The sequence below is a fragment of the Schistocerca serialis genome, chromosome 2 (genome assembly GCF_023864345.2).
Source record: "Schistocerca serialis cubense isolate TAMUIC-IGC-003099 chromosome 2, iqSchSeri2.2, whole genome shotgun sequence".
Taxonomy (NCBI): domain Eukaryota; kingdom Metazoa; phylum Arthropoda; class Insecta; order Orthoptera; family Acrididae; genus Schistocerca; species Schistocerca serialis.
In genome coordinates, this window is record NC_064639.1 from 1009343587 (window position 1) to 1009487765 (window position 144179).

The window sequence follows — 144179 nt, forward strand, 5'->3', positions numbered from 1 at the left end:
GTAATGAAAATTCACAACATTTTTTTGCAATTTTTTATTTATATATTCAAAAATATACCGTTTTTTGGAAAAAGGCTGTGTTAAATTATGCAGAAGGTACTGTGTAACATTTACTGAAAGTTTGAAACAAATATGTTTGGAAGATCCTTAGAAAACATATAATTAGTATGAGAAAATAAAAGTTTTGGGAATCGAGCGACAAAGATTGGATTAACTTTTTAGTGCATTCCAGGTCCATAGGATGGATTATCTTCATCCTCTGCAAACTCCTCCTCCAGCTTCCTCTTGTTCCTCCTCCTGTTTACTCTTGCTTGTATTTCTAGACTCTTTACAGCCCTGTCTGCAGCTCGAAGGCGTTCCTTGTCTAAAGCAAGCATCGCTCGTTGTTGTGTTCGTAGATTTTGCTACCATTTTCTTCAGTTGCAGTTACTGCAACACTGTTCCAAAAGGTGGTCATGTATGAACACTTATCACATTTCAGTTGTATTTCACTAGCAAGTCCTACGTGCTTTATTATGGAGAGTTCCAGACCAACTTCACTACAATGAATACATCTTACACAGTTTGAAAAAATTCCTTTGAGAACCGACATATCAAATATTTCATTCACATCCGATTCGCCCATAAAACATTCATAGTTTTCACTCATTGAACCAAGCTTCTTCTGTGAAGTATTTTCTTTCCCACTTTGACTGCTATGGGCAGGTGTACTTGAGAGGTTAGGTTCACTCACTTGGTTATCGTCTTTATTGTTTACAGTAATAACACATACCTTTGGCTTTCCAACATTTCTCCTTTTCTTAAAAGCCTTCAGAGGATTTCTAATAACTTTACTTTTACTCATTATTATACTTCAACAAAACAGAGACTCAAGAAACAGAATTAATTACGAATATTTTCGAGATAACGACAGAGTAAATAAACATGAAACAATCGACAGTCACACCAGCGATATATATTGAACCATCACAGGTTAGTCACAACACATACTTTATCTCACATCACTAAAATGTACCTGATGAACACGGACGTTAATAATAACACCATTTGACAGCAGTTTAACAGCGCCACAGTGGGTCACGCCTATGTAGAACACATTTCAAAAAAAATTTAAAAATAGTTGTAGTCTTCGGAATTGAATAAATTATATATCTATTATAAGGTAATAGTCTGCAGATTCAGAAAACGCAAAAAAGTAAAATTCAACTTTTCATGATTTTGAGCCTTTCCGGAGCCCCTTAAGGTGGGCTATGCCCCCTAACTTACCGCGCGATTTTCTCAGTGTTGTATAGAAATTCACTAGTGGCCGCCCGATGGCGAATGCCTACGTAAAACGTCATAAAAGTAGAGAATTCTGCCTTAATATCGTGGCAAAGCAGTGTTTAAGATCCTGAATTTTTTTAGTAAAGTTCCATGTACCAGGAATATTTTAGATCAATTCGTGCAGCCGAACTGGGTAGCCGTGCGGGCTGAGGAGCCTTTTCACGGTTCGCCCGTCTCTGCCCCGTCGGATGTTCGAGTCCTCCCTCGGGCATGGGTGTATGTGGTGTCCTTAGCGTAAGTTAGTTTAAGTAGTTTGTAAGCTTATGGACCGACGACCTCAGCAGCTTGGTCCCATGGAACTTAACACAAATTTCCAAATCAACTCGTGCAGTAATGGTGGGCTCATGAGTTTTACAAGAGATACGTATCTCATAGCTACTTCCACCAACAAGGGGGGGGGGGGCTGTTGTTGGGCGTACATGAAACTATGCTAGCCACCCCTGCAGAGATTTCCCTTTTTATACAGGCGTTGAAACTGTAACTTCCCACAACTTTTAGAAACCAACAGCTAATATTACAAGCTGTTACAACACCTTAAAAAACCGTATGAGAGGAAGGTTAGAAAATTTGTAGCCCGGATCACCACAAGCATTTCTTTTTCATATCTCCGTGTGTGTTGTGTGTGTATTGTTACCCATCTGTTGCCTAAAGCGACGACTTTCTCACCGATGCGAGTATCATGAGAGGACTGGACTAGCGACTTAGCCCATCTTATGGCCATGAGGTACTATCACATCACAACTTATACTGGACAGGGTCAGGCCAATTTGCAGCTACACATTTGTAGTCGACTGGCATAAATTATTACCTTTACGATATGATGAGTACGGTCTTCATTTCGTTTCAAAAATGACGCACCCTCAATCCCTTTCCCACAAGAGGCAGAAACTGAAATATTTCCAAAGATAACAGCCTGATAAAAAGACTGAAGCACGCAAAAGACATGGTCATAACTTCGTACACGTACACACCATTTGCAGGTATGTGAATGATTAGAATTGCAATTCTCTGTGACAGTCGGCCGGCCACCAGAGTGCATTAGTGTTGTTCGTGTTTTGTGTTATCAATAAGCCTGCTGAAGTATTTAAAAGGTGCGAGCAGAGTGAGATGTGATCACTGTCAAGGACACGAAGGTGCTCCATACTGGTGTGCAACAGCCCCAGCACCTGACGAGTTTGAAAGGGACCTCATCGTGGGCCTCCGTTCGGCCGGCTGGTTGAATCGTGCAAAATCCAAGTTTGTGGGGTATTTGTATGTAACAGTGGCTCAATATTGGACTGCATGAGAAAGTGGGGGCAGGCATATTTGTCATCAGTGTTCCTGCCTACGTCTACCATCTCAAGGGAGAATGGTCGTATTGTACACCAAGCACATCTTGACCCATTCACATCTATGCCTGCCATCCGAGAACAGCTAATGGACTTTCTGAAGCATTTTGTATCGTCCCATTCCATTGGTCGGAGACTAGTAACAGCTGGATTAGGGTGTTGCCGTCCCATTGTTAGGCTGCAGTTAATACCACAGCAGAAACAGCTACGTTTGAACTGGTGCTATGATCGGGAAGCATTGGCTGCTGATGTATGGTGTCGCATTTATCCAGCGCTGAATCGTGACTTTGCATTACCCTAGATGACCACGGTCATCGAGTATGGCGGCGACCTGGACGGAGGTTCCATTCTTTCAACGTTCCGGGAAGGCAGAGTGGTGTTACTCCTGGGGCATGAATTTGGGAGTTATGGCGTACGGCGTCAGGACACGACTGATAGTGATTGAGAGTTCTCTGATGGCACAACGGTATGTCACTGACATCATGCACCCTCATGTGTTACCTGCCATGCAACCGTATCGTTGTACCGTTTTCCAACACGACATTGATCGACCAAATTTTGCACTTGTCGCTATGAACTTTTGGCATGATGATGAAGTACTCGCGTGGCTAACAGGACACCCTTATTGGACCCAGATAAAACCTATGTTGGAAGAGCTCAGGCGTAAGACTCCATCCAGTATCAGTATAGAGGGGATCAAGGACCAGTTATAGCAGATGTTGGCCAGCGTGCCTCAGGAGAGGATACACAGCTTTATGAGACACTTCTTTGCCGAGTCAGTGCATGCATCAAGACTACAGGGGTGTAACGTCATAGTGTTAAATTGGCTCGCATTGCCAAGTTCTTTGTAACATCACTCACTTTGTCAACCCGTGAAGTTTCATTTCGTTTCCTCCTCCCCTTCTGCGTGCACCACATTTTTGATGGTCAGTGTACATCATTTTATTGCTTTTCCCTGTTACGATCCTCATATTTTTACCAGTGACGTGTTTTACTTCACCATTGTCCGTATGAGGCTACTGTTAAAGGCCAGGTGTTTTCTAAAATGGAAATACACTGTCCAGTGACATTAATATGAGCACCTGTTAAAAACCTGAGTAATCGCCTTTTGCAGCTCGGGCCGCTGCGAGACGTGCGGGAACAGAGCCAATCAGTTTTAAGAAGGTACCTGCAGGGACGTGGAGCCATGGCGACCCCAGTGCCGTGGCCAACTGCTTTGGGTTTCTCAGTTGAGGACCAGGTCGCGAACAGTCCGATCGGGGTGGTACCACAGATTCTAGATTGGGTTTAATTCCGAGGAGTTTGGTGCTCAAGAGTGTTGGTAAACTCATCCTGGTGCTGTCAATAAAATTCTTCTGGGTTTGGGACCGCATTGTCAAGTATAAAACTCCGACGTTTCGGCGACTATTGCGAGACGCCTTCCTCAGGGTGCAATAACTGACAATGTGGTCCCAAACCCAGAAGAATTTTATTGACTGTGACAATGGCCGCGCAAGCCTAAGTTTGGACTCATCCTGGTGCTCTTCGAGCCACTCACGTACACTACAAGCTGTGTGACACTTTGCAATGTCCTGCTGATAGATGCAATCACGCAGAGGAAAACAAAACTGCATGTAGGAGTGGACATGGTGTTGACCCACTGCGCCTTCCCGAACGACGAGCTCACCCAGGGAATACAACAAAAGTACACTACTGGCCATTAAAATTGCTACACCACGAAGATGACGTGTTACAGACGCGAAATTTAACCGACAGGAAGAAGATGCTATGATATGCAAATGATTAGCTTTTCAGAGCATTCACACAAGGTTGGCGCCGGTGGCGACACCTACAACGTGCTGACATGAGGAAAGTCTCCACCCGATTTCTCATACACAAACAGCAGTTGACCGGCGTTGCCTGGTGAAACGTTGTTGTGATGCCTCGTGTAAGGAGGAGAAATACGTACCGTCACGTTTTCGACTTTGATAAATGTCGTATTGTAGCCTATCGCGATTGGGTTTTATCGTATCGCGACATTGCTGCTCGCGTTCGTCGAGATCCAATGACTGTTAGCAGAATATGGAATCGGTGGGTTCAGGAGGGTAATACGGAACGCCGTGCTGGATCCCAACGGCCTCTATCACTAGCAGTCGAGATGACAGCCATCCTATCCGCATGGCTGTAACGCATCGTGCAGCCACGACTCGATCCCTGAGTCAATAGATGGGGACGTTTGCAAGACAACCATCTACACCAACAGTTCGACGACGTTTGCAGCAGCATGGACTATCAGCTCGGAGACCGTGGCTGCGGTTACCCTTGACGCAGCATCACAGACAGGAGCGCCTGCGATGGTGTACTCAACAACGAACCTGGGTGCACGAATGGCAAAACGTCATTTTTTCGGATGAATCCAGCTTCTGTTTACAGCATCATGATGGTCGCATCCGTGTTTGGCGACATCGCGGTGAACGCACATTGGAAGCGTGTATTCGTCATCGCCATACTGGCGTATCACCCGCCTTGGTGGTATGAGGTGCCATTGGTTACACGTATCGGTCACCTCTTGTTCGCATTGACGGCACTTTGAACAGTGGACGTTACATTTCAGATGTGTTACGACCCGTGGCTCCACCCTTCATTCGATCCCTGCGAAACCCTACATTTCAGCAGGATAATGCACGACTGCATGTTGCAGGTCCTGTACGGGCCTTTCTGGATACAGAAAATGTTCGACTGCTGCCCTGACCAGCACATTCTCCAGCTCTTTCACCAACTGAAAACGTCTGGTCAATGGTGGTCGAGCAACTGGCTCGTCACAATATGCCAGTCAATACTCTTGATGAACCGTGGTATCGTGTTGAAGCTGCATGGGCAGCTGTACCTGTACACGCCATCCAAGCTCTGTTTGACTCAATTCCCAGGCGTATCAAGGCCGTTATTACAGCCAGAGGTGGTTGTTCTGGGTACTGATTTCTCAGGATCTATGCACCCAAACTGCGTGAAAATGTAATCACATGTCAGTTCTAGTATAACATGTTTGTCCAATGAATACCCGTTCATCATCTGTATTTCTTCTTGGTGTAGCAATTTTAATGGCGAGTAGTGTATTTCTCAGATCACAGTGCGCCCTCCTCCGGCGTGAACCTCCCGACGATTGTTGAGGGATATTTGCTTTCAGATGTTCCACGCCGTACAGGCCAACTGCATCTGTCCAATGGAGCATAAAGTGTGATTCATCTGAAAAGGCCGCCTGTCGCCAATCAGTGGACGTCCAGATGCGGTATTGGCTTGAAAATTCCAGCCGTCGTCGCCGATGGAGAGCATTTAGCACGGGTGCAAGGACCACGCGCCTGCTGTGGAGGTCCATATGCTGCAACGTTCGCTGAACGGTCGTTGAAGAGACACTGTTGGTAGCCCCTTGGTTGATCTGGGTGGTGTGTTACTCAGCAGTTGCATGTCAATGCGCCCATACACATCTTCGCAGGTGTCGTTCACCCCTGTCGTCTACGGCCCGCAGTGCACCAAAGTTGCCTCGAATCCGTTTTTGGGTTGTGTAATTTTCAACGCATGCTATACTTCAACCTTTGTGGCTCGCGAACAATTTACAGACTTAGCAGATTCGGAAATGCTTCTACTCTGGGCCCGAAAGCCAATGATCACATCCTCTCGAACATCAAATAAATCACCCCGTTCACTCATTGTTTCGACTACTGCACATTTTCCGAATCCCCTCGATAAGCTTCATATATACTCTTCACTGCTAGTGCTACCACCTGCCTCCTGTGAGTGGTTATTGCACGCTGACGTCGAACATAGTCGGTGGTCTCACTTATGTTGCACGACCGCATAAAACACTCTCCAACTAAAATATTAATCTCCCCCTTAAAAGGGCTCACAGATCTCATTGAAGAACTGTGGATGGCGTAGAACTGGTACAAAGCAGTCACGTGATTCCCAGTGCTGACACACTTAAGTCATGGCAGTGAAATGGTGTGCATCTGTCAGTCGGTTACAAGGAATCGGTGCAGTAAGATGTGTCGACTTGAAGATGTGACAGAGTAGCAGAAACGAGCTGTCGCGTTTGGTCGTGAATACACCGTGAATGAAATTGCCCGATATGTTAATTATCAGTGTGGACTGTTCTTTGTCTCCTCAGTGTGCACCATCCACAGCTGTATAACACAGTGTCAGATTTCTGATAGTAAAAGATTCTAACCAACAGGGACATGAGACGAATGTCATGCCTTTTCGGTGAGAATCGATTTGGAACCCGAAAGGGACTGCTGCTGTCAGTGAATGTAAGTCCACATAAAGAAGTCTTTGTGCGAACATTGCGAGGAAGTCTGCTTGGAATGGACATCTGCAGCAGGGTATCTCGCACGAGCACTTTGACCACAGCAGCACACAATGTTGCACACCTTCAGCGGGCTAAATAACACAGAAACTGGATAGCATATTGCTGGAGGCAAGTGGTATGGTCTGATGAATAGCGATTTTCTTTCTTTTCTTCTTTTTTATGATGCAAGGCTTCGAGTTCAGTGACGGACTAATAATGCAGTTAACCCTCGGTGTGTGAAGGATATCGTCCAGTCTGGAGGTTGTTATGTGATGTTTTAGGGGTGTTTTTCGTACTAAAACTTGGGTCCACTCATTCAGGTTACTGGGGGCAAGAACCAGGAAGTTTATTTCTGTATTCTTTGTGACCTAGTGTTGATCTTTCTTCTACATCATCATGAACTGTATGCTGTGTACACTCCCGCCTTCCAAGATAACAACATTCATGTTTAACGAGCAATCAGGCACAGTATAGCACCTAGACTAGGCCGCTAAATCTCCAGTCCTTAAATCCACCGAAGATTCTAAATTAATTCGCTGAATGCGAGTTCCTTGACATCAGCTGTATTAGGTATAAATCTACTACCGCATACTGACATATAAAAATTTCTTGCTTATTGAAACTTCCTGGCAGATTAAAACTGTGTGCTGGACAGAGACTCGAACTCGGGACGTTTGCCTGTCGCGGGCAAGTGCTCTACCATCTGAGCTACGCAAGCACGACTCAAGGCAAAGGTCCCGAGTTTGAATCTCGGTCCGGCACACAGTTTTAATCTGCCAGGAAGTTTCATATCAGCGCACACTCCGCTGCAGACTGAAAATCTCATTCTGGAAACAATTTTGCTTATTGCTAGGGTCGCCTTACCCCCTTTGGCTATCCATGTGCGATCCATCGACCTACCCAAACTGCCATATGTCACACCGTCCACATATTTTAGTCCACTGAATCCCTCCTCTACTGTAAGCAATATTACTCAGATTCCTGCAACAGGGAGGATGAGACAGCGAGGAATCGAAACCAGTGTTGTTATCATTGTGTGCTAACCTAGGCTTGTAATACTTACATGCATCAATCAAACGGGCTGAGGCATGAAGGGGAATTTGGATTGAGAAGATAGGCTGCTAGGGTAGTCCGTGTAGTTGCACGAAGCCACTGTGCCAGGGTGGCGTAGTGGTCAGAGTATCTGCCTAGTGAGCAGCGGACCAGCGTTCGAATCCTGGCCTTGGTACAAATTTTTATTCCTCCTTTCAGTCTGCATATACGCAGACTTACAGGCATGCCTGAAAGAATGGACGCTCTTGATGGTCCACAGCTGTACGAAATAGTTCGAATTCTTTCGTACAGCTGTGCATCGTGAACAGTGTCAGTTCTTTCAGATACGCATGTAACAACCATAGAAAATTTCTGGATCTGTTGGGACCAGTGGGTGAAAAGTGGCAATTCAGTAGCTCGAGATTATCTAACCACTGGCTCCTGCTGGATATGTCGTACCTGAACAAACTTATGGGCTCTCTTTCTCGTCAAAGTGAGTCTGTTGTGTGGATGTGATGTTGCACGGTGTTTGCGTGATGATTCCTGGAGGCGACTAATTTTATCTCGAATGTGCTTGTATATGTGAGGAATTTCAAATTTATCTCGGAAAAAGATCAGCACCTGCAAACAGTGGGCATATGGAAGACTGAATTAATCTTAATAGAGGCTAAACTAATGTTATGGTGTTGCTCCATGAATCAAGTGCAGTGTTGACGCATCAACCATGAGAGCACTACTCGTCCTCTTGGTATCACTGTTTCCTTACGACGGTAGAAATAGACGGCATAATATTGAACCAACAGTATTTGTTTATAAGAGTAACTAAGTACTTCTCCTCCACCATTCCAGAGAAAAGAAACAGTAAGGTTGAGAGAACTGAACTTTCCCTTCAGGCTGCCAGTTTCACTATCTATTTCAGTAGATCAAAGCACTGGTTTAGCCCATACGAGATTTCTTTTGTCTATCCAAACAGATCGTGGTTGGTATACCGTTTATGTCTTTCAGTGCTAGACATTCTTCTCCCACAGTTAATAGAAAAGTATTCTCTTATGTACTGCAGGTGTTACTACCACCACTTAAGCCAACCCTATCACCATACCAACGCCTTCTTACGAGATTTTGGAGTGTAGCGATTTCCTGTTGGCTCAGTCAATCCTTGTCTTCTTCAGAATTTTATCTTTCTAAATCCTAGTGTGGTTCATGGTCCAGTAAGGTTTGTAAAAACGGTCATCACTTAAAACTTTAAACGGTATAGCACTGCAGTCATTGTTCAGTTCAGTTCAATGAATTATCATTTTTACTGTATTCAAGGTTATTAACTTTTGAGTACCCAATCCCATTTTTCTAAACGTAAAAGGAAATTGATACTTACGGTCTGGAAAACCTTTTGGAAAACGTTTCCTAGACTCCCATTTATTAGAAAATAGTATATTTCTTGTGGGACCTATGTAATTGCGGATTCCCACAATTGCTTCTTCGAAATTGCGCTCACATAACAGAAAATAAAAATTCATATATTAACAAAAACTTACTCATTATTTAATTCAAACATTCATATACGGCCACATGTTGCTGAGCTAAATACAATTTCCACTCATTTTCCAGGCTTATTTCTCGAATAAGAATTTTATATTTTATTATATTTAACATTAGAACGCATTTAAATAATCTCTGTAAATAAAATTTTTATTAATTATTAATTATAATGATCTTGACTGCACACTTTCAGCAAGATAATGTTTGTACACTCTTCCAGCTATAAAATGTCATTAAACGTTTTATACAGCAAAACAGAAAATACATTTATGAAATCCACATATTACTTCATCTTTCAAACGTTTGTCGAGTTTTGTTAAACACTTTCATGCAGCTTTTAAGAAAACATCGCAATATGTAACGATACAAGTATCATTACGAAGATAAACAGTAAACTGCCAACCATGTAATTTCTTCTGTAATGGCTCTACATTGTAACAGCTGACAAAAATTAAAGCATTTGTCTGCTCTCATGAGTAGAGAGCCATGTCGTAGAGAATGTCAGTGAGTGTAACGAGAACTAACATTGTGAAGCGACAATAATGCGCTACCGCCTCAAGGCTGAAGTTGCAACTAATGATGCAGTAGACATCACCACCCTTATTTGCGAAATATCATATGTATATTGACAAACTGCCTATTGGCTTCTGTCTCGGGTTCTTCGGCCGACGTTCATCTAATGATTTTTCTGACGTTTCGCCAGCACGAGTTGCTGGCATTGTCAAAGCTTCACCCTCCGTTGTCGGTGGTGAACTGGAGCCGAGCTCGCGGGCCCAGACTAATGTATATGTACCTGGCGCGCCAACGTCCAAGGGCTTCTCCGCGGTCATTTCCGGTGCGGTTCTCCTCTTGCTACCTGCGACGGTCGTTCGCTGCAGTACGGGAAGCCAGGATCCGTTTACCTTAAGGCTTTCCTCTTTCTTGTTCAAACTGTTCGCGTGTTTTTGTATTTCTACAGCCAGAACTTCCGTGTCGGCGAATTTTATTACGTGGTCGGTCTCATTCAGTGCGTGCTCTGCCACGGCCGATTTCTCCACCTGCCCCAACCTGCAATGTCGCTTATGCTCTTTGATCCTTTGATTATAAATTATTAAAACATCTTTAGGGATGTACACATTTGTATCACACTTTATTGAGTATATAAAATCATGGAAAACATCATATCGTTCCAAAACACTGTTAAATATCCTACTTCATGCTTTTTATCATATGTTTTGTAGACGTAACGCTACTCAAACATAATAAATCACATCTGATTGTGAAATCTTTATTGTAAAGTGTTGTCGACCGATTTCAGTTAATATGTTATACGTTGAAGCATAACTGATATGTAGTTTTTAAGTGAGACTGATGTTATGCGTTAATGTATTGTCTACGGCCATATAACATGTAATATCAGACGGAATATAGTATCCATTGTACCACTCTAATGCTCTTATTTAGCACATGACATACTGTACTTCATCTCGCATGTGTACAGATTCAAGGCTTACTTCGCCTGTGATAACAGACGGTTGGCTGCAAGCACTGGACTGATTGAGATTAAATTTTATACCGTTTGACATTCTGTGTGGTGCATTACAAGATGCTAGTTTCAAAATGTCAGTCGAAATCGGTTGACAACACATCGCATTGAATATTTGATATGTAGAATGACCTATTTAAAACTTATCACTATGCCTCTTCAGTCTTGAAAGTTTGTGACATCACAAAGAAGACAGTCTTTATTTACAGGACAGAGATTTATCAGTTTATCACCACAGGTATGAAACTAAGAAAGAAAACAATAACGACAAGCAGGAGAGGAGGAGTTGGTTGCTGTTTTTGTAGCCATTGTTGCAGTAATTGGCTGTACAGATTTCGCAGTCGACGATTTCCGAGTTTTTAAACTGCGTCACCAAGTATTTAAATGAGCAAGCATCTATCACTTCGCTTTCCACAGCGCACGCCCGCTGGATGTACAGTTTGTTGTCCTCATAATCTGCAAATAAAAGTAGAATTTTAGCACTTGAAATTCCTCATGCAAATACATATTACAGTATTTGTCCAATATTAAAGCCAACAATAGTCCGCGAGGAATAGCAATGGTTGTTAGGAGGTTTTTGTTTATAATTTGGTTGTACTTATTAAGTTTCAAAAATTGGGTTGTTTCACTTTTTTAAAAAAACGAATTTCCAGACATGGTGTCTTTGAGTTAACTGGAACCAACTCCTCACAAATTGAAACTCGCTCTATGTAAACAGCTTTAGATGGCTGTCAGAGCAATGAATAACAACAATAGTTATTAGGCAGTAATGTAGAAGCTGCGTCTCTAAGTCCGTGTTACGTTTGGTGGATTCTAAATGTACCATGGCTGTATGGGACTTAGTTTACAAATAGTGAAGTTATAATGTGTGCCCAGGTGAAAAAATTATATGTAAACAAATATTAATAACAGTATTATAATTACAATTCGTGTAGAACAGTGCAACTACACATAATTCCCACTGACATAGATACACTGATCCCATTGCGTAGGAAGGCAGTGGATGGCGTCAGTAGAGAAATTCCTGGGTTGCTGACGGTCCAGTTCTCCACGGTGTACTGTACTTCCTTGTCAAACGTGAACCTCTGACCTTACAGAGATTGTTTTAAGGGGCCGAAGATATGTTATTCACATGGGGAGATATCTGGGCTGTAAGGAGGATATTCCAGGACCTTCGATAGTAATTTCTGAAAGAGCTCGAGAATCTTCTTAGTCACTTGTGTGGGCTACCGTTATCCTCGAGAAAGACTGCCCATTCGAGAGCTTGCTCCTGTTATTGTTACTGATGGCCTCTGTGAGCCTCAGGAACGTGTTGCAATACTGCTCAGCGTTAACTGTTGCACCCAGTGGTAGCCAGCCGATGAGCAGAGATGCTTTTTCATTGAGAAAGAAATTGAGCATCACTTCTCCGGTATCTGGACAGTGGGCGTTTTTTGGTTGAGGGGAACCAATATGCTGTCACCTCATGCTCATCTGTCTGAAGGCAGGATCGAAGTGGTGACAACACGTTTCGTCACATCCGAAATCTGAGCAATGAAATTCACGTTTTTCAACAGATATTTTAGGCAAGCACCCTTCTCGCCGTCTTTTGAGTCTCTGAAAGATGCTTCGGCATCGATTATGCATGAACTTTGAAATAACGAAGCTTCATGTGGATTTTATGTGATGTACAGTTCCTCTGCTTATCGCCAGTTTAACAACAGTGTCACCTGTGGTGATCCTTTTTTTTCCTTTGTTGTATTTCGATTCTCCCCTCTCCCCCCTCCCCCCAGACGGGAAAGAGGGGGGGGGGGCTGGCAGCAGCGTAATACGCCGCTCTGCAGTCTACAGATAAAGTTAAAAAAGATAATCAGGAGATATAACAATAAAAACAGGTGAGAAAACGAACATGGTGAAAAGTTGCGAAGAAAATATAAAAAACAAAGGTTGGGCAATGTTGATTGAAACACATAGGCACAATTAAAAAACACAGCAACAGTCTGGTTTCTGTTCACATCACTTAAAAAGGGGGACACAAAGCACTGAGCACTCAAAGAAAACACTGCACGATAGAGTACAAAAGCAGACTGGGGGGGGGGGGGGGAGGACTCAGAGAGATGAGGGGGAAAAGAGAAGGGAGGGAGGAGAGGAAAAGAAAAAAATAGGGAGGAGCCGGTGGAGGGAGAGGACACAGAAAAAAATGTGGCAGGGAGGACATGAGATGGGAAAGCAATGGAGGGGAAAGAAAAAGGACTCAGCAGAGAGAAAGGAGTCAAAGAGAGGGTAGGCGGAGAAGAACAGGATGGAAGGGGGGGGGAGAGGGAGCCAGGGCAAAGCACAGAGGGAGGGAGGGGGAGGTGAGGATCAGAGTTGATAGGAGGGATAAATGGAGGGAGAGAGGGCATCATCTGGGAGAGGGACTTGACAAAAGCTACCTTGGGGAAGGAGATTAGGGGAGTATAGGTGGAGAGTAGGGGGGACACAACGGTGAAGGCGTGGCAGCAGATGGGGGTTCGGGTGAGGGTTGGAGAGAAGAGGAGCAACCAGGGGATTGGGAGGGGGGATAAAGTCAGTGGCAGGTGTAAGGATTCGGATATGTTGAGAAAAAGGAGCAGATGGGGGGAAAGGAATCAGGTCATAGAGGATGCGCGTGGGGGACGGGAGGTGTATACGGAAGGCCTGTGGTGATCTGTTGATTCGTCCTTATGATTGCCTCCACAACTGAAGTCGTGGTGGTGGTGGTGACACCGTGCACTTGCCCAGAGCGTGGCATGACCTTGATTTTTACACGGCCCGCCTCATAACGCTGACATCACTGGAATGTAGTGCACATGCGAGACATTGCTCTCTGTACATCTCTTTCATTCTGCGATTAATTTATGAAGCATGCACACCTTCTGTGCGAAGAAATTGGATAACTGCTCTTGTATAGAGCCGGCTTTTAAGTTTTTAGAAACGACTACTAGATGGCACTACTGAAGTGTGACAACACTGCTTTTAAAAAATTTGTCATTTCCTGTTTATTAAACAATGGGTCCTGAGAATGTGGGCGCGTACTTCGCAAAGTTAGCGTTTAAAGAAACATTTAGGTGAGAGACATGGAAATTTCGTCTTTAGGTTTTCTTTGGCCGTTTTTTTTTAAGATTTTTGTGAATTCCTCACTAACACAATGGCCCAAATCACTTCATTAAACGTTTGGCAATCAATCGTCTACAGAAAATACTGTTGCAATTGGTCTGCAGTATTTCATCGTTTTCGTACTTTTACCGGAGACGAATTTTGCGAAGTTCGACCAAAATTAGATTTTGTTCCAAAAACGTTGATGTTGTGTGCAACATACGTAGAGAGGATATGGCTTGCGGCGAGATGAACGTATACTAGGCATATCGAAGACTGCGATACATTCAATTCTGCGTGAATATTCAGCTGCGGAAAAAAAAATTACCGATAGAGTCCTCCGAATTAGACTACAGCTAGACAACAGGCTCTTTTTCAGTGAGATAAGGAAATACTCAAAAAATTCAATCGAGGACATACAAAATACGCGCACAATGTTGCGTCTGGAGACGAAACTTTGACACACTCTTAGGAACTGGGAACTAAACAACAATCAACTATTTGGGTGTTCAAAGATGAAGCGAGACAAAATAAAAAGAAACGAAACCAAAAACATGATCGCTTAGTTTCTTCATGTGGGGCTTCATTTCCTCAAAGTAATTTCTGGGCGATAAAATAGTTTCAACTATCCAACGCAGGCTGTCGAATTCTTTATACAAGATCTGTCCGTCACCATTTTCAAATGTCTGTACAGCAACGAAGTAAAAAGGTAAACCATTTATTTGAAATCGTTACACTTTTCATATAGCTATTTCTGTTACATTGCTTACAGTTGCGTCGGTGATTGTATTCCATGCTTAAAAACCACTTTGTCCTGTGTGAGAATAGAATCTTGTTGCCACACATCCTTTTTTCCGTTATTATTATTTAAAACTCCCTCGCCTTATGTGGGTGGGGTGGGCAGTCAGAGGTATAGCCAATCCACTCTTCAGCCAAAGGATATGTAGCATACACAAAGACAATAAGACAATAAATTAAAAGGCGAAATATTTACAAGTGATTTTAAAATATGTTAAGATAAATTCAATGAAGATTTTGTATGAAAGAAAGTTGATTTTCGCCGTTGTTAATTTTAAAATAGGAATAGTAAAAGGCAAAAAGAGAACAATAGGAATACATTCAAAACATTTGAAACACGATATGTAACACTGTGACCTTGATACTGAAGCACTACCGCTGGCCGCGGTGGCCGCGCGGTTCTAGGCGCTTCAGTCCGGAACCGCATGACTGCTACGGTCGCAGGTTGGAATCCTGCCTCGGGCATGGATGTGTGTGCTGTTAGGTTTAAGTAGTTCTAAGTTCTAGGGGGGGGGGGGGGGGGACTGACGACCTCAGATGTTAAGTCACACAGGGCTCAGAGCCATTTGAAACACTTTTGAAGCACTACGCTGTCACTGAAAGTTCAAAGACCTCCCATAGGAGAAATAGCCTACCATTGGAGAGGAAAGGGTTAGGTGTTCGGTAAGGTAGGATGGTGTGAGTATAAGCACAGACGATTGATGGGTGATATCGATGGATAAGGAATGGATGTTGGGGAGACAGGAACGAAGTAGTTGGGGTATCGTTAAGGATATAATATGAATGGGAGAAAAAGGTAAGGAAAAGTGGTAAAGCTGGGAAGAAGGGGTAGGGGAAGATGGGGAGGTTAAGGAGCCCTGATGAGGTAGAATGGGTGGGGTGGTTATTATAATTGGTATGATGGATAAATGTCGGGACAGAGACCATTTTCTGGAAGAGGGAGAGGGTTGGAATGTCGTTGGGAGAGGATGTAAAGAGTGTACAGGTGGTAGGTTGGTGGAATGTGTCGGTATTGCCGCGGCAATGTACAAGGAAAGAAATCAGGGGGGAAGAAAAGAGGATTAATGGAATCGAGTTTTGGATGAATTAGGTAGTCTGAAGGTGTTCAGTATGAGTGAAGAGTGGTGGGAATATGATAAGATGAAAAGGGTCAATGTGGGCGAAGGAAAACGGATGCAGAAAGCAAGGCTGAGTGCACGACACTAGAGAATTGGAATGGACTGATAGAACGTAGGTGAAATGGATGTCCATCCAGCATTTACGTAGGGATGTATGGGTTGCCTCAATGTTTTGTCAGTGTGGAGGACAGCGGCGGAGCGTAATCCCCAAGTTCGCCCAATTAGTAGTTTTCGTACTTTTAGTCTACTGTGGGCCCTCTGTTGGATCGTTTGTAGATAGGGCTTCCATTGTAAGTTACCGGTCGAGGGGTAGTTCAAAAGATTTTATTGCGTTAGTTAACGGGATAGGACGGATAGGATGGTGAGGTAGTAGTCATGGAGGCGGAAGTTACTGGTAGCGGAAATGGCTTTTAGGTAAGAGAGGTGGCATTCTCTTAGGTGTTATCATCGTCGGGATAGTAACTAGGGTTGGAAGGGCGTGTATATAGGAGAGGAGGCATTCTTACATGTGTCGACAGGTAATGCGGTCGTGATCAGGGGAAGTGTGGCGTTTTTTAGGAATTACTTATTTTACAGTGAAGTGACAAAAGTCGTACGATACCATCGAAACGGGTCGCCTCCTTTTGCCCAGCATAGTGCAGCAACTCGACGTGGCATGGGCTCAACAAGTCGTTGGAAGTCCCCAGCAGACATATTTAGCCATGCTGCCTCTATAGCAGTCCATAATTGCAAAAGTGTTGCCGGTATACGATTTTGAGCACTAAATGTCCTATCCATTATGTCCCATAAATGTTAGATGGGATTCATGTTGGGTGAAGTGGATGGCCAAATTATTCGCCCGATTTGTCCAGAATGTTTCTCGAACCAATCGCGGACAATTGTCGCTTGGTGACATCAAGCACTGTCATCCACAAAACTTCCATCGTTGTTTGGGAACATGAAGTCATGAATGTCTGAATGTCATGAATGGTCCGATCATAACAATTTCCAGTCAATCATCTGTTCACATGGACAAGAGGACTCGGTCCATCCCGTGTAAACACAGCCCACACCATTATGGAGCCACCACCAGCTTGCACGGTGTTTTGTTGACAACTTGGATCCATGGCTTCTTGGGGTCTCGGCACATTCAGACTCTACCATCAGCTCTTGCAAATTAAAATCGGAAATCATATGACCAGGCCACGATTTTCCAGTAGCCTACAGTCCAACTATATGATTTCGAGCCCAGGAGAGGCGCTGGAGGCAATGTCGTGCTGTTAGCAAAGGAGCTCGAGTCGGTAGTCTGCTTCCATAGCCCAATAACACCAAATGTTGCCGCACTGTCCTAACGGATACCGTCGTCGAATGTTGCGTTGATTTATGTGGTTGTTTCACGCATTGTTGCTAGTCTGTTAGCACAGACAACTGTACGCAAATGCTGCCGCTCCTGGTCGGTAAGTGAAGGCCATCGGTCACTGCGTTGTCCGTGGTGAGCGTTAACGTCTGAAATGTGGTATTCTTGGCACGCTCCTGACGCTGTTGATCTCGGAATATTGAACTGCCAAACGGTTTCCGAAATGGTGCGTTCCATGCGCCTGGCTCCAAAATCACTTCGCGTTCAGAGCCCTTTAATTCCTGTCGTGCGGCATTAATCACTTCGGAAACCTTTTCACTTGAATCACCTGAGTACAAATGACAGCTCCGCAACGACCTTTTATCCCTTGTGTACGCAATACTACCGCTATCTGTATATGTGCAAGTCGCTAACTAATGACTTGAGTGACCTCAGTGCACATCGTGTAATGTGGTTGTTGTATCTATTTTTGTTGTTCGTATGTTATCCAACGAAAATAAAAGCTTGTGCGCAACAACTCGACACTTTTACTGGTGCTGCTAGCAGTTGAGAAAATCGGCACTGGCTTGTTGTTGTTGTGGTCTTCAGTCCTGAGACTGGTTTGACGCAGCTCTCCATGCTACTCTGTCCTGTGCAAGCATCTTCATCTCCCAGTACCTACTGCAACCTACATCCTTCTGAATCTGCTGAGTGTATTCATCTCTTGGTCTCCCCCTACGATTTTTACCCTCCGCGCTGCCCTCCAATACTAAATTGGTGATCCCTTGATGCCTCAGAACATGTCCTACCAACCGATCCCTTCTTCTGGTCAATTTGTGCCACAAACTTCTCTTCTCCCCAATCCTATTCAATACTTCCTCATTAGTTATGTGATCTACCCATCTAATCTTCAGCATTCTTCTGTAGCAGCACATTTCGAAAGCTTCTATTCTCTTCTTGTCCAAACTATTTATCGTCCTTGTTTCACTTCCATGCATGGCTACACTCCATACGAATACTTTCAGAAATCACTTCCTGACACTTAAATCTATACTCGATGTTAACAAATTCCTCTTCTTCAGAAACGCTTTCCTTGCCATTGCCAGCCTACATTTTATATCCTCTCTACTTCGACCATCATCAGTTATTTTGCTCCCCAAATAGCAAAACTCCTTTACTACTTTAAGTGCCTCATTTCCTAATCTAATACCCTCCACATCACCCGACTTAATTCGACTACATTTCATTATTCTCGTTTTGCTTTTGTTGATGTTCATCTTATATCCTCCCTTCAAGACACCATCCATTCCATTCAACTGCTCTTCCAAGTCCTTTGCTGTCTCTGACAGAATTACAATATCATCGGCGAACCTCAAAGTTTTTATTTCTTCTCCATGGATTTTAATACCTACTCCGAATTTTTCATTTGTTTCCTTTACTGCTTGTTCAATATACAGATTGAATAACATCGGGGATATGCTACAACCCTGTCTTACTCCCTTCCCAAACACTGCTTCCCTTTCATGTCCCGCGACTCTTATAACTGCCACCTGGTTTCTGTACAAATTGTAAATAGCCTTTCGCTCCCTGTATTTTACCCCTGCCACCTTTAGAATTTGAAAGAGAGTATTCCAGTCAACATTGCCAAAAGCTTTCTCTAAGTCTACAAATGCTAGAAACGTAGGTTTGCCTTTCCTTAATCTTTCTTCTAAGATAAGTCGTAAGGTCAGTACTGCCTCACGTGTTCCAGTATTTCTACGGAATCCAAACTGATCTTCCCCGAGGTCGGCTTCTACTAGTTTTTCCATTCGTCTGTAAAGAATTCGTGTTAGTATTTTGCAGCTGTGGCTTATTAAACTGATTGTTCGGTAATTTTCACATCTGTCAGCACGTGCTTTCTTTGGGATTGGAATTATTATATTCTTCTTGAAGTCTGAGGTTATTTCGCCTGTTTCATACATCTTGCTCACCAGATGGTTGAGTTTTGTCAGGACTGGCTCCCCAAGGCATTAGTAGTTCCAATGGAATGTTGTCTACTCCGGGGGCCTTGTTTCGACTCAGGTCTTTCAGTGCTCTGTCAAACTCTTCACGCATTATCGTATCTCCCATTTCATCTTGATCTACATCCTCTTCCATTTCCATAATACTGTCCTCAAGTACATCACCCTTGTATAGGCCCTCAATATACTCCTTCCACCTTTCTGCTTTCCCTTCTTTGCTTAGAACTGAGTTTCCATCTGAGCTCTTGATGTTCATACAAGTGGTTCTCATATCTCCAAAGGTCTCTTTAATTTTCCTGTAGGCAGTATCTATCTTACCCCTAGTGAGATAAGCCTCTACATCCTTACATTTGTCCTCTAGCCATCCCTGCTTAGCCATTTTGCACTTCCTGTCGATCTCATTTTTGAGACGTTTGTATTCCTTTTTGCCTGCTTCATTTACTGCATTTTTATATTTTCTCCTTTCATCAATTAAATTCAATATTTCTTCTGTTACCCAAGGATTTCTACTAGCCCTCGTCTTTTTACCTACTTGATCATCTGCTGCCTTCACTACTTCATCCCTCAAAGCTACCCATTCTTCTTCTACTGTATTTCTTTCCCCCATTCCTGTGAATTGTTCCCTTATGCTCTCCCTGAAACTCTGTACAACCTCTGGTTCTTTCAGTTTATCCAGGTCCCATCTCCTTAAATTGCCACCTTTTTGCAGTTTCTTCAATTTTAATCTGCAGTTCATAACCAATAGATTGTGGTCAGAGTCCACATCTGCCCATGGAAATGTCTTACAATTTAAAACCTGGTTCCTAAATCTCTGTCTTACCATTATATAATCTATCTGATACCTTTTAGTATCTCCAGGGTTCTTCCATGTATACAACCTTCTATCATGATTCTTAAACCAAGTGTTAGCTATGATTAAGTTGTGCTCTGTGCAAAATTCTACCAGGCGGCTTCCTCTCTCATTTCTTAGCCCCAATCCATATTCACCTACTACGTTTCCTTCTCTCCCTTTTCCTACACTCGAATTCCAGTCACCCATGACTATTAAATTTTCGTCTCCCTTCACTATCTGAATAATTTCTTTTATTTCATCATACATTTCTTCAATTTCTTCGTCATCTGCAGAGCTAGTTGGCACATAAACTTGTACTACTGTAGTAGGTGTGGGCTTCGTATCTATCTTGGCCACAATAATGCGTTCACTATGCTGTTTGTAGTAGCTTACCCGCATTCCTATTTTCCTATTCATTATTAAACCTACTCCTGCATTACCCCTATTTGACTTTGTATTTATAACCCTGTATTCGCCTGACCAGAAGTCTTGTTCCTCCTGCCACCGAACTTCACTAATTCCCACTATATCTGACTTTAACATATCCATTTCCATTTTTAAATATTCTAACCTACCTGCCCGATTAAGGGATCTGACATTCCACGCTCCGATTCGTAGAACGCCAGTTTTCTTTCTCCTGATAACGACATCCTCTTGAGTAGTCCCCGCCCGGAGATCCGAATGGGGACTATTTTACCTCCGGAATATTTTACCCAAGAGGACGCCATCATCATTTAATCATACAGTAAAGCTGCATGCCCTCGGGAAAAATTACGGCCGTAGTTTCCCCTTGCTTTCAGCCGTTCGCAGTACCAGCACAGCAAGGCCGTTTTGTTTATTGTTACAAGGCCAGATCAGTCAATCATCCAGACTGTTGCCCTTGCAACTACTGAAAAGACTGCTGCCCCTGTTCAGGAACCACACGTTTGTCTGGCCTCTCAACAGATACCCCTCCGTTGTGGTTGTACCTACGGTACGGCTATCTGTATCGCTGAGGCACGCAAGCCTCCCCACCAACGGCAAGGTCCATGGTTCAGGAGGGGGGGGGGGGGGCGGGGGGCACTGGCTTAAAGGTCTTCATTTGTCTCCGAGTACGTTAAACTGCAAAGTACTACTGTGCATACTGCGGCAAGCTGCCGACAGTGCCTTCCCCCACTGCTTCTCTCCCCTCAGTAGTCACAATGCGTGGCAGGCACGCCTCCTACCGTTCTAGGCAGCCACTGCTCGAATACTCCGCTTATCGTGGTGGAGCAAGAGGTGGGGCAGCGCTATTTGTGCATTCATGGATTGCACGTAATAGGAATTATTCCAAACGAGTGCCGTCAGGTGCCTCAACGTTTACTACCGTCCTATCCAGAAAACTAATACGCTAAAATCCCTTGGGCTAAACAATGACAAGGAACTGGCATAGAAACATCATGTACCAACGCCCAACAAAAAGTTCACAATGGACTAAAACTAGTAAAACCATCAACTGTCCGAACTTGGGGAGTCTACAGCTCCATTATCCTTCACATCTACAAGACTTTTATCTGACCCATCCCTTCCTATGCAAATGTTGCATGGTTACCTTCTTCACCTAAGTTCTATCAGTCCCTCCAAATGCTGGACTCCACCTTGTTTTCCACATCCGTTTATCTATCCCCGTGTGGATTCTCTATCATCTTATCAAATGCCTACCCATTCTCATGTACATTGAACTCCTCTGTTTATGTTGTGCTGTCCGCAAACTAGATTCCAAGAACACCATTGCTTCCCCTCTGATCAAGAATCCTACTATGCTGCCACCGCTTGACAAATCATTCCCACTGTCCCTATATCTACACACATTCCATGTCCTATTCCAATGCATATTCAACTGACTCCCACTCTCAAACAACAAATGCGTCCCAATACTTATCCAACCTGCCAACTATATCTCTTCCCCAGGAGTCCCACTCCATATTAGTGCTATCCCCTCCCTCTTTCCTCTCCATCTTTCTCCACCCATGCCACTGTTGATACCACTAACCTGCCCACTCATCAAACTATTCTTTCCTTTCTGTCTTCCCACTATCCATCCTAACCCCCCTCCCCCAAGCCATCCATCCACCCACCCATACATAAAGAGAGAACACCCAAAGTTTCCAATCTGCACAATTATTTCCTCAGTGCATGTCCTTCAGTTTTTTAGTAAAAGTGCAGTGCTCATTCTAAATTAATGTGTTTTAAACACCTATTTTTTCTTTTTATCTTTACTTGTTAGTCTTTTTTGGTTTTAATTAAAAACGAAGAAAAGCAACCTTGTATTTTGTGTAAATAGCGTCATACAATCACCTTCTTACAAATTTTAAGTTTACTGCCCTGAATCTTGTTGTAATGTCTTAGTTAATATTGTATAGCCTTTTGGGTGAAGAGCTGGATATTGTACAGCTAGCAGCCCACCCATGCCTACGTGGGGTGGTGGTGGGGGAGGTGGGGGGGGGGGGGGTGAAATAACAATAAAGAAAAATATGAATGTGAGAACAAGTCTCTTCTCCTATGTAGCACCAAATAATTTTAAAAGATGTCACTGACGCTACTGTAATACAACAGCCATTATAATAACACAGGTGTAACAGAGTCAAATAAGTGGGACACGTTATGTCTTGTTAGCATTGTTACTACAGACATATACAGACTGTATTATAATGTAATATACGATGAAATAAAGGTAACCTTGTATAAAGAATTTGGCAGCCTGCGGTGGATATTAAAAATATTTTATCATCCAAAAATAATCGCTTGTTTCTTTGGTTACACTGACAGATCCCAATCATTGCTTTGTAAGATCTAAGAGCAGTTACTGCTGAATGGTATACAAATTGTTTACTGTAAGTCCAGCGATGAACCGACAAAAAACGATCGAAACGTTCGCATCTCTCTTCAAGATGACAATACCAGCTGTCAAACAGCACGTCAAACAATCGACTGTTTGACGGAGAAAACGTGGAATTAATCTCTCTTTGCCATTATATGCCTGATATATCGTCTAACGACGTCTTTTTTTGCGTATATCAAACAAAAATTCGTGGGCCAAGATTTTAATTTCATCAAGAAGCTGTTGAATGTTGCCAAAAGTACGTTTTGAGAAAGCAAAGTAAGAGTGGAAAAAAGTTTCCTGAACCCGCTGGAACGCATGAAAACGTGTATAAATGATAACATTGAATATTTTGAGAAGTAATAAAACAGTCTGTACCGAAAATGCTATTACTTCATTATAAGTTTAGAAGGCAACCCTTGTGCCTCATACAACGAATAGATATGAAATTATTATCAACATGAATGAAACTTTCACTATGCAGAGCTGTGAGCATCATTAAAATTTCCGGGAGAGTAAGTGTGTGACCGACCAAGACTCAAACCAATTGAGCATTATGATCATTGTCCGCGAAACGTAAGGTTCCAGGTTTGAATGCAGTATGTCATGATTGGACTGAGAGTTCGAGTTTTACGAATGTCTGTGATATACGAAGATGTTCAATGTGGATGGCAAGGCTAAGGAATTTGATAAATAATTCGATAAAAACAGTCGAACAACGAATCTGAATAACCATTTCGTAAAAGAGTCACGCAAGTAGATGCGACTGTCAGAACAATGTGTATGCCGTTGAAGAATTTGGAGGGAGGGTTAGAAACTGGTTGGAGTGAATATCCAGTTGGCACAGCAGAAAATCGTTCACAATCTACTGACGACGTAGTTCGTGAAAGTGAAATCCAAAAACCGTGTGCATGCCTGGGAATGTGCCTGTTATCTGTTACTCCTAGAAAGCTTGAAAAATTACAAAACACAGTTTTTATTATATATGTGGTGTCACCGCCAGACACCACACTTGCTAGGTGGTAGCCTTTAAATCGGCCGCGGTCCATTAGTATATGTGGGACCCACGTGTCGCCACTGTCAGTGATAGCAGACCGAGCGCCACCACACGGCAGGTCTAGAGAGACTTACTAGCACTCGCCCCAGTTGTACAGCCGACTTTGTTAGCGAAGCGACACTGACCGATACGCTCTCATTTGCCGAGACGATAGTTAGCATAGCCTTCAGCTACGTCATTTGCTACGACCTAGCAAGGCGCCATAGCAGTTGATAATTAATATTATGAAGCATGTACCGTAACGAGAGATGTTTTACAATTGTGGATTAAAGTTAAGTATTACATCATCTACGTACTTTATTTGCAATTCTCAAGATATCGTCCTGTTCCAGACCTCACGCCAGTCAGCGTGTAATTAAACGCGTGCATTTCGGCCTCCTCTAGAAACACAGTGTTGGCTCTTCTGCCAACACTACAATATACATCATGGACTGTTTCTTAAACTTAATTATGGTGGTTCACGTACCTTTATAGGTAACCTTGATGCAGACGGAATGACCCTGTATTACTTGCAACGCCAAACTGCCCAACGTTGATGTTTTCCCACATTTATCATATCCCCTTGGGCTGTGTTCACATGTTGGGTCATTCGATGAACTGCATACGTAACAACGCAGACTTTCACCTGTAACAACAGAGATTTTAGCAACAACTTTTCGAAGTATTAGGCTCAGTAATTACCACTAGTAAATACTTTAGCGTCCAAAACTAGTACAGTCTTGAGGAACTCTTAAATTAGATTAGAAGAAAAGGAGCCGCACTTGGAGATCGACACACGATTCCTCATCCAGATTCAAAACAAAAGTTTATATAGCAAAATGAAATTGGGTGAATTTTGAAAACACATGTATGAAAAAGAGGAGCTGGCAACACTATCACATCGTGCAGTGCATCATAATGTACAGAGAAACATCTATCACCACGCACCACTGAACCAGCTGTCGAAACTCGCTGCGTAGACTGTTGCGACATCAAACTCACACCCACCTTGGAGCTATGGTTCGAATCCTCATTGGGGCTCTGTCTTCATTTTTTAGGCGTCCGTTCCCTAGTTCTCGTCGTTTGTAAGCAGAACATCATTTTGTCACACGATAATTACCTAGCACATGAGTGGGACCCATTCAACTGAATGTATCTGTCTGGTAACAGCGCAGCGCCCAACTATAGCTGGTCCTGCCAAGTTAATGTAGTGCGGCTTCCCCGTGGAGTACTCAAACGATGAATACGCCGATATGCGTTGGCGCTGGGTGCATCCAATAACCAAGCTGCCGCTGCTGCTCATGCGTATACTGCACGTTACCCTCAAAGGCACCATCCTGACAAGAATGTTTTTCGTCGTCGGGGCAACACCTTCGGGAAACCGGTAACTTTCGTCCACAAGTAATACACAAACAGAGCGCGCTATTCTTGCAACTGTTCGCTAGTACCTCGGCGAAGTATCCGTGATATTGCAAGGCAGCTCCAGATATCTCAAAAATTGGTTATTTAAGTGTTTCACGACGAAGAACTGCATCGATGTCATTGCACATCGACTCATCACTAGTAGCCAGACAGCATTCGACGAGTACAGACTTGTGAGTGGCTTTTGCACCAAGCGAAAGGTAACGAACATTTTATAAGCAACGTGATGTGGACTGTTGAATGTAGGTGAAGGTTTTTCAACCTTCACAACAGCCAGTATTGGTCAGAACAGAACCCACAAGTCACTTATGTATCTGGCTTTTAGGCACACTTTGACATAAACTTGTGGGCTGGAATCATGGGAGGAGTGCTTTTGGACACTTAACTACTGCCAGACAAGTCTAATGGGACCCTATATCGTACGTTTCTTTGCAATACTTTGCCTGATGCATTAGAAAACGTTCCACTTGGGGTTCGGCGACAGCTATGGATCCTGCATGATGACGTACCGTCACACTTTGGAATGAATGCGCGTAACTATTTAAATGAAGTGTTTCCAGGGAAATGAATTGGTCGTGGAGTTCCAGTTTTCTAGGCTCCACGTTCCCCCGGTCTTAACCCACAAGTTTTTTATCTGTTGGGACACTTAAACGAACAAGTTTGCAGTACTCCACCCATGGATGTACACGACCTAATAGCTCGCGTGCATGCCACTTCAGCAATGGTGGGTGTATCAGGTGTTTTGCCTAGAGTCCAACAAAGTATGATCCTGTGAGTGGCGAAGTGTCTACAAAGGCTACGTGGTCGCTTTGAACATCTTCTCTAAAGCGAACGCTGCTCGTATGTTTACTTACCGGCTCTGTCAAGATAAGCCTCATCGTCAACGTACAGAATGGAATTATTGTGCGTAGCATAAGTGCAATCTAGTACAACCTACCTATTGTGTTTTCTGTACTTCATTGGAAACAGACGATGTTACTCCACTCACTATTGTTTTCTGTTGACTTTATGTCATGGACGAAACAAGTACGGTCCCGCACAGTGGTGGTTTAAATTGGATACAATTGATGCTTTAACTGAAAAAAAAGTTTAACGAGATCATCATCACGTCTTCATATCCTTTCTCCACAGCTTTGCCTCGTCTCACTGGATTAAAGGGACAACTTCAGCAGAGGGCAGAGTTCATGCAACCTGGTTTTGGCCACGCGTCCCGCAGTTAGTGCGTTGCCAGAGTCTCGTGTCTTAAGGTGCATTTTTCTTAAACCTACTAGCGATATTAGGTACTGCTAGGTTCACTTTTGTCTTCAGTTTGGATGAGGAATCACATGCCGACCACCGAGTGCGTTTTTCCTTCACCTTATAGGTTTGTTCCATAGATCCATAGTGATGCTATTCCAGGCCGTTGAACATCTCAGGAAAAGAGAGTACATAATACATATTTACGAAAAAGGAGAGATGTGGTAATGTTACCTTCACAGATCCAAAGTGAAAGAGGAGATGAGGAATAATTCAAATAATTTGAAACATATTTCATTTACGAACATTGGTGACTATTCCAAAATTTTACCGATGTGCTGCAATATGGTGCTATATAGGCTTCTTATTAGCGAGGATGGTAATCGCAACTAAATTGAATATAGAAATTGGATATACATAAACTGAACAGTTCAAATATATTTAAACTCTATAACTAATTGTTCAATATTGTCATGGATAAAACAGTTTGAATATACTTAAATTCTATAATTAATTGTTATGGATAAAATAACACGAAAAACATTAAGACAGCAATGGGAATCGAAAATTAGCATACAAATAGACAGCCAGTGCAATTATCCGCTTTTATTTTTAAAATTTTTATCTATTTTTTTTTTTTACTTTTTATACTGAAAATGAGCTTTATTCACAAACATCTACGACTTTACAATCCATGAAGACCAACAGTTCTTGTTTCAGGTGCATTATACACACTGAGGTGACAAAAGTCGTAGTATACCTCATAATATCGTGTCGTACCTCCTTTTCCCCGACATAGTGCAGCAGCCTGAAATGGCTTGGATTCAACAAGTCCCCCTGCAGAAATCTGAGACATATTGCCTCCGTAGCTGTCGATAATGTTCCATAAATGTTCGATGGGGTTCACTTCAGGCGATCTGGATGACCAAATCATAAGCTCGAATTGTCCAGAATGTTCTTCAAACCAATCGCGAACAACTAAGGCCTCGTGACAGGACGCATTGTCATCCATTAAAATTCCATCAATGTTGCGGAACATGTAGTCCATGAAAAGATGCAAATGGTCTTCAAGTAGCCGAATATAACGATCTACAGTCAATGACCGGTTCAGTTGGACCAGCAGACCCAGGCCATTCCATGTAAACACATCCCCACCATATGCAGCCACCACCAGCTAGCCCAGTGCCTTGCTGGCAACTTGGGTCCATCGCTTCTTGTAATCTGCCGTACACTCGAACCCTAACGTCACCTCTCAACAACTGAAATCAGGACTCATCTGACCAGTCTACGGTTTCCCAGACGTGTATGGTCCAGCCGCTACGATCACGAGCGCAGGAGCGGCGCTGCAGGCGGTGTCGTGCTGTTAGCAGAGAAACTCGCGTCGATCGTCTGCTGCAATAGCCCATTAACGCCTAATTCCGCCGTACAGTCCTAACGGATATGTTCGCTCTATGTCGCACATTGATTTATGCGGTTATTTCGCGCAGTACTGCTTGTCTGCGACCACTTACAATTCTACGCAAAGGCCTTTCCTCTCGGCCACTGGGTTGTCCATGGCGGGAGATAATGCCCGAACTCTGGTTTTCTCAGCGCACTCTTGACACTGTGGATCTCGGAATACTGAATTCCGTAACTACTCGTATTTCCGAAATGGAACGTCCCACGCGTATAGCTCCAACTACCATTTCGCGTTCAAAGTCTTTTTATTCCCGTCGTGCGGCCACGATCATAGCGGATACCTTTTCATATAAATCACCCTGAGTACAAGTGATAGCTCCGTCAATACATTGCCTTTTTGTACCTTGTGTATACGATTCCACAAAAGATGCTCAAATGTGTGTGAATTCTTAGGAGACCAAACTGCTGAGGTCGTCAGTCTCTAGACTTACACACTTCTTATACTAACTTATGCTAAGAACAACACACACACCCATGCCCGTGAGAGGACTTGAACTGGAGACAGGGGCCGCGCAATCCGTGACGTGGCGCCTCAAACCGCGCGGCACGTTACTACAGCCATCTGTACGAGGTGCGGCTAGGAAAAAACCGGACTGATGCTGGAAAAAACATTTATTTACAATTATTTACAATGTCATGTTATCTCCTTCAATGTACTCTCCTCCTCGGTCTCTACAACGCTCCATACGAATTTTCCACTGTTCATAGCAATGCTGCAGATCATTTTCGGTAAGTTCATACATTACTTCCGTCGCTTTTTCTTTTACTGCTTCAACAGTCTCAAATCTAGTTCCTTTCAAAGCTGACTTGACTTTAGGGAAAAGAAAAAAGTCACAGGGGGCCAAATCAGGTGAGCAGGGTGGGTGATCTAAGATGGGAATGTTGTGTTTTGCCAAAAACGTCTTCACTGACAACGCACTGTGAGCTGAGGCATTGTCTTGGTGAAGGATCCATGACTTTTTTCTCCACAAATCGTTCCGTTTTCTCCGTACTCGCTCACGTAGGGTAGCCAGGACGCTAATGTAGTAATGCTGATTCACTGTTTGTCCCTCTGGTACCCAATCAATGTGCACAATCCCTTTGATGTCAAAAAAAAAAAAAAACAATCATCATTGCCTTGAATTTCGATTTTGACATTCGTGCTTTCTTTTGTCGTGGAGAACCAGGAGTTTTCCAATGCATCGATTTTGTAAGAAGGTGGGATCACTTTCAATGTTTTCCAGGATGCCAGAACAAATCATTCTTCGGCGTTCCTTCTGTTCAATTGTGAGACACTTTGGAACCATTTTTGAACACAGTTTGTTCATGTTGAAACTTTCATGAAGAATCTGCGTAACACTTTCCTTGTCAACTCCTGTTAACTCAGACACTGCTCTGATTGTTAAACGGCGATCTTGTCGAACAAGTTTACCGATTTTTTCAATGTTTGCTTCAGTTTTTGCTGACAATGGTCTGCCAGTGCGAGTGTCATCACTGGTGTCTTCGCGGCCATCTTTAAATCGTTTAAACCACCCAAACACTTGTGTTCGCGATAAACAATCATCGCCGTACACTTGTTGTAACATTACAAACGTTTCACTTGCAGATTTTCCTAGTTTGAAACAAAATTTGATGTTAACACGCTGTTCTTTCTGTACACTCAACATTTTCCGACGCACAGGCAAAACGTCAACTACTTAAAACAGACGCCACGGGCAGACTGAGTGCAGGAGGCAGATGAAACTCGAGCAGTAGGAGGAGCGAGAGTCACGTGACAGGCCACGCGACTTTCAGCCTTATTGTATTCGTTTTATTGTTTCACCAGTACTAGTCCGGTTTTTTTCTAGCCACACCTCGTATATGCGCATAGCACTACCCCATGACTTTTGTCACCCCCGAGTATTCAGTATACAGAAGATCAATACATATTACAACATCAGTAGGTTCCATTACAGTTTGTTTCTTCCAAGTATCCACATCAAAATATTGGTTTCAATCCTGTTTAAATCAGGGGTCTCCAAACTACGGCCCGCGGGCCGAAACCGGCCCGCGACGGCCGGCAAACCCGCCCGCGTTAGCTGGCCGGACATCCCCGGTGTCCGGCCCGCCAAATATTTGAGGTGGTACCTATACTGGCAACAACTGAGTTTCGAGGTCTATCGCGACGAATACACAGCGACATTGTCGGAGCTCTATCTTTACAAAGCGGAAGGTCATGGCTAAACTTGTGGCTATCCACAATAAACAGACACACCATTCTCCGTGCGATAGTGAAAACTAATAAGAACGGTTAACAGACTAGTTTGGCGAAAACATTTTAAGTAAAAAAGTTTTTTGCATTTTATTCTACTCACGAATCTGGTGCAAGTCTTTCAAATGGACGCCACTTCGTCGACTAGCCTTAGTAATTAATCGTTATGGTAGACGCTTCTTAACCGAGGTTTCATGTACATAATGATGTTGGATATTTTAATTGTAACTGATGTATAAAAATAACTGTAATTAATTTATGTCTTGAAAACTCACAGTGTGAGAGTATTCACGTAAGGAAATTTAACATCTTAGTGATAATTAGTGACTTTTATGTAGCTGTAACTTTCCTTTCATAATTACCTCCAGTTGTGGATCAAGTTTACTGATAGAGAAAATCATCAGCGATTTCAAACGCTTATCACCTAATTTTGATGTGTAAATACTTTTTGCATGTTTGATTTTGGAGAAAGTTTTTTCACACAAATAAGTAGTGCCAAAAGCGGAAAAAAATCCACGGGCAAATTTATGTAATTTTGGAAACTATGTGGATGGAAGACACTTATAAAATTCCAGTAAAGTTGACTTTGAATGTTTTCCTTTAAAAAAGTCGCGACATTGCAAATCAATAATTTTAAACTGAAGTTATGCGGGTAACGCTTCTATATCGAAGTCAAAGGGATTTTGAAATATCTTGATATCGTTTGAATTTTAATCCATATCTCTAAAACATGATTCAAAATTAATTTTTAAAGCGCCCAAAGCTTCAATTACAAAAGTTACAGGAAACGGAATCTCACTGAATGTTTGGCATGTATTAAAATGCGTGAAGCATACTTTGTTCAGTTGAGACTGAAACAAAGCAATCTTTTGTCGAAATGACTTAACATGCGTGTATAAATCAGGCAGAAGCTGGGTTTCACCTTGCAATTTTAAATTAAGGTCATTCATATGTTTAGTTAAGTCTGTGTAAAGTGCTAGCTTCCATAACCACTCACCGTTCCGTAACTCAGCTAGAGGGCGATTCCTTTCGTTCAAAAAAATTTCAATTACTCTTCAGAGTTCAAACAAAACGGGTCATAAATTTACTGCAGTATAATATGGCAAGTCGCTTTCCTCAATATCTTCAAGAAACTCGCGGAACTGGCGATGACTGAGTGCATGGGATCTGATATAATTAACAACTGAAATAAATGGCTTTAAAACTTCTGACATATCAAAATGTTTTCCACACAAAGACTGTTGATGAATAATACAATGCACTACTAACGGTTTTGAGCCACCGTCATTTTCTACGAGCTTAGAAAGGAGAGCAACAACACCTTTATTTTTCCCACATATGTTTTTGCCACCATCAGTTGTAATACATTTTAATTTCTTCCACTGAAGAATGTTTTTCTGAACTGCCGTTTCAACTTTAAAAATATCTTCGCCAGTGGTCGTCCCGTGAATACTGTTAACATCAAGGAGCTCTTCATACACTTCAGAATTTTTGTCAAATCCTCGAATAAAAAGTAGTACTTGAGCAGTATCTGATACATCTGTTGACTCATCCACGGCCAAAGAGAACCAGTCTAAGTCTTGATTTTTGTCACGCATTTGTGCTGACATATGTTGTGCAATGTCATCTATTCTTCGAGCCGCATTGTTTGCCGACAAACTTATGTTTTTAAATAAATTAACTTTTCCTGGACGCATTTCTTCTGCTGTTGCAATAATGCAGTTCTTAATTAATCCACCGTCGGTAAATGGCTTACTGTTTCGCTACTAAATGAGCCACACGAAAACAAGCACGAGTTGCTGCATGTTGTTCAGCATTTACTTTCTTAAACAGCAACTGCTGGGTTTTTAGCTGGCGTTCCGGAGACTCATACATTTCTAATCGTTCGCATCCTGTAAACTTGGAGTAATTCTGAGAGTGATTAGTCTCATAATGACGTTTTATATTGTATTCTTTGAAGACCGATATTGCTTTTTTGCAAATAATACACACTGGTTTGTTGCTAGACTCCACCACGAAATATTGACATCCCCACTGCTCTTTAAAAATTCTACATTCACTATCAACCTTTCGCTTCTTTTCCATATTTGTACAGAACTTCACAAAAGATTATAACCTGAAAATAAAATTGTGCTATTTAATACTAATAAAACTAGGGATTAGTCTGCCTAAACAAAATGCAATGAATTTATTTTAAGGTACTTTAATTACTAAATTAAATACTCACAATTACACTGTAGTTCCTCTAAAAAATACACTGAAAAAATACTCAAGTCGTGCTATACGTATTTCGATTTTCAGATTTTCCTTGTCTCTTCGAATTCAAACTTTGAATTGTCCCACACTTCGTCGTCTCACCTACTAGTACAGCGCATAAAACACTAAAAACCTCGTGAGGCACTCGCAACATAGACACAATCACGCAACAGAACTATCAAATATATGCTCTCGCTCTGCTACTCGCTGCAAGACTACATAACTAAACTTATGGTTGCGCCGCTTGAAATAACAATGCGTTGACATACTCTACCTCTGTTACGTCTTGCAGTAATAGTGTTGCTAACAATGATTTTGAGATTTCGTTAACTTTGCAGGACGCTTTCGTGAAGAATGTGCAGTGACATACGTTTTTGTCGGTGAAATTCGCTAGAATAAGATACGCCAGAATTTCGGTCAGGTACGTCAATCAATCAATATTATGTCATTAAATAAAAATTGTAGTTCGTTTCAGTGCTAGCTATTCCAACAACCTTAGATTTTTGTGATTTCATCTTCTCTGTAGCCTTACATTACGATGATCATGGAGTGCTAGGATGCTTTAATCCCACTAGGTAGATCTTGGCACTCATGACTTCGTGGAGGAGTCAATGTGGCCCGCGGACTAAAGAGTTTGGAGACCCCTGGTCTAAACGATCGTGGTTTCATTGCATCTCCATTTGAGTTTCGGGCTGAGAGTCTTTTCCGTGAGTAGCAATACTGACGTCTTTGGAGTCTTTGTTTTCGTTCTTCTTCCGCACTGTACTGACTTTTGGCTGTATTCCGTTTCTACCTCGTTTGCTAGTCATAAATATCTCGGCATATGGAGGCATCAGATGATCTTCACCGATGTCGGTATCAGTCTGACGTTGAGTCGTTTTTTATGTCTGTGTCGCAGTGTGCACTTGTCTCGTGATTGAGAATGTCGACGTGATACAATGTATCTAATGAAAAATTTTATATAACTGACATAACACGGCTTTTGAGAATAAAGTAAAGTCGAAACGCGTAAGTTTTTGGAAAAATAAAAATGTGATCAATACTAAAGAAAAGTTATCTAAAGTGCATCCAAATGGCCTCATCGTGTCACAGCATTTTCATGCAAATTGCAGATGTATTTTCTTTTACAGGTGACTGGCTTCCGCTTCTCCTATCGCTTCCTTCTTGTTTGATATCACTAACTCCTTCATCGAGTTGGTTTTGGGTTCGGGAAGGGCACTCTTCTATTTGTGCCCAATAATTGCTTTCCTGGGTTTGCTTATACAGAGTTCGTACTTGCTGTACTGCTTGGTTTGTTTTTCGCGACTTGCTGCTGCATGCGTGGAGTCATTTTGAAACGTTCGTTTCAGGTAGCGGTTTCGGACTCTATTTTCCGCAAGATCTGCTCTACATTGGGTACGTCTTCGCCCGTGCTGATCCGTGACTCGATCGACGCCTCTTGTTTTTTAGCAGCTGCCGTGAGGGCTATCGCGCCGTTACGAGAACTGCTGCTCTTACACTGAGGTGACAAGAGACATGGGATATGTACATATACAAATGGCAACAGTATCGCGTACACAAGGTATAAAAGGACAGTGTATTGGCGGACCTGTCATTTATACTTAGGTGATGCACGTAGAAAGGATTGCGACGTGACTATGACCGCACGACGAGAGGTAACAGACTTTTGAACGCGGAAAAGCAGTTGGAGCTAGAAGCATGCGACATTCCATTTCGGAAATCGTTAGGAAATTCAATATTACGACATCCACAGTGTCAAGAGTGTGCCAAAATGAAGGAATAAAAAAAAAATCAGGCATTACCTCTCAGCACAGACAACGCAGTGACCGACGGCCTTCACTTGATGACCGAGAGCAGCGGTCTTTGCGTAGAGTTGTCAGTGCTCACAGACAAGCAACACTGGGTGAAATAAGCGCAGCCGGCCTATGTGGCCGAGCGGTTCTAGGCGCTTCAGTTTGGAACCGCGCGACCGCTACGGTCGCAGGTTCGAATCCTGCCTCGGGCATGGATGTGTGTGATGTCCTTAGGTTAGTTAGGTTTAAGTAGTTCTTGTCCAGTCATATTAATATGACAGCGTGATGAAAATCTGAATAACCACCTTTTGCAGCACGGTGAAACGTGTTCGTAGTTTTTTTTTAACTTTTGTATATTTGTAATTATTGTTTGTTCTGCTGGAAGACGTGTGGAAACATGTGATGGCATGGAGACCCCGTCCAGAGAAGGTCAGTCGCCGGGTACAAGTCATGTTATCGGCGACGCCACTTTGGGTAACATAGGCGCCGGCAAGTTCTAGGGGACTGATGACCTAAGATGTTAAGTCCCATAGTGCTCAGAGCCATTTGAACCATTTGAAATAAGCGCAGAAATCAATGTGGGACGTAGAGCGAACATATCCGCTAGGACAGTGCGGTGCAAACTGGCTTTAATGGGCTATGGCAGCAGACGATCGACGTTTCTTTGCTAACAGCACGACTTCGCCTGCAGCGCCTTTCCTGGGCTCGTGACTATATCCGTTGGACCCTAGACTACAGGAGAACCGTGGCACGGTCAGCTGAATCCCGATTCCAATTGTTAAGGGCTGATGGTTTGGTTAGAATGTGCTGCAGACCCAACGAAGCGATGGGCCCAGGTTGTCATCAAGGCACTGTGCAAGCTGATGGTATTTCCATAATGGTGTGGGTTGGGTGTAAATAGAATGAACTGGGTGCTCTGATCCAACTGAACCGACCGTTGACTGGAAATGGCTATGTTCGGCTACTTGGAGAGCATTTGCAGCCATCCATGGACTTCGTGTTCCCAAACAACAACGGAATTTTTATGCATGACAATGCCCCATACCACTGTGCCAGTCGTTCGCGATTGGTTCCAAGAACATTCTGGACAATTTGAGCAAATGATTTGGCCACCCAGATTGCTCGTCATGAATCCCATGAAACTTAATCGAGGGGTCAAATCGTGCACAAAGTCCTGCACTGGCAAGACTTCCGTAATCATTGTCGGATATAGAGGCATCACGACTCTCAATTTCTGTAGAGGACTTACAACGATTTGTTGAGACCATACCACGTCGAGTTGCCGCACTACACCGAACAAAAGGAGTTATGGCACGATATTATGAAGTATCCCACAACTTTTGTCATCTGAGCGTGTTTTGCAGGATGAATTGTATGAAATTTGCTTGAAAACCACATAGAGCCTGTATTTATCCATTTCGAGACCACTGGAAGCTGTTTTGGATGCCAACGTGTTTCCTACAACATAACAAGGATTATAATGTGTTGTGCTGGCGGTATTTCCATTTTTTTCCACACCTGTACATCTGTGTGTGTTCCCACTACACACAACACGGCATAGTTTTGTCCACACTGCTAGGCGTACTCTTTGGTATGGTTGTACAATGTTTCAGTTTTTATGAAGAAGTATCACCATTATTTATATTAATCTATGAAATAAACTGCAGCTTACGTCCTCAATTTGTTGTGCGTATGTTGATATTAGTTTGCTCCTAATTTTTTCACCCGTAGTATCCTTTCAACTAGCAAAGCATCTGGCAGTTCGGCGAATATTACAGTGACCTTCCCCCTACCTGATAGGAGATTTCTATGCAGTGTCTCCTTCATCTATGCTTTCACCTTCGTGACTCTTGTTGACGTGGTCTAGAAATGAGTGTGTTTGGTTACTAGTCCAAAGTTTCGAGATCCGACGTCAGTCAGAGCTGAAATGCTGTATAAATTCACAAACTGTGACGGCAGAAGCCTTCCATTGCAAGTAGTCACCCTTGCAGTGGCCTTTCCTATAAAAGCCAAGAATTATGTAGAGGTTCAAAGCACATTCTGCGAAATAGGATGATAAATTACCGCTAAAAGGACAGAGACTGTGTAATGACCAGTAGCATTGGACTGTAGAAACCACTGCGTTAGATTGGCGAGAATTGACTCACGGGGGATACAGTATTGTTGTCTCAGAGTTCGTTGTTCGGAGAGCTGTAACAGCGACAGACAGTTTGAACAAAACACGTAGAGAAAGAGCGGGAAACTTTACGGAGCTGAGTCATCAGAATAGAAGCCCCTGCATAAGATAGAAGTTTTGAGTTTTTGTTGCATCTTGGGTGGGGTGTAGATAGTTCCTTCAGGGAAAGTTCTCCATAAACAGCCTGTCGAAAGAGCCCTATCGGTCGGATTGAGCGGGTGGAATGAGTCATGTTATCTGGCAGACAGGATTGTGTGACCAGTTGAGTTTAGCGTAGCTTACAGGAATTAAACTTTCTGTGAATAAGACTACGCGTATATCACGGTAGAACCTCCTTGGCAACAAGAATCACCATATAACATGGTATTTCAATGCTAGAATGTTGTTCAGTCACGAATGAAAGCATTGCAATAATTCTGCTGTTAAACTTTCAGACACTGGTCAGTAAATGGTAAGCGAGAGGGGAGAAACCAAACAGTGATTGATAGGTCTGTAAACTGGAGTTTCATCTGCGGCTATTCTGGCCGAGTGAGCCGGCCTCTGTGGCCGAGCAGTTCTAGGCGCTTCAGTCCGGAACTGCGCTGCTGCTACGGTCGCAGGTTCGAATCCTGCCGCGGACGTGGATATATGTGATGTCCTTAGGTTAGTTTAAGTAGTTCTAAGTCTAGGGGACTGATGACTCATATGTTAAGTCGCATAGTGCTTAAAGCCATTTGCACCATCTGGTCGAGTGTTCCCCGTACCGATCGGACGTTATGTAAGCTACTTCAAGGAATGCTAGCCGTGGAAATATGCGCCTTAGTCAATCTCAGTACACCTTGTCACAAACTCTTCCTGCAGTTGCTCCATTTAATCGGATTGGAGGTTTCCGGCGTCAACAAATGGGAATAAGTGATTAACTGTGTACATTGACTAGTAATCCTTACGCTGTCATAAAAGCTGTACCAGATGCCGAAGCTCACGAAATCTCCAGATTTCCTGTAGAAGACATGATTTTGAAGCGCGTGACAACCTGTGTACTGATCACTCATTGTGAGAAAGTATTTTTGTCACGACTGGCATCAGAAGAAATTTTACGATACAGTATCTTTCACAGTATGAGAACTATCTACCACGTGCAGTCGAATCATCTCATGGAACATTTTGATGTGACGTTGGCAGATATGCACTCAGTCTCGATCGTTAGCGACTTGGGTGCACTACAAAAATCGAGCAAATCTTCGGCTTCCACTTTTTTTTTTACTTGGGCATTTTGGGACAAAATAGTTCATATCCTCGGGTTCTCGCCAAGGATTTTGGGAAGTTACTCTTGTTTGTTAGGTGAAAGCTTCAATCGGAAACATCTCCAAAACATTCCCAACTGAGACATCTACTGCCCCACTACCAGCTCGCCTGTTGTTTGGCTGAAATGTCCGTGACTCTACAAAAGTCGTTATTCGAACAATACATTTGACCTAGAGAATGTAAAATCTTTAAAAAAAACGTATGCTCTGTTTACACATTCAAGTCGAACAGAGTATAGGATACAATACTACCTGTCGCGACATTGGTAGAGCAAGACACTAAGGATTTCACACCGTTTTTCTTCAAATGGCTCTGAGCACTATGGGACTCAACTGCTGAGGTCATTAGTCCCCTAGAACTTAGAACTAGTTAAACCTAACTAACCTAAGGACATCACAAACATCCATTCCCGAGGCAGGATTCGAACCTGCGACCGTAGCGGTCTTGCGGTTCCAGACTGCAGCGCCTTTAACCGCACGGCCACTTCGGCCGGCACCGTTTTTCTTCATCCGCTGTCGGGTAACTGAACCAAAAATGGATGCTTTGTTCCCATTTCAACCTAACGATGCTGATGATGAAACAGTTCATCGCCCAAACTGAAGAAGTAAGACAGCTGTCTCGCATAAGGAGTTTAAACGTCAGGAATGAGGCGCGCGAACGACATAACGCCAAAACCCATCTCTTAGCTACCACACAGACGATTTACAAGGAATCCCTTCAATGAGTGCGAGGTTGTAAGTTCAGTCTTTAGTAAGGCCCATTTGCAAATGTTGTGTTAACGATTATGACAGGAAAAATTTACTGCTAATGACTCACCATGTGCAGTAGGAGGGCGACAGAAAATTAGTGTCCTGGAGATGCAAGTCAACCTTCTATGGGATGTACGTTTTACACTTCACGGAATAAATATCGTCGACATTCAGGAAATGTTCAAAAGAAACCATTGAATTGCACCATGAACACCGAATGAAAAATTGTGTGCCACTGTGATAATCAGTGTCGAAGGCGAACTCCTTGTGATTTACAAACCGTGCAAGGTGTTAAACTTCTTTAAGAAGGCATATAGAACCATACTGGTGTAACGGGCAGATGAGAACTGCTGGAACGTGATGGCATGCAGCCGAATGCGAAACAGTCTGTCGTGTAGCTTATCGTGAAACTGGTTATCCTTTAACACGCAGCTTCAAATAGTACGAGAATATGTTTTATAGGCACAGAAAAAACAAACATCCAGAGACTGAATTTGTCCAGTGGTTCCAGGTGGTATGGACTGCAAGGTCACACACTTTTCAGGAAAGACAGTGTGCTCTAAAGAAGTATGATTTTTATACGCAGATCAGGAATAAAGAAAAAGCAAGTTATTTTGAGCATCTATTGGCCAAAAGCAGCGATCATACCGTAGCTGTAGTTGTCTTACGCCCATTTTTCCACTCTTGCTTGCTGTCACGTAAATATTCCCTACCGCCCTTGCAAGATCACGCGGACGAGAAAGTATCATAGGGAGCAGAGCACCTCCGACTTCCCGCAGCAAAATAAATAACTTTCCAGTCAATTTCCCATACAGAATAACAGTCGTCATAACTGGATACGAATGCGTTAAGGCATTGATGTTAGCTGATCTTGAAAGAACTCTCTTGGTACCTCTAATTTCCAGGGTTCCTTTCATATGTATATCCTCTTCAGATCCTGATTGGTCGCAATTGAAAACAAATTCGTTACTGAACTCTGGAAATACTCAGGATTGATGATGAGCAAAGAAAATAATAGAACAGAGCGTTGTCAATAGTATGTTCTCATAAAATGCTACTAGCAAGAAGTCTAAAGAATGTGGAAATCGTGAAGCTATTTTCTTACGAGGTTTGGATTCCATACTTCTGTGGATGCCATACTTCTGTTAAATGCAGAATAAAATACTGAAAGATGATAATAGGATACTGAAAGTGAGACAGAAGAAGAACGAACAAAGACTAGAGTTTAGCGCCGTGTCGGCGATGATGTAATTAAAGACAGAACACAAACTTGCATAGAACAAGGATGGCTCAGGAAATTAGATATCTTCTTTTCAAAGTCGCCATAATCAATTTATGGAATTCACAGAAACCAAAATCTGAGTGCTCGGATGGAAATTTCAGCCCCACTGCTCCCGAATGCATGTTCGGTGCTCTAATTACTGTACTATTTTGATCGATGTGCGTCTTAAAAGAACTGTTCTATTGTAATGAAAATGTAGATTCATTGGAAAGAAATAAGTGGTCTTGGTTTGTATGATTCAAGCACATATAAGACATCTGATGTCCATTTATTTCTTAACCTCCTTGCACAGCGTAGTATTTCAAATATTCCAGGCTCTCTGCTTTTCCCACGTGCCATACGCCAGATCCATACAATGCTGCCCTGAATGCAAACAGTCTCTGAAACTTTTTCTTCGGCTTTAAGCTGATATTTGACACCAAAGGACTTCTGTTCAATGAAGAGAACTTAAACCACCAAAATAGAACACAGCGAACAGAATATGTGATCTGTTCAGTTGAGATGTGTCCGAAAAACGCCGAAGATCTAACATCCTGCTGAACACTGATCAACTAAGTACAGCTCCTGGACTAATAAGTTCACAAATCGCCTCTGCAAATGCTTCACAAACAAAAAGAAGTGAAACGCTTATGGCACAGTACAAACAGTCTTTTAATTAGCTACATTAGAGCAGCTATATCTCTAAGGAAAAACAAAACGTTTTTCACTAGTGTTGTTAATCTGAATCTGTCGTGTCTCTTTTGTCGGCCAACTTGTGTAACCTTTTTTCCTTTATTTCTGTTACATCTTTTTACGATTTCAGTATTTTACAAAGCACTATTGGTACTTCTGCTACCACTACTGTGACTCATAATTTTAGTCCTTATTAGAATTTAACAGAAATACAAGTTATATTTTAAAAGGCCTTATCACGTCATTTAAAAGTTCTTTTACATGTTCCGTCTTTCGAGCAGGAAACGTTGCATATGAACTTTAGATCAGTGGTTTTTTACCTCCCACATTTGTGTTTGATATAAATTCTTTAGCTTATTCTATTTTTGCTTCTTTGACGCAAAACTGATTATAAGCTGCGATCTTAATACGCATTTTTACCACGAGCTTGTCTTCCTCGATTTTCCACTTTTGTTACTGGCCTTAGGCTTTCTTAGAGATGCAGAAGGTTATTGTTTCGTCTCTAGACTTTTATCCTTTTCTTCTCACGATATATGAATAAAATGTTATTTTTCATAACATCATCCAAGGCTTTCCTTGAGATTGTACGTACCATGACAGCCCGCAGCTCGTGGTCGTGCGGTAGCGTTCTCGCTACCCGCGCCCGGGTTCCCGGGTTCGATTCCCGGCGGGGTCAGGGATTTTCTTTGCCTCGTGATGGCTGGGTGTTGTGTGATGTCCTTAGGTTAGTTAGGTTTAAGTAGTTCTAAGTTCTAGGGGACTGATGACCTTAGAAGTTAAGTCCCATAGTGCTCAGAGCCATTCGTACCATGACTCTATCATGTTGCATGCGCTACCTAATACGAGTATTTACCGAAGGGCCGCGCATAAAAATGCGATTCTTCCGGGTCTCATACCTCGGTTTCTATTGGGATTAGAAAGATAGGATCAAGCGTTTCGGGTAGCCCTTGGGCTAGCGATCATTTACGTCCCTTTACCCACTTTCTACTGCTTACGTAAACGAGCAAATTGGTTGATTCTTTTAGCATTTGATGCGGTCTATGGTGGACCTTAAGGGGCTTATGGAAGCATAGTTACCCAGGGGCACTCCCTTAGAAAACCACAAAAAAGCCTTTTTTTACGTCTTTCTCGTAACAAAACAGATCCGCGCATTCCTAGACGACCATGCGCAGCAAATGGTTGACATTTTTACGATACATTTCTATGACCCCAACCTCGAACAATCTTCAAAATTTTTTTGATATCTTTACCCGTTTCCGAAATACAGACTTTTAAAGTCAGCCTTCTTTTACACGTAAAATACCTCACGTAAAATCCGGTATGAGGCGAAATCTAAATAATAAATGACCTAAGATATTGCTCACATTTTAACGGCATATTCTCTTGGCATATCTAGAAATGCAGTCTTCCCGTTTTCAAAAATTTTTGTTAGTTCATCGGCGGTTCACTAGAAAACCCCTATTTTAGAGTTTTTCACCATTTTCTCGTATTAAAACTGAACCGCGGATTCCAAGACTGCCAAGCACAGCAAATGGCTGAATTTCTTACGAAATATTCCTAATATCCCGATCTCGAACAACCTTGAAAATTTTTCTAAACCTTTCCCGTTTCTGAGATACGGAGGTTTAAAGTTACCCTACTTTTACGCGTAAAACGAAACGTAGTTTATAAAGTAATGCAGCGCGAGAAATACACTGAAAAGTGACTCTGCTGGCATCGAAAGGGTTCTGGGAACCTCATGTTGTAGTACCGAAGCACATGCAAAATTTTTGTGCGTGTAAAATCAGGCCTGAGGTGTAAAATTATGTTTTGTGTTATTTCAATTTCATTTAAGCAAAGTATCAAAATTTTACTGACCCATAAAGTTCTTTTGATATGAGTGTTATCCCCTGCTGTAGCCGGGAAAAGAATGGAACCAGCAGAATAGTGCTCCCATCGGAGCACAAAAAAAGTGCGTATGTTCCCGTTTAAAAGATTCTAACCGAAAATTGGGATACCAGCTGTGTTATTATGCCTTCGTCAGGAACTTTAAAAATTTTCTTAAAAATTTTGTTTTGCGAACATATTTGGGCCGTTTTATGCTGAGAGAGAAGGAGACAGTAGCAGTGGTAAAGAGACAGAAAAGTAATAAATACTGGAAGATAGTGTTCGTGGTATGGAAAAGATCGAAGGAGACATGGCAATGTGAGAGAAAGAGAGGGCCATAGTGCAAGCAGTACATAGTACACAGTGACAGAACAGTGCTAGGAAAAGAGTGAGGGGAGACAGGGCCAGTGGTAGACGAATAAAATGAAGGAGAAAGTGAAAGTGTGTGAGGGTTAGTGATAATGAGAGACATAGTCAATCACAATGAAAACGTGGAAGGGAGAGATAGTGACAATGAGAAGAGACAACAGCATTGGGAAGGAATGAATGAGACAGCAGCAGTAAGAGAGGAAGAGAAAGAGTGCCAGTAAGAGCAGACAGTAGTAGTTGGACCGAACGAAGGCAACAGTGACAATTGGAGAGACACAAAGAGGTAATGACAGTGAGTTGGGCTGAATGAGTGAGCGAAGTGGGCAAGTGTAAGTGGGTGAGTATGAACGACTTACAGCGATGGGCTAGCAGGTGTGAGCGAGTTACAGTTAGGACAGCTTGTGGAAGTGAGAGGTTGGTTGCATGTTAAAAAAATGGTTCAAATGGCTCTGAGTACTATGGGACTTAACAAAAAAATGTTCAAATATGTGTGAAATCTTATGGGACTTAACTGCTAAGCTTACACACTACTTAACCTAAATTATCCTAAAGACAAACACACACACCCATGCCCGAGGGAGGACTCGAACCTCCGCCGGGACCAGCCGCACAGTCCATGACTGCAGCGCCTGAGACCGCTCGGCTAATACCGCGCGGCAGGGACTTAACATCTGAGGTCATCAGTCCCCTAGAACTTAGAACTACTTAAACCTAACTAACCTAAGGACATCACACACATCCATGCCCGAGACAGGATTCGAATCTGCGACCGTAGCAGTCGCACGGTTCAGAACTGAAGCGCCTAGAACCGCTCGGGCACAACGGCCTGCGCATGTTAAAAAGAGCTCGAATATGTTCGCATAGGAAAATTTTTAAAAGTGCTAGGGAAAGTAGGATGAGTCAGCTAATAACCCACTTTTCAGTCAGAGATTGTTAAACAGACGCAGATTCGTTTTTTGTGTTCCGACAGGAGCATTTTTCCGCTGGGTTTAATAATCCTTCTCTATGTAAGTTCCGAATTAGGACTGACTGATAGCTTTGCCTTATATAAACGCAAACCAATCCACATTTGTACGTATATGATGGTGAATACGAGCTGCTGAAACGGTCCAGTTAACCCGGACAGTTCCTTATTCGTCATTTTGGCTGAGCTGAGCAACAGTTATAGCGACCATGCTGTCCTCTTCCCTATGTTATCTCTCTGTGGGCCACCCGAGAAGTGATAGAAGCGGAAATCGCGACTGTTGCAACAGCTGTTTTGTCTTGACTGTCGTATTTGCCTGCCTCTATGGCGCATAGCGTCCACTACAGTGAGCAGCTGTTGAATGATCGAATCGTTGCCTTCTCAATCAGTCCTAAGGTTGAAAACGTTCACAATACACTGCAGTTGGCATTCCCTACTGGTGTTGTGCCCGGCCATTAAAAGCTGTCCATCGAAGTGAAAATATTGCACCACATGGTTACGTTCTGCTAAAGTGCTTCTGCCTTTTGCAAGTGTTTTCCTAGTACATTAAGATAAAGCTTGGTGCTGAAATTTAGTTCGCTGCGGACGTATTCGCATCGAGGATTAAATATTCAGACGTCAAAAGATAAAACTATTTGCACGCGCTCGAAAACTTTAATTTATTTTTTCTCATTATTTCAATCCACTAATTAGAGATACCTTTACACAGTCTTGAACATGAATATCTCGAATGTTGAGCAATTCTCTTTTTAGAAGTTATCACGAACTCCACAAAATTTCGGAATATCCTTGTTTCAACAGTATACGGCAAAGATGTATATTTCCTTATGTTGTAAGCAATTGTGTACAAACAGAACTTCGAAAATAACGACTACGTAATCTGGAAGGCGAAGATCGTTATTTGAACTAAACAGGAAATGACTTCATATCAGGGCGTCACCAGAAATTTATGCAAGAGGAGGGTAAATTTCCACATTTTCAGTTTTGACGTACCTAATACGAGGAATTTGAGAATGTGTCGTGTTAAGAATAAAATAAGACATGATGTACGCGAAAATGACTGTACTTCAAACATTTTAGATTACTTTTGACGCCTGAAATGTAAGTACATATAAAAAAATTCATGTTCTGATATTATTAAAACTTTTTTGATTGAACGATCTGCAAATCTATGTTTATTATTATTGAAAACATAAAACCTCAGTCAGAAAAAAAACATCAGTTGAAGAAATTTGGTTGAATATCAACAAAAATAAATTACCAGCAAAAATGCTTTTAGTTAATACGCCTCAAAATGGAGAAACAGTAAATACTTTATAAACGCTTATTCGACTTTGGTAGCACATTTTTACCGTCAAAACTTGTCGTTTTAACGGATCTATTTCATTTTGTTGATGCCTCCTACTTTTTAACGTTAACTGGCATAACACAAGTTGAAAAAAATGTCGTTTGAAAGCTATGTCAGTGGACTGTTTGGGTAAAACGTTACATAGAAGATATGAATGAAAGAAACTCTCCAAAACATCCCCAAATTGACCGGTAGAGGTGACTCATAACAGCCTAGGATTGAGTCAGTACAGTCCTTGTCTCCTCAGTTGGACACTTTATTGTGATGACCTGCCAATTGGACTACTCAATGACTGGATGTTGTGTTGGGTTTCGCCCAATACAGTTTTTAGAAGGTCAAAACGTCTTGAGAGGTCATCTTTCCAGCGTTAACACTCCACAATTGTTTTCTCCCTTCTGGCTCTGAAAATGTATCTTCTTTGAAACTGATTTATTTTGGTTCATTGACAGAGTGTAGATGAACATACCTACAATACAGTACGGAATTTTTTTTCAGCCATCTACTCTCGCTCTACCGTATAAAACAGTGGACGGTGTTCGGAAATTCCCGTTACAAACTTCTAGGACTTGTAGAACGGGGTGAGTACATAATATTCTGGATGGGAACGCATATCCGGAAACATACCGCTTCCGTTCTACGACGGTGTCTTTTCAGATGTTTTACTCATCCGTTTCTACTTGAAGAGCTGCACTGAAGAGCCAAAGAATCTGCTACATCTACCTAATATCGTGTAGGGCCCCCACAAACACGCAGAAGTGCCGCGACACGACGTGGTATGGACTCGACTAATGTCTGAACTAGTGCTGGAGGGAATTGACACCATGAATCCTGCGGAGCTCTCCGTAAATCCGTAAGAGCAGGGTGGGATGTAGATCTCTTCTAATCAGCTCGTTGCAAGGCATCGCAGATATGCTTAATAATGTTGATGTCTGGGGAGTTTGGTGACCAGCGGAAGTGTTTAAACTCAGAAGAGTATTCCTGGAGCCACTCTGTAGCAATTCTGGACGTGTGGGGTGTCGCATTGTCCTGTTGGAATTGCCAAAGTCCATTGGAATGCACAATGGACATTATTGGACAAACAGGATGCTTACGTACGTGTCACCTGTCAGAGTCGTATCTAGACGTATCAGGTGTCCCATATCACTCCAACTGCATATGCTCCACACCATTATAGAGTTTCCACTAGCTTTAACTGCCCCTGCTGACATGCAGGGTTCATGGATTCATGAGGTTGTCTCCATACATCCTCTCGATGTAATTTGAAACGAACGGCAACATGTTTCCAGTCATCCATAGTCCAATGTCGGTGTTGACGGGCCCATGCGAGGCTTAAAGCTTGTTGTTGCGCAGTCATCAAGGGTACACGAGTGGGCCTTCAGCTCCGATAGCCCATATCGATAATGCTTCGTTGAATGGTTCACTCGCTGACACTTGTTGATGTCCCAGCGTTGGAATCTGCAGCAATCTGCGGAATGGCTGCACTTCTGTCACGTTGACCGATTCTCTTCAATCGTCGTTGGTCCCGTTCTTGCAGCGTCTTTTTCCAGCCGCAGCGATGTCGGAGATTTGATGTTTTACTGGGCTCCTGGTATTCACGGTACACTCGTAAAAACTGTCGTACGGGAAAATCCCCGCTTCATCGCTACCTCGGAGATGCTGTGTCCAATCGTTCATACGCCGACTATAACACCACTTTCAAACTCACTTAAATCTTGATTACTGCCATTGTAGCAGCAGTAACCGATCTAACAACTGCGTCAGACACTTGTCTTATGTAGGCGTTGCCGACCGCAGCTCCGTATTCTTCCCGTTTACATATCTCTGCATTTCAATACTCAATCGTATACCAGTTTCTTTGGCACTTCAGTGGGTGTTAGGCGTGACGCAGTACAGTTGTTAGGTAACAACTCGAAACATTCATTTATCACTTAATCCCATTTGTTTGTATTATCACTTAAATGTTACGTGTTTACATTATTCAAAAATAGAAGTGTATCCAGCATACTGTACATACAGAACAGTACTGATGCATTACAACCTCGGCTCGATGTGGCGACCACCAAATTCGTTACAGACATTGAACCTACTAAACATATTCTGGTACGCACTCTCCATCCCACTTAGAGTCTCTTCAGTGAGGTGGTACATCGTTACGCTGAAACCAATTTTCCTAACTGACGTTCAGTAGCACAGCTTCCAAGAACGGGTCCAGTATCTTTTGTAGGAAGGGCAAACATGCAGGGCCAGTTAGCTTCAGTGGAAGGAAGTATCGTCCAATCACAAGACCACTCAGACTATCTACCTACACGTTAATACCAAACTGGTGCTGAAATGCCTGAAGGTGCGTGGCACGAGGGTTTCTTCTGTCCGGCACGGCTGTTTCGCAAATTCTGGACACAGTCCCTAGTGAACTTACATTCATCCGTGAACAGAACTCGACGTGGAAATAGGGGTGTGTCTATGCAGCGGTGCAGGAACCAAGTGCAGTAGGCAACGCGTTGTGGAAAATCGGCTGGACCCAATGCTTTGTATCATTTGTAAGTGGTACGGATGTAATTCTTGCTCACGCAGAACGTCACAGACGATATACTGCGACTATCATTGCACATGCTGTTGTTCGAGTACTCGTTGAGTGGTTTTCTTCAACGCGACACAGTACATCTTCAAGTTAGGGCATGCGGCGTTGCCGTGGAGCATCACAGTCCTGCCCCATCACGAAGGACGAAATGGGAGACCACCACTATTTATTTTGCAGTCTCTCATTCTTATGGTAGTTTTTCATAATATTTATTATTTATCAAGTCGATATTCATTTTTATCAACACATAATAATCGTACAGCGATGAACGTGGTGTGGTTAAAAAGCTTTTTTAATCAACTTGTGACATTGCGTACCGATTTTGCGCTAAAACTTACTATTTGTGAAAATTTTAACATAAAAGAGGCTTAACTATCGTACGCAAAAGAGCACCATGGGTGCTTAGCTTCATACCGATGTTTTACGAATGTATAATAATAATTATTATTACTATTATTATTGATATTTAAATAGAAAGGCCGTTTGAAATAGTGGCCGACACGTCGTAGAATTTTACACAGTTAGAATACGGTTACATTTGCAGAAAAATTTTACTGACCATTTTACTTCTTAAGTAGTTATGAACTTGATAACTTAAATACAGCATTGTCATAGACATTAACAACGACTACTGCGGTAGTCCATTACTCTGCCTGTCGTACAAGTGGACGAATATATTTTCCGAAACGACAAACATATTTGTCATTGTCGCCTTGAATTGTGATTTACTTATTGCTGCTACGGCCCAACGTACTTACATAAAGTATAAAGTGCACTTAAAATCTCAAAATAAGTTACAGGTTACTGTGGCCTTAGTGATATACCAGGTAAGAAGTGAACACGACATTCTAATCCGAACATTTCACATATATTTACTTCTTTGTATTTTATATTCGTATTTCTCATTAAACTTCTCTTCAGCAACAGGTAAATGTAAATATTACGGTCGAAAATGAGAAATTACAAGCAGGTGATGACAGTTCATGATTATTAGTGCACATCGTTAGGTTCATTTTTAAAGATGTTTTCTCTTCATTCCCACAACTATCCATATCGGAAAGGCTTCGCTTATTTCAAATAATGTTGTTATTTAAAACTAGAGAAGTGCGAAAGATTCATTCGAGCCACTTGAGTTTGCTAATAACACAGCCATTCTGACTGATAAACCCGCCAACAGTAGTCTAAGCACTGCTTGAATCACTGCTTTTCAATAGTTTCTGGACTGGTTTAAATCGAATTTTCTCTCTCTCACTGTCTGCAACATACAGTTTACAAAAGTTTTAAACAGCACGCTAAATGTGAGGTTATTTGACCATAAAATACAAAGATGAAGAACTAGCAAGAGCAGATACTTCCCCGAGTCCTTGAACCATATGTCAATATCAAGCTCAGATGGACAGTACATACATGTGAATTACAGTGATGAGTTGAAACATTATGACCACTGCTCACCGCGAGAATGGTGGCTACGCGTGCTCGTAACGCAATAAAGGAAGTACAGTACAGAAAGTACGTGTATAAGCGGAGCGTAACGACCCAGCGTCTGCGAACATCTCCGAAACGGGGCAGCTAGTCGGCTGTTCGCGTGGTAAGACTGTGAACATCTGTGGAAAGTGGTTGAAGAACGGGGAAACCACGAATACTGGACAAGGTGTTGAAAGTTCACGCCTCATCACAGATTACGGCCTTCGGAGACTTGGCCGCTCTGTAAGATGATGAGCACGCACTAACGTTTCGTAGCGTACCGTTCACCGCACATGCTGGTAATGTTGTCCCAGCAGCAGGCGACCTCTGCCTGCTCTCATGTTGAAACCAGGACACCGTCAATTAAGATTGCTTGAGACTATCGAAATTTGACCGTTGACCAATCGAAACGTTTCGCCTGATCGGATGAAACAAGTTTCTTGTTACATCAGATCGCTGGTCGTTTCCTGATACGCCGACATCCAGGCGAAAGGTGTTCGAAACGTGCTCTACGCCAAGGATGCAAGCCAGTGGGGGCAGTGTTAAAAAATCTAGACAATCGCCTGCGGTTCCATGGGGCTTTTGGTAGTAACCAAAGGCACCATGACAGCTACGATATTAGGCAGCAGTCTGTTGATGTCACGACACCATCGTTGCGTGGATACGTATAAACACTTCGACTTGCTGAGCTTCTTTAAATTTGAAACTACGAGGGTTGGAACTTTAATAGTGGCAACTATTTATTTACAGCTCGTACAAAATAGACACGTGTTTCAAAGTGTTACTGACCTTCGAAGTAGTTCAAATGGCTCTGAGCACTATGGGACTTAACATCTATGGTCATCAGTCCCCTAGAACTTAGAACTACTTAAACCTAACTAACCTAAGGACATCACACACATCCATGCCCGAGGCAGGATTCGAACCTGCGACCGTAGCAGTCGCGCGGCTCCGGACTGAGCGCCTAGAACCGCTATTCGAAGTAGTCACCAGCTTTGCGTATACAGTGTTGCCAGTGATGTGGAAGTTGCAGGACACTCTTAGCAGTGCCAGGTGTGTTGGCAGTTCGAGCGGCACGGTCTATTGCCCGACGAGTTAGTAGCAGTTCTGAAGCGAATACCGTGACGTGTTTCCTTCACTTTAGAAATCGAGTTGAGCTTACGAGGGCTTAAGTCAGGGGAGTGCAGTAGGCGGTATAGCACTTATCAGCCCCATCAGTCAAACAAATCAGTAACAGCTTGCACTGTACGTGCTTGAGCATTGTCCTGCAAAATGATGGTTAGGTCCTGCAGAAAGTGTCATCAGTTCTGTCTCTAAGCTGGTCATAGGTTGTGTTCCAAAAATGAACAGCATAAAGTGATGACACTTCCTGCAGGACCTGACCATCATTTTGCAGGACAATGCTCAAGCACGTACAGTGCAAGCTGCTACTGATTTGTTTGACTGATGGGTTCAAAAAAATGACTCTGAGCACTATGGGACTTAACATCTATGGTCATCAGTCCCCTAGAACTTAGAACTACTTAAAACTAACTAACCTAAGGACATCACACAACACCCAGTCATCACGAGGCAGAGAAAATCCCTGACCCCGCCGGGAACTCGGGCGCGGGAAGCTAGAACGCTACCGCACGACCACGAGCTGCGGACTTGACTGATGGGGCTGCTAAATGCTATACCACCTACTGCACTCCCCTGTCTTAAACCCTCGTAAGTTCAATTCGATTTTTAAACTGAAGGAAACACTTCGCGGCATTCGCTTCAGAACTGCTACTAATTCGTCGGGCATTAGACCGTGCCGCTCGAACTGCCAACACACCTGGCACTGCTAATAGCGTCCTACAACTTTCACATCGCTGGCAACAGTTTATACGCAAAGCTGGTGACTACTTCGAAGGTCAGTAAAACTTTGAAACATGTGTCTATCGTGCGGTTAAAGGCGCTGCAGTCTGGAACCGCAAGACCGCTACGGTCGCAGGTTCGAATCCTGCCTCGGGCATGGATGTTTGTGATGTCCTTAGGTTAGTTAGGTTTAACTAGTTCTAAGTTCTAGGGGACTAATGACCTCAGCAGTTGAGTCCCATAGTGCTCAGAGCCATTTGAACCATGTGTCTATTTTGTACGAGCTGTAAATAAATAGTTGCCACTATTAAAGTTCCAACCCTCATATTATATGAGTCTTTATAGCTCCTGATGATGACTCCAGCTTTAGAAGACGAAACGTTAGGTGTAGAAGTATGCCTTGGACCACGACCTTAATACGTGAAAATTATCGCAGACCACCAGCATTCCTTTATGCTTGATGTTTTCTCTGGAGGCGATGGCATCTTTCAGCACGATAAATGTCCGTTGTCACCAAGCAAGAATCGCGCTACAGTGGTTTGAGGAACATGATAGTGAACTCATGGAGATGTCTTGGCCACCAGATTTGCCTGATCTGAGCCCGATGGGACACATCTGGGATGCAATCTGTCACCATCGCTGCCCCAAAAACCATCGGTGGGTAATTTGCGGGACCTGCACAACGTGTGCGTAGACATCTGGTCCCACGTATCTCTGGAAGGCTACCAGGGGTCATCGAATCCACACAACGCAGAATCGCTGCTATATTGCGTTCCATAGGTGGACCAGAGGCGGCTATTCCCGTTTGGTTCATCAGTGTATGCAGAAGACTGACGTCTGCTTAATTTGATGTTGACGTGATTGCCTGTATTTGTTTAAAAGAGTTTACTAAAGCAGCACGCCATGGTTACTTTCATTCTCTTTTGATGTTCGTCGCTATATTCTGAGGTAATTATCGTCAAGAACGGATTTTGACTATTTATAAGAGGATCACTAACAGAGCCCGTCCCAGACACTCCGGGAAGAATTTATTCACACCCTTGGGAATCCTCATTATGTCTTGCAGGTTCATTCTCTCACTGATCTCCTTCTTTGTAAAAAATAAAATGTTATACAGATTCAACAGTATGCATCATGAACGTGATACACGAAATAAACATGATATACACAAAGAAAAAATGTCTGAATAAGGTAGTGAAAGGATTACGGTATGCAAGCATCAAGATATACCGTGCTCACCAGCTCATGTCAGAACTGTTATTTGGTGAACCGTGCAAATTCAATAATCATTTAAAACATTGTCTCATACAAAAATCCTTTTACTCTGAATAAGAATTTCTTGACAATCAACGATGATCTCCATTTTGCAACTTAATTCCTATAAGTACTATTACTGTAGAGTATTCTAGCTATTACTAGCCACGCATTGCTGTGGCTGAGTCTGGTTGAATAGAAAAGAAAGAAAAGAGAAAGGAACACATTTCTAACATGTATGAGAATTGAATATACGTCCCAATCTTCTTCTCCCGTCTCTGTCCACCACCTCCTCCCCCCTTTCTTTGTTCATCTCCTCCTTCTTCCCCCCCTCTCTGTCCACGATATTCTCCCTGCTCTCTCCATCCATCTTCTTCTCCCTCTCTATCTCCATCTCCTCCTGCCCTCTCTCCCTGTCCATCTCCTCCCACCCCTCCCTCTGACCTTGAGCTTTGCTTATTGGTATTGTGGTATTGCAAATTCAGATTCTATAGTAGTATTCTAATCATAAACCGATAAGCCACAAATACAATTTCCGTATTTTATAACGACGTTTCATATATATGTGTGTGTTATGTGTGTGTGTGTGAAACGTCGTTATAAATTACGGAAATTATATATATATATATATATATATCTATATATATATATATATATATATCAAAAATATGTAGCGTGTGTGTGTCCAAACGTTTATTACACCAATGTGTAAAAATTTGAAGCAAATCGGCCGAGTAGTTTTTGAGATCTCTGGTAATATTTTTCCCTTTTACTTATTACATATATATTTATATAGTATATATATTTAAAAAATTGGTATATATAAACAGGCGCATATTCGAATTTAATGTTGTGTCAAAATTTCAAACCAGTCATTGAAGAACTTTCGAAGATTTAAGATTTTGCACAGAAGAACATTTATATTTTTATATAGATTTTCCCTATAATCATTGCATATGTATTTGTATATTGTACATGGCGCTCCAGCGGGCATAGAAATATACGCGCATATTTGAATGCAACATTTTGTCAAAATTTCAAAGCAGTCGGTGACGATCTTTCGGAGATATGCGATTCTGAACAAACGAACATTTATATAGATTATAATGTAATGAACCACTTATTGTCGCTGTAATATCTTGTGTGTGTTAGCTGTACAGCATCTTAGTATTTGCATGATGATGGAACGAATTCGCATAGTGTTTAGTAACAGTTTGCAACTGAATTAACATAATACTTAGTCAATAATATTGCGTTACTCATGATCATTATGGCCGTAGAAACCTGGCCATGAAGTAAAGTATGTCCCTAACAATACGTAATGTAACAGTAACATATAACATGTTCTACACATGAGCGAAACACTCACTACATGGGTCCATGGAACACGGAATAATAAAATAAAAGGATGTTACCAGATTAAAGTAAATCTGAAACATTCTATTTCAGCTAAGGGGCCATTATCAGTTTATTTAGTTCGCTGGTTACAATAGCTCTATTGTTCTTTCTAATATCTCTCTCGCTACCCACAATAGCTAGAACGTATTCCTACTCACCAGGGCTCACGAAGATGGCGAGCAGAATCAGCAGCGCCTGAAGACGATCTTGAGACACTCGGACATCCATTTCGCACAAGACTGTATCGTGTCAGGCCGTCGTTGAACTGTTGTGAACACTTCTGACAGGAAGCTGTGTGATTCTGAGAGCCGGCGGTGCTGGGTCATACTTGTATGATAAAAAGGGGTGGGGAGCGCTTTCCGGTGCACTTCTATTTTGCTTATCTATTCGTCATTGCCGCTCACTTCCTGGTCCACGACTTCAAGTTCCCATTTCGCACACTTCCGTGTCCCCTTTCCCCTCAGCTGCCTCTTACACGAGCCGTCACGTATCCCCACCCATTAATTCCATCTCAGTGTTACTAAAGTCACAACAAAGAAAGAGTACTGCTGATCTCGACATTGAAGTACACGGATCGAATCCCATTGATGGAATGTTTTGTAATCGTACGTTATATGTGTGACAAGTTGAAACTGTTAGAAGCCGATCTCGGGAAAGAGCAGTTTGGCTACCAGACAACATTGAACCTACGACTTACTTTAGAAAACAGACTGAAGACAGGCAAGCTTACATTTAACAGCATTCTAAAACTCGAAGAAACCTTTTGACGATGATAACTCAATGCATTCTTTGAATTTATGAAAGTGGCAGGAATAAATACAGGAAATGAAACACTATCTATGATTTGTATAGAACTCTGACTGCAGTTATAAGAACCGAAGAACATAAAAGAGGGCAATAGTTGAGAGAGGAGTGAGACAAGAATTACATTCTACACTGAAGAGCCAAAGAAACCGGTACACCTGACTAATAACGTGTAAGGCCCCCCACGAGCACGTAGAAGTGTCACAACACGACGTGGCAAGGACTCGACTAATATCTTAAGTAGTGCTGGAGGTAACTGACACCCTGAATCATGCAGGGCTGTCCATAAATTATTAAGAGTACGAAGGGATGAAGGTCTCTTCTGAACAGAACGTTGCAAGGCATCCCAGATATGCTCAATAATGTTCATGTCTGGGGAGTTTGGTGGGCAGCGGAAGTGTTTAAACTCAGAAGAGTGTTCCTGGAACCACTCTGTAGGAATTCTAGACGTGTGGGGTGTTGCATTGTCCTACAGGAATTGTCCAAGTCCATCGGAATGCACAATGGACATTAATGGATAAACAGGACGCTTACGTGCGTGTCACCTGTCAGAGTCGTATCTAGGCATATCAGGTGTCCCATGTCACTCCAACTGCATATGCCACACACAATTATAGAGCCTCCACCAGCTTCAACTGCCCCTGCTGACATGCAAGGTCCATGGAGTCATGAGGTTGTCTCCATACTCATAACGTCCATTCGCTCGATATAGTTTGAAACGAGACTCGTCCGACCAGGCAACATGTTTCCGGTCATCAATAGTTCAATGTTGTTGTTGACAGGCCCAGGCGAGGCATAAAGCTTGTTGCTGTGCAGTCATCAAGGCTATACGAGTGGGACTTCGGCTCCGAAAGCCGGTATCGATGATGATTCGTTGAATGGTTCGCTCACTGACACTTGTTGATGGCCCAGCATTGAAATCTGCAGCAATCTTCGGAAGGGTTTCACTTCTATCACGCTGAACGATTCTCTTCAGACGTCGTTGGTCCCGTTCTTGCAGGGTCTTTTTCCAGCCGCAGCGCTGTCGGAGATTTGATGTTTTACCGGATTCCTAATATTCACGGTTCACTCATGAAATGGTCGAACGGGAAATTCCCACTTCACCGCTACCTCGGAGATGCCGTGTCCCGTCGCTCGTCGCCGACTGTAACACCACGTTCAAACTAACTTAAACCTTGATACTGTGGCATTGTAACAACAGTAACCGGTCTAAGAACTGCGCCAGACACTTGTTCTCTTATATAGGCGTTGCCGACCGTAACGCAGCATTCTGTCTGTTTACATATCTCTGTATTTGAATACGCATGCCATACCAGTTTCTTTGGCGCTTCAGTTTATCTCCAATATTAATCTGTACGTGAGCAAGCAGAAAAGGAAAAAAGCACAAATTCGGAAAGGGAATTAAAGCTCAAGGATAGGAAAATCGGTGAGGTTTGCAGATTACATTATAAGTCTGTCAGATATAGCAAAGGACTTGGAAGATAGTAGAGCGGAGTGAATTGTGTCCTGAAAAGAGGTTATAAAATGAATATCAACTAAATTAAATTGTGTAAAGCTGACGGAATTACATAGGGAAATCTGGCACTAATCTTAGTAAATGAGTTTTGATACCTGGGCACCAAAATAACAGATGATGGACGGTCTAGAGACGGTATCAAATGCAGACTATAGATAGTAAAAAAAAAAAAAAAAAAAAAACTTCCGAAAAATAGAAATTTGTTAACACCAAGAATAGCGTAGAATGTAGCCTTGCATCGAAGTGAAATGTTGGCGATAAGTAGTTGAGACAAAGAGAAATCAGAAATATTTGAAATATGGTGCTACAGAAGAATGATGAATGTTACATGCGAAGATCGGTTTTCTAATGATGTAGTACTAAAACACAGTACGGAAACAATAAATTTATGGTACAATTTCACTTAAAGGCGAGATCCGTTTATAGGAAATATACTGAATTAATAAATCGTCAGTTTGATACTGGAAGTAAGTGTGTGCCTGTAGGTACGTCTCTTGGGGTGGGGGAATGTTGTAGAGAAGACCAGGTTCAAATAGATGTAGTTATGCAGAGATTAAATGATTTTCAAAGGATAACTAGCGGCGAGAGGTGTATCAAATGAATCTTCAAACTGAAGAACACAACAACTACAAAACTGTATACCGAACGAACACTTGTCTTTCTTAGACAGGCCAGCCTCCTTACTCGAACCATGAGGCATGGTCAGATGGCTCAATTGGAAGATCCATGGGTGAAGAAAGTCGCGCAAGAAGTCTGCGACCATTATACAGACTTCGAGCCCATCTATATTACTGTTTTATTAGGACACTAAAATCAACAGATTACTTGTTAAAAATTTTATTTACCCAATTGTAAGATCTATTAGCGAAGAAAGTCGTCCAAGAAGTATGCCACCATTACACAGAGACTGATCGCATATTACTGTTTAATTTGGTCCCTAATATCAAAAGAAGACTTGCTAAAAATTATACTTACTGACACGTTTCGGGCGTATTTCATCACCAGAATATATTGATAAATGAAACAACAAGCAAAACTTATACATGGCATTAAGAGTAAAAATAGTTAAAAACATTCAGTCAAATTTACATACCATAAAAACGCCTTAATACAAAGCATCGTGTCACAAAACTATATCTTTGATATTATTGCTCAGCTACCCACAGAAGACACCAAGTGGCATGGTTGTATGGTTGTGGTGCAATTCGAAGCTTACATTGTAAGTTTTTGGACAATACAAAAACAGTAAAAAAAACTTTTAGATAACAGGAACAAACACCAACGATGAAAATTGAAACAGTATTCTGAAGTATTTCAATAAATCAGGCGATTAATTTGAGTGCTCAAGTAAGGTGGGGAGGGAAGGGGAGGGGGGCAATTGGACCAGTCACAAACCAGTCCACCGAGCGATGTGGCGCAGTGGTTAGCACACTGGACTCGCATTCGGGAGGACGACGGTTCAATCCCGCGTCCGGCCATCCTGATTTAGGTTTTCCGTGATTTCCCTAAATCGCTCCAGGCAAATGCCGCGTGGTTCCTTTGAAAGGGCACGGCCGACTTCCTTCCTCTTCCTTCTCTAATCCGATGAGACCGATGACCTCGCTGTCTGGTCTCCTCCCGCAGAAACAACACAACAAATCAGTCGTAACTCATATAGATGAGAGCCTACAACAAACAGCTTAGGGAGGCGAAACTAATATTGCAGAAGGAGGAATCACCTGAGATGCTTTAGGAAATGTACAAAACCAGAACAGGGAGAAGTAGGAGGAGAGGCATCTGATAGCGGAAGAAGTATCTTTACTGGCGTATGGTGCTACTGTTCTAAGAAAATTTACAGAACAATGAAATATCTAAAATTGTTAGATAGTACATGGATTTACATACTACTCTAAAAGAATGCTGATATTTTAAGCCTATAACCAAAGTACAGATGGGAAATGCACCCCCCCCCCCCCCCCACACACACACATATACACTCCTGGAAATTGAAATAAGAACACCGTGAATTCATTGTCCCAGGAAGGGGAAACTTTATTGACACATTCCTGGGGTCAGATACATCACATGATCACACTGACAGAACCACAGGCACATAGACACAGGCAACAGAGCATGCACAATGTCGGCACTAGTACAGTGTATATCCACCTTTCGCAGCAATGCAGGCTGCTATTCTCCCATGGAGACGATCGTAGAGATGCTGGATGTAGTCCTGTGGAACGGCTTGCCAGGCCATTTCCACCTGGCGCCTCAGTTGGACCAGCGTTCGTGCTGGACGTGCAGACCGCGTGAGACGACGCTTCATCCAGTCCCAAACATGCTCAATGGGGGACAGATCCGGAGATCTTGCTGGCCAGGGTAGTTGACTTACACCTTCTAGAGCACGTTGGGTGGCACGGGATACATGCGGACGTGCACTGTCCTGTTGGAACAGCAAGTTCCCTTGCCGGTCTAGGAATGGTAGAACGATGGGTTCGATGACGGTTTGGATGTACCGTGCACTATTCAGTGTCCCCTCGACGATCACCAGTGGTGTACAGCCAGTGTAGGAGATCGCTCCCCACAGCATGATGCCAGGTGTTGGCCCTGTGTGCCTCGGTCGTATGCAGTCCTGATTGTGGCGCTCACCTGCACGGCGCCAAACACGCATACGACCATCATTGGCACCAAGGCAGAAGCGACTCTCATCGCTGAAGACGACACGTCTCCATTCGTCCCTCCATTCACGCCTGTCGCGACACCACTGGAGGCGGGCTGCACGATGTTCGGGCGTGAGCGGAAGACGGCCTAACGGTGTGCGGGACCGTAGCCCAGCTTCATGGAGACGGTTGCGAATGGTCCTCGCCGATACCCCAGGAGCAACAGTGTCCCTAATTTGCTGGGAAGTGGCGGTGCGGTCCGCTACGGCACTGCGTAGGATCCTACGGTCTTGGCGTGCATCCGTGCGTCGCTGCGGTCCGGTCCCAGGTCGACGGGCACGTGCACCTTCCGCCGACCACTGGCGACAACATCGATGTACTGTGGAGACCCCACGCCCCACGTGTTGAGCAATTCGGCGGTACGTCCACCCGGCCTCCCGCATGCCCACTATACGCCCTCGCTCAAAGTCCGTCAACTGCACATATGGTTCACGTCCACGCTGTCGCGGCATGCTACCAGTGTTAAAGACTGCGATGGAGCTCCGTATGCCACGGCAAACTGGCTAACACTGACGGCGGCGGTGCACAAATGCTGCGCAGCTAGCGCCATTCGACGGCCAACACCGCGGTTCCTGGTGTGTCCGCTGTGCCGTGCGTGTGATCATTGCTTGTACAGCCCTCTCGCAGTGTCCGGAGCAAGAATGGTGGGTCTGACACGCCGGTGTCAATGTGTTCTTTTTTCCATTTCCAGGAGTGTACTTTCAGGGTTTGATTGATGAGAGGATAAAGGACAAAAAAGGTCTAATGAACTTACGTCTGGAAATGCATTGTTTCCATGCTAGAGACCTTTTTTTTTCAATCATACTGTGGTCTAATGTGCGCTGTACCATGCACCCACTGCTAGAATATGCATGGTTTCCTCCTAGAGGGTGGAACTGTTCCTCATATGTCAGGCCCTGGTGCCCTCTCCTGCCATATTAATTGGTAATGTTGTGTCGCATTCACTTCTCTTGCTGATTCACATTGTAGTGGATGTGATACAACGTTGTACACAGTGATTCGGTATTCGAATCGAGAGCTTGCTGACATAGTTTTTAATTACAGAAAGGCAAATGGCAATTGGCGGTGGGCAGCAAGGTTGTTCAGGAGACCTATCTGTGCCGACAGCAACCACAGAATTCAATGTTTGCAACGGTGTTTCGCCGTTTGTCTTCGACAGCGTCGTTTCAGGAAGCAGCAAGTGATGAAGGTCGTATCACAAGTGTTCGGACACCAAACTAGGAGGAAAATGTGATTAACACTGTGGAAGGCGACTGCCTCGTCAGTACGAGGCAATTAGCCAACCAGTTCAGGCTAAGCCAGATGACCATGTGGAACATTCTCTGTGATAGTTGTTACTACACTTATCACTTACAGGTGTGCAGGGCTTATTAATGACAGACTTCCACATTGGGAGCATTTTGTCACTGGTTTCTTCACCAGGCAATCACAATTCTGCGATTTGTATCATCCATCATATTCACAGGTGAGGCCACCTTTACACGGAGTGGTATCATCAGCTTTCGTAACAAGTCATCTGTGGGATAGTATGCAGAACGCCATAGTTTAGTAACAGCGAATCATCAGTATCGGTGCAGCCAGAATGTGTGGGCTGGGATAATTGGCGACTGTACTTTGGGACCAGTCTTCCTTCCACATCGCCTAACAGGCCGGAACTATCGACGTTTCTTGTGGGTGACTTTGCTTCCCCTGCTGTAAGAAGTGCCACTGATGAATCGGAGGGTTATGTGGCTGCTACATGATAGTGCCCCACTCAACTTCACCATTAATGTCCAGTTGCATCTCAATCGTGTCTTTCCTGGTCGATGGATCAGATGATGGTGTCCAATTGTATGGCCTGCTCGTTCACCGGATCTCAAACTGTGCGATTGTTGTTTATGGAGCCATCTCTAAAGTATCGTGTATTCAGAGCCCATTCCAGATTCGGAGACAACGGAGCAGCATATTCACGCTGCATTTGACAATGTCTGGATGCATCCTGGCCGATGTGAACATTTGAGACAGAACATCCTACTGTGTGTTGAGGCACATGGAAACCAGCCGGCCGAAGCGGCCGTGCGGTTAAAGGCGCTGCAGTCTGGAACCGCAAGACCGCTACGGTCGCAGGTTCGAATCCTGCCTCGGGCATGGATGTTTGTGATGTCCTTAGGTTAGTTAGGTTTAACTAGTTCCAAGTTCTAGGGGACTAATGACCTCAGCAGTTGAGTCCCATAGTGCTCAGAGCCATTTGAACCATTTTTTGAAACCATTTCCAGCACTTACTGTAACCGTGGCTGCACGGTACACCATGTAATAATCTGCAGTCTCTGTATCAATGTATGGCTGAATAAAAGGTCTCTAGCATGGGAACCACACATTCCTGGACATAGTTCATTAGATAGTTTTTGATCCATATCCTCTCATCGATCAATCCATAGAGTCTGTTCACGACGGAAAAATTCAGCCTGTACATACATGGTGCTTATAATTAAATTTTCAAACCGCTGTAGAAATAACACCACTGGTCAGAACGACGTAAAATTGTAACGGACTATTAGCGGAGAAGGGGGAAAACTTATGGCAGAAGAAAAATAAATAGTTACAAAATGTAGCAATACATGGCCCTATAAGCATCATAATTTTATAGTGGACGACTACAAATGACAAATGAATCATACAACGATGCCTAAGGTGTACGTTTGGCGTTAAACAAACTGCACTACTCACTGTGCATGGGTGTACAGGTGTGATACTGTTAGTTACGTAAGCCCATCCACCATGGCAAGGTCATACCACATCGGATGGGAGAAATCGGTTTTAATTGTCTTGAGGCCAAAAACAAGAAAAAAAGCATCAGTCACATCGGTTTTTAATTGTGCTGAGACCACAAATCGCATAAGAAGCATCAATCACATCGGTTTTTAATCGTCCTGAGATCAAAACCGCATAAAAAGCATCAATCAAAATCAAATCGGATTATTAATTTCCGTGTGACTGTCGCAAAACATGTTCAATATGCTGTCCACCGTTTTCTGCAACAAGCTGAAATCGAGAAACAGCATGTTCCACAACTGATCAAAGTGTTTCTGGGGTCACTTTCAGAATGTGTTGCGCAATGCATGCCTTCAATGCAGTTAAGTTTGCAATCGGAACACTGAACACAACATCTTTCAGATAGCCCCACAGCCCAAAGTCACACGGATTAAGCTCAGGTGACCGGGGCGGGCAGGCTGTAGCGAAACGGCGGCTGATAATTCTAGCATTTCCGAAGTGGCGCTTCAGCGTAACTGGATTAGCAATGTGCGGAGGTGCGCCATCTTGCGTAAAAATGATCCCAGCCCTGTTGGAGAGCTGGAGTGACATGGTTGCGCAAAAGACACTCATAGCGCTTTCCAGTGACGCTACAGGTAACAGGACCGGAAGCACCTGACTCTTCGAAAAAATATGTCTTTGATAAATGATGCCATAAACCTGCACCACACAGTGACCTTTTAAGGATGAAGTGGTACTGGTTGATTTGCGTGTGGATTTTCCGTTGCCCATATTCGACAATTTTGTGTATTGACATATCCTGTCAGATGGAAGTGGGCTTCGTCTGTCCACATAATCTTCCACGGCCAGTCATTGTCCACTTCCATGAGAGCAAAAAATTCTAAAGCAAATGTCTCTCTTGCTAGCAAGTCAGCAGTAAGCAACAAGCGCACATAGTTAATTTTGAATGGATAGCAAAGAAGGGTGTTTTGTAGGATTTTACGCACCGTGTTCACGGGTATGTCCAATGTTCGTGCAATTCTCCGTGCACTACACGTTTGCACACCACCACTCGTCTCCTCCTGCATCATTATGGCCACTGCTTCCACTGACGTCGAATCAATTAGTTTCCTCTCTCTACCAGGTTGCACACCAAAAGAACCAGTCTTTTCGAATTTCCGTAACCATTTGCTCCAGACCCATGGCAGTCATCGGATCAACGCCTTTTTTGAAGCCTTTCAGTGTCCGGGACTTCTGCAGAGTGACGTGTGCACCGTTATCATTCTTGTAGGTTAGGTTGGGTTAGTGTTTTTTAACGTCCCGTCGACAACGAGGTCATTAGAGACGGAGCACAAGCTCGGGTTAGGGAAGGATGGGGAAGGAAATCGGCCGTGCCCTTTCAAAGGAACCATCCAGGCATTTGCCTGAAACGATTTAGGGAAATCACGGAAAACCTAAATCAGGATGGCTGGAGACGGGATTGAACCGTCGTCCTCCCGAATGCGAGTCCAGTGTGCTAACCACTGCGCCACCTCGCTCGGTATCATTCTTGTAATACAACTTTACAAGCACAGTGCAATCCTGTATTGAGACGGTCCTGGCGAATGTCGCAGACGCAAAAGGAGGAAAAGCCGCGAACCCGGCGTGTTTATAGCAACTTCAACAGGTCGTGCGCATGACAGGTGTTTTCCTTTACGTATTCTGACACATTGATCAATTTTCACACAATTTTTTTTCTTCTGCCATATGTTTCCCTCCTTCTCCGATAGTATTCCGTAGCAATTTGACGTCATTCTGACCACATTTCTATACCATTTTGAAAATTTAACTGAGATCATTCACCATAATGATGAGAACCGCTGGAGGGTGGCGTCTGACAGGGTATAGTTAAGTGAGGGGCTCCTCAGAGGTCAGTGCTGCGACCACACACACACACAGCACTGACCCGTGAGGCATCCCTTACTTAACTGTACACAATCAGACATCACCACCTGCAGCCACTCTCATTACTGTGGTGACTGACCTCGCATACACTATTGTTGTTGTGGTCTTCAGTCCTGAGACTGGTTTGATGCAGCTCTCCATGCTACTCTATCCCGTGCAAGATTCTTCATCTCAGAACATGTCCTACCAACCGATCCCTTCTTCTAGTCAAGTTGTGCCATAATCTCCTCTTCTCCCCAATTCTATTCAATACCTCCTCATTAGTTATGTGATCTACCCATCTAATCTTCAACATTCTTCTGTAGCACCACATTTCGAAAGCTTCTATTCTCTTCTTGTCTAAACTATTTATCGTCCATGTTTCACTTCCATACATGGCTACACTCCATACAAATACTTTCAGAAACGACTTCCTGACATTTAAATCTATACTATATGTTAACAAATTTTTCTTCTTCAGAAACGCTTTCCTCGCCATTGCCATTCTACATTTTATATCCTCTCTACTTCGACCATCATCAGTTATTTTGGTCCCCAAATAGCAAAACTCCTTTACTACTTTAAGTGTCTCATTTCCTAATCTAATTCCATCAGCGTCACCCGACTTAATTCGACTACATTCCATTATCCTCGTTTTGCTTTTGTTGATGTTCATCTTATACCCTCCTTTCAAGACACTGTCCATTCCGTTCAGCTGCTCTTCCACGTCCTTTGCTGTCCCTGAGAGAATTACAATGTCATCGGCGAACGTCATAGTTTTTATTTCTTCTTCATGGATTTTAATACCTATTCCGAACTTTTCTTTTTTTTCCTTTATTGCTTGCTCAATACACACATTGAATAGCATCGGGGATAGGCTACAGCCCTGTCTCACTCTCTTCCCGACCACTGCTAAACCTTTCATACGCCTCGACTCTTATAACTGCCATCTGGTTTCTGTACAAATTGTAAATAGCCTTTCACTCCCTGTATTTTACCCCTGCCACCTTCAGAATTTGAAAGAGAGTATTCCAATTAACATTGTCAAAAGCTTTCTCTGAGTCTACAAAAGGTAGAAACGTAGGTTTGCCTTTCCTTAATCTTTCTTCTAAGATACGTCGTAGGGTCAGTATTGCCTCACGTGTTCCAATATTTCTTCGGAATCCAAAGTCGGTTTCTACCAGTTTTTCCATTCGTCTCTAAAGAATTCGCGTTAGTATTTTGCAGCTGTGATTTATTAAACTGAAGTTCGGTAATTTTCACATCTGTCAACACCTGCTTTCATTGGGATTGGAATTATTATATTCTTCTTGAAGTCTGATGGTATTTCGCCTGTCTCATACATCTTGCTCACCAGATGGTAGAGTTTTGTCAGGACTGGCTCTCCCAAGGCCGTCAGTAGTTCCAATGGAATGTTGTCTACTCCGGGGGCCTTGTTTCGACTCAGGTTTTTCAGTGCTCTGTCAAACTCTTCACGCAGTATCATATCTCCCATTTCATCTTCATCTACATCCTCTTCCATTTCCATAATATTGTCGTCAAGTACATCACCCTTGTATAGACCCTCTATATACTCCTTCCACCTTTCTGCTTTCCCTTCTTTGCTTAGAACTTGGTTTCCATCAAAGCTCTTGACATTCATGCAAGTGGTTCTCCTCTCTCCAAATGTCTCTTTAATTTTGCTGTAGGCAGTGTCTATCTTACCCCATGTGTCCTCTAGCCATCCCTGCTTAGCCATTTTGCACTTCCTGTCGATCTGATTTTTGAGACATTTGTATTCCTTTTTGCCTGCTTCATTTACTGCATTTTTATATTTTCTCCTTTCATCAATTAAATTCAATATTTCTTCTGTTGCCCAAGGGTTTCTACTAGCCCTCATCTTTTTACCTATTTGATCCTCTGCTGCCTTGGCTATTTCATCCCTCAAAGCTACCCATTCTTCTTCTGCTGTGTTTCTTTCCCCCATTCCTGTCAATTGTTCCCTTATGCTCTCCCTGAAACTCTGTATAACCTCTGGTTCTTTCAGTTTATCCAGGTCCCATCTCCTTAAATTCCCACCTTTTTGCAATTTCTTCAGTTTTAATCTACAGTTCATAACCAATAGATTGTGGTCAGAGTCCACATCTGCCCCTGGAAATGTCCTACAATTTAAAACCTGGTTCCTAAATCTCTGTCTTACCATTATATAATCTGTCCGATACCTTTTAGTATCTCCAGGGTTCTTCCATGTATACACCCTTCTTTCATGATTCTTGAACCAAGTGTTAGCTATGATTAAGTTATGCTCTGCGCAAAATTCTACCAGGTGGCTTCCTCTTTCACTTCTTAGCCCCAATCCATATTCACCTACTGCGTTTCCTTCTCTCCCTTTCCCTACTCTCGAATTCCAGTCACCCATGACTATTAAATGTTCGTTTCCCTTCAATACCTGAATAATTTCTTTTATCTCCTCATACATTTCATCAATTTCTTCGTCATCTGCAGAGCTAGTTGACATATAAACTTGTACTACTGTAGTAGATGGGGGCTTTGTGTCTATCTTGGCCACAATAATGCGTTCACTATGCCGTTTGTAGTAGCTTACCCGTACTCCTATTTTTTTTATTCATTATTAAACCTACTCCTGCATTACCCCTATTTGATTTTGTATTTATAACCCTGTATTGACCATATCAAAAGTCTTGTTCCTCCTGCCACCGAACTTCGCTAATTCCCACTATATCTAACTTTAACCTATCCATTTCCCTTTTTAAATTTTCTAATCTACCTGCCCAATTAAGGGATCTGACATTCCACGCTCCGATTCTTAGAATGCCAGTTTTCTTTCTCCTGATAACGACGTCCCCTAGAGTAGTCCCCGCCCGGGGATCCGAATGGGGAACCATTTTACCTCCGGAATATTTTATCCAAGAGGACGCCATCATCATTTAATCATACAGTAAAGCTGCATGCCCTCGGAAAAAATTACGGCTGTGGTTTCCCCTTGGTTTCAGCCGTTTGCAGTACCAGAACAGCAAGGCCATTTTGGTTAGTGTTACATGGCCAGATCAGTCAATCATCCAGACTGTTGCCCTGCAACTACTGAAAAGGCTGCTGCCCCTCTTCAGGAACCACATGTTTGTCTGGCCTCTCGACAGATACCTCTCGTTGGTCAAGATCCAATGACTGTTAGCAGAATACGGAATCGGTGGGTTCAGGAGGGTAATACGGAACAGCGTACTGGATCCCAACAGCCTCGTATCAGTAGCAGTTGAGATGACAGGCATCTTACCCGCATGGCTGTAACGGATCATGGTGCAGCCATGTCTCAATCCCTGAGTCAACAGATGGGGATTTGCAAGACAACAACCATCTGCATGAACAGTTCGACGACGTTTGCAGCAGCATGGACTATCAGCTCGGGGACCATGGCGCTGTGGTTACCATTGATGATGCATCACAGGTAGGAGCGCATACGATGGTGTACTCAATGATGAACCTGGGTGCACGAATGGCAAAACGTCATTTTTTCGGATGAATCCAGGTTCTGTTTACGGCATCATGATGGTTGCATCCGTGTTTGGCAACATCACGGTGAACACACATTAGAAGTGTGTATTCGTCATCGTCATACTGGTGTATCACCCAGCGTGATGGTATGGGGTGCCATTGGTTACACGTCTCGGCCACCTCTTGTTCGCATTGACGGCACCCTGAACAGTGGACATTACATTTCAGATGTGTTATGACCCGTGGCTCTACCGTTCACTCGATCCTTGCGAAACCCTACATTTCAGCAGGATAATGCACGACTGCATGTTGCAGGTCTTGTACGGGCCTTTCTGGATACAGAAAATACTCGACTGCTGCCATGGCCAGCACATTCTCCAGATCTCTCACCAATTGAAAACGTCTGATCAATGGTGGGCGAACAACTGGCTCATCACAATACGCCAGTCACTACTCGTGATGAACTGTGGTATCATGTTGAAGCTGCATGGGCAGCTGTACCTGTACACGTCGTCCAAGCTCTGTTTGAGTCAATGCCCAGGCGTATCAAGGCTGTTATTACGGCCAGAGGTGGTTGTTCTGGGTTCTGATTTCTCAAGATCCATGCACCCAAATTGCATGAAAATGTAATCACATGTCAGTTCTAGTATAATATATTTGTCCAATGAATACCCGTTTATCATCTGCATTTCTTCTTGGTGTAGCAATTTTAATGGCCAATAGTGTATATATATAAGAGATCAATGTGTATTTGTGTGCGTGTGTGTGTAAGTACGGAATACGACAAAGCATTGGAAAACATTTCTGTCTGATGATAACACAAGCTTCATAGTCTATGATGTTGAGTGCAAAATAGGCATTATATCACATAGTGCAGTTCAAGACGTACAGTACTCTGCTGCATCCATTTTCAATAAGCAACAACAAGATTAAAAATTTCTTAGCAGCAGCCCTTGTACTCTTAAGTCGAAATTTATGAGTTTCCTCATGACTCACCCCATTTGGGAGTTCCTGGAAAATATAAGGAAATTCCTGTGTTATATTGATGATAATGCAAATATATACTCACCAATCCGTGGATCGCGTAGGATTCGTCTAATTTTTATTTATTATTAACTTTTCTGGCGTAATTTCATGTACTGACAGGTTTTATCGCGAAGATTTGTTCCTCAATTTGCTTCTGTGGGACTAGATGCATCAATGAAATAAAATAAATAAAAGTGAAATTTTTCAGTATCAAGATAGAAATGGACATGGACAAATATACACAAAAAATGGGTTGGGAGAGGGGGGGCCTAAGACATGGGTCGATATATATTTATTGGCTTAAAAGACATTGCACTACAAAGGGTGAATACGATACATAAACTTAAAATGTTTATAAAAGTGCTAGCGAAACCAAAGCAGTAACAAAAAAGACAAAATGTTTTACAGATTTTGTAGTACGTAACAGATAAATATGGGGAAATTAGATGCATTTAAGAAATCGTGAAAAATTTTCTAACTTGATAAACAGTCTCAGTTTTGACTCAGATGGCAAAGACACATGACATATAAACAGTAATCCAATAGGCTACACACCGAGAGGTGCCTGTGTTTGATTGGATATGTTCTTAACCATGTAGGATGAAAGATATCTTTGGTGACATGTTGAAAGCAAAGTTTAGCTGACTGTTATGTGATCAAGCCTATAACAACTTAACACAGTTACTAGAAGAACAATACTACTGAACGGTGTATGAGCTTATGTCTCACTCTGATACATAGATCTTTTGTCAAATGTAACCAATGTAGATTATACTTCGACAATAAATTAATAATTTCATTCATAAAGCAGGGAACGTCGTCACATGTTGTTTGGTTCGTCAACCCTAATGTTAGTTAGATACATTGCTCTGTTCCTGTCACTTAACATTTAACCTCTTCGGAGCCATGAAATTTTTTTTTTTTTTTTTTTTTTTTTTTTTTTTTTTTAGTGGGTTTAGAGTCACTCACGTTAAAATATGGCAATTATTAGTCATATGTGCCAACTGAAAAATAAAGAGTGTAACAAGTGTGTTTGAACGTGAACAACTCTATGACATACTTTCACATAACCTTGTTACTTCTGTTTGTAATTCTTAGCATAGCTGCATGCACACATGCCTTAAATTGCATCATTGCACAGGAGATTGATAAAATTCCTCCTCAATGTGGGGATAAAGTTCTCCCTTCTTCCTTTGCACCCCTCACACTCTACTGAAGTCGAAGCTTAACTTTGCACCAACAACTTATATCAAAGCGATGTCAACCGAGTGGGTCTACAGTGTCTGAGATAACTAAAACTTGAAATGAGTGGCACGTATTTTAAATAACACATTGATTAGCAAAGATCTGAATGCTTTAGTCTTTATATGTTTCAGAGTTTCATTCACAGTGATGTAACAACAATATACCCATAGCTGTCCACAAGGGGAGGAGCCAGAGTTTTTATTCATATGCAGAGTGGATAACCATCAGTTCTCTATGATACAATGTTTTTTGTGGGACCTATTCAATGTAGTTGTTATGGCATGATTTTTATCAAAACTGAGCAACTCAGCCATACAAAAAATAATTGGAATTGTAAAGTCCTGCCTACCCCCCCGCCCCCCTGCCGGTCCCAGGAAAATGTTCTGTGGAACCCCAGGAGGAGCCTATACCTAGTACATAAGCTGGATCTATTTCCAGAGGCCTAACAAAAGCCGGTGGCTGTGTCCAAGCTTGTTTGCTTCATGGTTAAACTATGAATAGAGTGTGTGGAAGTCTCAAAAGGTTTTGTCACACTGATAGTAAGAAGGGAGTTGCAATACTTACTGTGACTGAAACTGTGTAGTTTGTCCAGTTCACCTGAGCTGATATTACCAGTACTCTGTTGTTAAATGTTGTTAAAATTTTTAAGCTGATCTGACAATTTGAGTAGTCCTGTACACTAACCCGATGATTTATCATGCTTTTTATGAGACAATAAAATTCTGATTCTCATTCTTTGCCTTCTTATCTCGGATTGCTTGTGTGTCTTTGGTTCACTGACTTCCATGTGGATAGAGGATGCTGCAGGGTCAAAAGGTAAGCAAAGTGAGGGGGAGTTGGTGTAGTGGCAGTGAGGCAAGTGCACCAAGCTTGTCAAGACCTTTTATGAGGAAGTGTGTGCTATTGGGTAAGCTGTATACTGGTGTTATATCCATAGGCAGTGGGGGGCTGGCAGCATTTTGCAGTTGTCCCTATCCTGGTGGTCATGCCATTATTTTGGTTCAACATCAGCCAAAGTCCAAAACTGATTTTCCCGAACTCTGGATTCAAGTATTGTAATTGCTTCCTTGTCATTTTTACTGCCAGTGCTGCTGACAGCTGGCTTGAGATTGAATTTAAAATGACTGCCATCATCTGCTTCAGCTGCAGCTATGTGTAATGTGACACTGTTTAACATTGCATGTGAGCAATTTGTTTTAAATGCATGCATTTCTTCATATTGAAAATTTATGCAAATTTTGGAGTGTTCTAGTACTGCCCACATGGACTGCTAAGTTTAAACTATGGTTACATCACTGGATGGGTGTTCTAGTGAGTGGGTATGACTTGCTATTTACTCCTGGGCTCACTCCTGGAACTGTGGTAAACTGTAAGCTATTGAAGTTTAATTTGCCATGTTTAAATTTCTAGAATTTTACATGTTGCATGTTGCGAAGCAATGCAGGTCTTGCTAATGCAAATCTCAACTAGTTAACATTTTATTACAAGTTACATATTTAAGATTTCTGTAAACTTCTTGTGCAGTCTAGTCTGCAGATTAACAGCATTTTATCATGTTTGTAAACTTGTTCATGTTATTGAGATTTCAAGGTAGTAAGGCCAAGTATTTCAGGCAATTTTTTAAATTTGTCTGAGTCCCAAGCATAGAGGCTGGTTCAAGGTTTTTCTAAAGAAAATTTAATGTTTATACTATAGTTCAAATCTGGAGTACACTTCTGTGCAGTTTACATGAGTTTTCCCTCTTGTATTTTGACTAATACATTTTTGTAACCTAGGTATGCCTCCCATCCTAGTTGTTAATGCACTTGCTTGTATGGAACTACCTTTCTTGCAGTAATCATTATGCTTGGGTTGCTGAGAGTGTCATGCTGGTCAGTCCGCACATTTGCAATCTGCAAGGGACACCTAGACGTTGGGTGACACACTTTGTTGGGTGTAACCATTCCAGAGGGACTCTGTCTGTATACCGTACTGTTCCTGTTGTAACTAGTCCATGTAACTAATTGGTAAAGTTAAGTTTTTGTTCATTGTGGTTAGAAAATTTAATATTTCATTTAATAACAGAAACTTGTTTTTCATGTTCCAAGAATTTGCTTACTGTTTGATGTCTGGTCTGTTACTGTGTTAATGAATGATTTTATGGGCCTAGTCTTCCCTTAATTATATATTGTTCTGACTCTTATTTCTTTAAGACAATATTACTGATGAAACTGTCACTATTAAAAGAAAAATGAAATGTATTGTAAAATCTGTGTAACGCAAGTTTTTTTATATCTTTGTCACTTGTGTACAATTGAATCTTTGGACAGTAGAACAGAGGGTGCTCTTCTATGACACAAAACTGAACCACTGTGTGTGTGTGTGTGTGTGTGTGTGTGTGTGTGTAATGGTTATCTGTGAGGAACCACGTTTGGGGTTTTGTAAATCTTCTGCACTTCGTAATCTATTTTCAATAAATAAATTTAACAGGTTATGGGCCCAGACCACATGTGAACAGCCGCAAAGCAATTGTTTTTGCTCGTGAAAAATGTGAATTTTCCCATTGTTTGTGTGTTCGACGAGAATGGCAGCCAGCGTTGGTAACTACAAAATACAAGTGGAAAAATTCAAAGCACTTGAAGACTGTGTGAAATGGAAGTGGCACATGCCAATGCTGTTGTGAGCATATAAGCTTGAAGACATCATAAATGGTATGTACAAATGTCCTGAATTGCTGCATGATGCAACCGCAGAGAAAAAGGAGGCACATCAGCAGTCGTTGAAAGACAATGTGAAAGCTGCAAGTTTACTAGCAAGTGTGTTAGGAAAATCTGCTGCCAAGCTCATGTTAACATGCACCCATGCAAGTGAAATTTGGGATAAGTTACATGCACGATTCAAACAAAGCAGTACACAACATCTGAACATGTTGACAGATGCATTTCTTTTTTTGTGTTCAATGTGAAGCCAAAGAGGACATTAGCACACACCTCACGAAACTACAGAAACTTTTTGTGGATTTGAATGACAAATTGCAGAAGCACAATGAAAATGCTTTGTCTGAAGGAATTTTGAATGGCCGAATTCTCTCCACACTAGGCAAAGGATATGACAATTTCAAGGACCTGTGGGACACAATTCCATCTGAAAAGCAAAGTGTGATTCTTTTATTGAAAAACTGTGCACAATTGAATTATGTGATCAAAGTATGGTTGAATCTGCTGCGTTTGTTCCACATAGTTGCCCTAAAAAGAAAATTCAGCAAAACAAAAGTGATGATATCGGTAGTGGAAAATCGAAAAAGAATATTTAACGCATGAAACAAAGATTTCCTTGTCACAAATGTGGGCAGGCAGGCGACTGGGGAGCAGAGTGTCCAACAAAAAAGACAGATAATATTCACATCAATCATTCTGAAAACAACATGGAAAAAAAGTTGCATTTTTGTCACATGTTTTTAGTGCTTCAGTTGAAAACTGTGTTGGAATTGACAGTTGGTACTGTGACAGTGGCGCCACAAATCACATCACTGCAAATATTTTGTATCATATATGAAATTCGCCATCCCTGAAGAGATTTCTATTGGGAAAAGAGGTGTGAGCATGTTGGCTCATGGACAGGAAACTGTGAAAATTCAAATGCATTTGAATAATGACAGAAAAATTGGTGAATTGAAAGATGTACTTTATGTTCCTGAAGCAAATGCTCACTTGTTCTCTCTCAAAACAGTTGCGCGAAGAGGTTTTTGCACTAGACTTGATGACAAAAATGTCAAAATTGAAGACAAAGTGACTGGGCAAACAATGGTGACTGGTCATGTCAGCCATGGTCTCTATGTTCTTGACACACATGTCACTAAACCTGTACAGCCAGTTTAAGTGTACTTGCTGACATCATCAAACATGCTGCTAGTTTACCATGAGAGATTTGGACATCAACACAAACAACATGTGAAATGCATCTTGAAGCAGATGAACATCAATGTGGATGGGTGCAAAGAAGAATTGTGTAATGGATGTGCACTTGGAAAAATGCATAGACTGCCTTTCAGGAACAGAATGAATCGACCAATGGTTACCAATGGTGAACAAATCCATTCTGATGTAAATAGACCTACTTCTACAGAGTCTCTCAGAAAAGCTCACTATTATGTATGTTTCAAAGATGCTTTGAACAAGTTCCATAAAATTTTCTTTCATAAGCAGGAAAGTGAAGTCAGCAGTCCTGGAACAGTCCTTGAATGAATCCAAGAGAAATGGCCATGTTGTCAAACAGTTTGGGTGTGATGAGGGAGGGAGTTTGATAACAAGGAAGTCTCAGAATTGCTGGCAAGCAGAGGCATAGAGCATTGCATCACTCCACCTTACACACCACAGCAAAATGGTGTTGCAGAAAGAGAAAACCACATTATTGTGGAGTGTGCATGTTCTATGTTGAACCCCAATAAATCACCAAAGGAAATGTGGGCAGAAGCATGCAATACAGCTACAATACTTTTAAATCACACTGAGATGTTCTCTGCTGAAAACAAACCTCCTTGTGAACTGTGGTATGGATGACCAACAGACAACCTGGATCATCTGGGAATCTTTGGAACAGAATATTATGTGCATGTGAATAAGAATTTTTGTTCAAAATTTTTATGACAAGGCTGTGCTTGGACATCTGGTGGGGTGCATGGCAGAAATGGCTTTAGGGTCTGGATTCCATCTCAAAGTAAAGTTGTACTAAGTCATGATGTAAAATTCAAGCCTGAAGTTGTATGTAATCCGTTCATCAATACTGTTGAATTTGAAGTTGCTGGTGAAGACACTGTTCAACAGAGTCAGCCTAATCAGACTTATGATGAGAAAAAGGAATCAGAAGGTGTCAGCCATTATGAGAGAACAGAAAGAGTAAGTGAAGTGGAAGAAGACTTGGAGACAACATCAAGTCCAGAGGAAGTAATACGGAGGAAGAAGATTTGGATATGGTGTCAAGTTCTGGAGGAAGCAAAGTTTTGAGAAAAAGAAACCAGAATGGATGACCAGTGGAGATTATATGTACATGACTGGAATTCCTATCATCAGGGACAAGGTTCCAAGCTCATAAGCAGAAGTTTTGCAGTCTAGCAATAAAAATCAGTGGCTGGAGGCCATTCATGAAGAATTAAAGTAACTGAAAAAGAATAATACTTGGATATTAGTTGAGCATCCAAGTGGTGTGTGGATTTTGCAAAATCAATGGGTCTTACATGGGAGAAAACTGCAGAAAACGAGAAAGTTCACTTCAAGGGTCGATTTGTGGCCAAAGAACACATACTAAGACAAGGAATTGACTATGAAGAAACTTTCAGCCCTGTCATGCATTATGATACAATTCGAACTCCATTGGCAGTGTCTGCTGCAGAGAAATTGAATACTAAGACGTAGACTTTCATGGCCAGAAATGTCATGTCCATTATAATTATCCGGGATGTTATGCCATGGTCGGTTGATGAATTCAGTGCCAATTCCCAACGTTTCATCCCCGTCTGTGGGAGACATCTTCAAGGGTGTCTGTAGCTGGATGGAAGATCCAACACACCCACTGGCTCGCTACTGACTGCCGCTGAATTCCGTCCGCGCGCTCCCGTGCCGCGGCGTGACGTCACGTGTTTTGATAACGTCAGTGCAATTGGCCACTGTCCGCTGCCGTCGATCGCTGTTGACATCACCCAGTAGTGAACGGGTGGTACACATCTTCTTTAACACTGGCATCCATATACAGAGAAACTGAAGCTCAACCAGTTTGATGGCGAAACAGCTTTTCTAAATGGTGCACTTGAAGAAGATGTATACATGGAACAACCTGAAGGTTTTGAAGATGGTACTGGGCATGTTTGTTTGCTGAACAAAAGTTTTTATGGTCTCAAACAAAAAGTGCAGAACTATTGAAACCATCTAATAAAACCACAGCAAAAAATCTTGCAGCTACCCAGATTTGATGGTGCCTGTTTTGAAGCTGAGTAAAACAAACAATGTATCAAATGCAACAGATAAAGAACAAGATGGAACACAGAGTCAAGAAATACCAAGAGAAAAAACAACACACATCAGAATCTACTCTCATGGTTTTGGAAGAGGGATGGCTTCAAAAATGACGACACTGAAAACTCAAAAAAACATTACATTTGAAAGTATAGTGAAACCTGGAGCAAGATTCAAGCAGATCCTCACCAACACTGAAGATTGCGGTAATTTGTCAATGAATGACTTTGCAGTTCTTATAGGTGGTTACAATGATGTATACCATAATGAAACAGCTGCTGTGACAACAGCTCTGAAGACAACACTGGGCAAGTAAACAAACACAAATGTTATATTATTTACATTTAAAGTAAATAATCAAACTAAGCCCAATGTGAGCAACATACCACCTTGCAGCAAAAATGAATTACTTTTGTTACACACAAATGTACAATCCCTAAGAAATGAAGTCAGTGAACTACAGTACTGGCTGGAGGAAATTAAGTGTGGCATTCTCTGTGTGAATGAACATTTGATTAAAAGTGCAGAAATAAGCATATCTGTACCATTTCACAACTCACTGGCAACAAGCTACTGTACACCAAACAATGCCCATGGTGGAGTGTCCATTTATATCAACAAAAATTTGAATCTAAAATATTCAATCATAGACCTCACAAGCTGTCTGTTGAAGGACTTTTTGAAGCATCTGTCTTGGTTATCCACACTCAGAAACTCATTCTTGCAACAGTTTACTGACCACCAGCTTCTGATGAGGAGATATACACAAAAAAACTCTCTGAATTAATCTTACTGTTTGCCAAATATAAGCAATATAAAACATCTATCACAGGAGACATTAATATAGATGTAAGAGCAAAGAGAAAAACTGTGTTACACATCCTAAATATCATAAGGTCAATGAATTACTACCGTTTGAAAGAAAAACTGACCACAATGGAGGCCTTGACAATATAATCAGCTATGTGTATAGGAATCAAGTGAAGTGGGATACCACCAAATTAGGACTATCTGAACATGATGGCACATGGCTCAAAATTGCAAATCTGACACTTGACGATACCAGGATGCTAACTACATACAGAGCTCTCAAGGAAGAGAACACTGAAGAAATGGGTAATGAACTGAGTAGAGTAGAATGGGCTTGAATACTAACCACCGACAAAGATATAAATGAAAGCTTTTCTGCATTCATATACAATATAAAAAATAAATTTGACAGTAACTGCCCTCTCATTACCCTAGCAATATGCCTAAACTACAATATACAAAAAAGTGGTACATCCTGCACCTCAATAAAATCAGAATCCTTCCACTCATGCTGAATGACAAAATTGAAGGCAGTCAAGAAAACAAGAATAGGCATATAAACTTAAGAAAAATGTACAAATCTGAAATTAAATCAGCAAAAAGGAAAGCAAATGAAGAGCATATTTTAAATTCTAAAAACAAATGTAAAGCTGCCTGGAACATAGTTAAAAGTGAGATAAACATGGGAAAGGAAGAAATCAGTAACCCAATTAATTGTAACACTCTCAACGAACACTTTATAAATTCAGTGAATGCCCATGTACCAAAAAGTGACAATTTGACTGATGTGGAAACGTTTCTTTTGCAATCACAGAATACAACACATAAAAGATTTAACTGAAGTAGAATAACTGCTACAGATATAAATAACTCTGTAAACAAGCTGAACAACTCTAGAACAGAAGACTACTATCGATTCAGTAACTTTAATAAAGGCTATAATTAAGGAAATTACAACTCCTCTACTCTACCTTGCAAATAAAATCCTTGATGATGACATTTTCCCTGATTGCCTTAAAATTATGGATACACTACCCATATACAAAAAGGGTGACAGAGAAATGCCAGATAACTGTAGACCAATATCAATTGTCCCTATACTGGCCAAAATCATAGAGAGCTGCTCACACACACAGATTTACGTGTATTTTGAGAGCAATAAATTACTTAATGACAGCCAGTTTGGATTTAGAAGTAATCAACCAACCATAAAAGCTATTGAAAGCCTGATAACTGGAATCCACAATGCTTTTGAAAGGAAACTGACCACCAGTGCAACACTCATAGACTTAAGCAAAGCATTTGATTCAGTATCACATGAGATAATGGTTAAAAAAATTAGATTATTATGGTATTGCAGACAAACCACTTAATTTGATTAAGTTATACCTAAATACTAGGCAATAGTTAGTGTATGTGAACAATGAAAGATCATAACTAATGAAAATTAAAAGGGGAATTCCACAGGGCTCCGTTCTTGGACCCTTAATCTTTATTATCTATGTTTATGACTTCTCAAACTATATGGCTAGCTTACAAAAATGTTTTATATGCTGATGATATGACCATGATCTCCACATGTGAGAGTATGCAAGAGGCAGTAAACAAAAATAATGAACTTTTGAAAAACGTAGGGTGCGATGTATTGCTAATCAGTTATGTATAAACAACACAAAAATGGAGGAAATTTAATTTTAATCTCAAGGTATAGAAAGAAGAGAATCACAGTGCCAAACTACTGGGACTAAAACTAGACTAATGGTTCTCATGGCATGACCAAATAAGCCGTCTGACAGGCGAACTTGCACGCATGATATTCCTGCTGTATAAATTAAGATATTCTGTCAGTAAAAGTTTATTGATGCTTTGCTACCATGCATTCTTTCAGTCACAGCTACAATATGGAATTCTGTTATGGGGTAATTCAACAAGGACAAACTGCGTATTTAAAAAAAGAAAAAAAAATGATGTATACAAGAATTGGGTCCAAGAGGAACCTGCAAGGAGCACTTCTGCCTATTAAACATAATAACCCTCCCAAGTCTCTATATTTATAACTGCTTAATATACATAAAAGACAACATACAACAACTTACACAGAGAATGAATTTACATTTGCACAACACAAGAAACAACTGCATGCTTCATATACCGCATTCTAGGCAGTAAACAAAAATAATGAACTTTTGAAAAACGTAGGGTGCTGATTAAGCCGGTGACAAGGACACAAGAGATTCAATGACAGGTTTCATCGCAACTATCAGTCAAGGGGCTGTATCATGGACCAGTCAATTACAAAAGACAGTGGCAACATCTACTATGGAAGCAGAAATAATATCAGCCAGTGAAGGGGGAAAGGAGCTAATCTGGTTAAAAAGGTTGTTGTTTGAAATGATTGGAACTAACAAACAAGTGAATCTCATACACTGTATGTTGACAATTTACAATAATGTAAAAATTAGTAATAAGTATACTTTTATGAATATGAAAAATGCATTTTGACAAAACTAATTTCATGGTAAACATACTGAATGGCTAACAAACAAACAAACAAACACCATGTAGTTGGAACAACAGTCACAAATACCTAAGCCTAAAGTTATATAACAAACTACCAGAATCAGTCAAACCCCTCACCCTCTATAAATTTAGGGAGGTATTAGACACATGGTTTAAAAATGAAGCATACTACTCAACTGAAGAATATCTTGGAAGTAATTTGGAAGGAATCTACAGAAAATTAAATAATGTAACTATCACTAACTACATGTGAAAAACTGTATAATTAATTCTTGAATGAAACAAACATGAAACAGTGTAACTATTTTTAATTAAATGTGTAAAACTGTATAATTAATTCTTGAATGTAAACTGCATAATGATTATTACCGAAATCTTCTTATATGCATAATGTATAATGTAAAAATTAGTAATAAGTATACTTTTATGAATATGAAAAATGCATTTTGACAAAACCAATTTCATGGTAAACATGCTGAATGGCTGACAAACAAACAAACAAACACCATGTAGTTGGAACAAACATTTCCTAGACTTCATGATGAAGGATGGATTTACAAAAAATGATTCTGATCCATGTTTCTTCTACCATCAGAGCAACAAGAACTGTCTATATGTTTCAATCTATTTTGATGATGGTTTAGTTGTGGGCAGCAACGGAGCAGATATTGAAGAGTTCATGAAAATGTAGAAGCTGGAGTTTTATATAACTAGATGGTCTCTCAACAACTTTTTGGGTATGGAGATACAGCAAAATGAAGAGGGGTCAATAGCAGTGAATCAAGAAGACTACACAAAGGAAATTCTGAAAAGATTTGGAATGGCTGAGTCTAATGGAGTCTCTACTCCAATTGTATGTGAAGAAAATAGTGTCAAAGAGAAGATCACAGGCAAAGTTCCATATTGAGAGGCAGTGTGTTGTCTGATATATTTGACAATAGTCTCACATCCAGACATTGCTTTCGTAGTGAACACAACAGCTAGAGCAATGGAAGATTTTACAGTTCAACACAGGAATAAAGTAAACCAAATTTTTAGGTACTTGAAGAAAAATGAAATGTATTGTAACATGTGTGTAATAAAAGTTTTTCATATTACAGATGGTGACTATTGGGAGCCGTGGTAGATGGATGGTCTGTCCGGAGGCACTCTCCCAGTTTGCCACTTGCCAGTTCCTCAGGGAAGAGGAGGTGATTGTAACCCGTGTATGTTGGTGGGTGCAGTAAAAGAAGAGTGATTTTTAACCATTTATTTTTGCAAATAAATCTCTCCTTTAGTGATGGTACGGCGGTCCTCTGCCACTGCTAGCCCGGGTGTGCCACGAGTGCCCAGAAGCTACTTAGGAAATGGATGTTGTGTCTCCACACTCTACATTCAAAGACAGTGGCTTACACATGCTGGCCTAGGGGGTTCTCAATCCCCTCCTGTGACCGTGGCTCATCTCTTCTCTCTGAACTGCGATGACAGTTGTCGTGTGGTCGAGAAGAGTGCCAAACCTGGCCTGCCAAGCAGGTAGGCCCCGTGCACCCACTCACTAGGAACACTAGTGTCTTTGCCCAAGTTGACACAGAAGACCACCAAGCTTTCCTATCTGCATTGGAAGCTGTCAGCAGCACTGAACTCATGACTGATGCTTATGGAGAGGAAGACATCTCTCCTGTGGCTGGTGGTGGTGTTGACTACGAGCAGAAAATCTGCCACAGTCTTACACCCAGTTTTAATACCATGTCAGGGAATTGAGTAGATGCATCCTGTATGCCATCGATTCTTTTGACCAACTCCCTTCTGAACTCAAAAGCTGGAGAATTTATTGTGTGAAATATCTGCTGATGTTGACCCAATGTCACTTGTAATGACCGCATAGGCTTTCCTAATATAAATGTATCAGCGATTCATATCATGCCCTATTTGCTTAACACATTTGTTATATCAACAGACTGGTCTGTATCAATATTCAGTATGCCTTCTTGCATTAGTGATGCAGCTTCTTACTTCACGGAACAAGGTGATGTGATACTTCTCAGTCGTATTGATTTACTAAGCTTCTGCTGATGCTAGCTACCCAGTGCATGCAAAGCACTGATGTTCTGCTTTCTGCCTGACCTGCTAATGTGATGAAACATGACAGTTTTGTATTGCGTTTGTTGACACTCCTGCAAGGTAGACAAAGTGAATGAGGTCTCACTTTTATGAAATTCTGCGACCAGCTGACTGATACAGGGTTGGTATGTAACAATATCTTGGTCATACGACTACAATCGAATCTATGGACAGTAGAACAGAGGGTGCTCATCTTTGTCACAAAACTGAACCTATGTGTGGTTGTGTAATGGTTATATGTGAGGAACCATGTTTTTGTAAATCTTATACACTTTGTAGTCTGTTTTCAATAAACGATCTTAACAGAAATGTTAATTATCCTTGTTATTTTGATCCAGTTAATTTTCCTTAAGGTTGCAATTTTTTTATTCAACTAGTTATGATTAAGTGGCTGGTTTCCCATGATAGATGAATGTGATTTTTTTTTTTTTTTTGTAAAAGAAATAAATTTTAATGTAAAATTTTATTCTGAGCATTAGCCAAATTGTGAACCTTGATTTGGATGCTGTTAATTAGAGTCACATTAGATAGTATTAAGATTGGTAAAGCAAATTCTGGATCAACTGATGGTTTAAAGTAACCTTCTTTCAATTGATTAATTGTTAAATTAAACTGTTGTTTGAAATTAAATGGTGAATTATGCTGAACAACTTGGGGTCAAATTCTTCCATGTGAAAATTTCCCAGAAATTTCTTGGGGCATAAGTTGCCCTTTCCACTTTACATTTAATTAATCAAAGGAAAAAGACTATGATTAGAAGCATGTTAAGTATTAAGTACAATGGCCCATATTACAGTTCTGAACTAAATAACAGAACAGAATAATGAATATGAATTATATATTAGACAGAATTTCCGGTGTTTTGAGAAAGCTGAGTACTGTGTTTTAACTAAATACCCTTGATATAAAAAGTATTGATTCAGCCTACATTAGTATACTAAATTCTTTGTGCATGGGAAACTTCAGACAAGGCATTATTCAAAAATGGGTATCAACTGGCCAAAGTTGATGGCAATGGTAATGATGATTCTTTTCATTCATACAACTGTAGTGGTTCTGTATGCTGTGACTATATATTACAAAAATGATCTAGTTATCTATATCTGAGAAGCAAGAATTCATACTGGCAAGTGGCAATGCTCTATACTTACACTCTTATAGCACGTCTTTTGAATATTGCAAAGTATTTTGAAGCTGCTGCTCTTTAGTTGCACAGGAAACTGGGTAAAGTAATAATTATAGCAATATATATGAGGTATGTTCCCTTCAAAGTTTTTCCTATGGCAACTATACACTGGCCCAGTCTCAGTAGCAACGCTGAGAGGCTTCAACTGATAGGGCCTTTAACATGTTGGTCACATTTTTTAATGTTCTCCAGAGTACCAAAATGATGTCCTTTTAAGACATTTTTAGACTTTGGGAAAACAAGGAAGTCACAAGAACTCAAATCAGGTGAATAGGGGGGCTGTGGAACAACAGGAATGCCTTTTGAGGTCAAAAATTTCATGATGGAAGTGGCTGTGGGAAATAGGGCATTGTCATGATGCATCATCCACTTGTCTGCAATGTCTGGTCTCACTCAATTCACCCTTTTCCTGGGCCCTCCAAGGAAATCCTTATAAAACGCTTGGTTAACAGTTTGCCCTGGAGGAACAAATTTTTTATGCACAATACTTCTACTGTCAAAAAAGCAAACCAGCATTGTCTTAATCTTTGATTTGCTCATGCGAGCTTTTTTTGGTTGAGGAGATGTCTCAATGTGCCTCCCATCACTTTGCCACTTTGTCTCAGTACTGTCGTAAAAAATCCAGAATCCATCAACTGTGAGCACATGACTGAACCATTCATGGCCATTGGCAAACCTCGCAAAAAGATCACTGTATATATTTCTTTGATTGTCCTTCTGCTCAGTTGCGGGGTTTTTCAGCAACATTTTGGTTCAAACCTTTCACCTGTGAAATCTTTGGTCAAAATCTGATGCACGGTGAAAATGTTTAAGTTTAACAGGTCACCCATCATCGTCATAGCTAAACATTAGTCTGATCTCATAAGAGCATGCATACATTCAACGTTTTCAGTGGTTTTGAAAGTTGAAGGTCTCCCTGAGTGAAGTTAATCTTCAATGTGTTCTCAGCCTCCCAAAAATGATTTGTGGCAATGAAAAACTTGTACTCTTGATAAGGAATGTTTTCCCCACAGGCCTTTTCAACTTTTAAATGGTCACACTCTATGACTCCTCAAGTTTATGACAAAAATTAATTGCATAACATTGCTCTAAATTCCACTGTTCCATTTTTGTACTGCACAGTAAAAACACAACTTCACTGACACTCTCAAAAACCATGTAATGACTGTATGTAGCTGAAACTTGGACTGAGCATCTGGAAGAATGAACACACTGGTATATACAAATAACACAACACAGCCTTGCCAGATCACTCACAGTGCCGTCAGTCTCATTACTTTTCTCACACATGTTGTATATCATCTAGTAGGAATATAGACACATTCATTAATAAATCAGCGTCTCTGATGGACGTATGTTTACTGATAAACCCACTACAAGAGTCTGTGGGGGCTTCACTATAAACCTTGTGAGTGAGGCTGCATAAAACGAAAAATTTTTGAATCTTCAACAAGTTTCCTGTTACAAATAGCCCTACAAGATTGATAAATAAAACAGAAAGTTGTATAAAGAATATATTTTCAGTTGTGGTCACCACAGAGATAAAAATTGAGTCAGGGGTCAACATTCTAATTTAACAGCTTTAGAATTTGTGTAGGAGTTGATAATAAATGTACTTTAGTCAAATTCATTAGACATAGTATGTTTTTTATGTTGTATATTTACATATGTTTGTATTACATTTATTATTCATTATCTAACATTATTTTGACCAAGCTGGTTATACTGTCTATTCTAAATATTATTATACTTCAGAATTTCATGTAAAAACGTTCTTATTCTGCTAAAACAATAATTTATAATTCAGGAAGACAATAACTCATTACATAACACAATTTTTGCAAGAAATATAGAAAACTGTCAAATAGGAATTTCTGGAAATTCCAAATAGTGCAATTGGTAATATAATAATTGAATATAGTTTACAAGGTAGCTGGTTGTACCAAATGATCTAACTTTGCATCTTAAGCCCTTCTAAATGGAAGTAATTAAAATAATTAATTATTCAAAATCAGTACTGATTTTAATTTTGTAAAAGAAAAAAAAAAAAAAAAAAAAAAAAAAAAAAATCAATTTGTATAACAGGACAAACAGTGTCAAAAATTTTGTACATTCTTGTAGAACTTACTATAAATAAGTTAACTGCGGGTGTATTTTGTTATCACGGGCTGAAATTAAAATAAGAAAAATGTGGAGTCATAATGCTTGGACTCATTATTCAGGATCACATTATTTGCTGAAAAAAAGAGCTAAGTACTGAAAATTATTATTCTTCTATTCTGACTGTAGTGAAGTGGACACTTCTTGGGAAAAATATTGTGTATGAAACTGTACTGTACTATTATTTACCATAAAAACTAGAAATGTGTGAAAAGAATGAATGCCAAATTTAAAATTGAATGACACGTGGAAACAATTAAGAGGGATAGGGAGGGGGGTATGATTCAAGTTTTTACCAAAGATTTGGAAATCCACTTTTGGGCGGAAATTTAATGACTCAGAATGTGAAACAAATGAAAAAATTAGTGAATTGAACAGTGAATTGAGAATCAAGTAGGAGAAACAAATGACAAAATTTCAAAATTAAATAATAAAATCACAAACAAACTGCACTGTGAATTAGCAGACATCAACATTTCAATGAAAAACAGTATAATCAAACTGCTGAGTCAAAAAGTGAACTGAGTAGTCAGGTAGTAGAAACAAATGACACAGTTCTGTAGGTAAACTGTGAATATTATGTGGATTTCAGATTAAAAGCAAATGGCAGCATAGACTCTAACAGATTAGAAATCACTGTTGAATCAGGGCACAAACAATCAAATGCTTGTACAGATGTAGCTGAAAACTGAATTTAAAATGTCCCACTAAACTTGTCTAAAGATACAGAAAAAAAAACTTCAAAGAATATTGAAACTATTAAAGATGTTAGAACCAATGACAACACAGAACATTGCTTACAGTAACCGAACCCACACATGAGCCATGTTTGACTGGTAGTTTACTTAATTGCTTCTGAGTGTAAAGATGTAACACAAGATTACTCAGATTCTACTTTTCGATCATTTTGTAGGTCTACAGAGACATAATAAAATGTGAAGATGAAAAATTATGGTCAGGAATTGATGCACAAAGGAAAGCTTACAAAAGACAGTGGAATTGTTTAAAGGTGATACTGATGATACAAATTCCGTAATTAACATGTATGTTATTGAAGTAGAAAAGAATGTTGCATGTAATGCTGATTACTTCAAAAGCAGTATATCTGTATTAGATGGGAATATAGTTGATGTGCATAGAGACTTGTAGTTGACAAGAAGATTTAGCAACAAGAAGTTATAATGCGCATTGTGTCATATGAAAAACATTCCTATAATTTTTCCTGGCGAAGGTAAATTGTGTACCACAGATTTCATTCAACACTGTCATGATAATTTTATCCCTGAAATGACTGGCATGTTTAAGAATAAGTTTGTAAAAATGTTTTTGAATGGGGAAGCCGTATCATGCAAAATCAAAAAGCAAGTTTTTTGAGTAAATTTTGGTCTAAGTGAAAACAACTTGTTTGTAAGTCCAAATAAGACAACATACACAGAGTTACAAGCACCTAAAGCTACAATGACTGTCAATATCTCCCTTGAACTAGGTAACTTAGTTCTCAAAGAAGTAGGGAATCATAAATTATTGGTTATAATTACTGATAAGCACTTGATCTGGGAGGACCATATCAGCAAAGTATACTCAAAAGTAAGCACTAACAATGTACTATGGCCTAGTGTACTCCCATCTGTCATACTGCATTATAGTTTGGGGAAATGCAGCACATATACATATACATAGATTAGTAAAGCTTCAAACGAAGGCTGCTAGAAGCATTGCAAATCTGACCCCAAGAAATCATGCAGAAGTAAATTTAGAAAACATGATATCATGACTGTTGCTTCACTATACATATCTGCAACAATAATGTGCCTAAAGCAAGTAGCACTGCACAATGAAACAGACATACTTGATTGCAATATGAGAAACAGGGATTATTATTATCTACATAGCAAATGGCTCATGTTAACTGAAAAAGATCCCCACAACTGCTGAGTGCATTTTGAACAATAAATTAATGCACAGAATAAAGCACTTTGAAAATGCATTAGTTTTCAAAAAAATAAAAAATAAAAATAAAAAAAATTAAGAGATTATTTAGTCTCTTTATCCCTATATAGCCTAAAAGAATACTTAGAAGCTAAACAGTAGAGAGGATCTCCTTTAAAAGAAGAAGGATATCATAAAATGTCATTCTATTCATAAATCAGGAAGCATGTTGTTGTTGTTGTGGTCTTCAGTCCTGAGACTGGTTTGATGCAGCTTTCCATGCTACTCTATCCTGTGCAAGCTTCTTCATCTCCCAGTAGCTACTGTAATCTACATCTTTCTGAATCTGCTTAGTGTATTCATCTCTTGGTCTCCCTCTACGATTTTTACCCTCCACGCTGCCCTCCAATATTAAATTGGTGATCCCTTGATGCCTCAGAACATGTCCTACCAACCGATCCCGTCTTCTGGTCAAGTTGTGCCACAAACTTCTCTTCTCCCCAATCCTGTTCAATACTTCCTCATTAGTTATGTGATCTACCCATCTAATCTTCAGCATTCTTCTGTAGCACCACATTTTGAATGCTTCTATTCTCTTCTTGTCCAAACTATTTATCGTCCAAGTTTCACTTCCATACATGCTACACTCCATACAAATACTTTCAGAAATGACTTCCTGACACTTAAATCTATACTTGATGTTAACAAATTTCTCTTCTTCAGAAAAGCATGTATATACATTTATTAGTTGTTGTATAAGAATGATCTTGCTGCAGATTGCTCTTTTATTATTCTGGTTGCCTTTGACAGACATGTTGCTACAAAGTGAGGCTGCTAGAGTGTACTGTAGTAAACATTAGTGAGTGCATGGTATATTCTGCAGAAGTGAAATGGTGAAAGTGTAAAACTGTAAAAATGAGAAGATGAACATTTGAATTTCGTGTGGACAGCAAATTACATTAGATGAGTACATGTTATGTTATATGTTTAAATTTAATTGAGATTATTTATGTCCTGACTACATCCACACAACAGAAGTTGTCCACAGATGTATAAATAATTAAATAAATATGTTTGTGGAACTTGACAAATACACACTGAAAATGCTAATGATCAGTCTATTGGTGTTGTGTGTAAAAGTGAAATGGGACCTAGCATTGCCCTGAGTAGTCTATAGACACAAAGGGAGAGACTTGTAGAAGAAAACAATGCTAAAAATATGAATTTTAAATAAATTGAAAATGATCTTATATATGGAGGGTACGTTAAGAAAGGGTGTGAGGTACTGCAAAATCCACATATTAATGTACAAACTGATGGTTAGGGAGGCAAGTCTTCAGCAGACACTTGTAGTCCAATCTCTGGAATATCCAAAAAGATGAGGGATAAAATTTAACAAAGCAAGGTTGCTGATGCATTCCCGTGTATTGGTGCTTGACCTGGAGGTACAATGGCTCTCTGATTGTGGAAAATTTTCACTGTCAATACTTGGTTAGCAAGGGAAGGACTGATGGAGTCGTGAACTTAATGATCACGTCTTTGCACCATAGTCCTGGATTTCATTCCAAACTTCTATGCAATGTGTCATGAAGTGAGGCCTGTGGCACTTTGGATGGTGATCTCTCTGCTGTATGAGGTTGTTAGGCCTTGTAGATCCCTTAGTGCTATTCAAAAAGAGAATGCTATGTTATGGCAGGAGGTTTCACTCTCTCTCTTTCCTTCATACATAACAACATGAATTCAACACTAAATTGTACAAAAAGATCCACGTGACACAGATACACAATAGTCACTTCACAATAGGTTAGAGGAAGGCAATAACAAACCACCCCCCACTAGGACATTGCCTAAAATAGCAATTCAGGATTCCTTTATGTGCTCTGCAACATTTGTTCCCTGAGTATGAGACCAATTTGCCTTAACAAACTTTGTTGAAATACCAGTAGTGGGGATCAAAATAAGAGGAGCCACTGGGAGCCACAGTAAAATTGTGAAGAGACATGTATCATTTACAATTATGACAAATTTTTTGCATGGCTGTTTAGTAATTGCAGATCTAAGTAAAAACATTATTTTGGGAATCAGTTGATTTCAAAAATGCTGAGGAAAGTTTTGATTGGTCTAAGAAAATCTAGTAATTATGGATCCCATAAACAGAACTTCTTCAAAGGCAAAAATAATTACTCAAAATTGTGTAAATAACAATAATCAGGCCAGTGGCCTGACATGCTAATGAAAGGAGATATTTTAATAGTGTTGACTGTACTAGGGATGAGATATTTGATGAGCAGTATAGTAGTAGGACCTACAGTAGAGGAAAAATTGGAGGAAGTTGAAAGTTTAAATTCAGAACAAAAATTGAAATTGAAGGTACTACATTGGATGTATTATAATATAATTGATCGAGAGAAAGTCAAGAACTGCATGTTAGACACTCAACTGAAGGCCTCATCAACTTTTCTTTTTTAAAAGCATATGTATTCCTTCTTCAAAAAGAGAAGCAGTAGAAAGAGAGTTGTAAAATTTCAAAAGGTGGGACATAATAGCAAGGAGCAATAGTGAGTATGACCCTCTTGTTGATGTCTCTAAAATGATGGGGTGTGAGATAGGTTCTCGATTCTAGACATCTTAACAAATTTTTAGAGATGGAAAGTGTTCATTCAGAAAATATTGACAGTTTTACGTGGAAGTTCGAGCAAATTAAATTAATGTACAATATAGATCTTACTTTAGGTTTTCTCTTACTCGACTGGAATAAGGTTCTAAGAAATATACTGGTATCTCATAAAGGGGTAAGTATTATCGATACTGTGTAGCACCTAGTTTCTGTTGCATGAATTTATTCATTCTTCGGACTTTGATTAGGAAACAAATATGCTTGCTAAAATAACTACGGTATTTATGTTGTGATATTTCAATTACTGGAAAAATTGATAAAAAATTTTGATTTTGAACTGTGTTAATGGAAAGATGTAAAAGAGAGAGAGAGAGAGAGAGAGAGAAAGCTAATAAAGACCAAGTTCAAAAACTTTTTACAAAAACCCAAAGAGCACCTTTACAGAAGACATAAATGTAAAGATTTTGTGGAAGCTCTTACCCAATTGATAATTCAGTTTAATCACCCAAACATTTGACAATTTAAATTTTACAAGGCACATACAACTCTTTGATTCAATTCTGAATTCATTACAACTGCCCACCACATAGGCAATTGCAAAACAATTACTAGAATACATGAACAAGTTTAGACAAATGATTGCACCATAGCTAGAGTCTCATTAAAAAAATAAAAAAAACCAGCTTCTTAATAGATCACACAAAAGTTTAAAATAAACAACGACACAATTGTTTTTAAAACTGAGGTACAGTTAATGGTGTAACTAAGTAACAACCCCCAAAAAAGATTTATTTCAACGGATAGAGTACCAAATAGTACTATTAATCCTAACAATTCCACCATATTACTCAGACTTTAACAGAAACAATTACATAATAAAACTGCATCAGGCAGCAATGACAAATGAGAGGACATTAACCTTTGCCTTAAAGAACAGAAAAACTAGTACTATCACCCCAAAATAAAGTGTCACGCACATCAGTATCTACAGAAACCTTATGAAGCAGTAGCAGAAGAAAATAACACTTATGCTTCATGACCCTAAGAGAGAAATAGGCCTAACTCAGGTTTAGCAAAAGCAGATAAATGAATGACACTTCAGTAAAGATGCCTCAATTTCAATCAACAGTGGCGGTCATCAATGGTGCAAACCACAAACCTATCATCAAATAAAATAACTCTTACTCACTGGACTCATCAACAACTAGACAGAAACTCAAGAAACAAGACGAACGCGTAAGCTCACGGAACAAAAAACAGGTTTCCTTAATTTAAACAAGTAACAGATATAACAATTAACTGACAGAAAGAGCAACTATATTTTAACTTGTAAGGTAAAACAATAATACAGTGCAGTGCACTCATAGTATGCGCCACCTTCAGGCTCAACAATTAGTTGCAATGGACATGCACAAGTGTTCATTACATGTTGCCAACCAAAGACTGCATTACATTACATTTCCCTTTATGTAACAGAAATAAGCTTAGTGACAGCCTGAAATTCACCAACTGTAATCAGATAATTCATACATGAAATAACATGTAGCAGTTGGTGATAATTGGCTTAATGAATCAATGGAAACCTTCACTCAAAAAGAAAGAAGAACATGTGACCCAAGCAAATAGGTGAATCACACACCAAAACAACTAAATTTTCAGCTACTTGCCAACTTATCTTTAATACAACAAAAAATAACATGTATTGACAACTGTAAAAACAACGAAACTTTCGGCCACTTGTTGACTCATCTTGAATAGAACAATGAATAACATATTTAACAAGGCAATGTGTTCACTACAGCTAACAATTTAGTCACTGATTCACAATTAGGCACTAGGTAACCAGAGTGGTGAATTACGATCCAGACAAATACTTTAAGTTCAACAACAAAACCGTTCACCAATAATTTCAAGCTGTAATAGCTATGGCATTGTCCTACCAATGGTTGAGTGTTCAGCCTCCTTCAAATAGTAAATGCCATAACAACACATACTGTCCTTGGTCACAGTTGCTGCAATGCTACTATGTTCATACATGGTCCAAAATAAACATGTCCACCACAGTCATGGACACAAAGTATTGTCTCCTTATATTAGGCAGCACAGGCCATTTGGTGTTCAACCACAACTTCCTCCCTTCACATAGTTTATGCCTTCTGCATATTGCTGCTGGATGCAGCAGTATACTGCACACCTTTCTGCACAAAAGTTAAGGAAGTCTGATCCAAATGCAGGTTTGATTTCAGCTGAGTATTAACCAAGTGAAAGCTGCTTATTCTGGGGAATAAGCTAATATTGTTAACAAGAAATGACAGTAAGGAATATATATACTGAGAGGCCAATGTCAAAATACCCAGACTCGTGAACAGGGGTCGACAAGAGGTTCATGAACTTACACCACTTATTGCCCAAACCGCCTGTTTCTGAGCCAAAAATATCCTTTTAGAATGGCAAGAGTTACCCCAAAATATAATACCATATGACATAAGCGAATGAAAATAAGCAAAGTAGACTTATTTTCATATCGAACAATCACTCTCTTCAGATACCGTTCGAATAGTAAAAATGGCAGTATTAAGTCTTGGAACAAGATTCTGAACATGGGCATTCCACAACAGCTTACTATATATCTGAACACCTAGAACTTTGAACTGTTCAGTTTCATTAATCACATGCCTGTTCTGTGAAATTAAAATGTCAGGTTTAGTTGTATTGTTTGTTAGAAACTGTAAAAACTGAGTCTTACTGTGATTTAGCGTTAGCTTATTTTCTACAAGCCATGAACGTAGGTCATGTACTGCGATATTTGAAACCGATTCAATGTTGCACACAACATCCTTTACTACCAAACTAATCTCATCAGCAAACATAAGTATTTTAGAGTTACCCGTAATACTAGAGGGTACATCATTTATATAAATAAGGGACAGGAGTGGCCCCAACACTGATCCCTGGGGCATCCCCCACTTGACAGTAGCCCACTCAAACCCCACATCACAGCACTTATCAACATTGTGAATAATGACCTTTTGCTGCCTGTTAATAAATTAAGAGGTGAACCAATTGTGAGCTACTCCCCGTATTCCGTAATGGTCCAACTTCTGGAGCAGTCTTTTTTGATCAACACAATCAAATGCCTTAGTTAAATCAAAAAATATGTCAATCATTTGAAACCTTTTGTTTAACTCATCCAGTTCCTCACAGAGAAAAGAGAATATAGCATTTTCAGTTGTTAAATGACTTCTAAAGCCAAACTGTACATTTGATAGCAAATCGTGTGACATAAAATGATCACTCATCCTTGCAAACACAGCCTTTTCAATAACTTTTGCAAACACTGATGGCATATAAATAGGTCTAAAATTATCTACGTTATCCCTTTCTCCATTTTTATAAAGCAGCTTTACTACTGAGTACTTTCATCGCTCAGGAAACTGACCATTCCTAAAGAAAAATTACAAATATGGCTAAATACAGGGATAACATGTGCAGCACAGTACTTTAATATTCTGCTAGACACTCTATCATAACCATGAGCGTCCTTAGTTTTCACTGATTTACTTATTGACTCAATTTCCCTCTTGTCTGTATCACAGAGGAATATTTCAGACATCAATCTTGGAAAGGCATTTGCGAAGAAAGTTATATGATTCTCTGCAGAAACTAAATTTTTATTTAATTCACCAGCAATGCTCAGGAAATGATTGTTAAATACTGCACATATATCTGATTTATCAGTAACAGAAATATTTTTACTACGAACTGACTTTATGTCGTCAAACTTGTGCTGCTGACCAGACACTTCCTTCACAACTAACCATATGGCTTTAATTTTATCCTGTGAATTAGCTATTCTACTTGCATACCACATACTGTTTGCCTTCCTAATAACATTTTTAAGCACCTTGCAATACTGTTTGTAATGGGCTACTGTAGCTTGATTGTGACTACTTCTAACATTTTGATATAATTCCCACTGTGTTCTACAAGATATCCTTATCATACTAGTCAGCCATCTGGGCTGCCTGTTACTGCTAGTACCCCGTTTAGAATGTTCAAATGGAAAGCAACTCTCAAAGAGCATGAGAAATGTGTTCAGGAAAGCACTATATTTATCATCTAAGTTATCGGCACTATAAGCATCCTGCCACTCTTGTTCCTTGACAAGGTTTAAAAAACTCTCTATTGCTGCTCTGAGCCTCACTGCTGCTACCTTGCCCTATAAAATGGGGCAACATCTTAGACATCAACTACCACACCCCTTTACTACATGTCCAAAAGTCTTTTAGGAAAATATATCATCCAACCATTGTGGTAGGACACTTATCTTTGTGATAACAAGCAGTCTCCCCATGGTGCACAAGCTGGATAGTGCTATGTGCTGTTTCTCATTTTTCTAATGATGTTGGGGTCATTATACTCCAGCAGAAGATTATTGATTGACCACAGATTGGACTGTGGTGAGTTGAATTCGCAGGATAAGAAGGCTTGGGCATTAACACTAACAAGCACATTCAAAGTGTCAAATATAGAAAACATATGCCTCATGTGGCCAATAGTCACATTGCTGGTACCCAACCCTCTTGGTACCAACCACACAAACCATGAAAAGGCATCCACTGCTACCAAGATATAATAATTTCCTGCACATACACACACACACACACACACACACACACACACACACACACACACACACACACACACAGAGAGAGAGAGAGAGAGAGAGAGAGAGAGAGAGAGAGAGAGAGAATGGTAAAAATATTTAAGACAGGCATGACTAAACCTTAGGGTGGATGTATTTTATCCTTATCATAACAGTGGTTGTGATAAAAGAGCAATCTCTTCTTCAGTGAATTTGTTTGTCCTCCTTTCATTGCCTTCTTAAATTGTATAGATGGGGCTCCTCATCCTGTTTCTCAGCAAAATTTATAAATGCCAGTAATTTCATTGAGGACAGCACCAGTGCAAACAGGTTCCTCTATACCCTGCAAGATCTCTTCCTCCTCATCCTCGTCTTCATGCCAGAATATTCTACACTTTATCTACTTGGTTATCAGTGCCTGAAATGTGATGCACCTCATATCAGCAAGCTGAAATTCTCACAGTCATCATGGCTATCCTTCCAGCCTTCCTAGTCCTTGCCAGTACCCAACTTAAGGCCTGATGTTTGTCTCTAACACAAAAGGTTTATGTTCTATGTAGAACTAATACTGTTCTAGCCCAAACAGAAAGGCCAATGCCTCTAGTTCTTGTACTGAATGTTTATTTTCTGCAGTCAACAAAGCTCTAGTTGTGTGACCACTGGACCTCTGATCTCATTCGGTTTCCTTCTGGAGCACTGTAGCAATGCTCAAATTAGAGGCACTGGTCTGAAGAATAAATTATTTATTGAAAACTGGCATGGCTAGCACAGATGTGCTAGCCATGGCTGCTTTTAATACATCAAAAGACGCATGATGGGCATCATCCCAAAGGAATTTCTTGTCTTTCTGTCATAGTTGGTTAAAGGGAACTGCAAGCTGAGTGAAGATGGCAATGAATTTTCTAAAAACAATTCACCATTCCAACCAATCTCATGATGTCCTTTCCATTCCTAGGCTGCAGGAAGGCATGAATGACTTTTGTACACTCATGATCAACCCTGATTCCTACTGCCAACATTATGTGTCCTAAGAAAGAAATTTTCCTACACGTTAAAGTTATCTTAGACAATTTCAGTGTAGCTTCCTAAAGTGGATCAACAGCTGGCCTTTGTGGATTAAATGCTCCTCAATATTCTAACTATAGATCACAACATCATCTAGACAGACACAGACACACGTGAATTTTATGTCTCCCATTGCTGAATTTAACTGCTGAAACAGTAACACCCCAGTAGCAAGACCAAATGGGATGCAACTGTATTCACGTAAGTTCCAATCTGTACAAAACACAATAAGAGGTTTTGACTCTTCTGCCAAAGGCACCTGATGGTATACCTGACTGAGACTGATGGTAACAAAATACTGGTTTCTTGAGAACCACATGAAACAATTGTCTAAGTCTAACAATGGTACAGGATCCTGAATCACCTTCTGATTGAGAATGTTAAAAGACTGCCAGGCAGTACCCCTTACCACTAAGTATGTGGAGACTGGGACCTTTTCACACAATCATGACCTTATGCACTTTCTTCATATTGAGATGTGAAAAGCAGTATTGTGACTGGCATAATGGAAACCTAATCTTGTACTCAATTCTACTGTTTATCCCAACTGACCAGTTGATACCTCAGTGTATTGAACGAAAGTCTCTAATAAGCCCAATCTTGCCCTTGGTCTAAATGAAAAATATCAAAATGTAGCTCCTTAGCCTTCATGGAGCACAATTCATGACAGAACTTTTGTTGGCACATATGGAAATGCTCTCCAGGTCCAAATTTAAAGGAAAATCATTCTATCTACATAATTTAGTACACATCCTACCTTCAAGCAGATCACACCCAAATAGTACTTTGGTGCTTAATCCTTTCGCTACAGTAAACTCAATTGGCCACAACAACTTCTTAATTTTAAGATACAGTAGGATCATTCCTATTACCATCAGTAGGTTCCTATTCATGGTTCTGCATGCTAAGTATGGGGAGACTGGGACTTAATCACACCATCATGGTATTATGCTCCTCCATCTTGAGATGTGACATGCAGTATCATGACTGATGGATGAGAACCTGATCTTGTACTCAGTTCTATTGGTTACCCCCAATTGGTGGGTTAATTCCTCAGTGTATTGAGCTAAAACCTCTAATAATGCCCAACCTTGCCCCTGGTCTAAATGAGGAATATTAAAACATAACTTCTTAGGCTTTGCAGAGCACATTCCATGACAGAACCGATGCTTGCAAAAATGAAAACACTCTCCAAGTTTAAATTTACAGGAAATCAGTTTATCAACATAATTTAGTACACATCTTATCTGTAAGGAAATCACATCCTAATAGTACATTGGAAAAAAAAAAACTCCTTAATTTTAACATACCATATGGCCTTTCCTATTACTGGCAGTAGGTGCTTGTTAATGGTTCTGTATGCTGTGAGTGATCTTCGTAGCAAAAAAACTTGCCAATCCTATCTTTTGCCCATAGGCTCTGCTTCCGAGGCACCTCCTAGTGTACCTGATGCAGTGGATACATCCTCACAGCAGGGTGAGTGCTGGGTGCTAACACATGTGCGTTGCTCAAGGGGGGGGGGGGGGCATTGTGGAGACTGGCCACTAGGCCTTGCCCATTCACTCTGTGGTTTCGAAGATGGCTGCTTCTTCAGCAGGATCCGAGCAGGCACATGGGAGAAGGGATTTACAAGTTATCAGAAGCTCCAACATTAGGCACATTATGGAGCCCATTAGACAGATAGCATTCAGGCCTGGAAACAAAGCCAATGTGCACTCAGTATGTCTTCTGGGAGGCCTCATTTGGAGGTGGTCTTGTTTGTGGCTATCCAGTGTGCAGGGCGCAGTCATCTGCAAGTTGTGGTGCATGTCGGCACCAGCAACACCTGTTGCATGGATTTTGAGGCCATCCTCAGTTCATACAGGCAGCTGATCGAAGTGGTGAAGACTGCTGGCCTCAAATGCAGGAAGCAAGTAGAGCTTGCAATTTGCAGCATTGTTCCCAGAGTTTATCAGGGCCCCTTGGTTTGGAGCTGAGTGAAAGGTCTCAACCAAAGGCTTTGATGACTCTGTGAGTGTCTTGGCTGCAGATTTGTAGAACTGCATTATCATGTGGGGATTGTAGGACTCCCCTTGATAGGAACACAAAGGAAGCAGCTACTCAGGTAGCAGTGTACTTGTGGAACGCACATGAAGGTTTCTTAAGCTAGATGGTAGTCTGAGGGGCTCCAGTGAACACCCACTAGTCGATATGCAGCAAGGGAAGTCAGACTGCATTCAGAGTAAAGACACTGAACTGTCAAAATTTTTATCAGTAAACTGGCAAAGTATTCGAAATAAAGTTCCCGAATTTACTGCCCTCCAGGAAATTTCTCATGCTCAAATTATTCTTGGGGCCGAGAACTGGCTGAAACCTGAAGTGGAAAGCTCTGAAATATTTAGCAAGTCATGGAACATATATCTGAAAGAAAGATTAGAGGCCATAGGATGGAGAGTGTTCATTGCAGATGACAAAAATATTATCTCAATTGAGGCCAAAGTTAAGTGTGACAGTGAAGTTATCTGGTTGCGTGTAACAGGTATAGGTGAAAACAAGTTAATTGTTGGATGTTTTTACGAGCCACACAATTCCACTGTGACAGTTCCAGAATCATTCAAAGAAAGTCTATGGTCAGTAGCATGTAAATACCCAGGTCATGAAATACTAGTTGGAGGGAACTTCAGCTCTATGGATTCATTGCAGGGGGTAGCCGTTCATGCAAAATATTTTTGAATACATTTTCTGAAAACTGTCTTGAGCAGCTAGTTCAGCAGCCCACATGCAATGGAAATATCTTAGACCATCTAGTCACAAAGAGGCTAGACTTCATCGACAATGTCAGTATAGAAAGGGGGATTAGTGATCATGATGTCGTTATATAACTATGGTTACAAAAGTTAATAAACGAGTCAAGAAGGCTAGGAGAATGTTTCTGCTAGATAGAGCAGATAAGCAGTTGTTAGCATCTCACTTAGACAGTGAATTGATATCACTTAGTCCCAGGAATTATGGGAAAAGTTTAAGCAGACATGAGAACTCAGGATGGCGTCGCGTGTAGAAGTGTGTATAAATAGTTCCACGGTAAACGGCTACATATCGAGTATAAATTGTATAAAGTGCAATAACTACATCGTGAAAGGTATCGAGTTATGTGCAGCGTCGCAAAAATGGATTCATACAAAGTGTTTTGCGGGAACGGAAGAATGGGACGCGAAATGTGACTGTGGCTTGGAATGCTGCGATCTACTAACGGTAGCTTTGTCAAGATACGATAACTGCATAGAAGAAAGTGTTACTACATCGCTTCAGCAAGACCTTGTGCTTGCAAATCGTTACGTAAATAAGTTAGAGGAACTGATAAAGCAGCGGAATTATGACGATTTAAGAAACGAGTGTAATGAAAACATACCGGCAATTTTCGTTTCAAACAAAACTTCTGCTAGTAGTAAACGAAATCTTTCTGGCGGTATGACATCATCAGTAAATAGAGTGCAAAGAGAAACGGGTAATAAAGACACGACAGGACGAAATGTGAACTCAAAAAATAAGACACGTGAAAGTGAATCTAGATCATCTGTGTGTTCTAACGAGAGAAATGTTTCTCCAAAGTGTACTATAAAAACGATGGAACGAGGGCACCTGGAGAACAACAAATATCAAGTCTGTGTATTAGGTGATAGTCATGCAAAGGGTGTGGCACAAATAATAAATGATCGGCAGTCACAATTCAGAGTAACAGCCATTGTCAAACCTGGTGCTCCCCTTAATGAAATAGTAAATAATTGTGAAAACTTAGTTAAGACTGGAACATGCTGTGTGCTAATAGGTGGAGCAAATGACATATACAAAAATGAAAGCCAACTAGCGACAAGGGCACTTCAAACAGCTCTAAAAAAGCTGTCAGATCTAAATTTAAAGGCTCTCGTTGTAAGTGTGCCACATAGAAATGATCTAATCGAGGAATCATGTGTAAACAAAGAAGTCAACAAATAATAAATTCAGGAAGATCTGCTGTGCTTTTAAGTGTGCAACTTTTGTGGATGCAAACAGCTCAGTGAGAAATCATTTCACGAGGCATGGACAGCACAGGAACTATTATGGAAAAAAGATGATGGGTGAAAAGATACTAGAGGAAATAAGCCGCATAACAGTAGAAAAGTTCCCTAAAATCCCACTCCAAATGAGGACAGAAGCAGAAGAAAAGAAAAACCTTAACAAGAGCAACACTTGCTGAAGCACTAAAAACATCATCATCTGCTATTGTAAATATTAAAATGTCATCAGCTGCCACAGCTAGTATAAACAATCAATCAGCATCATCAACTTCAAGTAGGAAAAGCAACAGAAACAAGAAACCTGAGGTACAACAGGATTTTTGGTATCCAGCCATAATGAGAACTCCAAGATAATAGTGTTAAACGAAAGGAGAAATACCACCAGTGCTCACTCCCCTGTTCTGAAGATTATGACTCTAAATGTGCAGTGCCTCAAGAATAAATATTGTGAACTTGAAATAGCAGTAAGTAACACCCAACCTGATGTCTTGTGTATTACAGAACATTGGTGTAAGGACCAAGAAATTAGTAGTATTCATATTAATCCATTTAAACTGGCAAATAATTATAGTAGGAAAATTGCAAAAGGTGGTGGAGTCGGTATTTACCTTAGACAAGAGTTAGAATTTAAAAAGAGATGTGAAGCAGAGAACTTAAGTATTGAAAAGTTTTTTGAAGCAGGTGCTGTCCAGCTATATGGCCTGATGAAAAAAGTCATAGTCATAACAGTGTATAGGTCACCATGTGGAAACATAGAGGTCTTTTTTGATAAATTAGAATTGTTGCTAAATACTATTTACAAAAAAGAAACTGTGATTATTCTTTGTGGTGATTTCAATATTAATCTTCTAGTTGAAAGTCAACAAAAAAGGCAATTTTTGGACATATTAAAGAGTTTCAACATGTCACCACACATAAACAATTCAACTAGAATAACAAACACCTCCAATAGCCTCATAGATAACATTTTCTCAAATATGTCAGAAACTGACATAGAGGTAACAAACATAGATTTAGGATTGTCTGACCACAATGCTCTCACCACTGAAATCCCTTTAAGGTCAAAGGAAGATAAAGGTGTAAATAATATTTACAAAAGAAACTTCTCTGTGGACAGCTGTCATCAGTTCATAAGTATCTTAGAAAATGAAAATTGGTTAGATGTTTTGAAACAGTCAAGTACAGATGAGGCATATAGTGTATTTGCATCGATTTATATGATGAACTTTGAGATGTGTTTTCCAAAGAAACTGACCAGAGTCAAGTCTACTGGATACATAAGGTCAAGTTCTTGGATGACTCTTGGAATTAAGAAATCATGTGAAAACATGAAAAAACTGAATTCAGAGTTGAGGGAGTGTACAAATATTGATTTTATAGAATATGTAAAGAGGTATAGGAAAATATACTGCAGAATAATTGCAAATGCAAAGTTATTAAATAATAATATGGAAATAAAACAGTCCAGAAATAAAACTAAAATAGCATAGGAAATTGTGAAAAAAGAAACCGAGGTATCTACCAAAGACAAGGAAATTATTCTAAAAGATGAGGAGAATAAAATGGTAGATAAATATGCCATGCCTAATTATATAAATAATTACTTTTTAAATGTACCCCAGACATTAAGCAGGAATCTTGGGGAGCAGATTAAGATGGAAGCACCCAAGGCAGCCAGCAGTTTGATGGCAGTTCCAACAAATGAAAAAGAAGTTTTAAAAGTGATTAAAAGTGTGAAGTCCAAGATGTCAGCTGGAGTAGATGAGGCACCAATAACATTAGTAAAGAAAACAGCTAATCAGATAGCGAAACCATTGATGCACATAGCAAACTTGTCAATGGCTGAGGGCGTGTTTCCACAAAAACTGAAAATTTCTAAAGTCATTCCCCTGTTGAAAAAGTGTGATAAACTTAAAATAGAAAACTACAGACTTGTCTCACTCCTCCCAACTTTCTCTAAAGTTTTAGAGATACTAATGAAATATAGAGTCACACATTATCTTAATATGCACAGTCTGATAAACAGTAATCAGCATGGATTTCAAGCTGGGAGAAGTACCGAAACAGCTGTACTAGAATACACAAAAGAAATAATCACTAAATTGGAAGAGGGAAATAGTGTAGTTGGGATAAATCTAGATTTGTCAAAAGCCTTTGACACTGTTGACCACAGCATACTTTTGAAAAAGCTTGAAGCTATAGGTATCAGAGGACCGGTAAAAAAGTGGTTTGAGTCTTATCTGGAAAAGAGGATGCAGGTGGTTGAAATTACAGCACCAAATATTAATCAAAAAATTAAACTAAGATCAGATCCAAGGGAGGTCACAGCAGGAGTACCTCAAGGAAGTGTATTAGGCCCCTTGCTGTTCCTCATTTACATTAATGATATTCAGGTGTCAGAGAGAAAAGCTAGAATCATGTTATTTGCTGATGATACTAGTTTAATAGTTAGTGATATGAAGCAGTCATTGCACAGTACTGTGGACCATGTCCTACAAGATATACAAAAATGGTTTAGTGCTAACAAGCTAACACTGAATGCAAAAAAAAAAAAACTAATTATGTGCAGTATGGAAAAATAAGTGAACAGGACGACCTAAATCCCACCATGGAGGGCAAACAACTTGAAAGAGTACAGTGTGCAAAATTCCTGGGTATGCACATTGATCAGAAGATTAATTGGAAGGACCATGTGGTGAACTTAGCACTAAAACTAAATTCAGCATGTTTTGTGCTTAGAATAATTTCAAGAGTTTGTAGTAATGACTGTACCAGATTAGTATATTTTGGCTATTTTCAGTCCATTGCATCCTATGGGATAGTATTCTGGGGAAAAACAAATTGTCGTCTAAATGAGATTTTCAAATTGCAAAAACGTGCTATTCGGATAATGACCCACAGCCCACCCCAAACACATTGTAGGCCCCTTTTTAAAGCGTTGAAAATGTTAACAATTCCATCATTATACATTCTGAAATGTCTGTTAGTGATCAAAAGAAATCAGGACAAAATGAAAACCAATACAGACTTCCATAATTACGATACACGGCAATGTAAAGATCTCCACATACAAGCTGTAACAAGGACCCGAAGCCAGAAACATGTACGTAATCAAGGCATCAAACTTTTTAATGCACTACCAAAACATATCAAAGAGCTGGAAAATGAGGATAAATTTAAAACTGTTCTAAAGAACCACATGCTTGACAAATGCTATTACAGCATAAGTGAATATCTCTGCGCAACTGTATAAAATATATGTTTAAGTTAATGTGACAAATGAAATTACATCAGTGCATAATAAATTATGTTATAAAAACACTTATTAGTTGTATATTGTATTAAACATAAGATAGATTAGTATGAATTCAGCACAGATACAAATTTTGTAAAGATATTATATAGTTGTTAAAATGTACCCTGACAAATCCTATATCACAAATGTGATCATTGGGATGATAATAAATAAATAAATAAATAAATAAATAAATTCTGGTCTGGAGAGTTATATGCCTAGTAAGTGGGTCAAGGATAGAAAAGACCCACCATGGTGTTATAACAAAATCCAGAAGATGCTGAGGAAGTAGAGGCTGTAGCACTCACAGTTCAAAAGAGAATGCACAAATGATGACAAGCAAAGGTTAGTAGAGATTCATGCACCTGTGAAAAGATCTATGTGCAAAACATACAACAATTACCATTGTCATACCTTAGCAAAAGATACAGCAGAGAACATCAGAAAATTGTGGTCCTATGGAAAATCACTAAGCAGGTCTAAGGCTTTTATTTAGTACTTTGTTGACCAGTTTGGTGTGGCAATTGAAGCTATGAAAATGAAAGCCGAAATTTTAAATTTCATGTTCAAGAAATCATTCACATAGGAGAATCATAAAAACACTTATCATCAGACAGACTCCTGTATGGATGACATAGTAATAAGCATCCCTGGTATAGAGAATCAATTGAAAGATTTGAAAACAAATAAATCCAGATGGAATCCCAATTCAGTTTTACAAAGAGTACTCTATGGCACTGGCCCATTACCTACCTTGTGTTTGTCATGAATCTCTCGCCCAGTGCAAAGTCCCAAGTGACTGGAAAAAAGCACAGGCAATTCCTGTATATAAGAAAGGTAAAAGAATGGACCCCCACAATCGCAGACCAATATCCATAACTTTGGTTTGCTGCAGAATCCTTGAACATATTCTCAATTTGAATATAATAAACTCTCTTGAGACTGAGAAGCTTATGTCCACGAATCAGCACAGTTTTTGAAAGCATCACTCGTGCAAAACTCAGTTTGCCATTTTCTCACATGATAGTCTGTGAACAATGGATGAAGGGCAACAGACGGATTCCATATTTAAAGATTTCCGGAAAGCAGTGGACATGGTGCCCTATTGCAGGCTGTTAATGAAGGTATGAGCATATGGAATAAGTTCACAGATATGAGGATGGCTTGAAAACTTCTAAAGTAATAGAAACCAGTATGTTGTTCTCAATGGCAAATGTTCATCAGAGACAAGGGTATCATCAGGAGTGCCCCCGGGAAGTGCGATAGGACTGCTGTTGTTCTCTCTCTCTCTCTTTCAGAGATGGACTGCTAGATTTGTTACTAGTAGGTATGAACAATATATAAGTGTTACGGAGATACTTCAGGAATTCAAATGGGAATCCCTGGAGGGAAGTCAATTTTCTCTTCAAGAAATACTATTGAGAAAATTTAGAGAACCAATATTTGAAACTGACTGGCAAACGATTCTACAGCTGTCAATATATATTCAGCATAAGGATAATGAAGATAAGATATGAGAAACTATGGCATATAGAGAGTCGTGTTTCAATTGCTCTACTTGTGAATTGAACAGGAAAGGAAATGACTAGTAGCAATGCAGGGTACCCTCCACCACACACCATACAGTGGCTTGCGGAGTACCAGTGTGGATGTAGTTTCTCACATCACTCAGAATTGGTTAAGGGAATATTACTACTGGAGTCCAACAGAGTGCACACTGATTCATGATTCAGTAAACGTGAGTGAGATCCAGTCATGACTTTGCTGCAGTGTTTATTCAATGAGTGCAGACCCTTACAACAGCCAGTGCCACCCTAGCATCAGTTCTGTCCCCTCTCACTTTAGCTGCCGGGCAATTTCAGATCAAGTGTTCTCCTTGGTTACAACAAAAGCACATAATATCTATTATGGGTTTAGGATCAGTTCGACTCACTTGGACTGTGCCCCAAACATCCCTCACACTGGCACTAGATGGGGCAGGTTCATGCTTCTCATCACTTAAGCACACATTGTATATACATGCTGCAAGCTTGTCTAGTTATGTAAAGGTTTGTGCCTTAATCGTGAATAGTATATGGGAACAGTCCTTCTGCTGCAAACCATCAAGAATAATTCGTGACTTCTGCCTCTGTAACACTGAGACACAAAGCTATCATGGCAACCTGTACTTCTTCAATATACTACATTAACATTTCAGTATGTTCCTGAAAACAATAGGAGCACTGGCTCACAAGGTCATTGCAGAACAGGCCAGACAAATGACTCCCCCCCCCTTCAGCGACCTGTTACAATGTCAGTCAATGACTCACCAGTATTAAGCCCTTCAGTTACACACCTACTCAATTTTCCTTGGGTTAATGGATAAATGACCAAAATGTGACTGAGACTGATTAGCACAATATGGTGGCCTGGTCCTGCAACCAGACCATAAGCCATAGCAACTCAACCACTTGATCATTAGTATCGATAAACTACAGACCACAAAGGTTTTAGTAATTTGTTAAACAATTTCCCATTTTGCAGTTCTCAAGACTCAGATACTTGCTCATGACTAGCTCACTTGACAACTGAATGCTCTTTGTTCCTGGCCCATTCCTTCCAGTGCAACAAACTTGCTTTGATTCATAAGTTTTTACCACTAGCTAGCGATTCCTCAATAGGCAACATACACTTCTAATCCCTATTTACCATGCTCAGATCGTGAATCTGATTAGCCAAATGAACTAACTATGTTTAAATCTTAAATGCTTGAGAGCATGTGGGAAAACTAACTTGGAACAATTCAATATTGGCCTGCACATCAGCAAGGAGACTACTACATATTAAGCAGGCATCACTTACATCATTAATGGTTTCTTTAGTAATTGCCAGTTTGCAGTCCAGCACTGCCCTCAGCACTGCTGGCTCAGCTCAATCACACTGGCCTCAACTGCTTTGCCATGTATGCCCAGCTCATATTGTGGTCAGTTCTTATTTAAATATGAAAATTCCCAACACTCTTTGCTGATTCATAACCTTTACACACTTCTGGACTTACATGAAATAACACAAAACTGTACATAACACACAGTAAACACTATTTTTCCTAGCACTAGACAGGGTCAGAAACCTGGCACTCAAAACCAGCCATGCTCTGCTACAACTAAAGCAGGGCTTAACAACTGGCCGGTTTTGAGCGAGAGTACTCGCGTCTGCTCAGGCACGTGCTCGCGAGCAGGTGCAAGGTCGCGGAGTAGGGAGGGAGGGGAGGGAGGGGAAATGCGCGCGCACTTATGAATAGGACCGCAGCGTGCCTATTGAATTCGCGCCGACTGTGTAATGTTAAAAGTACTACGATCAGCTCTAACAGTCACTTCGCTGGTTAAGAATCATGTCAAGTCGCCGTTGTGTTACCCCAACCATGCTTTCACAGTTCAACCCCCACTGGGAGGAATTGTATCTGTTTACAGAAAAAGATGGTGTTGCAAAATGTTTAGTGTGTCACAAAACGCTGAATTCTTTTAGGAAATTTAATTTGCAGCAACATTATACACTCCTGGAAATGGAAAAAAGAACACATTGACACCGGTGTGTCAGACCCACCATACTTGCTCCGGACACTGCGAGAGGGCTGTACAAGCAATGATCACACGCACGGCACAGCGGACACACCAGGAACCGCGGTGTTGGCCGTCGAATGGCGCTAGCTGCGCAGCATTTGTGCACCGCCGCCGTCAGTGTCAGCCAGTTTGCCGTGGCATACGGAGCTCCATCGCAGTCTTTAACACTGGTAGCATGCCGCGACAGCGTGGACGTGAACCGTATGTGCAGTTGACGGACTTTGAGCGAGGGCGTATAGTGGGCATGCGGGAGGCCGGGTGGACATACCGCCGAATTGCTCAACACGTGGGGCGTGAGGTCTCCACAGTACATCGATGTTGTCGCCAGTGGTCGGCGGAAGGTGCACGTGACCGTCGACCTGGGACCGGACCGCAGTGACGCACGGATGCACGCCAAGGCCGTAGAATCCTACGCAGTGCCGTAGGGGACCGCACCGCCACTTCCCAGCAAATTAGGGACACTGTTGCTCCTGGGGTATCGGCGATTACCATTCGCAACCGTCTCCATGAAGCTGGGCTACGGTCCCGCACACCGTTAGGCCGTCTTCCGCTCACGCCCTAACATCGTGCAGCCCGCCTCCAGTGGTGTCGCGACAGGCGTGAATGGAGGGACGAATGGAGACGTGTCGTCTTCAGCGATGAGAGTCGCTTCTGCCTTGGTGCCAATGATGGTCGTATGCGTGTTTGGTGCCGTGCAGGTGAGCGCCACAATCAGGACTGCATACGACCGAGGCACACAGGGCCAACACCCGGCATCATGGTGTGGGGAGCGATCTCCTACACTGGCCGTACACCACTGGTGATCGTCGAGGGGACACTGAATGGTGCACGGTACATCCAAACCGTCATCGAACCCATCGTTCTACCATTCCTAGACCGGCAAGGGAACTTGCTGTTCCAACAGGACAATGCACGTCCGCATGTATCCCGTGCCACCCAATGTGCTCTAGAAGGTGTATGTCAACTACCCTGGCCAGCAAGATCTCCGGATCTGTCCCCCATTGAGCATGTTTGGGACTGGATGAAGCGTCGTCTCACGCGGTCTGCACGTCCAGCACGAACGCTGGTCCAACTGAGGCGCCAGGTGGAAATGGCATGGCAAGCCGTTCCACAGGACTACATCCAGCATCTCTACGATCGTCTTCATGGGAGAATAGCAGCCTGCATTGCTGCGAAAGGTGGATATACACTGTACTAGTGCCGACATTGTGCATGCTCTGTTGCCTGTGTCTATGTGCCTGTGGTTCTGTCAGTGTGATCATGTGATGTATCTGACCCCAGGAATGTGTCAATAAAGTTTCCCCTTCCTGGGACAATGAATTCACGGTGTTCTTATTTCAATTTCCAGGAGTGTATGTCGTACCATGCGAAAGACTACGGAAGTGGAAAATGTGATGGACCAGATCATGCACAGGAAGTTATTAAACTTAAAAGGAAGCTATCCGAAGAAGATCTGGATGACGAAGAAAAATCAACTGAGGCAGCTCTCAGAGTGAGCTACAAAATTGCTTTGTTTTTAGCAAAATCCCTGCGCCCCTTCACTGATGGCGATTTAATAAAAGATGTTTAGTAGTTGCAGCGGAACATTCGTGTCCATCTCAAGTTGAACAGTTTCAGATTGTGCCATTATCTGACATGACCATTATGCGTCGCATACAGGACATGGCAGACGACGTCCAGAGCCAGCTTGCAAATATCTGTAAAGATTTTATGGCATATTCTCTAGCTCTGGATGAAAGTGTTGATATCACTGGAACAGCGCAGCTTTCCATATTTATTAGAGGTGTTAATAGAGATCTTCAGGTGAGGAAGGAGCTCCTCGATGTAGTAGCCATGAGGAACATTACAACCGGAGGTGATATTTTAAGTAGTGTTGAAGAAAGTGTTGAAAATACAGGATTGTTATGGAATTCTTTAGTTTCAGTGTCTACAGACGGTGCACCAGCGATGACAGGGAAAAAATTAGGTTTTGTTGCGCTGTTGAAGGAGAAAATGCAAAAACTGACCGTGCCAAATGAAATAAGGGGCGTTCACTGTGTGTTCCACGAGGAAAACTTATGTGCAAAGAGTATCACTCTAAAAAATGTGATGAGTGTTGTTGTTCGTACAACCAATTATATTAGGCAGCATGGGCTACAGCACAGACAATTTAAAAGCTTTCTTGAGGATGTAGAAAGCCAGTATGGTAGCCTGCCTTATTACAGCAAGGTCCGCTGGCTCAGTCGTGGCGAATTATTAAATCGAATTTTTGCCTATTAGATGAGATAAATATGTTCATGGAAATAAATAACATGTGTGTTCCTGAATTGAAAGAGCCTTCATGGAAATGTGATCTCGCATTCTTAGCAGATTTAACTAGCCATCTGAATGTTTTGAACATTTCACTACAAGGTAAAGATCTGCTAATTACTCATTTCATAGATCGAATACGAACTTTTAAAATGAAATTGACACTTTGGGTGAGTCAGCTGGAAACAGGAAATCTAGCTCATTTTCCTAAATTATCATCCATGCAAGATGCTCACAAAGACTGTGAACGTTATTCACATAGTTTAGTTGCCCTTAAGGAAGAATTTGATCAACGCTTTCAAGATCTGACAGCACTAGACAATGATTCTGATCTGTTCCCCTCTCCATATTCAGCAAATGTTGAAGAGATTCGTCCTGAGCTGCAACTATAAATTATTGACCTGCAGTGTGACAGAGAATACAGAGACAAATTTCAGAACAAGAAAAACATTTTGGTATTTTACAGGCACTTCCCTCAGGATAGATTTCCTCACTTGCACAAACTGGCGGCTACAATAATATCAATGTTCGGTTCCATGTATGTTTGTGAATAACTGTTCTCTGCAATGAAATGTAACAAGACGCGCCTGAGAAACGCATTGTCTGATCGAAATTTAAACTGCACGCTGCGCCTACGATGCACAAGAACAATTACTCCGAACATAGACGCAATTGTAAAGGGCAAAAAGTACAAGATAACAGAGAATCCCACACTTCAGTGACACCTTTTATTGTGTAACAGTTCACAAAATAATACGAATGTAGAGGCATACACTAAGCTAATAAAATTATGTGGCACGTATACATTCTCTTTTATTTGTTTCATTTGTCACAGTAATAATTCGTGAGTGATATACCTGCAGGTGGCCGCGGATTTACATTGACTGGCGGCAGCTGTTGTGTGCCCCACGTGACTCTCCCCACTCTCTGCTGTGGTCCGGTAGTGGGAGTAGCGTGCTCGTGCTGCTCCGTGCTCGCGCCTTGCTGCTCACAGCTTGCTCCGCGAGCACGTATGTTGTGAAACCCTGCACTAAAGTGATAGGGAGTGGGTGGGGAGAGTGGTGAGGTGCCGGGCCAGTAAATTCAATTCATTTTATCATATACAGGATACAGGAAATGTCATACAGAAAGAAAGACAGAAAGAGAGAGAGAGATAGAGAGTGGGCATGATTTATGTTTTTAACAATTAAGAGAAATAATATTTTTTTAGTTACACTTTACATATTATGTCTACTTTTTACATCAAAGATGAGATAAAAAGTTTACAAGGTTTATACAAAGAAAAAACCATTAAGGGGAATAACATTTTCTTAACTACACTTTAATGTTTTTCTTAATTAAACTTCACATGTTTTGTCTTCTATTTACATGAAAGTTGGGAAAAAAAAGGACGAAGGATTATGCAGAAAAATCAAAAGGTGAGCACTATCTGTTTGGGTAGCAAAGAAATTCACGAACGTTATAGAAACTCTGACCTAATAGTAGCCTCTTTAAATCTTTTTTAAATATATGTAAGTTTTGTATGCTTTTTATTTCTTTAGGTGAGGCATTGAACATTATTTTGGGTAGATACAACACACTATTTTGGTACAGGGATTTTGAATGTATGTTTCTATGGAAATCGTGCCTGTTTCTGCTCTGATAGTTGTGTACTTCGCTGTTTAGAGAAGAGAATTCTTGATTTTCTTGATTTGACTTTAGAAAACATACTGATTCGTAGATGAATAAACTAGGGAGGGTCAAAATTTTCAACTCCTTAAAGAGTCCTCTACAAGGATGTCTGTAGGCAACCCCTCCAGAATGCGAATAGCTCTCTTTTGGAGCTTAAAACAACTTTTTGTGAAACCTGTATTCCCCCAAAATATACAGTAGAAGAAGAAAGGGTACCTTTGAGAGATGAAATAGTGAAGGTAGCAGAGGATCAAGTAGTTCAAAAGACGAGGACTAGTAGAAATCCTTGGGTAACAGAAGAGATATTGAATTTAATTGATGAAAGAAGAAAATATAAAAATGCCTTAAATGAAGCAGGCAAAAAGGAATACAAACGTCTCAAAAATGAGATCGTCAGGAAGAGCAAAATGGTGAAGCAGGGATGGCTGGAGGACAAATGTAAGGATGTAGAGGCGCATATCACTAGGGGTAAGGTAGGAAAATTAAAAAAGACACCTTTGGAGAAAAGAGAACCACTTGCATGAATATCAACAGCTCAGTAGGAAACCCAGTTCTAAGCAAAGAAGGGAAAGCAGAAAAGTGGAAGGAGTATATAGAGGGTCTATACAAGGGCGATGTTCTGGTGGACATTATTATAGAAATGGAAGAGAGTGTAGATGAAGATGAAATGGGAGATATGATACTGCGTGAAGAGTTTGACAGAGCACTGAAAGACCTAAGTCAAAACAAGGCCCCAGGAGTAGACAACATTCCATTAGAACTACTGACAGCCTTGGGAGAGCCAGGCCTAACAAAACTCTACCATCTAGTGAGCAAGATGTATGAGGCAGGCGAAATACTGTCAGACTTCAAGAAGAATAAGAGTCGAGGGGCATGAAAGGGAAGCAGTGGTTGGGAAGGGAGTGAGACAGGCTTGAGCCTATCCTCGATGTTATTCAATCTGTATATTGGGTGAGCAGTAAAGGAAACAAAAGCAAAATTCGAATTAGGAATTAAAATCCATGGAGAAGAAATAAAAACTTTGAGGTTCGCCGATGACATTGTAATTCTGTCAGAGACAGCAAAGGACCTGGAAGAGCAGCTGAATGGAATGGACAGTGTCTTGAAAGGAGGATACAAGATGAATATCAACAAAAGAAAAACGAGGATAATGGAATGTAGTCAAATTAAATCGGGTGATGCTGCGGGAATTAGATTAGGAAATGAGATGCTTAAAGTAGTAAATGAGTTTTGCTATTTGGGGAGCAAAATAACTGATGATGGTCGAAGTAGAGAGAATATAAGAATAGGAATAGCAAGGAAAGCGTTTCTGAAGAAGCGAAATTTGTTAACATTGGGTATATATTTAAGTCTCAGGAAGTCGTTTCTGAAAGTATTTGTATGGAGTGTAGCCATGTATGGAAGTGAAACGTGGATGATAAATAGTTTAGACAAGAAGAGAATAGAAGCTTTCGAAATGTGGTACTACAGAAGAATGCTGAAGATTAGATGGGTAGATCACTAATGAGGAGGTATTGAATAGAATTGGAGAGAAGAGAAATTTTTGGCACAACTTGACTAGAAGAAGGGATCGGTTGGTAGGGCATATTCTGACACATCAAGGGATCACCAATTTAGTATTGGAGGGCAGAGACACCAAGAGATGAATACACTAAACAGATCCCGAAGGATGTAGGTTGCAGTAGGTACTGGGAGATGAAGAAGCTTGCACAGGATAGAGTAGCATGGAGAGCTGTATCAAACCAGTCTCTGGACTGAATACCACACACACACACACACATCTTAGATTACTATGAATCTAAGAGTAGTAGGCACATAGTACTGTTTCAAAATAGCAGTTTTCTTTTACGTTTTCTTAATATATAACAGTATTTAGAAAGTCAGGTCAGCTTCACTAACTCTCTTAATAAAAAGGCTCATATTATCTACAAAAAGTACTGATTCTGCTTTTGTGAGATGGTTAGGAAAATCATTAATAAAAACTAAGACGAGCAGAAGGCCTAGAACAGAACCCTGAGGTACACCACAGTTGACTTTCAGATATGTTGATTAATATTTTGTGCCATTATGTATTATTTCAACACTTTGATATCTTTGGAAGGAGAAACAGCATTGGTCATATTTTTTTGTTTTATTATCTGCAAAATCGATTTTCGGTCACTTAGTGACCATCCTCAGTGCTGTAATATACAATTTAAATTGGTAGGCACTGGTGTCAACAAGCTTAGAGCGATCACATAAACTGAGCAGTTTATGTGATACTCTAAGCTTGTTGACACCAGTGCCTACCAATTTAAATTGTATATTACAGCACTGAGGATGGTCACTAAGTGACCGAAAATCGATTTTGCGGATAAGAAAACAAAAAAATACAACCAATGCTGTTTCTCCTTCCAAGTATATCCATTATCTGGTCGTGGTGCACAGAACACTCCATGGAGTCGCCAATCAATAAAACCTTGATATCTGTTGCACAGATATGATGGAAACCAGCTGCATGCTTTTCCACGCACTCCATAGCAATACAGTTTCTCTAGCAAAATATCATGGCTGATAAGGTCAAATGCCTTGGATAGATCTAAAAATATTCCACAGTTTATGTCCTCATTATCCATTGCAGTTAAAACCTGTTCCAAGAAGTGATATACAGCTGTTTCTGTAGACCTGTTTTTCCTGAATCCATTCTGTGCATTGATCAGAATTTTGCATTTGTTTAGGAAAATCAACAGTCTCTCATACATAATCCTCTCAATTACTTTAGCAAAATCTGAAAGTTGTGACAATGGTCTATAATTTTGTATGGTATATGGACAGTCTTTTTTATAAAGTGGCTTTACTATTGATTTTTTAAGTGCAGAAGGGAATTCACCAGTTTTAAATGATGTATCAATAATATCAACTAGTTCAACTGTTATTTTGTTTGCACTATATTTTATGACCTTATCAGGAATACCATCACATCCACAGGACATTTTATTTTTCAGCTTATTAACTGCATTTCTTACTTCTGAATGCGTAACTGGGAACAAAAACATTGTCTTTTCATTTTCTGGAACTTTTGAATTACTACCTTTTGAGTTCCCCAGGTTCTTGATAAGATTTTGAGCACTGTTAATGTGGTAGTCATTGAACATATTGGCAACACATTGAGGGCCTTCAACAACTTTTCCTCCCTTTTTTATGATAAGATTATCATCTGTCACTTTGGATTTACCAACGTTATGGTTTATGACCTTCCAAACTGATTTGGTTTTATTGCTGCCTTTTCTGATAATTAAATCATTGTTCAGTTTTTTGCTGTATGAATAACTTTTTGTAGCATCTAAGACATGGTTTTAAAGCTGCATTAAGCTTTGAATGCCAACCCAGATTTCTAAGAGTACCTGCAGATTTCTTACTTCCTGCAGTTAACCATGAATTAGATTTGAGAGAGATTTTTACTTTTTTTGAGGGGGAAAGCGACATCAAAACAGTATTTATAATCAGAGAAAAATTACTCATATTTAGAGTCTGCAGTTTTGTTTGGGTCTCTGTCCCATTCAACACTATGCAACATGCTATGAAAATTCCAAAGGCTACTTTCCTTAATATATCTTGTTTCTATATAGTTTCCACTGCCATGTTTTTTCCTAACCATATTTTTTAATAAGAGCTTGATTGCCATGTGGTCAGAGAAACCAGTATCTATTACTTCAACCTCATAACTACAGGACTCTTTGTTAATAAACACCTGATCAATTGTTGTCTCACACCCATCTCCACACCTGGTGATATCAGGTGCTGTAGCTTCTAAATTATATGAGGTGAAGAGATGTAGCAATTGATCCTTGTGTGCATTACTATTACTTCCAAAACTGACATTGAAATCACCCAGTACAACTGTTCATTTTGACCTAAGTCTCAATTCATTCATTAGATCCTCAAGATTTTTTAAAAAATAAAGGAATATTCCCAGAAGGTGACCTATATATACAGACAATTACCAAACCACAGTCAGTCAGTCAGTCCACAGACACAGTATTCAAATTCTTTTTCTATACACTTTACTTTGTTTAACTATACTTCTTTAGAATTAAGATTGTCTCTAACATAAATACAAACACCTCCGCATCTGTACTTTTTTCTGCAAAAACTGCTTATGATTTTAAATTTGGGAAGGGTTGCTATACATATATGAGATTTTCGTAAACAGTGTTCGCTGACACATTCAACAGATACTTGGTTAAAAGTGCCACTTAACAAAACTTCAAATTCAAACCTAGTACATTCTGATATAGGACTGAAAACTGATTATTAGACACACAGTTAAATAAATTATTACTTATCTTAACACTGCTTTCTTGTGGCTCTTTGACATTAAAAAATCCTTGAGATGATTTGGCTGTCTCACACTTCTTCTAATTGGTAGCCCAGAAATTATTGCTGCTGTTGGTTCCAATGAAGTGGTTACATAAGCTGGTTGTGGTGTTGGTTAGGCTTCTGGTGTTGTTGCTAAGACTGTTGTAGTAGTTCCTGGAGTACTCATTACTGATGCTGCAGATGAAACTGATAGTGTTGTTTGTTGGGCATCTGCTGTTACTGGACTAACTGGTAGCCCAGAAATTATTGCTGCTGCTGTTGTTGTGGTTCGTGGATTACTCATTGCTGACACAGTTGGTGCTGCTGTAGATGAAGCTGGTTATAGTGTTGGTTGAACTTCTGCTGTTTGTGTTGTTGTTACTGGGCTAGGTACTGTAGCTGATGTTGGATTGCCCACTATAGCAATGGTCACTTTATTCTTTTTTTGTCTAGCAATTGTACAATATTATGTCCAAGGAGTGACTTTCCTCTTGCATGCAAATGCAAACCATGTGTAGTAAAGTCTTCTCACTGCAAGAAATCAACAGATAAGAAATGTGCATTGAGGAATGCTTTACAAATATTTTTGAACAGTCTGTTTGCCTTAGCAATTTCTACATTCACACAAGAACTTTCTATCAGTTCATGTCTATGTGGAATTCCGACAACTACTGATGCATTCTTGTTGCAACACAGGGTTTCTTTAAAGTTACTTGTAGCTTTAATTAATTCATTTTTATATACATCATTGGCACCCTGAATTATTACAGTACATCGATTAGAATTAGACATTTTAGCAGCTTTTATGTTTTTTGTTAGCTCAGCCATCAGTGCACCTGGCTTTATAGGAGAAATAGCATTTATTCCAAGTTCTGTATGTAAAATTTCCGCTAGGCCACGTCCATGACTGTCTGAATGTATATTAGCTTTAAGGTTGGCACTTTGTGATTTTAGTCCTGTTGTTTTGTCTTTCTGCACTTTTGTTTGTATTGTTTACACTTATTCCTGTATGTATTTCGTCGTCCAGAACACTGAATCGATTATATGTCTCTGTAGGCACTAATGTTTTTCCACATAAAATTTTGACTGAGTTTCAAAAACTGTATTTACAAAAACCCGAAGGACAAATTTACATGAGACATGAATATACAAGTTTTGTGGAAGCCTTTATCAAAATGACAGTACAATTTAATCAACCAAAACTTTGACAGTACAAGCATTACAAGATATATATAACTGTTTGAATCAATTCCAAATTTGTTTCAATTTTCAACTACCCAATGCACATGCAATTTCAAGTAATTACTAAAGTCATCATCATCATCATTTAAGACTGATTATGCCTTTCAGCGTTCAGTCTGGAGCATAGCCCCCCTTATAAAATTCCTCCATGATCCCCTATTCAGTGCTAACATTGGTGCCTCTTCTGATGTTAAACCTATTACTTCAAAATCATTCTTAACTGAATCCAGGTACCTTCTCCTTGGTCTGCCCTGACTCCTCCTACCCCCATGAGTCTCTTGGGTAACCTTGCTTCTCCCATGCGTGTAACATGACCCCACCATCTAAGCCTGTTCGCCCTGACTGCTACATCTATAGAGTTCATTTCCAGTTTTTCTTTGATTTCCTCATTGTGGACACCCTCCTGCCATTGTTCCCATCTACTAGTACCTGCAATTATCCTAGCTACTTTCATATCCGTGACCTCAACCTTGTTAAGGTAACCTGAATCCACCCGGCTTTCGCTCCCATACAACAAAATTGGTCGAAAGATTGAACGGTGCACTTCCTTCTTGCAGAAGAGAGTAGATCGTAGCTGAGTGCTCACTGTATTAGCTTTGCTACACCTCGCTTCCAGTTCTTTCACTATGTTGCCATCCTGTGAGAATATGCATCCTAAGTACTTGAAACCGTCCACCTGTTCTAACTTTGTTCCTCCTATTTGGCACTCAATCCGTTTATATTTCTTTCCCACTGACATTACTCTCGTTTTGGTGATGCTAATCTTCATACCACAGTCCTTACATTTCTGATCTAGCTCTGAAATATTACTTTGCAAACTTTCAATCGAATCTGCCATCACAACTAAGTCATCTGCATATGCAAGACTGCTTATTTTGTATTCACATATCTTAATCTCACCCAGCCAGTCTATTGTTTTCAACATATGATCCATAAATAATATGAACAACAGTGGAGACAGGTTGCAGCCTTGTCTTCCCCTGAAACTACTCTGAACCATGAACTCAATTTACCGTCAACTCTAACTGCTGCCTGACTATCCATGTAAAGACGTTTCATTGCTTGCAAAAGTTTGCCTCCTATTCCATAATCTCGTAGAACAGACAATAACTTCCTCCTAGGAACCCGGTCATATGCCTTTTCTAGATCTATAAAGCATAGATACAATTCCCTGTTCTACTCATAACACTTATCCATTATTTGCCGTAAGCTAAGGATGTGGTCCTGACAACTTCTAAGAGGCCTAAACCCACAATGATTTTCATCCAATTGGTCCTCAACTAATACTCGCACTTTCTTTTCAACAATACCTCAGAAGATTTTACCCACAATGCTGATTAAAGAGATACCTCTGTAGTTGTTACAATCTTTTCTGTTTCCATGTTTAAAGATTGATGTGATTACTGCTTTTGTCCAGTCTGATGGAACCTGTCCTGACTCCCAGGCCAATTCAATTATCCTGTGTAGCCATTTAAGACCTGACATTCCACTGTATTTGATGAGTTCCGACTTAATTTCATCCACCTCAGCTGCTTTATTGCACTGCAATCTATTGACCATTTTCTCCACTTCCTCAAATGTGATCCTATTTCCATCATCATTCCTATCCCATTCTACCTCGAAATCTGAAACATTACTGATCGTATTTTCACCTACATTGAGCAACTCTTCAAAATATTCCCTCCATCTGCCCAAGGCATCCACAGGATTCACCAGCAGTTTTCCTGACCTGTTCAAAATACTTGTCATTTCCTTCTTACCTCCCTTTCGAAGACTGCTAATTACACTCCAGAATGGTTTTTCAGCAGCTTGACCCATAGCCTCCAACTTGTTTCCAAAGTCTTCCCAAGATTTCTTCTTGGATGCTGCAATTATCTGTTTGGATTTGTTTCTTTCTTCAACATAACTTTCCCTGTCTACCTGAGTTCTAGTATGTAGCCATTTTTGATACGCCTTCTTTTTCCTTTTACAGGCTGCCTTGACTGTGTCATTCCACCAAGCTGTTTGCTTCATCCTACTTTTACACACTACTGTTCCAAGACATTCTTTAGCCACTTCTAGTACTGTGTTCCTGTACCTTGTCCATTCCTTTTCCAATGACTGTAATTGACTACAACCAACTAACTGGTACCTTTCTGAGATCGCTGTTATGTACTTGTGCCTGATTTCCTTATCCTGAAGTTTCTCCACTCTTATCCTCCTACATATGGACCTGACCTCCTGCACTTTCAGCCTCACAATCCCAATTTCACTGCAGATTAAATAATGATCAGTGTCATCAAATAATCCCCTGAATACAAGTGTGTCCCTCACAGCCTTCTTGAATTCCTGATCTGTTATTACATAGTCAATGACAGATCTGGTTCCCCTGCCTTCCCAAGTATACTGGTGAATGTTCTTATGTTTAAAAAAGGAGTTTGTGATTACTAAGACCATACTGGCACAGAAATCCAAGAGTTGTTTCCCGTTCCTGTTGGCCTCCATATCCTTTCCAAATTTACCCATAACATTTTCATACACGTCTGTTTGATTTCCAATCCTGGCATTAAAATCACCCATGAGCAGAACACTGTCCTTGTCCTTTACTCTAACAACTACATCACTGAGTGCTTCATAAAAACTATCCATCTTATCTTGATCTGTCCCTTCACAATGCGAATATACTGACACAATCCTAATTTTCTTGCTAGACACTGTCAAATCTATCCACATCAGTCGTTCGTTTACATACCTTATTGCAACTATGCTGGGTTCCATTTGTTTCCTGATGTAAAGACCTACACCCCATTGTGCTATTCCTGCTTTGAGTCCTGACAGGTAGACCTTGTATTCTCCCACTTCCCCTTCTTTCTCACCCCTTACCCGAATGTCACTAACAGCTAAAATGTCCAGCCCCATCTTACTTGCAGCCTCTGCCAGCTCTACCTTCTTCCCAGAGTAGCCCCCATTGATATTAATAGCTCCCCATCTCATTACCATTTGTTTGCCAAGTCGTATCTTAGGAGTCCCTGGTTTGTCAGTTAGAGGTGGGACTCCATCACCTCCAAAGGTCCGAGGCATTTTGCTCTGATATTGTTGCCAGCATTACTAAAGTACATGAATAAATTTAGACAAATGGTCACAGGTAATTTTGAAGTGAATGAAATTAATGTTTTTCAAACAATCCACCATATTAAGTTGTAAAGCAAACTGGGAACAATTAATGGTAGAATAACTCTTTAAATAGCTGTGCACACAAAATTTTGAAAACAGAATAAAAATAGCAAATGATGAAATTAGTCAATTAAAATAAACAGGGACAAAATTTGTTCTTTAAGGCCGAGTTACACATAGTGGTGGAGCTAATCACACCACAAAAAAGTTTTATTTAAACGGCCAAAACCTTTGCCTCAAAGAATACACAAACTGGTATTATGGTGCCAAAATGAAGCATCACACACAATAATATCTAACATTTTAACCTGTAAAATAAAGCAATATTAGAATACAGTTCATGTATGGTGCATGCCACTTTTGAGCTTACTAATCAACCTTGAAGATTTGAATCTTAAATTTTATGGTTTCAAAGGCTATGTGTTGCCAATCAAAGGCCACATTTAATGATACTTCGTATTACAAACAGAAAGTGGCAGCCTGAAATTGATAACATGTAATTAGATAACACATACCTCAAATAACATGTAAAAGTTGGCAATGAATAGCTTAATGAATCAATGCAAAATTCAATTAAAAAAAAAAAAAAGCAGGTTGTGTGACCTGAGCAAACAAGTGAATCACACACCACAAGAACTAAATTTTTGGCCACTCTCTAACTAAACTTGAATAGAACAATGAATAATTTGTACTGATGACTGTAATATGGCAAGACACTCACTATACCTAACAATATAGTCACTGTCCCACAATTAGGCAAATAGGTAACCAGGACAGTGAGTTACAATTCACACAAACATTTGAAGTTCACTGAGAAAGCTGCTCACCATTAATTTCAAGCAGTAACAGTTAGCTAAGATACTGTCCTTCAATGGTTGAGTGTTTAGCCCCCTTGAAATAGTAACTGCTGTAATGAACATACTGGCCTTGGTCACATAAGTGTTGTCCAAAATAAACACATCCACCACAGTCATGGACACAAAGTGTTGTCTTCTTAAGTCAGGCAGCACACTCCTTCAGTGCAGAACCACAACTACCCCCTTCATATGGCTTGTGTCTCCTTTATATTGGCATGCTGAGCTGCACTGACATCTTCATGAGTTGCCAGGCAAGCTGACAAAGATGTTCCTGTCAAGCAGACTAACCATACTGATAGCAGAGCAAGTCACCAATATATCCAGCAGATAACACAGTTAGAAAGATCCAAATTTGCTGTGAAACAGCATAAATTTCCGGGTCACACCATTTCAGAGGCTGGAATTTTGCCTGACAAAGATAAAATTGAGGCCATTGCAAAATTTCCTATCCCAAACACATTTCTGCTTTGGATGATAGTTGCCAGGAGGCTTTCGAGGCATGCCCTGTGACAGCACTGACAAAGGGTTGGGAGCATATTTATTTGAAGGAAAAAATTACTGATGGGGGTACTTGGCACAGATTAATGGTTTTTGCCAGTAGAAAATTGCAGAAATGTGAAAACATATATACTACTACTGAAAACGAACTCATAGCTGTAGTTTGCACTTTCAAAGAGTTTAAGAATTATTTACTGAGTGACTCAGATCAAAGTGTTTCATTACATGCAAGACTGTAAACTGTATAACAGTAGACTGGCCACGTGGATATTATTTCTTCAACAGTTTGACTATACTACTATATACATAAAGGGGAAGGAAAATTTGTCTGGATGTTTTCATAACAGTAGTCTCTAAAAACAAGAATCTGGGGAAGTTTTCCAATATCAGTACTATCATCAAGCTGCGGGACAAATTTTGGACTATAATGAAGATGAGGTAGCAATTGATTTTTCTTGTCAGTGGCTACTGCATCAATAACACAAGCCACAGCATCATCTGAAAATGGCATCAACTTTAGACTCTCACTAAACATTTCTCCATGCATTATTTCACATATTCTGATGACTTTGGAACGAAATAATTTCTCATCAGTATTGTGTTATGATTTCAATTTTTCAGTTAAGTAGGATACCTCCAGGAAAGCTCTTAGGGATTTCTTAGGAACTGATAACTGTTTTTTAAGAAATTTGACATTTCCTTTTAGTTGTTGCTCCTGACACTTTAAAAAATTCAATGTATTTACTTACATGGTCTGGATGTTTTTTCTGCAGGTTTCTCTTTAATTTTATAGGCTTCAAGCTACCAATGGCTAAAATCTCCAAACGAAGAACACACTGTGGTCATACCTCATTATTCAAAAGGATGCTTGGAAACTCTAATGTCAGATAATCAACTTGATATTTACACACTTTAATTTTGCCTTTAGAGCGAGGGTTCTGATCAGAGCAGAGGAAGAGAGCATGAGGAATGCTCTTTGCTTATACTTGAATCCTTTTCTTTATTAGAACTGCATACTTTCAAAGGAGAAGACACACTTGGTCAACCACTTCAATGGGATCTCTTCTTATCACTATGAATCAGCCACTTATCCTGCCCCCAGTAGCTGAGTGGTCAGCGTGACAGAATGTCAATCCCAAGGGACCAGGTTTGATTCCTGGCTGGGTCAGAGATTTTTTCCGCTCAGGGACTGGGTGTTGTTTTGTCCTAATCATCATCATTTCATCCCCATCGACACGCAAGTTGCCGAAGTAGTGTCAAATTGAAAGACTTACACATGGCAAACGGTTACCCAACAGGAGGCTCTAGTCACATGAAATTTACTAGCCACTTATCCATGGGAATGACAAAACTTATATCACTCTGTTTTAAATCCGGTTAGCTGCTTTCTTTGAACATGCATTTGAACTCAACTTCTAGCTAACTCACCTTCACTAACTGGCTCCAGAAGCCAGATTGAAACTGAGTGGGCAGTAACAATGGCTGTAATTAATAATCTATTCTTGTAGGCAGTTCTGCAAGAAAGTGGCAGCCACATTGTCAAATAGCTAATTGTCATTAGTGATTTTTAATGTTTGGTAAGTAGGTCACCATGGAGTGATCAGTGACAGAGGCTGTGTGATGAAATATTACTCATGAATTTTCTGAGCATTCCTGATTGATGAAATATTACTCATGAATTTCCTGAGCATTCCTGATTACACACACTACTGGTCAGTTCTTGTGAAATAAGACATCAAATTAATGATGGATACCTTCCTAACTTGGTTAGAGGAAATGAGAAACTGGCAATAACAATATTTATTCACCAGAAGTCTTTTTCTTACATAGTATGAAACATAAATATTTCAGTGAAAGCTGGCACCTCAGTCTGTTACTCTTGTTGGCTCAGGTTTGATTGCTGCTGCTACTATCGTTTTTTTTATTTTATTGTTCACAATGTTAAACTGTTATTGCTACTATCATTTTTTTTTAGTTTATTGTTCACAATGTTAAACTGTTATCATAAAATTTAAATACATTTAAACAGTTCAGTTTATATGCACAAATAAAAAAAAAATCTGATTACAATTACTACCCTTGTAAGCTGAAAAGCTACAGATGGTGGTAAAAAAAGTAAGTAAAGAAAGCAATTTAGTATGAAAGCATTTTCTCTATACAATCTGCTAAATAGGTCCTTTTCCAGTACATCCTTAGAGTAGAAAGTGAGATTTAAGAGTTAGGTAGATATACTCCAAATGCAAATCTAACAACAGGAAGGTGTGGGACGAAGTGCACTGATTTGGTTCTCACTATGTGAGTAGAAGCAAGTGGATGCCCCTTTCAAGTTCCTAGAATATTTCACCCGAGTGTGCCATAGGAATACATAAAATGCTTTCTCAAGGTTTATGCATGGAGTATGAGAGATTTTTGAACAGCAGTTATATACAGGTGCAGTAGCCAGCTGGACAAGCACACTGAGTGGCAGTTCAGTGGCTCAGGGTCAATTCTTGCTGCTACTGCAATTTTTTTTTTCATTATATTTTATTCCCCGCAATGTTAAATGTTGAAGAATGAAATTTAAATATATTTAAATAGTTCAAATTATATACAGAAAATTAATATGTTCAGTGTACTTATGATTACTACCATCACTGAATACATGAAGTTGGCAACAATATTATTAGGCATATTAGAATTTTCTGAAGACTTTTACTGCCAACATATCATTAACTGATATTTAATTATAAGAAATTATACCAAGGGTGGCATTCAGAGCACTGAAAACAACATTAATAATATAAACTAACATACGAGTGAGTGAACTGCACTTTCTGATGGTGTTTCCAGTTATGCCCTTCACGTAATGACTTTCCACTGATCATTGGTTGGATCTCAGATAGTGTGGTGGGGATATTGCAAGGCACCTTGTTATTTCCACTCTTGTGTCAACAGAACACTTCTGTGGAGTGCTGTCGGTTTGTCAATGATGTGTCTTATAGTGAATTTTTTCACTGAAAGTGCAGAAAACATATTTTTCAAGCAACATAGCAAATTCTGTAGATGATCAGCTAAAGAGACAATTTTACAGTAATCTTTGGAGGAGAAAGTGAAAGTCAAAGACTTCAGTAGACATACTCCAAATCTAAATCTAAGTCAAAAAGCTGTAGGAGGTTGTCAAAAAAAGAAGTACATGAACAAATTTAATATGAAGTTCTATGAAAATCACCTATTTAGTATTGGTGGGCAATGTGGAGGGTACATATCATAGAGGGAGACCAAGGGGTGAAAACACTAAGCAGATTCGGAACGATGTAGGTTGCAGTAGGTACTGGGAGATGAAGAAGCTTGCACAGGATAGTGTAACATGGAAAGCTGCATCAAACAAGTCTCTGGACTGAAGACCACAACAACAACATTTTGAAAATCTGGAGATTTGATAGTCACAATAACTTTTTTGCTTCCCATCTTTGTTATTCAGGGACAACAATGCATGGGAATGGGGGAAGTGAAAGATCTAGCACATAGTATGCATTGATTAAAAAAAAAAAAAAAAAAAAAAAAAAAAAAAAAAAAAAAAAAAAAAAAAAAAAAACCATAGCTTAAATTATAAACATGTGAACAACATACTTGATCTTAGTGCATTAGCTAAAGCTCATATTACAACAATATTAAATCACACCAATCATGGTGACATAATGAAACCAAGTAAGCAGACAGAAAGAATCAGGCATGTGCTCTCTAGAATTATTGATTGTATTAAGTTCTATGGTGCTTCTGAACTGGCTTTTACAATGCATGGCAAGACAGAAACATCAAAGAATCTGGGTGTCTTTTTGGGTTTGGAGGACTTAATTTGTGGTATAGACAGTGCAGTGAAAGAACATGTAGATGATAGTCAGGTTTTTATGGGTCTATGTAATCCATCCAAAATGAGCTGCTGGCTGTATGTCGGAAACTTGCAATGAAGTTATTTCAGAGGAAATAAAGCAGGCTGAACTTGCTGCTATAACGGTAGATGAAACAAAAGATGTTTCTGAAAAGACATGAATAGTATTAGTATTGTGCTATGAAAAACAAAAGCGTACCATTCGAAAGGTTCCGCATTATTTTCAATCCTGAGGGCACAATGCTCTACCAACATGTATTTTGAAAGTTATAGAGCCTTTAATGAAAAATACAGACACAAAATTATCAGACAAGCATACATTTGGTGCAGCTGAAATGATGTTTTGTAAAGATGGCATGCAGACAAAAATTAAAACAGTTCTAATGCTCATTATGTGCATTTGTGACACTGCAGGTGGGGTATATTTACTTCCCCTCTTGTTTTGCCATCTGCCTCCTTAAAGTCATTATTTTCATTTTTTACTTATTATTATTAACATACATGAGTATAATCTGCATTTTCATAAAAGAGAAAGGTTGGCCCTCAGTTTTAAAGAATATAACACCAGATCTGTGCTTATTTTTGTGTATGTCATCAATTTCCTAATTTATTTAGTCTATTCCTAGTTAATATCTTTTGTTATAGTATGAAACCAGTAACTGTTCCATGACTTAGATTCTATTGTTGACTTATAAACAAATATAAATTCTATAATAATTATAAACATTTGGAAAAAGAATCACTGGGATTCTTAAAGTATTTATTTGGTTCTATTTGAAAACATATTAACAAAATGCCAGCCCCTAATTAATTCCAAAATAATTGTCAGGTTTGACATAAGTATTGTTTGTATAACTATATCTGTTGATTTCATCATTTAAACAAATAATTTAGCCTAACCCCTGTAAGAGAAGAAACTGTTAAAAAGAAGGAATTTTTAAATATATTCAATTAATTGAATGAGTTATGTTTTACTTGTAATTCCTGTAACTTAAACATTGAACAATGTGTAGTTTCAGTACCTATTATTGTGAGATATATAAACACCCAATTTTTGGTCCCTAGACAGTCAGTCCACGGCAGATTTTCAGACGAGGAACCTGTGCTGGTTAGAACAACAACAATGCATCAACTTATCCATGAAATAAGTGTAACTCAAATAGGCTGTGTGTTGAAACAATGACAGTGTCTGTTCAATACATACCATATTATTCTGCAAGAAATGTGTGCTTAGGTTTTTACTGCTCAAAGATGTTCAACAGCAAACTGTTGTAGCAGTATGCTGACTTTTGCTTGCAAACTATTAATGAGGCTTATCAACATTTACCACTGGTGAACTGCCCATATTAACTGTGTAATATTGGGGGGCAGGGGGTTGTGGACAGTGAAAGTAAGGAACTGTGAAATGAAAATGTGCACCTATCAATACATCATCTACAGCAGTCAGCATTGAACTTCCATCCCCCATTTTTCAGGCAGTATAAGAATGCAGTACATCGACAACAAGGACTATGAACGAAGATGTTAAAGCAGGTGGACATCACACATTGTTATGCGTACCAATTAAATTTAATAATAGAACTTGCTGCTTCACATAATCAGTCAGCTAGGGTGTTCTTTTTAAATTTGTCACATTTTTCAGCTTTCTTTTCGAGGTTGCTGGAATGACTTTCTGCATTACAGGTATTGGCAGCATGAAGGATTCCTAATGGGCCAGCTACTAGATGGAATTTTAAATCACAGATTATAAATGTGTTGTATGGAAATAAATCCTTGCTGCTGGAATGTCTATTAGCACTCAAAAAACCACCATCAAATCAAATATGTCAGACAGTTGGATTCTGTCACAGCCTACAAGATGAAGGATTCCTCTTTTGGATAGCGTTCTTCCAAAACATAATGCCTCATGTACATAATCATGTACAGACAGTTGCAGGCAATACTGTAAGAGAACAAATTTCAGTGTCTCATTTCATACAGATTATTAATATTTATGTATTCACATTACAGAGGACCCCACCACTATGTTAACTATAGAGGATTGTTTGCTACAACAGACTAGACAATATTCAGAATTTTAGTACTTTTCTTGTTTTTTATATAGTTAAATTGTTAATTAAAAACAAGATACATCAAGTAGAATTGAAAAGAGTACTATATTCTTAAGAAGAAAATAATACATGAAAGGAAAGATTCAGGTAGCAAAACAGGGCCTTTACCTGGATATTTCAAGTGCGAGGGCTTCTTTAAACACTTTGAGTCTGTCTCACCTGAATTAGTATATTCTTCTATATCTGCTACTGTATGTATGTATGTTGTGATGTTAACTCTATGTGATTCATGTATAAGGTACTATTTGTTACTACAATTGCTTCCCCCACTTAACTGTGCCATGAGTGGGAGATGACTCTCAGAAGGTGACCTCAGGCCTCCTCTCCAGAGGATGCTTCTTATCTATGTTGTGCACTTTCGTTTATGTATTTACATCTTATTTGCATATGTACATTTATGCACAATTTTATTAAGGTGATGTATTTTACAGTTTTCATGTTATACATTTCACAAATTACACATTAACATGTTTTAAAATAATGATCCAAAGAACTAAATAATTACTTGTTTTACTTGTGCAAACAAGAAAATTCATTGTTTTATTTCCATTAGTAACTAATTTCCAAATTTCACATTAATATAACTTGTAGCATTCTTGCTGTCCTGTGATCTGCTACTATGCTGTACATGTATCTGGTGATATTGGAGTGTTCATGTCATCATCTGTGTCTATATGTTCATCTGTTCCCATATCTGTGCTTGAATCTTTGTTGTCCCATGCATCATGTTGTGGTATAGGGTGTGTTTCAGGTTGTGATCTTATATACAGTTGTTGCGGCTTATAAAGCTTGTGTAGCATTCTTGATATTTCATTGGTGATGCAATAAGCATGTTCCAGTTATCTGAGTCTCTTAAAGTTTTCCCTATGTCTTAGATTTCTGACGTTGGCCCTACATGTGTGAGTGTGCCACATTTTAGTGTTAAATGTTTTGGGAGATCAATGTTGCCCACATTCACATATATCACTTTGGCTAAGGCCAAAGCGGTGCAGGTGTGTAGGGTGTGAGCATGGCCCATCAGGAAGTGTACGATATCATGAATTGTCAATGTGTCTGAGCCTCAATTATCCAGATCTTCAGGAAGAAGAAGAAAACCCGATGGCCCTTGTCAGATTTTCCCCCCTTTTTTTTGCCACGTCTCAACCTTCCAAAGATTTAATTGGCATTTTTCTGTACTATGCTCCCCTGTTATTTTATGCACCTTATCAAGTTTTCCCTTTTTGAGCCAGTATGCTCCTGCTCTGTGTCTATTGGTCATGCCAATAGGGTATGTTGCAAGGACAATGCACAGGGCTTCCATGGGCATGGTGCCAAATGCCACTGACATTCTGAGCACTACACCATTTTGTCCATGCCTCACAATGCTTTTCGGATCATGAGTAACAGTCGGTGTGCCCAGGCACTTATAGATACATTTGCAGTGTCTACAATGGTAGTCTGTAGAGTTGAGTTTAGTGTGGCGAGTTCGTGTATTAGTTTTTGCCATTTTTCAATTGTAAGTCTTATGTGCTCATTGAATGTTAGTCATTCATTAAGGTATCTTGTTATTTTTCTTTGTGCACTAGTTCAAAAATGGCTCTGAGCACTATGGGACTCAACTGCTGAGGTCATTAGTCCCCTAGAACTTAGAACTAGTTAAACCTAACTAACCTAAGGACATCACAAACATCCATGCCCGAGGCAGGATTCGAACCTGCGACCGTAGCGGTCTTGCGGTTCCAGACTGCAGCGCCTTTAACCGCACGGCCACTTCGGCCGGCTTGTGCACTAGTACTGTTCAGCCTAATGGTGGGGTTTCCCTGTAACTCCCTTTGATCAGTAAATTTACTGTCTTGTTTCCCACAATTGTGAGCTTGTTGTTGCTTCAGGCTGACCTGCTATGACCCGGGCTGTGGGTGAAATTATGAAAAGTATTTACGCATCTTTTATGATTAAGTATCAACTGCATGGACTGCACTCACTCACAGTGGCATCAATGGCACTATATGGATTCACCAACCAAGCAGGAAAGTTAGTGAATTCCATCTTCCACCATAAATACAAGGGCTGTTCTGAAAGTAATGTCTCCTATTTTTATTCAAGAAAACTAAATGAGATATCACAACAGCATAGCTAAATAGAGCAATATTTCAGCTGCAGGCTGTCATTTTTCCACGAGGGCCATTCTGAAAGTGACGTCTCCTATTTTTATTCAAGGAAACTAAATGGGATACATAAATCACAACAGCACAGCTAAATAGAGCAATATTTCAGCTGCAGACTGTCATTTTTCCATGAGAGCTGTTCTGTAAGTAACGTCTCCTATTTTTATTCAAGAAAACTAAATGAGATACATAAATCACAATAGCACAGCTAAATAGAGCAATATTTCAGCTACAGACTGTTATTTTTCCACGTAGTCACCACCATTCGTTATGCTCTTTTGCCAACAATGAACCAGAGCCTGCATGCCATGCTTGTAAAAATCGTAACCAGCTGAGGATAACCACTTTCTTGCAGCTTTGACAGCAGCATCCAAGTCCCGAGAATGTTCACCATGTAGTCCATCTCTCAGAGGCCCAAAGTTATGGAAGTCTGAAGGGGCTAAATCGAGACTTTAGGGTGTATGTTGTAAGACAGTCCAGCTGAATTTTGTAGTGAGTTGCATGGTCACAAAACCATGGTGGGGCTTGGCATTGTCATGGTGTGCGATAAAGTTGGTCTTCTTCTCTGGCCTTACCACGGAAATTTGGGCTTTCAGCTTAGTCAGTATAGTCTTGTAGCATGCTGAATTGACGTTTCTACAGGCTCCAGGACATCCACAACACCCTAGCTGTTCCAGGAGACAGTGCACATTACTTTTCTTGCAGCCGGCTGTATCTTGAATTTCTTCTTTGATGGAAAATTCACATGTCACCATTCCAGGGACTGTGTTTTGCATTCTGGCTCATAGTGGTAATATCACATCTCATCTCCAGTGATTCAGAAAATTGTCACCATCAGCTTCATATTGATCCAGTAGGTCCCAACAAATTTCAATTTGATGAGTTTTTTGTTCTTCTGTAAGCATCTGCATGAACAATCTCACACAGACTTTGCAACAAACAAGATGTTTCAACATTGTTTCCAAGGCGTTATGGCTGACATTCAGCTTTGCACACAATTCTCTGGTTGTTATCTGCCAATTAGTGCAGATGAGTTGATCAAGACACTTTTTATTGCAAGGGATGGCAGCTGTGCACAGTCGACTGTGCCATGGCTTGTCATGCACACTCTTTTCACCACCTTGAAAATGCCATACCCATCCCCATTACCTCACTAGTGTATCATCTCTGTACACCTTTAGCAAGTGTTGATGGATTTCAATTGGCACAATTTCTTCAACAGTGAGGAATTCAATCATACATCACTGTTTTAAACACGTGTCTATATCAGACCCCACTTAGGAACATTGCTCTGCTGGCACCAACCACCACAGAACAATGGAACCAACTGCACATGAAAGAGGAAGGTTCAAGCATTAGCGCTACACCAACAACATCTGGTGCAATGACACCACAAAAGAAGAGGAGGCATTACTTTCAGAATGACTCATGTATGTGATAAGACCAGAGCAGACGTTAACGCACTACCAACATGGTGGCCATCTTGGACCCGTCAGATTGTAAATAATGTAAGAACCTCAATTGATAACAGTGATACCACAGTCACTGCAACAACTACCTCTCAGAGCAAGCAATGGAGTATGTCTTTGCCAATGTTCTGGTGCAAAAGAAATCTATGATACGATTGCCAGAAAGGCCCATGATGATTTACCCCAAGCCCCAGCTCATATAGATACAGCATTGTTGTTGAAAGAATTCTCAAGACATTTTCCAGAGAGAAAACTTAATGTTGCTGTCCAGAATTACACCATGCTGAAGACATTAAGGTTAAAGATGGAGCTCTTGGTATTATACCAATGACCAGACTTCAGGTTGATTACTGGAGCTGTATCACCACTATAACTCATTTTGAACAGCAATTTGCAGTACACCTTCTCATAGGTAATGAAACTGATGACAACTATTGAACCCAAAAGATCTCTGAAGTGAACCAAGGCCCTTCTTCAGAATACAATGCCAAAAAAAAAAACAGCTTAATACCCCTGAAATACTCTCCACTGAGAAGAATATGGTAACCAACATTGAGGGTTTCAATTCCAAAGTTACAGATAAATTCTTCAGCAGAAAACAGCATCATGTGGACTTTATTTTTCATCATTGTGTGAATACTACTTTTCATTGTAATACCTTTCTTGTGAATTTGTTTTCTGTTTGTTGTTAGAAGAAAGTGGTAAAATTTTGCATGTGTTGCCACTGAATTTAATTATTGCAATCAACCACATAAATGTTCAAAACTGCTACTGTAAGTTTGGTAAAATACATACCATTAAAGTTGCTTCTTTAAATTGTGTAACTGCAACACTGAGTTTTTAAACCTAGTGATTCCAGCTACTTGATTAACTTCTGCAAGTAAATTATTTCTCACAGAAATTATTTTTTGTCTTGCATTGTAGCTAGGAAAATCACAGTTCAATGGAAACTCATTTTCACGAAGAGAAATGACACTGGATGTTCTTCCTCCGTGTTAATAAACTATCATTTTATTTTAATTAGGGGAATGATCATCCCTTTCTGCAGATGTATAATTTCATTGCCACTACATCTCCACAATGCTGGAAAAGATGAAGTGATCTGAAACGGATTTGGCAGTTCAGTAGCAATAACTGTGAGCTGCAGTTGATAGCACCAATGTTGAGCTAGATCACGTACCTGGATTTTAGTCAGGACTGCCAAAGAAACGAAAGATCTGTTAGCTACTGCAGGTCAAATACCTGCAGTCTACACATTTCCAAAATGTTCAGTGTTTTGGAGTCTGTGGCCAAAAGCATCCAGGCAAGCCAACAAGTCAACAGGCAGTCCAGGAGTATATGGCATAAGGTGCAAGCAAAGGTTGAAAAGGAGTGTTACTAACATCAAGGTCTTGCTGACAGATAATAGACATGGAAGGGAAATGTCAAACTGGCAGTGTATTCTCTGGATGATTATTACCTAGTAACTGGCAATTTTAAGACAATATCCTGATGAAAATGACAATATAATTCTAGATGAGGATGCAGACAACAATATTGACTGCAGCATTAATAAATTGATGATTGCTAGTGGACAGGAAATTAAAACCCATGGCATTCAAAAACAAAATAAAAGAGTACCTTATGAGTCACTCATCTATAATTTATCAGAATATGTGCACTTCACATAAGTGTTCTGTATAAAGTTACATGAATATTATGTTTGAAATGTTAGATTAAAATGAGGAGCTGAGTAGTGTAGTACTTGTTCACTTGCTAAAGAGCCACGTTGCAGCAACTGATGGGACTCACTGTTTCGATACAAGTTGAATAGATACAGTCAGTGTAGTCAGTACCGACAGCTGTTTAGGTGCAGGCAACCTAGCTAACCACAGTTAGCTGATAATAGTACATTCAGTGTGTCTTCAGACTTGTAAATGTCTTCAAACTTTTTACAACAGCGGATGTTAACACACAGAGTCTGAGATCACAGAAATATTATATGTATTTGCTACAAAATTAGTAGCAGTTACTGCATAAACTTGCCAGGATGAGTATTACTAAACTTAAGGATCCATTTCAGGCTGGCAACACTTTATCCTGTGCAGGCAGCAGCTTGATATGTAGAGTGAGCAGGTGGGTGTAGCAGCTTGTTCTGCTGTTTCTCAGTGTCAAAGAATTTACAACATTTAGGATCATTTAATGAGCTCTGTTCCTTATAACAGCTCTCTTTCTGTGAACAGGAGTGAAAGAACTTGAAGTAGCATTAAATTCACTACTCATTTTCAAAGTAAATGCAAATCAACCCAGAAACAATATGTCTATAACAACATCAGCATACTAGCACACATTATTTGAAGCTAAGGTCATTAGTGACTGGAAACAAGTGAACAGTGTTACAAAGTCATTCAGTCTTTTGACTTTCAGCAAAACGGTGACTCCCGTCAGTTACCATGCCTTAGTTTGTTAGAAAGTGAATAATATTTGAAGGGGGATCAGTGGATTTTTTTTCAAAGTAATTCTTCTCTTCTGATAGTGAATACACATATACACATCAAAATGTTTTGCATCACCTTGGTTCCGAGAGCTCCGTAACCTGTGCAGAAAATTGGAATAGAGATCAACATAAACTTCATTTCCACCCTTTTTATTGCTCATGAAAACCACACATTGTATGTTGTACCACCATATAGCGAGACCTTCAGAGGTGGTGGTCCAGACTGCTGTACACACTGGTACCTCTGATACCCAGTAGCATGTCCTCTTGCATTGATGCATGCCTGCATTTGATGTGGGATACTGCCCACAAGTTCATCAAGACCCTTTGGTCCAGATTGTCCCACTCCTCAATGGTGATACGACGTAGATCCCTCAGAGCAGTTGGTGGGTCATGTCGTCCATAAACAGCCCTTTTCAATCTATCCCAGGCATGTTCATGTCTGGAGCACGTGCTGGACACTCTAGTCAAGTGATGTAATTACCCTGAAGGAAATCATTCACAAGATGTGCCCCATGGGGGGCATGAATTGTTGCCCATGAAGATGCCTCACCAATATGCTGCCGATATGGTTGCACTATCAGTCAGAGGATGGCATTCATGTACCGTACAGCCGTTATGGTGCCTTCCATGACCACCAGCGGCATACGTTGGCCCCACATAATGCCACCCTAAAACAGAAGGGAACCTCCACCTTGCTGCTCTCACCAGACAGTGTGTCTAAGGCATTCAGCCTGATGGGGTCACCTCCAAATATGTCTCTGACAATGGTCTGGTTGAAGGCATATGCAACACTCATCGGTGAAGAGAACATGATGCCAATGCTAAGCGGTCCATTCGACATGTTGTTGGGCCCATTTGTACCACGCTGCATGGTGTTGTGGTTGCGAAAATGGACATCGGGAGTGAATTTACGCATCATGCAACCTATTGTGCACAGTTTAACACAATGTCCTGTGGCTACAAGAAAAGGGTTATTCAATATAGTGGCATTGCTGTCTGGGTTCCTCCAAGCCATAATCTGTAGGTAGTGGTCACCCACTGCAGAAGTATCCCTTGGGCAGCCTGTGTGAGGCATGTCATCGACAGTTCCTGTCTCTCTGTATCCCCTCCATGTTCGAACAACAGCGCTTTGGTTCACTCCGAGATGCCTGGTCACTTCCCTTGTTGTGAGCCCTTCCTGACACAAAGTAACAATGCGGATGTAATCAAATCGCGGTATTGACCATCTAGGCATGGTTGAACTACAGACAACATGGGCCACATACCTCCTTCCTGGTGGAATGACTGGAACTGATCGGCTGTCGGACCCCCTGTGTCTAATGTGCATTGCTCATGCATGGTTGTTTACATCCTTGGGTGGGTTTAGTGACATCTATAAACAGTCAAAGGGACTGTATCTGTGATACAATATCCACAGTCAGCTTCTGTCTTCAGGAGTTCTGGGAACTGGGGTAATGCATTTTTTTAATGTATGTATAAGGTATCTCAGTGTAATCCCTGCAATAATAATCAGTGTGAGTAGATTAGCTCTAGTCATAATATGTCATTACAGTGGCTGCCCCAGTGGCTGCTTCTGTCTGTCATTTAGGTCTTCAACCAAAATTTAAGAAGTCATTAGCTAAAAAGATGAAAAATTATTATATAAATACAGGAAAACTGAAACAATAAATGAAACATCAATAGATGTGTTATGCTTATCTCAATAATACTTAGAACTCTGTGAAATTCATCAGAAAATTCTAAGTGGACAAAAATTAATGTCCGCAAATGTGAACCTGGAACCATGTAAACTAGTTATACTGACAGTTTAGAGACTGCCTGCAGGAAATATCTTCATGAAGCAATTACAGGGAGTATTACTAATATTCCACAGAGTTAAGTGGTAACTAGTAATTCATGGTAAAATATTTATTTTTTCTGCAGCACTGACTGAGGGCACCTACAGATTTCATTAAACAGCTTTGGATTATTTTTTCACTGGAAAGACCCCAGTGAGGCTTGAGGTCATATTGCAACACCCACTGATAACTTAACACCTTCCTGGAGTAAAACAAATTGTAAAAGGTTATATTACCATGGTAGTCCAGTGCTGCCAAGAATACATGTAGAGTAGTCAGCTTAGAGTATAGGAGAAAACAAAAAGAAAAAAAAGGTTATACCAGAAACATAATTAACGAGTCAACCATGGTGTTTTATTCATAAATTCACACATCATGTTCTGTCAATCCCTTCATGAAGAAGACCCTTCAGGGATGTGGAATGAGTCAACTGTCACAAGCAACCACTGACAGTTAAGAATATACAAACAGAAATTGTGACTAGCAATAATCTACTCAAATGGATAGTTATGATAATTACTTCCAGATTACTTAATATATGTATGTTAGGAGAAAAACAGCTGCTTTCAGAAAGCCACTGTCCCTACTTGCATACTACTCAGCTGCTTTTATGATTTAATAATTCAAAGAAAGCATTTTGACTTTTCACAGTCCACTGCTGTCTGTCGATATACTGGAAAAATCAGAATCTATCTGATACAAATATTAGAGTTGGCAGAATTTAAGTTCCTGAGTTGGACTATTCACATATGTTGTTGAAGGACTGGCACATGAAGTAAAGGGTGGCACAGAATAAGGAAATGCAGTGAAATTACAGAAATCAAGAACTGAAATGGACTTACCATATATTTATAATGAAAAACACAGTGAAAAATACATTTATAGAAAATGTTGAAAGTGACCCCCTGCAACATCAACACATAGCTGTGCACGTCTGAGCATATTCAGATAAACCCAGTGTAAAGTTCAGATATAAATGGCAGTAACTTCGCAGCTGATGTTGTCTTTCAGTTCCTGTATTGTGTGTTGATTTGTTTCATAGACCTTGATCTTCAAGTGTACCCATAGGAAAAAATCACATGCTGTTAGATCCAGCAAATGTGGTGGCCATAAATGTTTGCTGACAGTTTGTTCCTCAGTGAAGACATCATGGTCTCATTCCAGGGATACTTTAGACATGTGGCATTTGCCCCATCTTGCTGGAAGCAGCAGCATTGATTTTCATATTCAGTGAGTTGAGCACAATGTTTCACAAATTTCCATATTTGCAACTGTGTTGAGGGTAGTGTCAAAAAATATTGGTCATTCCTGTTACACTACACCAAATACTGATTTTTTCATCATGGCGTGTTGCTTACTCACAATTTTAGGGTTCCCCACTACTCAGTGACTCGTGTTCCGTGAATTCACATGTCCAAAAGATGAAACCATGTTTCATCTCTCATGATGCAATGGAAAGATTCTAACAAACCATCATTGATGTTATTCAAAAGCTATGTGCAGTAATCTACATATTTCTGACAGTCTTCCTCCCATAATTGCTGCCCAGCTATTACACAATATGCCTCCACATAAAGACTTTTCAATATCCGCTGGCAATTCTTCCTCCTTACATGTGCCTGTTGGGCCAATTTACATGTAGGCTTGTTTGGGCTCTGAATAACTATTTGGCAATAATTTAAGATGTGCAAACTAAAGAAATTCTTTGTCATTTTACATTTTGCAAAGATCCTTAAGTCTGCCAATTTTTGTACAGATTCTATATAGCTCTTTTTGCTGGTAGTCCTCTATCTAGATACTTGATTGTGAGTTTCCTTAATTGAACCTGTTTTCACAACTGCTTCCACAATTTCAATTCCTTCTTCTACCGAGAAAGTAATTTTGCAGATCGAAAAGAGAAATGTCTAAATTCACCAATGAAATAAACTGAAAAGCTGACAAAAATACTAACAATTGATTATAGCACAAAACTGTCCATTGCTGTAGCTGCTTACTATATTCCAGAAGTCTTCATACTGCTTGTACATTCAAAGGGGAGATAGGCTGCTTCTAACTGTGCCACCCTGTATTATGTTAAGGTACTTAGAGTCGAAATGTTTCTGGAGTTTATTTCTTGCCTGATGTCCACTGGTAACTTTTATATATTTGTGCATCACAATATAAAACTTCATTCTGAACCCTAGAGAGGAATGCATGGTATATATGGAAGTTACTTCTACTTCTAGTTATGTGGTTGTGAATTTCTGTGTCCATCCTAAATTCATCTTGTATCTGACCACAAATAATATAAGGTAGTTTATATAACCTGAATTAAGTGTAAGAATCCCTACGTCCCTGAATGGGCATTTTAACAAGATGTTTGGTTATCAACTTGACACAATATTCTTATTGCACACTTCTTTAGAATAAACAAATTTTTCATCATCGCTGCAATGCCTTAGAAGAATAACACAAGGTGGAATTGAGTAACAGCATGCTAGCCATGTTGTCTGCTTGTCAATATGATGAGAGAGATTTGTGAGCATAAAGCAAGCAGAAATTGTTGGCACCACCTCAGTTTGTTGTCCATACGGAACCCAGGAATTTTACACATGGGGCTTCATCCAGTTAATGCCCACTGATATCTATTTCTGGTGGTTTTAATTATTCTCTGGCTGTGTCTGGTACAGATATACACTGCCTGACAGAAAAGTGAAACATCCTGAAACAGAGGGAAAAAACAGAATGAAATTTTGTAGGTTTAGAGAGTATGTAATACTATTTCAGTGATTACAAAATTGGGTCAGATTTACAAAAAAATTGGCATTGTGACCTCACTTATCAGTATGACACTGCACGCCCTCTGGCCTCAATGCACACACTGACTCAGTTGGGAAAGGTGTCAAAAATTCACTGTATCTTCTCCTGAAGTAAGCTGTCCCATAACTGTTGTAACTATTCCTTGATACCCTGGACAATGCTACTGGGGCAGAGCTGATGTCTGAGCTGTTCCTGCATATATTCTATAAAAGAAAGATCTGCAGATATTGATGGCCACGTGAGTACCTCAACATTACCTTAATAGTTCCAGAAGATATGTGCCAAGTGTGGACAAGCATTGTCCTGCTGAAAAATGGCACCACAATACTGCCACATGTCTACATTTACATCATACTCTGCAAGCCACCTAATGGTGTGTGGTGGAAGGTACTTTCAGTACCACTATCTGATCCCTCCAACCCTGTTCCACTCGTGAATAGTGCGTGGGAAGAATGTGAGGTAATGCATGAGGATACAGGGTGTCTTTGACATAGTGTTTTGCCCTCATAGTTCCCTCAGCCACTACTAGTCACCGTGGCCTGTGGTCATAGCCAATGGCTTCCCGCATCATGACACCAGAAGTAGCACTGCTGTGCCTCTCCAAAACATAAGGAGAATGGTACCTTTCCTCAGGTCACTGCAATACTCACCAGTGATAGGGTAGTTCATAATCTCAGCTCAATATTGGACACAATGAAATGCCATTCATCAGCAGTCCATTCTTTCTGGTCATGCTGCCATTCCAAATGAAGCTGTTTGTGTTGGGGTGTTAATGGCTGCTTACACGTGGGATGGTCAGTATCTAGTTATCTAGTCCAACTGCTGCTAATCACAGACCAGTGGTGTGGGATGACAAAATGTTGCAGGAAGTCCATACTTGTTCATAGATGACAGGTGCAGATGTGACTGGGATAAAACGTGCTTACTGCAGCATATAGTAATCATCTCTTGTGGTCAAACTTTGCCAACCAGAACCTAGATGATGAGTTTCCTGGTCCTGATGATCCTATGCTGACCAACATCAACTACTGTCACTTCTGAATGCCCCAAAAATCTTGATACTTTATGATTTGACCAACCAGCTAAATGGAGGCCCACAATGAGCCCCCTTTAAATGATGATAAAGCTGTCTCACACAAGTACACAGCAACTCCCTGTCCTTCACAGTAAACACTCAAAATCTGATGCTGTTCATGTCCCTTATACTGTATAACCTACTAGGCTCACTAATAGCACTAAACACATACACCATTACTTTACTTTGGTGGCCTTTTTACTTGTCACAGACCATTGCAACTCTAATCTTTCATGTATCTGCCAGTGATGTGTACATGTATAAAGTTATAGTGGCATCGGATTCTGGCTTCTGGGTGATTAACTTTCTTTTTTCAGGCAGTGTAATACTGCCGTTTATCAGTATACTTGTTTCATCAGTAAATGTTACAGTTTTTGAAAAGTACTCCAATGTCCCAAGTAAATCAGTTATGTGTGCTTAGGGAAAACACATGGGAAGAGATATATAATGCAGATGAAAACTTCAACTTTCCTTCAACTATTTGGGGCCATTTTCCTTTAACATTAACAAATGTAGAATGTAATATAAACTGGAACACAGGATGGATAACACCTTTAATTGAGGTACTTTGTTCATCAGAACCTCTATCCAAATCAGTGAACATTATGTAACAAAAACTTAAATCTCAATAACTATAGTAAAAGGCTCCAATCTTTTGTCATAAAGGCAAAACATGTATATAATGCATAAAAAAAATTTAAAAAGGTAGAGCAAAGCAATATCTCACCTTGCATATATATGGAGATCTGTTAAAAACCTTTGCACCAAAATGCAGAGCCCCACACTGAACCCTAGACTAGGAGGCAAAGTCTACTTGGAAATATTTGCACTGTCTTGTGATAGTGTTGATCACACTATATGAAAATGAGCTTTATTATTAGCAATGAGTACCACTGAATAGCAAATAAATTGGATGAGTGAGATCATTGATATGATCTCTTCAAGATCTGCAGTTATCTACTTTTTAGAATATTCTCATTGCTCAAGAATATTGCTGAGGAATAATTCATTTACTTTACCTGCATTATCCCAGCACACAATCAATACATATCATAAAATGGATGTATGTGTACATCTAAGTGTGGGGGCATTCATCCTAGAGTGACCTAACATCTTTGGCACAAGTGGTGTGGAAGCTCTACGGGACAAAGCAATGTGACTTCCATGTGAGCTGGACAATTCAACTGACTAGACACTCTGTACTAATGCTCTGTTTGATAAATGGTATTCTCATGATCCAAGTGTGCTGTCTCTATTGGTGGGATACTATCACCCTTGCATGCTAATTCTCACCATGGTGACCCCACGTCAACCACGAAATGTGCAAATTCATATCTGAATTTGATCATGCTTATTGCTTAGTTACAATGTGGCCATTGTAGATCAGGTCACAGGGCACCACACCTACATCAAACGGATGCCATTCACAGGAATGCAGTTCAGGATCAGAGTAGACAGTGTATGAATCTGATTGTGAAAACTGAGTGTGAAATAATCCATTTTCATTACTGCCAGCCAACAGTGGCATGACATCACATCAACAATGGCAGCATACAATGAACCTATTAACTGACTTAAATCCAGCAATTCCACATACTTCTTCGAGTGTGTTCTTAATTATAATCATCACTGCAATGCCAAGTTTTCGTCACTCACATCTTCCATGTTGCACAATGTATTTCAGTGTTCGCAATTTATCATGCAACAACAAATTATGTACGACCAATCACCAGTCATCTTGCCTAAGATTTCACTGGTAAACTGACATGGTTGGGAAGTGCTGAGCTCAAGCTACTACTTTTCGACATCACGAATTTGAACATGGGGTTGATAATCACTGAGTACATTATTCAGACAATCAGTATTTTCAGTGACCAGTAAAAGTATATGCATCTGGTCAGCTAGCTGGGGGGCCACTAGGAACTAATTTATAATATCATCATGTTGCCTCTGGCAGAAAATAGATACAAGACAGCCAAGGTGTTGCTGTTACAGAGACAATCCCGCATGCTGGAACTGCAACTACAAGAGGTCATATATGAGATCAAACAGATTGATAGTACACTCTGGTACTACCTCCATGCCTCAGTTGATTCAGCTCTTTTATCAGATGCCTTATTGTTGGCCCTTTGGTTGGTCAAGCTACTGATAGACCTACAGCTCACCAAGATCATGAATGAGGAAGAGCTGACTGGACAGAGCTTGGCTGTGGCAGACAGAATGTTCACCATCATTTGCCATAGTCGAAAGTAACAGCATCCCAAGATTTGACTCAGTGAGATGTGTGGCAGACCTCAGCCCTCACACTGCATGAACACAGCTGACCAGACACAAAGAGACAAGTGATGGCAGACCCACAGCCCGCCTCATTGCCTGTGAGCCCGAAGCTACACACAACAACAGCGCTACGCAACCTGCATCAGTTCCGTGTTCTGCTCGCTGCTGCTACCATACACAATTCAGAGATGCTGTATGTGTATGTCGGGACCATTGCAGATACCCAAACTCCACAAGTGGATCACAATAGGTGCTCCAGCCGGGAACACCTCATCAAACACCTCCAATCGACCAGAATACCTCATACACACACACACACACACACACACACACACACACACACACACACACACACACACACACACACACAATTCCCTCAGCTGTTGCTTATGGACATCTCTTCATCTTGGACAAAGCATCTAACTAGTATCTACTAGTCGCACAAGCTCTTATGTTAGTTTAGTTTCACACTCCTCTGCTCTGACTTTCAAGCCTATGGCCGGCCTCATGCTCCAGGCTGCCAATGACTTCAAAATTAATGTATAAGGCACAGTCGCAATCACAGTGCACCTGTCAGACACACTCCGGTTGGTTCAAATGGCTCTGAGCACTATGGGACTTAACATCTGTGGTCATCAGTCCCCTAGAACTTAGAACTACTTAAACCTAACTAACCTAAGGACATCACACACATCCATGCCCGAGGCAGGATTCGAACCTGCGACCGTAGCAGTCGCGCGGTTCCGGACTGAGCGCCTAGAACCGCTAGACCACCACGGCCGGCCCCACACTCCGATGTCCATGGTCCTTCCTCCTTACTGACATGGTAGAAACACTCACTGGAATCAACTTTTGACATCACTAGCTCTTCCCCAGTGTCTCTGTCCAGACTGTTTCAGAATCTGTTTATGCCTTACAGGTGCAGATTTGGCAGCGATTCATTGATGGTCTCCTATACCACTTCCCCTTCTGCTATATGTATCTCAATGACAGACTCATTTTCTCACATTCTATGGATGAGCTACAACAAGTCCTAGCTGTATTCTAGGAGGGTGAAGTGCTCATTAATTTCAGCAGATGGAAGTCACCTTCTTCAGGCTTATTCTCAACGCCACTGGCATCAATCCAACAAATGTACATACGTTGCTGGTACAAGAACTTCATCTCTCAGAAACGTATAATGACTACAATGACTCCTCAGGATTCTCGGCTTATACTGTTGACATCTCCCATAGGCAGTTGAATTGTAGATTCAGCTAAAAATGTCTTAAAAGAGAAAGATAAACACGGGAAAAGGAAATTACCTTGGAGCTCAGAAATGACAGAAATTTTTCGCTGTGCTATAAACAGCCACGTTCAAACTGTTGCATTGGCACACCCACAAACAGGTGCACAATTGACTCTTACAACAGACATAACAACATCAGAGTTGGAGCAGTTCTTCAACAGATTGTTAATGGTGGGCCACAGCCTCTTTGATTTTTCTTCAAGAAACACTTGGCTAAGCAATCAACACAATGTTTGTTGCAGCAAGTTCACGTTCATTCTCATCTGTGTTTTTATTCTCTTGTTGTTTAATAATTGCCCACATCAGTCAGTTTTGTGTCCTTGTTAGAATCTTTAATTTATTTAGTGTGGTGGGACCCTAAAAGTAGTTCGCCTATTTGATAAGAGCTTGGAGAATTTTTTAATCACTCTTGATAGCTATCAACTCTTGAGAGCTTGTGAACTGCAGTGTTAAATGGAGCTCACTTTCAATAGCAGAAGATCCTTTAATCCAAAGTCTATTCTAATCCCTCGCCATAAATCTGGTGACGTTGGAAATTGTTGAAAGCTCCGGTTTTATGCGGGGCTTTGTGCTGCCTGGCCATCCATTGCTACAAAAATATACATGTACCATGTTCTCGATGTTGGCAATGGATCGAACAAATCCGCCATGATTATTTTCCTAGGGTTGTTCACTCGGGTTCTCTGATGAATATCTTGAATAGGAACCATCCCTGGTCTCACCTTCTGATACAGCTTACGAGCACTGATCAGTCTCTTCACATATCAATACATATGGTCTCCTGCAATTTCGCTAAACATTTGCGGGCTCCATAATGTCCACAACTCTCGTGAAATAAGTCAATCAACAAATGTTCGTTTGGAAAACACAATTTCCATTCCTCCTGATCTACATTCCTTCTTTGGAAAAGTACTCCTTGATATCTTTTATAAAACACCATCACCTTCGAATGTTGATCCAACCACAACAAGCTTTAGATGACCATCTTCATTCCCCTCCCTGCGAATTTCCGTGTATACTTGCCAAATTACGGCTTCATTCCTGGTCCCTTTCATAAATAATATCTTCAAACCTTCTGAATTTACCCATTGCTTCACTATGTCTCCTTCTGCCAGTAATTTGTTGGAAGTCACTAAGCACTCTCATTCTCAAATACTGGATGAATCAAGTCTGGGTATTCGAGCGTTGTGGGTTACATTTCTTTTTCACCGCCACCCCTTTAAAACCCTCTGATATTCTTTGATACCCTTACCCAAACAACGACACTAGACAGTAGGCCTATGTGATACGTGTACCAAGTTTGGTTTCAGTGGTTTAGGAAGAGATGTGGAACATACATACATATATAAAAAAACGCATACGTACATCTATTTTTATAATATGTACGGATTTATAAAATAATACTGACCTGAAAGCTTAAATTTTGTAAATGGTGTAATTGTTTCCATGTAATAAAACAGATAACAAAGTGGGGAATGCGACTTCTTGTTTCTCAAGTTCATTGTATAAGTTGGTTTTGCTTTTTTGTGCACTTTTGACGTGTCAATATGACGTGATTGGGATCAGCTATTTGCAAAGTTTTCTGAAGACAATACAGATCATCCTTAACTATTACTCCAGGACGCAGACTTGGATAACAAGCCTACGTGATATGTGTACCAAGTTTGGTTGAAATCGGTTCAGTGGTTTAGGAAGAGATGTGGAACATGCATACATATATAGAAACACGCGTACGTACATCTATTTTTATAATATGTACGGATTTATAAAATAATACTGACCTGAAAGCTTAAATTTTGTAAATGGTGTAATTGTTTCCATGTAACAAAACAGATAACAAAGTAGGGAATGCGACTTCTTGTTTCTCAAGTTCATTGTATAAGTTGTTTTTGCTTTTTCTTGCACTTTTCACATGTCAAAATGACATGATTGAGATAAGCTATTTGCAAAGTTTCCCGATCATCCTTAACTATTACTCCAGGGCGCAGACTTGGATAACAATAATGTACTAGACGCATCCTAATATAAGCGGACTAGTCCCCTTGCACATATTTTTTCAATAAAAGTATGAAATCAATGTAAAGCAGAGAAATACGCTGTAAAGGGCCTTTTGTAGGTCTATGCTGCGCTAAATCATGCACCGTTTCATTGTGTTGGATCCATGCATAAGCCGTAACCCATTGCCTCGGCCAGCAGATGATAACAATAATGAGTGTAGTTGCTGCAGGAGCGATTGTATGTTTTTCCTTATTATTGTTGGTGAAGCTGCCGTGACGATCACCATAACGTTTAATGTATAAAGAGATCTTGTGTGCTTTGGCGGCATTCATTGCTTGGTGTTGTGGTAAATGATAACGAGACGCTTACAGCACGATACTTTTTTTTGCATGGAGCAGAGGAGTGCTCTAGTGACGAAGCGAAACCATTCGGGAAAGAACTGCTCTTCGACTATCAAATGTATCCTGATGAGTTGCTGTTTGAACCGTTGTTACACACAGACAAATCGGAGGCGTTTCCCGGCGGCATGCTGGATTGGTTCAATGAATCCGACGACTACACACCATGTGAACGAAAGTATTCAACCACGAAGATATTCTTCACGTCTGACTCGCACGCTCATCAGATGACATTTCAGTCCCATAGCGAAGAAGCCCACCTTTTATTACACATATTCACTCACATGTCTTGATTCACACATGTCTTAATTCTGTGCTGCCTAAAATCAACTCTCTCTCTGAAAACGCAGTCTTGAATCGAAGCAACGAAACCGGTGTTGGAAACACTAAAAATGCATATGGAACGTAATTCGATCTCTCTTAGGCTTTCGGATTCATTACTGGTGTTTCTGAACTGGAAGCAGTAGAGTCGAAGTGTTTCTTTTAAACTTGATCGAATGTATTACAATAAATTCTGTGAACGAAAGTAATACTTTCAATTTCTTTTTGGGTAAGCCGGCCAGTGTGGCCGAGCGGTTCTAAGCGCTTCTGTCTGGAACCGCGCGACCGCTACGGTCGCAGGTTCGAATCCTGCCTCGGGCATGGATGTGTGTGATGTCCTTAGGTTAGTTAGGTTTAAGTAGTTCTAAGTTCTAGGAGACTGATTACCTCAGAAGTTGAGTCCCATAGTGCTCAGAGCCATTTGAACCATTTGATTTTTTTTTTTTTTGGGTAAGTTTCATTCTTCAGTGGTGCTAGCTGGCGTTTTTCCGTCCTTAGCGAGAAATAATTTTATGGACACAAAGTTTAATAAAGTTGTCACTTTGGCTTTCCTGAAAATTTCGTGATACTTGTGCTTTAAAAATATAACGATATCCAGATAGTGAAGCGATACCAGTTACGCAGCTTTCTTACAGAAGATTTCGTGATTTTCTTGGTCAAATGTCAGAGCAGAGCAAAAACAAGACTTCCTATTAATTACTAACATGGGTTTTTGTCCGAATTTGATAGCCAAACAGCGCGATGTGGACCAGCTTTCTTACAGAAGATTTCGTGATTTTCTTGGTCAAATGTCAGAGCAGAGCAAAAACAAGACTTCCTATTAATTACTAACATGGGTTTTTGTCCGAATTTGATAGCCAAACAGCGCGATGTGGACCAATGGGATACCACATCAAATTGACCACCATGAGGAGGTCTGAAAGAAAACGAAATAACTGCTTCAAGGT

General features: G+C 40.5%; 1 protein-coding gene across 1 annotated transcript; it reads right to left on the reverse strand.

Annotated features, from left to right (window-relative positions):
* Positions 1 to 10640: 10640 nt before the first annotated feature.
* On the reverse strand, positions 10641 to 54055 carry LOC126458425 (uncharacterized). Its single transcript, XM_050095462.1, has 3 exons — positions 53899 to 54055; positions 24587 to 24745; positions 10641 to 11521 (listed from the first exon to the last, which is right to left on the reverse strand). Exons 1-3 carry the CDS (start codon positions 53966 to 53968, stop codon positions 11295 to 11297), a joined length of 456 nt encoding a protein of 151 aa, XP_049951419.1. The 5' UTR covers positions 53969 to 54055; the 3' UTR covers positions 10641 to 11294.
* Positions 54056 to 144179: the final 90124 nt, after the last annotated feature.

What these genes read in the sequence shown, in the direction of transcription:
- LOC126458425 (XM_050095462.1), bottom strand. Translation starts at nt 53,968, where the DNA reads ATGGATGTCCGAGTGTCTCAAGATCGTCTTCAGGCGCTGCTGATTCTG. An exon ending in CGCCATCTTCGTGAGCCCTG is followed by an intron (nt 24,746 to 53,898) that starts GTGAGTAGGAAT and finishes CTGTTGTTACAG; the next exon opens with GTGAAAGTCTGCGTTGTTAC. An exon ending in CATCAAGGTTACCTATAAAG is followed by an intron (nt 11,522 to 24,586) that starts GTACGTGAACCA and finishes TTTTATTTGCAG; the next exon opens with ATTATGAGGACAACAAACTG.